Raw genomic sequence first — 144179 nt, forward strand, 5'->3', positions numbered from 1 at the left:
GCTCCACATAGACTTCGCGGGGCCGTTCCAGGGGCAGATATTCCTAATAATCGTGGACGCCTACACAAAATGGCTAGAGGTCCTCCCTGTGGCGTCCACCTCCTCAGCAGCCGCCATCCGAGCCCTGCGCCGGGTCCTGTGCACCCACGGCATCCCCGACACCCTGGTCTCTGACAACGGGGCCGCCTTCACCTCGGGAGAGTTCCAGGCATTTCTCCAGAGGTACCTCATAAGGCACATCAGGTCGGCCCCCTTTCACCCAGCCACCAACGGCCAGGCGGAGCGGATGGTCCGCACCACCAAAGAGGCCCTGGGCAGGATCGTGCAGGGCGATTGGGACCATAGGCTAGCCGCCTTCCTCTTTGACAACAGGGTCATCCCAAACCCTGTCACGGGGGTCAGTCCAGCAGAACTCCTCATGGGGCGCAAGCTCACCACAAGGCTGGACAGGCTACACCCCGACCGAGCCTCTGACATACGAGGGTCCCCAGAGGTCCGCGAGGCAGCTAGGGGGTTCTTTGCCGGGGACCCAGTGTTCGCCCGCAATTACGCGTCGGGACCCGAGTGGTTGGCAGGGCGGGTGCTACGGGTCGTGGGTTCCCACCACTACGAGGTATCCACGGAGGGTGGCCAGATCCTACGCCGGCACATCGACCAGATGCGCCGCCGGACCCTACCCGAGGCACCCACGGAAGCAAGGGAAGCGGCCAGACACGAGGGACCACCTACAATCCTGCCGCCATCCACAACTCTGCCTCCCCCTGCAGAGGCAACCCAAACCCCCGAACTCGGCCCGCAACCCACGGAGGCCCCGGCTCCCGAGGAGACTCCGGGGGCCGAAGCTACCACGACTCCGCAAGCCACCCCACGGCGTTCAACTCGAGAGCGCCGGCCTCCCGCCTACCTCCAGGATTATGTTACTAACTAAAGGGGGAGGGGTGTAATGTATGGCGCTCGCAACCATTTCGTTATATCGCACCATCGAAAGAGCGTTAGTCCGCGGAAGCCGCGGAGGCAACTGTGACAACCAGGTGCCTCCGCGATGGACGCGGAACATCCGCCAATCACAGCGAGTGGCGGGAAATATGGCTGGCCAGCATTGGACTGGCCAGCAGGAAGAATAGTTCCCGTGTTGTATATATGCAGGACCCGGCCCGCGTGCTCCCTCTCTTACCTCGTGTTTTGTACCATGCAATAAACTATGTTGCCTTACTCGCGTCTCCAAGACTGGTACATTACAGGGATATAAATCCAATATCTTCTGCTGCTGCTGCTACCCTTGCTTATGACCCTGTGCACAACCAAATGCACCAGTCAGTCAGTCAGTGAGTCAAAAAACTATTGTGTACAGCCATTGGCCATTGCAAAACAGAACATGAATGACAAAGTTCCCAAAAAACACTTAGAAGTTCCCCAGAAAGGCCAATCTCAAGAAGTTGCAGCATATGATATCGCCCTTGCTCTTATCTTCTTCGCTGCAAGGGCAAACAAAGAGACTCTATAGCAGCGGTGGCCAACGGTAGCTCTCCAGATGTTTCTTGCCTACTGCCCCCATCAGCCCCAGCCAGCATGGCCAATGGCTGGGGCTGATGGGAGTTGTAGGCAAAAACATCTGGAGAGCTACCATTGGCCACCCTTGCTCTATAGGTTACATGAGCATTGTTGTCAGATAACAGAAATATAGTATTGACCATTTCTGGACATGCTTTTAAAATGGTTAGTATTCTGGCCAGAAATGTAATTCTGGGGGGCATTGTAGAGTGGACAGGATAGAGTATAATGGGGAAGGTCCTCTATCATAGGTGAACCACAAATGCAAAAACATTGTTCTGTTGGGATGTGAGAATATCGATTGGTTAACAGAGTTGTCTGCATAGTCTGAAAGCGAAGCGCTGTGAAGGATGTTCTGATGTTAAATCTGGAGCTAATAACCAGGTATGGGGATACCAAATGCAACAAGAAGTGCCAAGCTTCCTTCCTCTCCCCTGTTGTGCTGCAAGTCTCATACCAGGTTCAAAAGAGGCTGCTCAGCATCAGGCATGTGCCCAACTGCAAGCCATGTGATGGCCTATTCTGGAATAGCCCCTCCACCACTGTGCAGATGTCTAAAGATGTTTTCCAATTCACCGAACCTATTCTGAGCAACCCACCCTATTCCTGCCAACTAGTTGTGGCCTAACCAGTTTAACAACCAAGCCTATTTAATTGAGACCACCCTGCTGGAGTAAGTGCAATAACAATGCATGGCCACCCAAACCCACCCTTACCAGCACCTTCCTTGAGCCATTAGTCACTGAGGGATACCGTGGTGTGGTTGTCCGTGATGGACTCAGTTTAGACCCAACACATTGCAGAGAGCCATCATTAACTTCTGCATCCAATAAGGCCTCCCTGTGTTCCATTGCTCCATCTCCATGCTTGCAAGCTGACTGACCACAGGGTGTGGATGACCTTCATGGGGCAAGTTGGTGCCGCACCATGTATGCCAGGACTTTAGCCACCCCTTCTCACTCATCCTGCAGGCTTGGTGAGCATGGATACCAAGTCTGGCTTCCAGAGGAAGCATCTCCCTTCTCAGGGTGCCATTTTCCATCCGGGCTACGCAGCCTGCACATCCATTCCCTTCAACTTACACTGCTGGAAAGGTGATTGTTGGGTGTGATGATGCCAATCCCACCAGTATGGAGGGCATGTGGGGAGGTCCCCAGTTCCAGTCAACCTCAAATTTCACTGAGTTGTGGGTTATGATCAGATAAAACTTGTGCTTGGGAAGTTGGGAGTGCGACTGTTCCTTCACCAGCAATTACCTACCCGAAGTGCACAGCCACCTGCAACTGTGTGGATGGCTCCCAGGCCTGGGCAAAGCTGAACAGTTGGCCCTTCCCTGGAATTGCCTGGTCCTGGAAGGGAGGGTGCACCTGGGGAGTCAGCCACCTGTTGTGCACTCGGCTCCCAGGCCTGGGCAGAGTAGAAGTGTTGGCCCTGCCCTGCATTACTACCAACTGCTGTAGGGGGGTAGGCCCTCTTGGTCATCTGGTCAGTGCACAGAAGATGGCCTTGGCCAGGGACTTGGTGACAGCTATGCACAACACTGTCAGCAACAGTTCTCTCCCACCTGATTCTGGGGGAGGAGGGGGTTTCCATCCTGGGGAGGTCTGCTGCAAGTTTGATACCTTCTCTCTACTAGGTTGCACAGGGTCCATCCTATCCATTCTACAATCCAGAACCCATTTCTTCCAGAAAGCACTTTCCTGGGGGTACCTTCTTCGTACCCAAAGTCAGGGCATGTGGGAGAGCATCCCAGGGAGGTCTACTACAAGTTTGATGCCTCTAGCTCACATACGGCCTCTTTTATATACACTTCTGAAGCCACACCTGTCATTTCCCCTGGAAGTACTTCCCCGAGGGGCACCTTGTTTGAACAGCCAGAACTCAAACACCCCAAGTCCAAGCCACATTTAACTTAGAGGGCTTGTAGGGGGCATCCCGGGGAGATCCTCTGTAAGTTTGATGCATCTGGCATACATAGGGACCATTCTATGCACTCCAGAACCCGTGTTTGGTGTCTCCTCCAAAATCCTTTCCCTGGGGCACCTTGTTTGGGGGACTGTAACTTGGATCCCCAGTACAATTGGCATGTAACTTGTAGGGAATGTAAGGGAACATCCCAGGGAGGTCTGCTGTAATTTTAAGGTCTCTAGCTCACATAAAGTCTGTTCTATACACTCCAGAAGCTGCACTTGACATTTTCCGGAGAGCCGGTTTGGTGTAGTGGTTAAGTGTGCAGACTCTTATCTGGGAGAACCGGGTTTGATTCCCCACTCCTCCACTTGCACCTGCTAGCATGGCCTTGGGTCAGCCATAGCTCTGGCAGAGGTTGTCCTTGAAAGGGCAGCTGCTGTGAGAGCCCTCTCCAGCCCCACCCACCTTACAGGGGGTCTGTTGTGGGGGAGGAAGGTAAAGGAGATTGTGAGCTGCTCTGAGACTCTTCGGAGTGGAGGGTGGGATATAAATCCAATATCTTCTTCTTCTTCTTCTTCTTCTTCTTCTTCTTCTTCTTCCCCAAAAGAACTGTCAGTGTTAAGTTCTTTCAGGGATCATAACTACTGAATCATTGTTATGTAACTAAACTATACAGGTGTGACTAGAGTCACGAGCATGGCAGGTGCAGCTTATTAAGCAATCAGCTATGGGATTGGTGAGCTGCACCATATTAGTAGCAGCCTTACCCTCAGGTGGTGTGGGTGGAGAGAAGGACGTGCGTTATTGAAGGTGTAACACCTTGGCTGTGATACTGTTGATGTGGAGGACTGATTAATGCTGGATAACGTAATGTATGGATTGGATTACTGACTACTCTATTGGACATTGATTAGGCACTGTGTATTGGAAGGACTGTCTTACTGTGTATGAACTATTGGACCTGTATCTGACTGCCTCTTACGTGTATGCCCATAAAACAACTGTTAACTGGCTGTGTGGAGTTTATCTCTTTTATCACAGTTTCTGGAGTGCACTATACAGTTTTGCTCATACAAGGGAACTTCCCACGCATAAACACTGTCAAGAACTTTCCTGAGGCACCTCTTTGGAGGGCTGTAACTCAAACCTCCTAAGTCCAATCTCCACCAAACTTAATGGGTATGTAGAGGAGAGTCAGATGGAGATACCTTACAATTTTAGCACCTCTAAGGCTATGGAAGGCATCCTGAAATTCCTGAACTGGTTTAGTTTGGTAGAGCTTCATCCTGAACCTGAACTGGGATTTTTTTGTTGTTGTTCATGCCCATCCCAATTGTTAAGTATAAAATAAGAGTAAAATACTTATAGTACCTAGAGTGAGTCCTACCTAGTGAGACCAGAGTAGAATTAAATGCGCAGCTTTCTGCGCTGTAGCCAGCTTTGGCCCTGCCCAAACATGCTGCTTGGGGGATCACTGGACTCTTTGGGAAAGCATGCGTCTGCAGTGGGAGGATGCATTTGGTGAAAGACCCACCTCTTCTCTCTTGGCAAGAAGGCTATCCTGACAATGCAATCATAACTCCAATGTAGTCCACTGCTACAGTGGAACTTCTCTTAAATATATTGAAGAGCAAACTGTTGCTGAGAATCCCCACACATAAACTGAAATCCACCTCTGATACACACTCTAAGTTTGCCACCAGACCCAGAGAAAAAGGTCCTGGCCCATTAATAGAGGTTTTAATTTGTGGAATTAGGCAACTGAAGTTTTTCATGGCGTGGCATCACCTGGTAAATAACATCCCATTATGATGTAAATAACATCCCATTTCTTTAAAGGACAGGTTTTCCTGTTGTTTTCTGTAGGCAGTTGGCAGTTCTACCCACCACATTGCAAAACAGAAGAAAAAAAAACTCAACAAAGATGGGATAAACTAGGGTTAATTAACAGCTGAACTGCAGTTAATTAACTCAGACTGATTCTGCAATAGTAGTCACTCTGCCCTTGGGTTTCTGCTTTTCCCGGCTCAACCAATTGATCCCCCACAAGTTGCCGCATGGTCGCATTTTGACCCATGTCACCCTCCAGTTCCCCCCCCCCCTTCCTGATCTCTTAAAAACAAGATCAGGAAAATGCAGGGGAAATTGGAGGAAGCCCAAGGGCAGAGTGACTGCTACTGTGGAATTAGTCTCATACTCGTTCCTTTGCTGTAGGTTCCCCAAGAAGCTACTCAAAGCGTTTGTCAGCATTTGGAATACCCCACTATGGTTCCAGACTTGTAATGGTAACTCAGCTGTTCCATGATCATCACAGCTTGAACACAAAAAATGTGTTGAAAGACGCTTAACATCAACACCATCTTTGGTTACCAGTTCTCATACAGATTCAAACACCAATGCCCCAAACCATGAGAATTCCTTCTTTAGGACCAACCAAGCCACAGTGTCTTGTTTGATTGCCTCTCCCCACCCTAGATGCCTGAGTATGCTGCTCTAGTACAACTGCATCACCAAACACTGCACTAATTCTGCAAAGCCCAAATAAGGACATAATCAGACTTCCTATAGTCTAGACCAATTTAAAGGACTTCCACCAGCACCTGAAGTACTAAGTGGGCTGCCCAATTTGAGGGAAGTCCAAAAAATTACCCGCAACAGTAATCCAGGATGCATCGGAAGGATTTCAATAGCCTTCCCTTCATCCCTTTTATCAACCAGGAAGTCGACCTGCATCCTGTCACAGCTTATGATGGATAACTTCCAGGTGTAGGCTGGAGTACTTCCATAATTACAACCTTGGGTTGGGAAATTCCTGGAGATTTGGGAATGGAGCCTAGAGAGAATGAAGTTTGGGGAGGGGAGGGATCGTATGCCCTAGAGCCCACCCTTCAAAGCAGCCATTTTCTCCAGGGGAACTGGTGTCTGTAGCCTGGAGAGCAGCTGTAATTCCAGGAGATCTCCAGCCCTGCCTGGAGCCTGGCAGACTACAGACATCAATGACGCAGGAGAAAATGACTGAATTGGAGGGTGGATTCTATTGCATTATAAGCAGCTGGTGTCTCTCCATTCCCCAAACTCTGCCCTTCCCAGAACCCACATCCAAATTTCCAGGGGTTTCCCAACCCAGAGCTGTCAAAAATGGGGCCCCTTTTTTTCAAAAGGAGTAGGAGGACATGAACAGTTCCATCCCCAATGCAAGCATGGCTCATGCTCTCTAAACCTCCTCAGGTTTGTCTCCTCTCCTATGGAGATCCGGCTTCACCACTGACACAGTTAGTCAATAATTCTAAGAATTAGTCAATAATTCTTGCATAACTCTGTGTGTACCTACCATCCCTCCTATGGCACATCAGGAGTGGGGGGAACCAGAGGGAGAGTTTGTTGCAAGGCTGATATATAGATAGTCCTTTGGAATCATGATGAGCCAGTTGGTTTTGGATAGGTCAATAATAACTTTGGGGTCTCAATTTCCGCTGGTTTTTTTTTTTTTAATTCTAATTTTAATCACACTCAAAACAGGAGGCAAAGATGTTTGCTTTATCATCGAGCAGGATGAGAAGTGAATAGAAAGCTACCAGAAATAAAGAGATCTTGAATTAAAAAAAATATAGCTAGGTAGATTCTCAAGGGAATTATCAGAACTTATTACAACAGCTATTTAACCATTGACAGTGGGATTTACAGAAATTTTTTTTTATTCAAAAAATATTATATCATACAGTAAAGTGGATGTTTTAAAAATTATTATTCTTAGGTTATCACAAGAGGGGACCTGCAACTAATTGTTGTGCGTTGTGTTGTGGCGTGATAACTTCTTCCTCTTTCTTCTCCCATCCCCTTATATGCCAGAGTCCCTTTGTCTATTTCTTCCCTCTCTGACAATCATGCAATTACCCCAGATTTGCTTATTCCTCTCTCCTATGACCTCTTCTCTATCTCTCTGTTATTCCTTCCCCCACTCTTTCTCTTACTATGGGTGTTTTTACACTGGCAGTTTGCGACTCTCTATCTCCACATTGTAAACTCACCTTTCACATTACATAAAGTTCTCATAATTGTTTCGCATCATTGCTTCCCAAGGCATTTACATTTGTTTCAGTGAGACGGGTTTTGACGACGCCACAAAAGCATTTTTCTCGAGACTAGTTTTGGTCTGGTCTTTTCTCTACAGGTGTTTCAAACTTGTATTGTAAAAGTTTTCCTGCGTTTTAAAAGACTCCTCCAAAAGCCACCATAAGGTGCAGCAATTTGCATGAGAAGTGACAGCACTTGAAATTTTTACATATCATTGCTTGCCTCATCTAGCGATTTAAATTTGTATTGTTTTTGCAGCGTTGACAGGATTTCCAAGCAATCATATACATTTAACAAAGCACTGGTATTCTGGCTGTCCTCTGATCAGAGACACCCCCCCCAAAAAATTGAAAAGCTTAAATGTAAAAGGAAAATAATTAGAGCGGAACAGTGGCAGGCGATTTGAAGACTCTCAAACTCTGGATCAAACTGAACGTAAAAACACCCAAGGTCTCAATCTGTTTCTCTCTCTCTCTCTTTCTTTTTCCTCACCCCACCAAGCCAGTACCTCTTTCTTATCCTGTAATTCTCTTAACCAGGGGTCATTTTGTAGAAAAACATGTGGTGGATCTCATTAGCATAACTCATCAGAATATGCTACTCCTCCCCCAGCCAAAAGCAACCCAACCCAAGAAAAGAAAGGCCTGGGTGAGTGAGGCCTGCTTGGGCTGGCTCGAGATCCAGCCAGCCCAAGCAGGCCTCACTCACCTGGGGCTCTTCTGGGCTGCCTCTCCCCAGTCAAAAGGCCAGCAAGCCACCCACCACCCAAAATCACATAAGAAGTGGAGAAAGGGTGGCAAGGGCTTCTCCAGGAGGTTAATGAGGTAGAGTTGCCAAGTCCAACCCCAGAAATATCTGGGGACTTTGGGGGTGGAGCCAGGAGACTTTGGGGGTGGAGCCAGGAGACACTCGGAGGAGCAGCCACGGCGAGCGGAGAAGAGGCGGCAGCGGCGTGGTGGCCTTTTCCCCGCTCGCCGTGGCTGCTGCTCCGCCTCTGGGGTGGAAACAAAGGGGGGTGGAGGCGGGCCGGGGGCGTGGTGAGCTGCAAGTCTGGGTCCTAGAAGGGCCCGGATTCACGGCTCGCCATGCTCCTGGCCTGCCTCGCCCTCCCCTTCTGTGGTTTTGCCTGCTCCTCCGAGATGGACTCAGCCTGGGCCCATCTCGGAGGAGCAGCTGCGGTGGGCGGGGAGGGGGCAGCAGCGGCGCAGCGCCCAGGATCGGGTGGCTCGCCATGCTCCCCGGCGCCGTTTCCCCCCATCCCCCCGCTTCCGTTTTTTTGGGGAGTGGGGGAAGAGGGTGGAAACCCTGGGGTCCCCCGCCAGGGCAGGAGGGTTGGGAAGCCTATAATGAGGGTTGCTGGGGGCATGGCAAAGCTCCTGGAGGTTGGCTGGCTGCCCAGTCTCCTAATCCAGGGATTGTTATGCGGCTGCACCTATTATTCAATGGACAAGATAGGTGGGAAGGAACAGGGGGAACTCTCAGAAAGGTTCAGGAGCTGTGCTCCTGTAAGCTCCTGCTGAATCTGAGGCTTGCTCTTAACAATATCCTCTTTCTGTTGTGTAGAAATTTTGTGATTATTTTAGGTTTCCCCCCTATTAATTCTGCATTCTGAGAAGGACCCAAGCTTCTCAATTTGTTCTATTACATCTGACAAAGAAGCGTGGGGGTCCTTGATTGTTATGATAACATCATCTGCATAGCTTCAAGGTTTAAATTCTTTCCCATCGACTTTCAGTCCTTCAATATTTGAATCTTGTCTTATCTTGGAAGCCAACACTTCCATTGCAAGCATAAATAGGAGCAGAGATAATGGGCATCCTTGACGTGTGCCTTTTTTCTATTTCAAATATGTCTGTTAATAGTCCATTTGTTATAATCTTTGGTTGCTGTTTTGAATAAATGCCTTGTATCTAGTTCATGAATCTGGGACCATGTTTCAGGTGTTGTAGGATTTTTTCAAGAAAGGGCCATGACAAATTGTCAAAAGCTTTCTTGGCATTCAAAAACATAAACACCAATTCAGTCTCCATCCTCTATTTTTGTTTTTATATCCTTGCCATGTTGCCAGCAAGGGATTATGGTCAGAGAATATATTTGGTTGGAGCTCTACATTTTCCAGGTTCATAATTGATGTTTCAGATATCCGACACATATCAATTTTAGAATATGTTTGATGTCTGTCTGAGAAGAATGTGTAATCTCTAAGGCTAGAATTAATAGTTCTTTGTGCATCTTTTAATTGTAACAATTCCATATATTTAAAGACATTCTGAGGAAGTTTTTCCTCCTTTGGTTCTTTTGGGTCTTTTTTGGGGATCTAAGACCCCTCCTATCCAAATATCATTGTCAAGAGGGTTTCTTGTCATTGTTTATTGTATCCTCAATGTCCTATAGTAACCTTAGGCCTGGCTTTTGCTTGCATTCCTTCTGCTCACTATCACCATCTCTTTTCAGTACCAAGCATAAGTACCATTCTGCCTAGTCTCTGAATTGTATTTTTATGATAATTTTTGAATTATACACCTCAAATTGTTTTAAGTGTGTTGCCATTAATTCACAACCATTAGCCTGTCTGGTTTTTTTGCGTTTGCATTTTTTTGTGGTTTCCTCTTATAATTTTGTGGGGGGGGGGGGGTTGTAGTCTCTGAAGGAGCCAAGGTCAGTGTCTGGTTCCCAGGGATTATGTCTGCACCTGCTTTGAGAACATGGGAAGGTGACTGTGGGGGGAGGGATGGGCAGCTTGGCGCCTTTTGCTTTGGAATGTAATGGTTAACCCAGGGTATATGAAAGCATGCGTTCCCACCATTGTCAATTTTCTTAAGAAGCCTCTTGCCCTGAGGTTTCAGTATCTCAATAAAAACTCTTAAGTGATCCTTGAATGCATGTTAGCTGATTCGGGGACTTGACAATCATAATCTCTTTGAAAGCCCTGTAAGACTTGAAAGAAGTTCTCATTTTTTTTTTCTTTAGCACTGTTAGGAGAGTAGATAGACACAAGTGTAGAAATCTTGCATTTGGGAAAGCAGATTTTTAGTAGCCTATATCTCCCTTCTGAATCTCTTACTTCTTCTAGAACTGTTATACATTGATGTCCCGTTATACATTACGTAGATCGCAAAACTTTTTTTTTCTTTTTATTTGATGAGTCTGTATAGACATTGCCCAATTTCTTGTTTTTAAAAGTTGCTCATGTTCTTTCTTTACGTGAGTTTCTTGGACACATATTATGTCTAATTTTTGCCTCTTTAACCAGTTCACAATCTTAGATCATTTTGAGGGGGAATCCTTTGGTCTCTAAGGAGCTACTGGACTTCAGTCTAACTGTTCTACTGCAAGTCAGCATGGCTACCCTCAGAAACCCACTTCCTGTTCTCTGTAACAAGCCTTGCAGTGACTGCCAGTGTTCCTTCTAAGCTGTGGAGTCTTGTGAGCAAAAATTCTACTTTGCGAGCTACTAGCATTAAAGTTGTGAACTACTGCATAAATTTTTTTGCTCTGCGAGCCAGAGGCAAAAAACCCCTATAAACTAGCTCACACTAACTCAGATTAGAGGGAACAATGATGACTGCTTCCTGAGACAGTCCAGGCAATGGTTCTACCCAGGCCCATAGCTATGATGAAACTGCTGGGGACCTGGCCCCCCAACTTCCTGCCAAATTCCCCAACATTCCACCCAGCCCAGACCCCCTGTGGCTGGTTGTTGCTCGAGCTACAGAACCCGGTTACTCCAGCCCAGGGGACTGCTCCAGGTGTGAAGGTGTGCAAGTAGGCTGGGCTCTAGCCTTTGGTTGGGGGGGAGGGCACAGTGGTTCAGGGGACTGGAGGGATCTGGAGTGGGACTGGGCAGTGGGTGTACTCTGGGCTTGGGACAGCAACCGGCTTATTCGCTACGCATGCACTGTGATCCTAGCTCTCCATTGTGCTTCTCATGGGGGGCACGGTGGCTCAGACGACTGGAGGGAGCAGGGAAGGGCAGGGAATGGCAGTGGGAATGCTCTGGGCAGCAACCAGCTTGCTCACTATGCATGCCCCATGGCCCCTGCTCCCTGTTGTGTTCCTCATGGAGGGCATGGTAACTCAGACAGGCCCTCCTCCTCAAGTCCAGGGCTAGACCAATGGCAGCCTCTTCCTCCTCCTCCCTTTCCTATGGATGGTGCCTTCCCCAAATGAAACATGGGCTGCCATTTCCCCATTATTTCATTTCTTTTTCATGTGATCTCTGTGACTTCATTCTGAGCCCCACCACTTTCCCCAGTCCCCCCCCCCCCCCCGCAATTTCCTGGTTACAGGTTGGGCTGGTTCTACCCCTCCAGGAACCTCAAAGTATTTGCATTCCTCCTCCAGTGCAGAAATCCCTGGCTCTAAACTTTTGACTGTGGAACAGGCAAAGTGATAAATTGGTTTGTTGTGCTGAAGGTAAGTTTTCAGCCTTAAGAATCTCATTGTCCAGCCCTTTAAACATCATGTTTTTCCTGTGTTTTTGACATGCCATCTGATTAATAGATTCCCAATTCCTTTACCTTGATTATGGGGCATTTAAAAATTATTTGGGGGTATCAGAACAGCTTTGCATGAGTTATTGTTTTGAAATTTTATATTTATAGATTTGGGATGTGACACAATTAGACAGGCTTTCTGGGCGTGGAAATGGGAAATAGACAACTGCCTTCTGAACTTTCACCTGGAAAAAAAAAAGACCTTACAATTATTTCAGTTCTTTATCTCATCGCATGCCTATGTCTTCATGAAGCTATTTGTCAGGCTTTTTAAAGGGAAAAGAGGGAAAGGGAGATCAAAAAAGATGTAGTGTAGTATGATTGTGCAAGAGGATAAGATCTATTAATAATGTGTTGTTATCAAAGGAGAAAATGAAAAACTGCAGAAACATTGATTCCCGTCTCCTGATCATTACATTTCTGATTAGTTTTCACATCTATCATAATCTGCAAAATCTGCATAGTTTGAAGTTTTGTCCTCTTTACAGTCTCTGAAACGATCGGTATATATAGGACAGGGAATAAACTTGATTTTATACACAATACTGTGTTAGGCCTTCGTTGTGAGGAGATAGGGGGTAAGCACTTCATGTGAGCAGCGCTCCCTCTAAGCTGAGTCAGCATGAGCTGGCTCACAGTTTTTTAGCCTCTGGCTCACACATTTTTGTCTTCGCTCACAAAAAAAATGGCCCCAGAGCAAACTAATTTATGCAGTAGCTCACAACTTTAACGCTAGTAGCTCACAAAGCAAAACCTCTGCTCACAAGACTCCACAGCTTAGAGGGAACACTGCATGTGAGAGCTCTGAAAGGGGATGGAGCTTGGTGCCACCTTCAAAATGTTGATGTTCCGCTCCAGTGTCCCTTCTCCTAGCCCTTTATTGGGCGTTTTAATTTTTTTTTTAAAAACTCAGCTGAGCTTAGTAGTGAACCATTCCTCAGCTGCTGATGGGAAGGGGGATGACAGGCTGTGTGGATGGGTAACAAGACTGCCATTGTTTCCTCACTGACCTGATGAACAGGAGGGGATGGATGGCACGAGCACCAAGTGGTGTGGGGAGAAGGCAAGTGAATGTATCTCAATCCTGCCCGCTGTTGTTTCCCACCTCTGTGTGAAAACAACCTAGCTTTATGCCACTACCGTGACATCTAGAATCTCCGTTTTAGAAATACAGATATCAATTCTGAAGATTTTTTAAAAAAATCCAAATGCATTTTGCACAGGATATATACAGTGGGCAATTCCCCGTCTCATTGTGCCCCCCCCCGGAGTACTTTGTTGACCACTGTCCTTTAAAGAGGCTTTTAGATCTGCCTCATTTGCGTTCAGTCAACAGCTGCCAAAAACGATTCCTTGAATGAGGGAACGGTAGTAAGCTGATCTGCATAAAACTGGAACATGAGAATCACATTCGGAGTTCTGGTGTCACATCAGCCAAATCATGCAGATTTACGAGAGAAGATTAAAACGTATAAATCAAGTCCCTCCAGCCCCAGATGTTTTGCTTGCAACTTCATAATGAAAATATTAAATAAGACGTATCATGGCTAGGAATGCTTGCAGATTTCTCCTCCTCTGAACTCTGGGCCCTGGTTTGGGGCCTCCGAAAGGACTTCATCTTGTCTGCAGAGCAAAACCGAGGACTTGCTGAGCTCCCTTCCGCTTCTTATGCCATGCTTAAATCTGAAACAAAGTGCCACCACAAATATTTTATTTGGATTTGGCTTCAGCTAGAAGGCTATGGTTCTGCATTGTCTGCCAAGCACATACACCACAGACTAGGGCTACCAGGCCTCCCCCTGGGGCAAGAGGCCTCCTGCCCACAGCTCTTGTTATCCACTGCTGCTCTGAGTGGAGACAGGACATTTTTTAAAAAGTCAGGCGCATGTGCACCACTACATCGCTTAAAGGGAACTGTGATGTAAGGTAGCTCTAAGAGGCCGTTTTCCCTCTGACCTTACCCCGGAGCGACGTCCCTCTTCGCCGCGCAGCGTCTGCGCGGATTTCCCACCAACTGCTGCGCAGAACCAGGAAGTGCCACGGCTTTTGCGTCGCAGATGTAAACCGCTAAAAACCAGTTTACATCTGTGACGCAAAAGCCGCGGCTCTTCCTGGTCATGCGCAGCAATTGGTGGGAAATCCGCGCAGATGCTGCGCGGTGAAGAGGGACGTCGCTCCGGGGTAAGGTCAGTGGGAAAACAGCCAGAGTCATTGAAAGCTCCATGAATTTACCATATATAATCCTGCAATTCTTAGAGCTACCCTATATTGCATTAATATTTCACCATAAGTGACACAGCAGTTCATATGCTACTGTACATCTCCAAAGCTTCCAGTGGTAGCCAGGCATGCCCTGGCAACTCTACCACAGACTCAGAACTAAGAACCCATTGATTAATTACACAAAAAAGGAGTTTATTGTTCCGTTTCTTAAAATCAAATGCACTGTGGGAAACAAGTTACTCAGTGGGGAAAGAAATTGTACTTTGCAGAAGCGTTCGTCTTCTTATTGCTTTATATACCTCAAAACCGATTTTTTTCCGGTACACACGGGAGGCTTAAAGCACGTCTTACTTCATAGGAGTTGTAATGCAGAAATAGCATCGGCTAAAACGCTCTGGGATATCACAAACGCCTCTCTTCTCTCCTGGTTTAAATGTGAGGAATGATTAGATGATGACATGAATCATAAAAGGGAAACTCAAAGCCTTTTGCAGTAACGACTGGAAATTAGAAGAAGGGAAATGCTCCTATCTGAACATGCATAACACAGGTCATTGTGACATGCAAAATTCACAGAGCACCCAGAAACTGAAGGCACGTTTTATGCAACAGCCTCCTATCAGTTGGCATTTCTTATCTATCGAGTTAGTTCATTGATACCCCACCTTCCTCAGCAATTTTATTTTGGGGTTTTTTGGTGGTGGTGGGGGGGGGTTGTTTAATTATATTCTGCCTTTTTCACTGAGACTCATGGTGCATTACATAGTGTAAGTCAAATCAATCAACAGGATGGAGAGCCAAAGAACAGTGCAACAGTGGAGAGCCAGTATGGTGTAGTGGTGAAGTGTGCGGACTCTTATCTGGGAGAACCGGGTTTGATTCCCCACTCCTCCACTTGCACCTGCTAGCATGGCCTTGGGTCAGCCATAGCTCTGGTAGAGGTTGTCCTTGAAAGGGCAGCTACTGTGAGAGCCCTCTCCAGCCCCACCCACCTCACAGGGTGTCTGTTGTGGAGGAGGAAGGTAAAGGAGATTGTGAGCCGCTCTGAGACTCTTCGGAGTGGAGGGTGGGATAGAAATCCAATATCTTCATCTACCTCACTGGGTGTCTGTTGTGGGGGAGGAAGGGAAAGGAGATTGTGAGCCGCTCTGAGACTCTTCGGAGTGGAGGGCGGGATAGAAATCCAATATCTTCATCTACCTCACAGGGTGTCTGTGGTGGGGGAGGAAGGGAAAGGAGATTGTGAGCCACTCTGAGACTCTTCGGAGTGGAGGGCGGGATATAAATCCAATATCTTCATCTACCTCACAGGGTGTCTGTTGTGAGGGAGGAAGGGGAAGGAGATTGTGAGCCGCTCTGAGACTCTTCGGAGTGGAGGGCGGGATATTAATCCAATATCTTCATCTACCTCACAGGGTGTCTGTTGTGGGGGAGGAAGGTAAAGGAGATTGTGAGCTGCTCTGAGACTCTTCGGAGTGGAGGGCGGGATATAAATCCAATATCTTCATCTTCTTCAATAGGGTTTGGATTACAGAAATCTGAAAACCAGCAGAAATCTAAAACAGAGCTGAAACAATCCTGAAACCATGGATAATCTTTTAAACATGACATGTAAATAATTTAGAAACGGCACAGTAGTGACAGGCAACAATTACAGTTATCCAGGTCATAGTTCTTATTACTTCACCAATGGAACTTTCTGAACCATTTCATAACAGTACAGTCCTATTTCCCCCTATCAAGTTGCAGCTGACTTATGGTAATTTCGCAGGGTTTTCAAAGCAAGAGATATTCAGAGGTCGTTTGCTATCGCCTGCCTCTGTGTAGAGACCCTGATATTGCTTGGTGGTCACTCATCCAAATACTGACCATGACCAGGGTTAACCCTGCTTCGCTTCTGAGATCTAAGGAAACTGGGCTAGCCTGAGTTATACGGGTCAGATGTGCCAAAAAAAGCCCTCTTTTGTACATTTTGTACAAAAGCCAGGAGAATGGGAGCCTTCTCACCCTCATCAAGCAGGCCATTCCACATAGGGTAGCCAAGTCCAATTCAAGAAATATCTGGGGACTTTGGGGGCGGAGCCAGGAGACTTTGGGGGTAGAGCCAGGAGACATTGGGGGTGGATCCAGGAACAAGGGTGTGACAAGCATCATTGAACTCCAAAGGAGTGCTGGCCATCACGTTTAAAGGGACAGCACACCTTTTTAAATGCCTTTCTTCCATAGGAAATAATGAAGGATAGGGGCACCATCTTTTCGGGCTCATAGAATTGGACCCCCTGGCCCAATCGTTTTGAAACTTGGGTGGTATTTTGGGGAGAGGCACTAAATGGTATACTAAAAATTTGGTGCCTCTGCCTCAAAACATAGCTCCCCCAGAGCCCCCAATACCCACAGATCAATTCCCCATTATTCCCTATGGGAATCGTTCTCCATAAGGAATAATAGAGTGCCCAGTAGACATTTCCCCCCCCACACACTTTCTAAAGTGGGGGGGAGGGCCTCCAAACCAGGGAATCCCCTGCCCCCTCCCTCTCTCTCACAAACAAATACTTACTGGGTCTTGTTCCTGCAGAATTTTACTTGATCTGAAAACGAAAGCAAAACAAAGGGAGGGGCCGTTCTCCGAAGCCCTTCCTGTTTCCTGCTCAGCCTTAAAGGCACATATCTTAAAAACGGACCTGCAGGAGCTCTAAAACTACATGGTGACTGTGGGGGGCAGGGCTTCCCCCACCAGCCAGCTGGCTGGGGGCGGGGAGAAGCCTGTAAAAACGGGGGATCGCTCGCTGGGACCTGGAGATTGGGAAGCCTAATTCCACAAGGTGGGGGCCAAAACAGAGAAAACATAAGTATAGGCAATTATTGATTTTTTCCCATTTGCAGGGTGGTACTTGCAGAAGGCACTGCTGAGATGAGCAAAGCTGTCATGATGAAGCTTAAGGTGGGAATCAGTCCTGCAGATATGAGGGACCAAGGCCATGGAAGGCTCTGTATGTGGTGGGACACAAAGCAGTTTCCACCATTCTCCTCTCCTCCAATTCATCCACACAACAACCTTGTGAGATAAGTTATGCTCGGAGAGTGTGACTGACCTCAAGTAACTCAACAAGTTTCCATGGCAGAGTAGGCCTTTGTACCTGGTCTCCCAGATCTTTGTGACTCTACATCCCTTTGGCTTTCTTGTAGCACACATATAAAATAACTGTAGACAATATACTGTTTTTAATTACTTGAGTGCACATATCTGGAACCCCACCCAACTAGGATTCCAAAAGATTATTGGCAAAAGCACTGAAAGATGCAAAAATGTTATTGGCAATTCATAGGTTTGTTTTGAAAAATATTTATGGGGCACAGTTGTACACACAGCAGTGTATTTAGATGCATCGAGTAGGGTCTGATACCTTAAATCTCGACCCTGCAGCTTCTGAACATGCATAACTATGCTAAAATAGCTGCATGATTTCTGCAGTTGATGGAGCGTTCAGACAGAGACTATCTTTACAGATGAAAAATGTCATGTACAACATGGCCTTACTAATGCTATTTAGCATGGGAGTTGCTAAGATGTTTAAAGTGTTGTTTTACATTACCTTGCTGTAATCTTTACAACAACCTTGTATGATAGGTGAGTATTATTACCAGACCTTGAATTCAGCAGAAGCTCACTGAAGCACAGCTCCTGAACCTTTCTCAGGGTCCCCCCTCTTCCTTCCCACCTACCTACTTTGTCCACTGAATAGTAGGTGCAGCTGCATAACAATCCTTGGATGAGCTCCACCACCTATTTTTCTACAAAATTACCCTGAGAGGGGAAAAGATCCTGAGGTCATAGTGGAGGGGAATCTGAAAGTGTCCCCCCAGTATGCTGCAGCAGTGATTATTACACTTACATTACTGAAGCGGGGGGGCTGAGACTAGGAGATAGTACTTGAGTAAGGGTGCCAGTGCAGTTCCATTGCCAGAAACTTTATCATGAAGGACATAGGTACACTGAGAAGGGATTGTTCCCCCCATCTATTCCCCCCTCTGATATTTGTACCCCTGAATCCTAATATTTCAGTTGTGAGTGTCATCCCACAAAGTAAGGCCTATTATGTCATAGTCTCCTTCCTTTATAGGACTTCTAGTTCCTCCTGTTTGTTTCCCATACTCTGTGCATTAGTGTAGAGACATCAGAATCCACATTTTATGCGTCCCGAGGATTTAGTTTCCGTACAAGCCTACAAGTTAACATTACCTAGCGCATGCACCACTCAAATCTTTAATGTTCTTATCCCCAGTTTCTGGCATCATACGAGGCTTTGAATTATTGGCTCACTCTCCCATACAATTTAGTTTAAAGCCCTCCTTATTAGGTTAGCAAGGCTGTTACCAAACACCCTTTTTCCTACCGCCGTAAGGTGCAAACCATCTTCCGATAGAAGACTGCCATCTCAAAAGTGTAAGCCATGGTCCAATAATCCGAATCTTTCCTGACGACACCATCGACATAGTCAGTTGTTTATTTGAAGTATTCTTCTTTCTCGTCCTAAACCACGGCCTTCAACAGGAAGCACTGATGAGAACACAACCTGTGCGCCCAGCTCCTTCACCTTCTGACCGAGAGCCACATTTTCTAATACACTCAGGGCTATGATGGGCAGTATCGTTCGTTCCCACGTGGATCAACAAGAAAGGATAGTAATCCTAGGGCCATTTTTCTTGAGCTAAGACAAAAAGGTGTGAGCTGGGGGCTGAAATTCTGCAAGCTAGCACATGTTAACTCGGCTTAGAGGGAACACTGCTCCTCACCCTTGCTGTCTTCCCACCCACCCTGCAGCTGAAACAGACACTGGATTTCCACTCCCCCAAATATGTGTGTGTGTGTCCCCGTGTCTGTGGCGGCTCAAAGCCCTGAAACAGGTCCAAAATAGTGAGAAGGAAGAATGGGGGAGGAGGTTGCAGGGGGAGCATGATGACGGTCACACAGACACTGAAGCACACCATTCCTTTTGTTTGCAGTGCATTGTTGCCACCTTTTCCTGTCATATCCAGCCTTGTGGTGTTTAGCATCAGCGTGAGCTTGTGGCATGGTTGTGTTATAGGGTATGCACCTCAAGGCAGGTATTTTCTGTAGGGGAATCTATATTATTTCAGTTTTCCATCTTCTCTCCCCTCCCTGCAGCATCTACCTAGTAAAAGTACAATCTTTCTCCACAATGGGGACAAAAGCAGGAAGCAAGCAACCTTAGCAGGGTATAATGACACTGCCCTCACCTGGAGATTGGCAACAATGGTTCCCCAGGGAGAAATGGCTAATTTTGAGAATGGATTCTATCTCATGGTACCTGGCTGAGGTCCCACCTTTTCTCAAACTCACCCTCTCCAGGCTCCACCCACCAAATCTCCAGGAATTTCCCAAACTGAAGTTGGCAACTGCTAATTCACATTGGCTGTCATAGAGGGATTGTGGTTGAACAGGAGTAAGCAGCTGGGCCTAGTTAAATCATGCCAGCCAGGTGCCATCAAGTCACCCAGAGAGTGCTGCCAAGCCTAGGGTAGCCAGCCTCCAGGTGGAGCCTGAAGATCTCTTGGGATCAAAACTGAACTCCAGACAACAGATTTCTCTCCCCATCTTGGAGAAAACAACTGCTTTGGAGGGTGGACTGTATGCTGTTCTATTCACCTAAGGCCTCTTCCTTTACTGTGAAAAGCAGCCTGGGTTGCCTAGCAACAGCCTCTGGCTAGCACTTCCCAGGGGGAAAATAAGTAGGGCCTTGCCTCCCCGGCTATTTGTGTGGCCTTTGGAGGCTGTGTGTGCTGAGAGGCCTTTTGCAAGACCACAGTAGCTCTGCAGCCTTTTCTGAGGCTGGTTGACAGGACACAGAGAAGAGTTAGCCGTCTCTGAGGTAAGACGGTTAACATTCCTGGGCCTGAGTAGGCGGGGGCAGATGAACATGTCTCACATTTTACTGTTTGCTTTGCAGCAGTATTGTTTGTGTGGGTGTGGGGGTGGGGGGAGAGAAGGACTGTCCTAGATTTCTTACAACAGGCTCTGAGGAGAGGCAGTAGTAATCAGTAAGGCTCCAGGAGAACCTCAGCAGAGAACTGTCTCACTCAAAGGTCAGTGGCCTTCTAATGGGGTTCTGGCCTGACAGGGCCAGCAATAGGTGGGTCACAATGAGGCTACCCAATGACAGGGGGGAATGGTGACAGACAGAGTGCAAGGCCACTCCTGTGGTTGCTACAACTTTCAATAAAACTGAGGATTGAGCCAGTACTTTGAGCTTTTATTATATCTATGATTTGGCTCAAATAATAAACAATCAGTAACTGTAAATCCACAGGATATGACACCACTAGGTTCTGTTTGTTAGAATTGTAGACTGCATGAGTTCCCTTGTCCTGAAACCAGTTGTTCCCATCCCCATATCTTCTTGCTAATAAATGGATGTTTTTTCACCATCAAGTTCTTCTGTGTGAGCCTAAGAGTGGGGATCTAAGTGAGAACACTTGCAAGCAAAACGGAGCATCAGGGTTGCCAAGTACTCACCATCCTAAACTGAGAATAATGAGCCAGCCTGATGGTGTCATGAGGTGGAGGTTGGTGATGTCACACTGATTTATTGTATTACCGATTTACTATATTACTGAACAGCATGTAGTCTGCCACTCTTATACCCTCCATTCCCCATACCCCACCCCCACCCCTGGAGGCCTGTGAAATGACACTTCTTTACCATTTTGGAACAGACTCAATTATTTGATGTATGTATACTATATTTGATTGTTTAATGTTTAACGTTTAGCTATTTATTGTATGCTTCTGTTGTAAATCGCTAAATGCTAAAAATTAAATAATCAAATATACTATACATACATCAAATAATTGAGTCTGTACCAAGATGGTAAAGAAGCGTCATTTCACAGGCTTCCGCTTCTTCTGTTGTAGCGGCCCCATGGCGCAGAGCGGTAAAGCAGTTACTGTGATGTGAACTCTCTGATCACGACTTGAGTTCAATTCCGGCAGAAGGTGGATTCAGGTAGCCGGCCCAAGGTTGACTCAACCTTCCATCCTTCCGAGGTCGGTAAAATGTGTACCCAGCTTGCTGGGGGGAAAGTGTAGATGACTGGGGAAGGCAATGGCAAAACACCCCGTAAAAAGTCTGCCGTGAAAATGTTGTGAAAGCAACGTCACCCCAGAGTCGGAAATGACTGGTGCTTGCACAGGGGACCTTTCCTTTCCTTTTCTTCTGTTGTAAATCACCCTGAGCCCTGCTTGCAGGTGGTGGTGGTGGTGAATGAATGAATGAATGAATACTAGTAGTACTTCCAAACACCACTAGGTATGTCCAGCATGATATCTGTGTATAGTCATTATCATCTGACTTCGAAATGATGAGCTGCTGAGGTACATGCCATCAAGTTGCGACTGACTTATGGTAACCCCAGCAAGGGGCTTTCAAGGCAAGTGAAAAGCAGAGGCGGTTTGCCATTGCCTTCCTCTGCAGTCTCCCCTGTTCAAGTAATGACCCTGCCTAGCTTTGAAGATCTAACAAAATCGGGCTATATTATACCATTCCACATCACAAGGGCTCTTTTGACTAAAAAATAAAAATCACTAAGAATAGACGAAATTTTTTTAAAAAAAGGAAATAAAAAGGAAATTAAGTATGTGTTAAAGGTAAAAGGTAGTTGAGCGTTCAGTGCCAATTTTCACCACCAATTTCGGCTACATGTGCATTAAGTTATAGTTACCACAAGCAAGCATGCATAGAAGTCTTAGAAGGATGCCACACCTCTGCAATATGACATATCGTTATCTGTCCAGTGAAAAGTGATTGGCTTATGATCGTAACGCGAGTCTTTTGTTGACTTCATCGGTGCACCTTCATTTTTCTCTCACGGGATGTCGCAGGGCACAAGAATTCAGGACAGGATTCAAAGCTGTGCTGGGAAAACTGCGTGAAATAGCATATGATCAGTGCTTTAATTATTAAAATGAAAGGTTCCGAAGTTACACCTGCTTCAAACTCATTTCATTCAACCTAGGAATTATCCCCTAACATCAGGTTAGGGCTGCAAGCCAGTGAAGGGGGGAGAGGCATGGGAATCACATTGCACTGGACTCTAGGATCCCCCCTAAAGAATTAGCCCTAGGATACTTCCACAATTCTTTGGTAAAGCCATAGAGTTTGAGAGGGATCCTAGAGTTTCACATCAACGCAGTGACATCGTTTCTGGTTATTTGATGGAAGTGATGTTGTGCCAACCTGGAGAACAACACGAAGTTTTGCTGAATGATGCTGAATGATCTTTTTTTTCCCTGCTAAATGATGGTGGACATAACAAGTGGAGGGCATGAGGTCTGCTGTAGGTGGTCCCCATAAGGTATTTAAAGTTGAATAATTTTGTGTTTCCTGATTATTTCCCAGATTCCAATACCATACTGATATTGGGATTTGGGAATATTGGAAAATACTGATTTTGGGGGGTTTAGTATATCCAAACCCCAAAAATACTGATTTTTTTTTGCACACACCTAATCATCACATCTCACAAAACAAAAATTTAGATCATTTGGGATGATCTAAATAAATCTGAATAATCAGTTATCGGAATACTGAAAACATTTTGCATATGTGCAACTCACTACACAGCCATACAAATCTGCCTACCTGAAGTAGAGACACAATAAGATATTATTTGGGTATTTATTTGGCTCACTATATATCGAGTACAGACTGCTAGTGATGATGCCTAACACTGCCTGAATATGATGTCCTCTCAGCCCTTTGGCTTTTTGTTATAAAACAGTTCTCACTTGTTAAAGTTTCTGAAGTATAAACTTTCCTGAACATTATGCCTGAATGGTCTTTTAGCCGTAATTTATGATCCTGATTTCTGGGAGGTGAGGAAAGGTGCTTCACAGTGGAAATTAATTAGTGAGTAAAAGGCATTCTGCACATGTTTAGATACATGCTTTCTGTTTTGCAGATATATAGCAAAGTGGTTTGCATTAAGGATTAAAATCAGATATTGAGTGGCATGATGTAGCACCAAACATGATAGATGCATAACTACTTCTCTCCTCCACCTCATTCTCCCTTTTCTCACTTCATGCTAAACTGGCAACACGAAACTGAATGCACTAACTTGCAGGGTAGACAAGATACCACAAGATATGAAAAAGACTAAAATTAACTTAACATTTTGATGTAGACTTAGAAAGGTGACAGTTAAATAAGCCAGCAAAGTGACAGTTAAGCCAGAAAATGGTTCAGAAACTGAACTGATCAGAAAAAACCTGCAGCCATTATTACTAGACAGGATCTAATTTGGTGCTCACTGAAGTCAGAAATACTAGATAAACTTAGCAAATTCAAAGAACCCTTTTAGAGGTTTTTTTAAAAAGGACTGATTGTGCCATGGAGCTGGCTTTAACATTACAAGATGAGAACAGAGATTCCCAAAAGTTTCAATAGGAACAACAGGGGAAAAAATGTTCCTTGAAATGACTTTACCAGAAAACAATTTGAAATTCAGGGAAATACCAGAGAACAAGGAAGGTTTGACCAGCCTGGTGGCATTTTTATCTTCATTGTTTGCCTAGGAACTCAGTCAGATGGAGTGGCATCAGTGATAGTGAAGACATTTTGCAGAGGATCAAACAACAATGTGTGATTCAAGGACCCTAGGGACGTAGTGGCTTCTTTCCAAGACTTCTGGGTAAAGCAAAGAGATTTGCAATTTGCCAGAGCAAAGGAATCACTCAAATGCCATGACAGTAAAGTTTTTGTGCTGCAGGACTTACCTTCTGATGTACCGTGATGGTGTTGAGATTTAAAGGCCACTACTGACAGATTGACAGCTTCAAATATCCATTACAGATGGATTGATACTAGGCATGCGCACAAACTGAACCACAAATTGTGATTCTTGCATGAATTGGGCTGATTCATGAACCATTTCGAACTGCTCCTGACCATGCTACTTCATTTGTTTCATCTTTGCAGTTCATTTTCCGTGACAGCCAGGTGCTGATTCAATCCCTGCTAGGTAACACTGGGGATGGACTTCCAGGAGCCCTGGAAATACCCATAACAATTGTCCATAGTTTGATTGGCAGCTCTGGGAGCCAATCATAGAGCTCCCATTCTGCTCTGTGGGAGCAGACACCCTGACTCTGATGCATTTACTTTGCATTGCAGCACAAAAAGAAGAGAGTTAGTTTTCATCATGAGAGCAAAAGCTGAGTTTTCTTGGGGGCGCCTGCTTTGGCGGACTATAACTCGGACAGTCCAAATCAAATCTTCACCAAACTTGAAGGGAAGGTGAAGCAGAGCTTGCTGAAGACTTCTGGTGAGTTTTACACCTCCTAAACCAAATGAAACAATGAACAAATTGGGTCAGAAATCAAACAAATCATGAAACAAAATGAATCACCATTTCCCCCAGTTTGTGCCCATCCTTAAGTTACAAGAATGTACTGCATTGCAAAGAGGCTTGCAGGGGAAAAACACCTCAGAGTTCAGTTGAGCTTTAGTACTGGAATAGTTCAGTTCAGTCTGAGCACTGGAGGAGTTCAGTCTGAGTGCTGGAAGAATTCAGTCTTTGTACTGAAGCTGTTCAGTTGTGAGAGTAACTGGGAAGGAGCTGAGAACAGCCTGTGAGTTGAGTTCCTTGGGAGACAGCAGAGTTAAAGTTTCTGTCTGTGAGAGAGTTATTGAAAAGAAGGGGGCAAAACCAGGCACCTTCTGTTAAGAAAAACTCTCTGAGATCTGGCAGCACATCAGGGCAGACTCCTGGACCAATTTTGAACACTCAAACACACTGAAAGAAAGACTGGATTCTTATGATTTGGAAGCAATCCCAAGAGTCAGATTAGGATTCTAGCTGGGTGGGACAGACAGGATTGAGGGGCTGGCTATAGTAGTTTTCAGGTGAGCACCTACGGCTCTGCACCTGTTTGGGTGCATGTGGTCTGTATGAACAGCAGATGGACTTTATGGCTCAATGCTGCAAATGCAGATCACAATGAAGCCTTACCTGGGAGGGTCTTCCCTGATGGGTTGATGCCTGCTCTGGTGAAAGTGGAGTTGTTGGGCTGGCCGGCATGGCACCAGCCATAATGACTGGGTTCGTGCTGAGGGCTGGGTGGCTCACCCTGTGCAGGACAAGGAGGGGTCATGGACTGACCCCAGAGCTTGTCCTGTTAGACCTATAGCTCTTGCCAATCCAGTTCGTATTCTGTTATATTTAATAAGGCAGCCCAGTTACCCATACCTACCGTGTCAGCATTTTTATTCCGACTGGGGGGGCAAACAATAATAACAGAAATTAAACTCTACATAGAAATATATTTAAATAAAATTAAATACTTTAACTTTATTAATTTACGATTTGTAAAACATTTTAATGTTAATACATTGTGGTACACCCAGTGACTACAATAAAAGACTATTTAACCCTAATACTAAAAATAACAATTATTTAACAACAACAACTCAGATATAATTCATTGCAAATTAGCCAATCTCTTTAAGCAACTAAGGGTGTTTTCGCACTGACCTTACTCGGGAGCGACATCCCTCTTCACCGTGCAGCGTCTGCGCGGATTTCGCACTAATTGCTCCGCAGAACCCGGAAAAGCCGCAAAGTCCCGCGGCTTTAAATTATTTTAAATTAAATTTATTTAAATACTTAATTATTAAATTAAATTTAATTAAATACTTTAACTTTATTAATTTATGATTTGTAAAACATTTTATTGTTAATACATAGTGGTACACCCAGTGACTACAATAAAAGACTATTTAACCCTAATACTAAAAATAACAATTATTTAACAACAACAACTCAGATATAATTCATTGCACATTAGCCAATCTCTTTAAGCAACTAAGGGTGTTTTCGCACTGACCTTACTCTGGAGCGACATCCCTCTTCACCGCGCAGCGTCTGCACGGATTTCGCACTAATTGCTCCGCAGAACCCGGAAGAGCCGCAAAGTCCCGCGGCTTTTGCGTCGCAAATGTAAACTGGCCAAAAACCAGTTTACATTTGCGACGCAAAAGCCACGGGACTTTGCGGCTCTTCCGGGTTCTGTGGAGCAATTAGTGCGAAATCCGCGCAGACGCTGCGCGGTGAAGAGGGATGTCGCTCCCAAGTAAGATCAGTGCAAAAACGCTCTATGTTTATCTTCCACCTAATCATATTGCTGCACAGAAGCAGCAACCATGTCATGTAGTTCCTCATATTTCCTCTTTTCCACTTCTAGGCAACCTGCCTGTGCATTAGCCAGCGTTAGTTTGTTACAAGCCAGGTCCCATCAAATAGAGACCACACACAAATGCCATGTGTACAGCTGGTAAAACATATTTAGCACTTTATCAAAGGTGCCATCTCCATAGATGGTATCTTTGTTTAATTCAAGCATAAGATCTCTATCACCTAAAACTAGAATTCTGTCTGGATTTTTCCACACCAGAATTGTGAAGTATCAGTTGCCTATACTTTTCAGGAATGTCAAAATGTATGGTTTAGGGGTTAGGCAAATTACTGCCTGCTCTGTGATAGCTTCGCTTTCTTAAAGAGCAGAAATAGTTAAGGCCTCATAGGTCTAACAAGCTAAGCAGGGCTGTCTCTGGCAAGTATCTTGAAGGAAGAAGTCAATAAACATAGTTGGAATTAATAAAAAAAAGTGGTACAATGTAGAATTGATCCATGGGAATCTGGGGCTCTGGAGGGGCTGTTGTTTTTGAGGTATGTAGTGGTTCTGCCTTGCTCCTTGACCTTTCAGGCACACCTGAAAAGTTAATAGGGAGCCAGGCACAGCGAACTTTGTGATTGCCCATGGAAAAATACTAAATTCAGTAAATATGATAATCTGGTCTCTGCTCTCGAGCACGTCACATGTCTTGACAAAACAGTTTTGTACAACTCAGCTATTTCACCTCAGACCATGTCTCGTGATTATCTGATATGACTCAATAAAAGACTGGACAAGAGTCCAGCAAGGCATCTCATGACTGCAGCCGGAAGATTGACTGTCTCGACTCGTTCTCTGCTTCAGAGGTAGATGCATCAAATTTGCAGCATAGCATCCAGTGCCTCTCCCCAAAATACCTTCCAAGTTTCAAAAGGATTGGACCAAGGGGTCCAATTCTATGAGCCCCAAAAGAAGGTACCCCTATCTTTCATTATTTTCTATAGAGGGAAGACATTTAAAAGGAGTGTGGTCCCTTTAGATGTGATGGCCAGAACTCCCTTTGGAGTTCAATTGTGCTTGTCACAGCCTTGCTCCTGGCTCCACCCCCCAAAGTCTCCTGGCTCCACCCCCAAAGTTCCTAGATATTTCTTGAATTGGACTTGGCAACCCTATTCCATGTGGATTTCTTTCCATGTGGGCTTCTTTCCATGTGGGCTTCTTTCAACATGGGCTTTCTTCCATGTGAGTTTATTTCCATATGGGTTTATTTCCACGTGGGCATTTTTTCATGAGGGCATGTTTCCATGGGGGCTTTTTTCTTGTGAGCATTTATGTCTGGGTTTTTTTCCTTTGGGCTTTTTTCCTAGAACCCTCAGCCCCACCCACCTCACAGGGTATCTATCGTGGTGGAAGGAGATAAAGGAGATTGTAAGCCACTCTGAAACTCTGATTCAGAGAGAAGGCGGAGTATAAATCTGTGGTCTTCATCATCATCATCTAATGTCATACAGATGTTAGGGACTGAGAAGTCCGAAGACTGGGTCATTCAGGATGAATGAATCCACTCAAAAATATATTCCAGACATCATTTGGAATAAAACATAATTCAGGCCTAAACAAGTTCAAAATAACTAATCTCTCACCTCTGTTTTAAGTGTATGGAACACCGGAAGGAAGAAACTGTTACCATTGCTATCATGTTTCTCCTTTTTTTTTGGATTAAGACTGATTTTAATGGGACAGGATCCTAGATATTATTTTTAAAAGTTGCATGTATCCAATATTACCTGACTAATGGACATGGCTTCCAAATGTGGTTTTCCAGTTAACTGGAAGATAAACCTGGTAGTTCAATACCATGGTTTCTCTATCACAATCCGGTTCCCTCCGCAGCGTCTGGTCGGATTTCCCACCATCTGTGCCGAAGTTACAGGAAGTGCCGCAGCTTTTGCGTAGCAAACGTAAACCGCTAAAACTCAGTTTGCGTTTGCTACGCAAAAGCTGCGGCACTTCCTGTAACTCCGGCGCAGATGGTGGGAAATCCGACAGACGCTGCGGAGGGAACAGGATTGTGACTGCGAGGTAAGCTGTGTGCCAAAAAGGTTAATGTGATATATAATAGAAAACATTTGTCCTATCAGAGGGTGTAATCAAAAAGGCAGGTTGCCAACGCAGAATCATGTTTTTTTAAAAGGTGCTTGATTTTGCGCCACTCTGTGTTGATCAGACAATGGCTGATAAGACAGCATCATAACACATTGGCACCACACTGCAAACATGGACTCGTAGGAAATGTTTGTGTTTTTTTTCAAAATCCCGCTATACATACACAGGAGAGAACAAGTGCACAAGTGGTCCTTGGAGTGGGGTTGGAGGGGGGGGGAGGAACTCACCAAAAATTGAGTGGAACAATCACACTGCCCATGCATTTTCATGGGATGCCTGGGCGATTAGATGCCCAGAAACCTGCCATGGAAGTGCTTGTAATGTCACCAGGAATTTACCAGTGACTATTAACTTATTGGTGGCAATTTAATCCATTTGTGAGTCTTTGAGCATAAGGTAGGGTTGAGTGGGGCACAAGAGCCAGATATATGTGTGTGTGTGTGTGTAATCATGCCCATCAAATCTGGAGGGGGAGCGGCTATGTTGGGACAAATTGTTCATCTGATTGCACTCAGATACCATAGCAGACTGAGTGTAAATCTAAATTAACTGATAAAGACTGGTTGTGCATATGGTACTCTTCTACTTTTTATTCTAAGGTAATAAATACAATAATCCAAACATTTAGAATATTAGGGTTTGTAGAATCTTTCAGGCTCAAGTGCCGTGTTCTACTGGAGAAAGTTTTCCTTCCAGACGTTTCATTCTCAGCTGCGGAGAACATCCTCAGTGGCATTGCAGCCACTATCAGAGGGTGCAATCAAATATTAACCTGTTGGTACTACACACTGCATATACTTTCTCATATAATTAAGCTATACTCTCCTCTGTGTTGGAGGCATTGTGGACAAGTAAGAACATGTGCACATTTATGGTGGCAATGCACAAAAATACATCATCTTTAGCAAGAAGTATTGTATCAAATATCTCTAATTACTGGTTATGTAGTTTCTCTCCCCCCTGAAGTGTTGTTTTTGAACCACTGGCCAGATGCAACAATTCCATGTATTAGAAAAGAGCTCATCTCCAGTCTTTTGGTAGCAGCAAAATTAGCTATTGGCTTTACTTGGAAAAACCTTGTCGCACTGACTATGACATTATTGCTTTGTAAGGTGTGGAAGCAATATGTGATGGAGAAAATCACCGACCAAATAAATAAATATGAATCCCTCACATTTGATGAGATATGGTTTATTGCTTTAGATTACTTGTCTGAACATCATAATCTTTTATGATGACTTCTATGTCCATATAGCGTTCTCTTTGACAGTTTTTAAAATGTATTGTCTTTTTGTAGTGATTTGAATGTATATATGTATGTTCCTTTATTGTTTGTAAGTTGCAGTACAGAAAGGAGGGTGAAAGAGGGGGAGTGAGTGAACGAGGTGATTGGTTGGTGACTGTGGGCAGAGCTAAGAAGTATATGTGGCGCGCGAGAGAGAAGGCAGTCAGCAGTTAACTCTCATTAGAGTGTCAGCAGTTAATAATCAGCTGAGGTCAGTCAGCAGTCTACAAAGTCTGAGAAGCAGTCTTCTTATTAGAATCCCATACTACTGCTGTGAAAGGCATTAAGACTCTAGGGAAGAAAAGTAGAATTCTTTAGAGGGCATATTAGGGGCTAGATACAAAGCCAAAAACCTAATATTATTAGAGGAATGTGAGGAAGAGAAGCTGTCAGAAAGTTGAGCTAGAAAGGAAGATTTGAGAGGGAGGAGTGTGTGACATGAAAGAATGACACCTCAGTCAGATGTTGTTATTATTCACTGAAGAATTGCGCTATAAACATCTTGAAACCAATATACTTATTGCATAAGGTTTTATTTTGTTCTATATTAACCTGGAGTCCTATGATTTTAATAACGTAAGTGTGTCATCCTCAGGGCCACATAGTCCAATGAAGAAACCTTAGAAATTGGGAAAAATTCAGTGGGGAACATTAAATAAAGTGTTTGAAATTAAATACCTGGTGGCAGGATTACATACTTTAAAAGGGAAGTCATGACATGTATTAATGTCTTTTTGCTTGTATTTCTTTAGAATTCTTGTAATGGTTTTGATGATAATTTATTATTTTATGTATGGTTTCTCTTTATAATATGTTTGCTGTAATGTTGGAAGTTGTATTGCAATAATTATAATTTTTTTAAAAAAACCATATCAGGCTGAGTGAAACTGGGCATTAATTTTTCTATTTTTATTCCCTCCATATGCTCCGTGTATTTCTGAAGCAATGTTACCACCAACTTCAGAGGAGGCGATTCTAAATTAGTGTACATTTCAATTTTCTACACACTTGCCACTGTGAAGTGGGGACTTTAAAGGTGAAACAAGCAATGAAGAAACAAAGGGCCAGGGAGAAAATTTCCCAATCTGGTTGCTCCCAGCTGAGAGCCCTATCAAGGACAGCAACAAGGAAAAAAAGAGTTGGATTTCTACCTTCATTCAGAGTCTCAGAGCAGCTTACACTTCCCTTCCCTTCCTCTTTCCATAACAGATACCCTGTAAGATAGGTGTGGCTGAGAGAGCTCCAAGCAGGCCTGTAGTTATGGGGGGAACCTGGGAGGGGCCCGGCCATTCTATGTAACCCCACTTCCCAATGCCGGGCCCCTCCATTTCCAGGCAATTTCTCTCCCCCCCTCCCCCGTGCGCAAGAGAGAGCGGGAGAGTGAGGTGGGCTGAAGAGCTGCCGGTGGCGCTGAGCACAGAGGAGGAGGGAGGAGGCAAGTGGTGAGTTTTTGTGGTGACTGAAGCAGAGGTGGCGGCAGGGGGAAGTGGACCCCGCACTGCCTAGTGTTGTGACCCGGAGGCACTTCATGCTCTGACCAGCCTCTCTTGGAGCCACCAGACTTGCACAACCGATGAGACTGGCTTCTCTTTACGGTGCCTGAGGACCTCTCCAAGCCGCTTCCCCTGAGATTCATGCTGCCCTCTTTGTGCATCGCCTGCCTCCCCCCAATAAGTCTACATGCTCCCAACTCCTCCAAGCCACCAATTTCCTCTATCAGCTCGAGGAGGCTGCAAAAGGGACAGAGAGAAAGAGAGAGCAGGGGAGAGAGAGTGACCGAGAAAGAAAGTAGGAAAGCGAGATAAGGCAGTGACAGCAAAACTGATAAAGAGAGAGAGCAGGAGAGAGAGAGAAAGCGGGAGAGCAAGAGGCAGCAGTGACAACAAAAGTGACAGAGAGAGAGCAGGGGAGAGAGAGCGACAGAGAGAGCGGGAGAGAGAGAGAGAGCGGGAGAGTGAGAGGAGGCAGTGACAGTGAAAGTACAGAGAGAGAGAGAGCAGGAGGAGAGAGAGAGAGAAAGCGGGAGAGCGAGAGGAGGCAACAATAGCAAAAGTGACACAGAGAGAGAGTAAGAGAGAGAGATAAAGTCAGAGCACGCAAGAGAGAGAGCTGGGGCCTGGCGGTTGGCTGCTGGAAGAAGCAGCCAAGCCCCATGCCCCCCACCCCATCCAAAATTTCTGGCTATAGGGCTGGTTCCAAGATAACTGGTCTTGAAAGAACAGCTCTGAGAGAACTGTGACTGGCCTAAGGTCACTCAGCTGCTGCATATGGAAGAGTGGGGAATCAAACCCAGTTCTTTAGATTAGAGTCCACTGCTCTTAACTATTACACCAAACAAGCTTCAGCAGACAAGTTTATATGGATTTCCAAACCTTGCTTCTGCCATAGGCTCACCATGCCCACTTCTTTTTTTTTTTTAATTCTCTTTCTTCCTTCACACCAAATCCAAATATCTTTGGGACAATATATAGTGTCAACATCCTGTTACCAGTACTAAGAATCCAAGTACATATAAGACTATTCCAAACATAACTGTGCAATAAAACCAAACTCTTCAAAAGCAGTGATTCAGGACAATTTTCAGCTGAAATCCTTAGCATTTCTACAAGTCTGTGTTTCATCAATAGAGGCTTGTGAGACAACACAAATGGAATTCTCAAATGCTGTTTGTTTGCTTTTAAAGAGTTGATGCAAAAGTTTAAAATGTCTTTTTTTTTATTATGCTGTCTTCTATACACAGAGTCAAAATCACCTACAACTGTGCACTAGAGATCTATAGAATTTCTATGTCTTCTTTTCATACTCAGAATTAATACCATAATTTTACATATAGAGTAAGGGGGTGCATAATCATTATGTCAATATTTTCTATGAAGAAATGCATTTTTCTTGGAAGATTTGAAATGACCAAACCCTCCACTTTGATTTTTAACGTTTTCCCCCCTCTCTGGACAGACAATAGGGAGGAGAGGGGAAGTCTTGCTTTCCAGAAGTACCTCAGCAGACCTTCATACAAATGCTAATAGATCTAGCAGAAGAGATAATGGGTGGGTCAAGCTCTTCTCTTCTCCTAGCAGGAAACAGAGATTTGGAGGAATGAAATTCCAGAGGGACTCCAGGAAAAGCCTCTTTAACCTGGTGTGACCTGGTCATGGGGTGGGGAAAAGAGAGGTGATAAAATGCTTTGTTCAGTATGAAGGAGGTCTCTTTTCCTTGGATGCTGAGTATATGAGAGGACGCAGCCATTGACCATGTGGTTGCCCAAAGAGCTGGAGCAAGCTTCAAGGTAATGAGCAATCTGTAGAGATTTAGAACACCTAAGCTAAAGAGCTTGTCGTATATTTTAACATCCAATAAGGCATGAATAGGGAGAGGGACAGAGGATTAGTGTTTACCTATTTCTTTTGCATCCCTTTGTTGTGTAGGCAGACCTGAATGCAGAGTCTTTTGTGTTCCTGCCTGGCTCTTTGGCGCCATAAGGACTGAGCTTGGGGACTCAGGAACAATGGACAGCAGGATCCAAACCCTGTTGCCATGATCCAGTCATGAGCCCCTGACTGGTTTGAATGATCCAATGGTGTGCTAGCGCGGAAACCTTGATGTGTATATAGTTGGTCCGATGGCCCAGTTCCTTAGTCTTAGAGTGCAGCCCTTTACTATGCTGTACCCAAATAAAGAGCTATGATCACTACCACCTTGCCTCTTCATTGCATTGAACCCACTATATTATACCCTTGCTCAACCTGATGCTGTACTAAAAGGATGCTTGTAAACATTTTATTTTTTAATAAATAACTGTTGACGCCGGTAGTGTTCTCTGCACCACATAGACCTCCACCATCTCGGACACACCAGGTCAAAGAGGCTTTTCCTGGAGTCCCTCTGGAATTCCATCCCTCCAAATCTCTGTTTCCTGCTAGGAGAAGAGAAGAGCTTGACCCACCCATTATCTCTTCTGCTAGATCTATTTGACGCTGCTAGTGTTCTCTGCACCACATAGACCTCCACCATCTCGGACACACCAGGTCAAAGAGGCTTTTCCTGGAGTCCCTCTGGAATTTCATCCCTCCAAATTTCTGTTTCCTGCTAGGAGAAGAGAAGAGCTTGACCCACCCATTATCTCTTCTGCTAGATCTATTTGACGCTGCTAGTGTTCTCTGCACCACATAGACCTCCACCATCTCGGACACACTATTTGAAAAGGAGCACTGGGGGAAGGCAGTCTGTCGGCAAGTGGCTATTCCTCCCGGGATCCACAAGGCAATAAACTTTTCCCATGGTGACCATATGCTGGGCAGCGGGAGCCACAGAGGCAAGGTCTTAGAACTTGGGAAGCTGGGATTCCTGTCCCTCCCAATGGGAATTTCATACAGATGTTAGGTGGTGGTATTGGGCTACCTGAGAGTGGCAAAAAGGCCCCTCTCAGTGTATTGTAAAACCTAGGAGGGCAAGATGGAATAGGACCTGCAGGCGCAGCAGACCACAATAAATTGTCACCACCCTGTCGTCTTGTGTGTGATACAGCAGCATGAACGACAAATTTGCAAGCTCTTTGCTCTCCATACATGCTTTGAGCATTTCACTGTGTTATAGGGTCAGCAGTGTTCATTGTTACCTCAACCACAAATGCAAAATGCCATACAGTCTTCAGAGGCATTAGCCTTTGGAAGGGCGGAAGGATCGTTCCTGTCCTACTTTGCTAGAATGTCAAGCCTTGTGTTTCCCCTGTTCCCTCTTAAAACTTTTTACCTCCCCATCCCAGGTATTTGGACAAGGGTTACAAAATAAGCCACAGGTGTATCGATAATTTTTTTATTTAAATTTAGACACACTCCTGTGTACATCAGTCAACCTTGTTAAAGGACAGCAAGATTTGGATCCAGTAGTACCTTAAGGAGGGAGATATAGAAACTGGGAAGCTCAAGGAGGAAGATAAAAGGAATTTGGAAGCTCAAATAATCCCTGTACCTGATTAAAGAGGCTTTGACTCTTGAAAGCTTATACCATGGAAATCTTGTTGGTCCTTAAGGTGCTTTTGAACTCAAATCTTGCTCTTCTACTGCAGACCAACATGGCTACCCACCTGAAACTATCTCGTTGAAAGGACTGGATGTGTGAGGATTTGCTGTAAGGTCACTTCAGCGTAAACCATTGAAGAAACAGGCTTAGAGATCGCTATGCAAGTTGTTTTAGTAGTTCTTCGTATTGCAGTTGTTTCAAGTCATTCCTTATTCTTTTAGTCTCTATCCGTGGGCCTAGAAAATACAACTGAGATTCCCAATTACAAGACTGGGTTTCTAGGGAGCTTAACAGGCAGAGATTCATTGAGCTTTCCAATTCCTAGAAGTTTCTCCTGTAAAAGAAAGAGGGATAATTGGAAGCTTTTCAAGAGAGGCAGCTGCTCTGTGACAAGAGAAAATGGTGGAGGCTCATGAGTGCATCTCTCATAATGCACTGATTCATGCCAAATCAGACCAGTTTGTGCTTTGGGAAGGAGGGGTTTGGGAAAATGTGTCTCCCTCCACAAACTTCTATGAGGTTTTTGAGGTTCATGCCAGCTATGAAGACATTTCTCTCCAGCGATGCCAGTGGAGAAAACTTTAAAGAAAGCTGCAGCTGAGAAGCAATAACAAGACAAAGAAAGACACAAAATCTGAAGAAATACATATAGAAGAGAAAAGGCCATGGAAAAGTTCACACTGGTCCAGACCACTGATTTGGGGTAGCAGTGTGCTGATCCAGAAGTAAGCTGACACAAACAGAAGTGCCCTGGGCATCCAGGCAGCACATGGCCTGCTGCCAGAACAGGGATGGCCACGGGCACCTCAGAGGAGTGTCCACAGTGCTCATGAGCCTTACTGCTGCTCTCCGGGCACTTCCTGGCCATCCAGATGGCAGGGAAAGGTGTCTTGGAGGTTCTCCTCTGATTTGCTACCAGATGTGTGTGTTTGGATGCACTTCTTTGATCAGCCCAGGTCCCGTCCCTGTGCTGGTTCAAACTGCCAGTCTGGATTCAGCCATTGTGTGTGTGTGGGTGGGTGTGAGTGGCATTTAAATGCCTTTGGAGCTCACTCTGGGTGGGACCCGCACAAACTGTTTAGTGTGATGGAGAAGTTCATGCTTTGGGATTTGTTAGTACCCCTGAGGCGTGAACATCCATTTAACCAGTTCATGCCCATCTTTGTCTTAGACCATCCATCATCTTTTGTGCAAGAAAGGGACAGTCATTTCTATTATCAGTTGAATATGCATTACTTGTACCCTGCTTCAGATGTTACATTGATGTGTAACAGGAGTCACAAACCACCCCGTAAAAAAATCTGCCGTGAAAACATTGTGACGCTTGTATATCTTGCATACGTGTACCGTTTCCATATTCTAGAACCAGAGCCCTAAAAACCCCTCAGTGTTAAGTTCATTAATACTGAAACTGTACAGACATGCAAAATATGCATATTGCCTCTGTTCAGACAACATGTTGGCTATGCATATTGAAAAGGGTTAGGAGGTTCCCAATAAGCATGGATGTAACATCTGAAAAAGGCTTGTGTGTTCTGTTAATTCCAGTTGTCTTTAGAAGGAGTGCAAGAGAATGTAATGTAGAAAGTTCTTTGCATTTAAGACAGAATCACCATTGCATATTTCTCTATGTAAAATCAGATTGTCTGCTGAACCATTAGAATTTAATTTCATTTATATCCATTTAGTTACCTAAGAAATGCTTGACACAGGTGATCTACACACTTAGGAAAAGGACCTGATATAACAGTATTCTGACTCTTTCATTCATCAGACAGCAACTGAAGCTGCATCTTTGAATGCTCCTTTACGTTAAAACACACACGCACACACACACACACACACACATCCCTACATATACCTAGAAAATTAGATAACCAGGAGAAAGGTTAGAACCCTTCCCTTTGACGTGGCTAGCTTTTCATTTGATATACAAATCCTGATACTTTTTAATGCTCATATCAGCCTTAACATTTACATAATTTGGTTGAGGCAGTATTGTGAAAATGACCTTTTGTTTGGCCTTTCAGCCAGATCTGCTCAATTCAAAGAGCCGCAGTCATGAAGGATGATCATGAAATTCTATTAGGGTGGATTTCTGCAATCGAATTGTGGGGTTTCCCCTTTGAATACTCTTCTGATTTATGGAAAACCAGTTTCCAAGAAAGGTTTGGGGGGAGCAGAGTTCGGACATAATATAAAAAATGCATCCAGGTGTATTTTTATTATTGGAGAGCCCAAACATAAAATAAAAAGAGATCTAATTGAGCTCTGTACGCACACACATACACAAAGATACCAGCCCTTCTTCAATTGGTTTACATTAAGACATTTATTATAGTTGCATGTGCACAAAAAGAGCTAGTTTAGAAGTAGTCAAAGCTCTTCTAAAAAAAAAAATTCAACAGTCTCCGAAGTGTATACAAACATTGGCAAAATAGGGAGGTTGCTTATTTCTTTGCTTTTTCAATAGTAGTCATCAGAACTGCATATTGGTTGATTGAAGATCATCCAAGGCAGAACCCCATGATCAAGGATAGAATACTTGTCCATGAAGCTAGTTTGGTGTAGTGGTTAAGTGTGCCCTTAAAAGGACAACCTCTTCCAGAGCTATGGCTGACCCAAGGCCATGCTAGCAGGTGCAAGTGGAGGAGTGGGGAATCGGGGAGAACCGAGTTTGATTCCCCACTCCTCCACTTGCACCTGCTAGCATGGCCTTGGGTCAGCCATAGCTCTGGCAGAGGTTGTCCTTGACAGGGCAACCTAATTAAACATCTTACTTTTCAGATATTTTTCCTGTTTACGACCTTTACATCATTAGGTTTAATAAAACATAATTTCCCCCTCTCAGTTATGCAGATTGCACTCATGCAGTATGGGCAAACTCCTTCTGCTTTATCTTATAATTTGTAGCATGTCAGAAACACCTCATAATTTAGTATTAAGGATCACTTCTCTGGTATTGTTCAGCTAATTGTTATTATCTCCTTTGTCATTGGCTATAATATCCTATGAATTCTCCCCTGTATTATCAGATTAATGATACTTTTTTTCTGCCATTAAAGGGCTCCTCTAGGTTTGGCCTTATTGTTGAGTCTACTGTCATTTTATCTTAGAAATTGCTCTTTGGGTTATGCAGTCACCTTCAGCCATTGATGGTATAGATGATTTTCATATAGAAGTGTGTTTGTGTTTGCTCTTTGACAGCTAGGTCCGGCCCTTACCCAGCCGAGCCTGCTTGCAGGCATTGAGGCTGGGGGCCGTCTTTGCCCCTCCCGGGAGGAGGGAGGAGCAGCATCACCCGATATACGGGTGTTCGCTGGGGCGGGGAATTGAGGCTTTATAAGCCTCGGTTCCCGCCCTCCTGGCACGCAGTTTGTTCGGCTCTCTGCCCACCCTCCCTCCCTTTGGCAGTACAGGAGTTTGCCGGTCGCCTTTTTAGGGGCCAGGTAGGAATTCTTTCGCTTCCACACAATTGGCTTTTGTGGGGGTGTTTTTCGCCTACCTTGTACTGCCTTGTAGGTTAGGAGTTGTTAGATGTAGTTGTCTTGGTCGCAGGCTAGAGGAGGTTGGCCACAGGGTTTTCCAGGGGAGCACCTATGGCCTAGCACCGTTGGTGCGGTGGTCTGTATGAACCGTAGATGGGCTACACGGCTCAGTGCGGGGATTGCAGATCACAGGGAGCCTCACCTGGGCAGATCTTTCCACGGGGATTGATGCCGGCTCGGATGGTGAGGGCTCGAGGCCTGGCCGCTCAGCTACAACCCGAATTTGGCGGGCTTGTGCTGGGGGCAGGGTGGCTCACCCTTTGGACAAGGCGGGGTCCGGGGTTGACCCCAGGGCTTGTCTGGTCAGGTTTTCACCCCTCCTGCCAGTTACAGTTATTTAATGTTTTAATAAAGCGGCCCGGTTTCAAACCCAACACTTGAGTCTGCTTCTTCATTCCGACTGGGGGGGCAATTAGCGAACTCGGGCTTCCCTCTTTCATTATTTTCCTTCTGCCATTCACCTTTATGTTTTTATTTTTTCCCTTTGCCCTCATCTCATCCCACCGCTATGATTCAACTTTCATGCTTACATTTCATACAATGCTAGAAATGGGCTCATCAGGGCTTTGTGATCACACCCAGTTCTGACAGCAGGACTGATGGAACCATTTTCACAGGCTAAGAGAAAAAGGCATATAATGTTACATTAGGTTATATGTTACGTTATAAAAGGAGGACAGAGAGTGCATTCATAGTGTTGACTTTACAGCTGATCATTCAGCAAAGAAGCTAGGGAACTGAACACTGGTTCTTAGTTTAACTTCAAAGCAACAATTTGAAGGGCATGTAAGGAGCATTTGGGGGATGATCCCTGTGACTTTGATGTCTAGCTTGCACAGGATACATTCTATACCCTCCTGAGCCTTCTGAACCTGCACCTGTCAAAATGACAGGTTTTATTCCAGTACTTCTGTTCCAGTACTTTTTAAACATTCCAGTACACTTTCTTGCTTCATTGTTTAGTTTCCAGAAAGCTGGTAATTCTTTTCAGTACCCAAACCCTTTCTCTAATCACACCAGTACTTGAGTTTTTAACTTGACTCTTAATGTTTCTGGAGGCAATTTCTAATCCCATCAGACCTACAATCTTTCTACTCTTCAGAGATAACTCCCTGTTTGACTTGGTAGGGAAATTCTGCTCTCTCTAAAAGATCATTTGCCCTTTCCTTGGACTGAATGAGAGTCTTTGCCTATCTCCCCAAACTTTCTTGCCAACTTTCCCCCAGTACTTCATCTGTGTAAAGCTGCTTTCAGTTAAGGCTGAAATCAGACTCAACTCAGTCAAGGAAGAAATATGACTGACTTTCTCCTCAGCATGTAAGTCTCAAGTCTTTCTCTGCTCAACTAGCCAATCAGATTGCTTGCAGTAGCCAGTCACTCAAGGCACTCTGGTTCTGTGAAGAATTAACCCTTCACAGTCCTTCAGCTGTTTGAACAACACTTCTAAGCTTCTTAAAAGTGCAATACATCAGAGATGGTGAAAAAAAGCTATAATTCTGAATCCCTGAGTGTTTCCTGTAAGGGGATAAGGACTAGGTCTTGGGATTAGATAACCAATGATTTGTGGAATTTCTAGGGAAATAAATGACATGGCAACCCAGAATATGCATAGCAGAGAGCTGTGAAAAGAATGCCCTGGATGTACAGGACTGTTTCGTGTCTATTACCTCATTAGTCATGTGACTCTGAGGCCACAGATAATCATAATGACAATGATGTATCTCCTTGGGCCTACACAATATATGTGGGACTGGAAACAGGAAATAACTAGATAAATCATAGGGATTCCGGTGGGAAGTGGTGCAGTGGACTGATGAGAGAAACTGTGGGATTAATCAGGGGGAACGGAATAGAAAAATAATTTTAAAGCATTATATAAATGGTCTTACAATTTATCCAAACCTAAAGAAAATATTATCTCAACAAATCAGTTGGTGAAGACGTAATTCTGGAGACATGGATGGTTTTTCCATGTGATGGGATTGTGATATGGGATTGTGATATGATCAGGATTTTTTTGAGGGAAGTGATTTAAAACACTAAAATCCCATGGTAGGGACAGAGGGTGGTGCTTGGCAAGCAGGTCTCCTTGCAACACCCAGTTGAACGTGGTGTGCCGCAGAGGGCAATTCTCTCACCAATATTGTTTAATATCTACATGAGCCTACCCAGTTAGTTCAGGGGTTTGGGCTGCGTTGTCACCAGCATGTAGATGATACCCAGCTCTATCTGGTGATGGATGGTTGTCTGGACTCCACCCCAGATCATCTGGCTGAGTCACTGGGGGGCTGTGACTAGATGGCTGCAGCAGAGTCAGCTGAATCCAACAAAAACAGAGGTCCTGTACCAGCACCGGGGTGGTGTAGTTCAGGGTATTAGGCTACTAGCCCTGGACGGCACACCTCTTGTGTCTGCCCAGAAGGCAAAGAGTCTGGGAGTGATCTTGGATGCCTCACTTTCTACAGTTGCCACTTAGGCCTTTTATTATTTTCAGCAGATTAGGCAGCTGGCACCCTATCTCTCCCCTCAAGATTTAGCTACAGTGACCCATTCAATGGTTACTTCCAGAATAGACTACTGTAACCCGCTCTATGCCCTTGGGTTAATCTGGAAGTTCCAGCTGGTGCAAAATGTGGTGGCACATCTGTTGATGGCATTGCCTGTATGGGCATGTATCCAACCAATGCTACACCATTTGCAATGGCTACCTATTGATTCACTATAAGGTTTTGGTACTGACCTTCAAAGCGCTGTGCGGCCTGGGACCAACATATCTGAGGAACCTTCTATCCCCATATGTGCCCTGAAGATCTCTATACTCAGAGAATCAACATCTGCTGGTTAGTCCGAGCCCTAAGGATGTCCATCTAACTTCAACTAGGGCCAGGGCTTTTTCTGCCCTGGCTCTGGCCTGGTGAAACATGCTTCCCTTGGAGATTAGAGCTCTTTCAGATTTGTTACCATTTTGCAGGGCTTGTACGACAGAGCTGTTCCACTTGTGAATGCCGGTTACCTGGATCCCTAAAGGATCAAATCATGACCAGCCCAATAAGCTACAGGGGCCCCTGACTATGACTAACAAAAACAGGGTTCCCGAGAACTGTCCATATTTTACCCTGAGGAACCCTACCCCTTGTACTGTGACCTCCTGTTTCTGGAAGTCCTACATGATTACGGGGGAGGGGTACAGATGGGGTCCCCCCCAGGGCACAGTTGTTTAAGGGTCTGGGCCAAGATCACTGTGAAGGTGGCCCCTGAGTCAATCTCCATTTTGCATGGAGCATCCTCTATGAGCATGATAGTCTTTTTTTCTGGGGAGGGCATAGGGAGTTGGCATATCTGGCCAACCGATGCCATGAGGAAGTGCAGCTCCTCGACAATGATGACCTCATGGCGTCAGCCATTTTGTCGCTGGGTCACCCCCCCCCCCCCCAAGGTATGGTGGGTAGACTTGGATCAAGAGTCCCCCTGCCACCACCTGGGGATTGGTATCCCTATCTATGTAGGAAATGGAGCATAGGGTTCCATAGGTACAGATCTGGACCAGAAGTCCCATTTACCCCACCCAGTTAAGGGATACATATGGTAGTCTATTTTAAGAAGCTTCACTTCAGCCATGTAGTTTGCTGCAGCTGCTGCCTTGCCCCACTGCAGGATTGTCAGACCCCTTTGTTCACTGGTGGCGGAGTGGGAAGGGTAGGGCTGCTAGATCCAGACGGGAAAACTCCTGGAGATTTGGGTACAGAGCCTGTGGAAGACAGGGACTGCAGTGGGGTACAATGCCACAGGGCTCACCCCTCCAAACATCCATTTCCTTAAATGGAACAGATCTCTTTCGTCTGAAGGTGAACTGGTAATGTCAGGGGTTCTCTAGGTCCCACCTGCAATCTGGCACACCTATGCCCCTTCCCCGTATACTAGTTAGTTGTGTGTGGGTCCTAAAGTGATAGCCGTGTCTGGTTTTTTTATATAAACAGAAAAGACATATAGAAATGTATTTATGTGTTTATTTATTATATTATATTTGTAGCCCACCCTTTCCCGAATGGGGTCTGAGCAAGTAACGACAATCAATAATACAAAGTTAAAATCAGATTCGCAAAATAAAACAATATAACAATCTAAAAACAAACTCTAATTCTGCAGTCCGTGGTATCAGTTGAGATAGCAAATTGGTCCTGAAAGGGTTCTTTCTTAGTTTGATTTGCATTATTAGGGACATGGTTCTTAATGAGTAGATTTGGTCTTCAGACTAGCTAGGCTTTAAGTAGGTTGGAAAAAAAATAGTGAAGAAGATGAAGATATTGGATTTATATCCCGCCCTCCACTCCGAAGAGTCTCAGAGCGGCTCACAATCTCCTTTCCCTTCCTCCCCCACAACAGACACCCTGTGAGGTGGGTGCCCTGTGAGGTGGGTGGGGCTGGAGGGGGCTCTCACAGCAGCTGCCCTTTCAAGGACAACATCTGCTAGAGCTATGGCTGACCCAAGGCCATGCTAGCAGGTGCAAGTGGAGGAGTGGGGAATCAAACCCGGTTCTCCCAGATAAGAGTCCGCACACTCCACCACTACAAAATACTGGCTCTCCACACCATACTGGCTCTCCACATGCAGTGTGGACTACTGCATGCATGTTGGGGCTCTCTTGGTGCTAAGCAGCATCAGTGAAACCTTTATGCACTTTATGGCATGAATAGTAAGGGGATGAGGCCTAAACGCTCTCAGTATGGTTTTCTATACAGTCTGGAATAAAGAAAGCCTGAAGGGACACAGATAGAATTTAGAGCCAGAGTGGCATTACCCAAAATGCTGGATATATACATCGCTATCTAGAATAACTGCGGCTGCCAATTCTGGGCTGAGAAATTCCTGGAGTGGCATAGCCTGGAGAGGGCAGAGTTTGGGAAGGGGATCAGTAGTATGAATTTCTTCCCTATGAAGAAAGGTTGAAACGCTTGGGGCTCTTTAGCTTGGAGAAACGTCGACTGCGGGGTGACATGATAGAGGTTCCCAAGATAATGCATGGGATGGAGAAAGTAGAGAAAGAAGTCCTTTTCTCTCTTTCTCAGAATTCAAGAACTTGTGGGCATTCGATAAAATTGCTGAGCAGACAGGTTAAAACGGATAAAAGGAAGTACTTCTTCACCCAAAGGGTGATTAACATGTGGAATTCACTGCCGCAGGAGGTGGTGGCGGCCACAAGCATAGCCAGCTTCAAGAGGGGGTTAGATAAAAATATGGAGCAGAGGTCCATCAGTGGCTATTAGCCACACTGTGTATGTGTGTGTGTGTGTGTATAATTTTGGGGTGGGGGCCACTGTGTGACACAGAGTGTTGGACTGGATGGGCCATTGGCCTGATCTACCATGGCTTCTCTTATGTTCTTATGTGACACAGAGTGTTGGACTGGATGGGTCATTGGCCTGATCCAACATGGCTTCTCTTATATTCTTATGTGACACATAGTGTTGGACTGGATGGGCCTTTGGCCTGATCCAACATGGCTTCTCTTATGTTCTTATGTGACACAGAGTGTTGGACTGGAGGGGCCATTGGCCTGATCCAACATGGCTTCTCTGATGTTCTTATGTGACACAGAGTGTTGGACTGGATGGGCCATTGGCCTGATCCAACATGGCTTCTCTGATGTTCTTATGTGACACAGAGTGTTGGACTGGATGGGCCATTGGCCTGATCCAACATGGCTTCACTTATGTTCTTATGTGACACAGAGTGTTGGACTGGATGGGCCATTGGCCTGATCTAACATGGCTTCTCTGATGTTCTTATGTGACACAGAGTGTTGGACTGGATGGGCCATTGGCCTGATCCAACATGGCTTCTCTTATGTCCTTATGATGCCTCTGATGCTGCCATTTTCTTCATGGAAACAGATCTCTATTGTCTGGAAATAGGTGCCACAGGTTAAAAAATTGTTGGGGACCCAATCCTAGAGTTTCATGGCATCACTTCCAGGCACAACTGGAAATGATGTGACATAGCTCCCTGTTCTCCATTTTTATTCCCACTGGAGTGAAGAGCCCCAGCAGGGCTTGGAGTCAAGAGATAGGATTTTGCCTCCCATTCCAGTGCAAAAATCAACCATAAACTCAACCTATATCTAGTGTCTCATGTCTTCATTTTGGGATATGGGAATAATGGATATTCTGAGATGTTGTATGATAAAAGCTCAGAAGGAAAGATTAGTGTTCAAATGAAAAAAAAAATCACGTAACTCTATTAGTGAGCATTACGAAACAGTTTATTTCAGTCTGTGTTATCTTCTGAAATGCTCCATTTAGCATAGGAAAGGCAGGTAAAGATACTGTATTCAAGAAGACAGAGATCCCACTTTGGCTGTAACAGACTTAGCATTAACAGACCCTTATCTAATCCCAGAGTTGCCCTGTTGTGTAATTTCATATAATGCTGGAGGAAAATTAGCAAATAAAGGCCCCGTTTCTATTTGCATGTTAAGTTGGGTGGAGAAACCAAAGGCTGTTCACTTGCCAAGGGCAGAACTACTTAGGGAGGCAAAAAAAGAAAGAAGGAAAGAAAGAAAGAAGGAAAGAAAGAAAGAAAGAAGGAAAGAAAGAAAGAAAGAAAGAAAGAAAGAAAGAAAGAAAGAAAGAAAGAAAGAAAGAAAGAAAGAAAGAAAGAAAGAAAGAAAGAAAGAAGGAAAGAAAGAAAGAAGGAAAGAAAGAAGGAAAGAAAGAAGGAAAGAAAGAAAGAAAGAAAGAAGGAAAGAAAGAAAGAAAGAAAGAAAGAAAGAAAGAAAGAAAGAAAGAAAGAAAGAAAGAAAGAAAGAAAGAAAGAAAGAAAGAAAGAAAGAAAGAAAGAAAGAAAGAAAGAAGAAAAGAAACCTGATTATTCAAGCAAGAATTGAATTATCTCCCTTGTACATCTGATATGTTATTTTAGGATTTGTTGTGTAGATTATACCCTGCAGTCCAAATCTCCTTTCTGCGTAATCTCCTGCCATTTCTTTTGTTCCCATCAAGCAGATAAAAAAGGAGATTTTACACAGCTTTTACTCTTCTCATTTGGCACATTTCTGTAAATTTTGCAAATACAGAATCTTAGTAGTAGTTGGAGGAAACATCTGAATGTAATTGGGCACATGAGAAAAATCAAGTGAAACCGGGATCTCGGCTATTTTTAATGCCCAGCTGTCAAAGTTTGTACAAGAGGAAGCATTTTGGTCACTTTAATCAAGCCCTGTGATCTTTCTGGCTGTATGCATGCAAATGTGTGTCTGTGTGTGTGTCCAGAAAAACAGCAAACAAACAAGATAAAGTAACAATGATAATTGCCATTTTTAATCCAAAATTTGAAGAAAACTAATGAAACTTTCCTGCCCTTTCTGGTTAAATCCAGATTTTATTTTTATTTTTTTAAAAACAGTTACTGTTTAAAATTTATTTAACACCATGTATTAAGCCAATCAGTCATAATCACCTAGAGCTAATTATCGATTCATTATTGATTTATTTCAGTATGCCATACACTGTCAAATTGACTCTAGAGGCAGCCCCAAATTAATATCAATACACGAAGAAGGAATAAACACAAATTGCAAAAAATATCAAATATTAAAATGATTAATATACAGTCACAGCATAAAAGGATACTAAAATATCGAAAAAAGCAAATAGCAGAGCAAAACGTCTTAATAACAAAACAGTAGAAAAAATAGCTGCAAAATAATAAAATCATTGTCATAATATCATTGCCTCAAATGACAAAATAAATACTAAAGACAATTTTAAAAAATGAAGTGGAGTTGTTAGACAAGAGCAAAGTAGACTCATTACTCAAGAGGCATTGCTAAAAAAAAAATGCCCACAGTGCTGAAAGTACAACAAAATTGGCACCAGGTGAATATTAGTGGAAAGGGCACTCCATAACTGAGGTGCCCTGCCACAACAAAAAAGTCCCCCATACAGCATGTTCTCTATAAATCATCTTAACAAATGTGTAAGTTCACATGGATTGTGGCCAATGTTCCCTCCAAGCTGCAGTCTTGTGAGCAAAAATTCTACTTTGTGAGCTACTGCATAAATTAGCTAAAAACCTTTGAGCAAGCTCACAGCAACTCATCTTAGCAGGAACACTGGTTGTGGCAATCCTTTAGATACCCCCCCCCTTTTTTTTTTTTTTTGCCTTGGAAGGCTGTTTAAGTATCAATCCATCTATCACCAAAAGATGGTGCCAGGTTATGGCAATTTGTGAAAAGGCAAGGAGAACCTGTTGCTCATAGATGAATGGTGGGTGTATTATTGGATACATTACAATGGAACAGTATGTCCCCCTCCTCTGATATTTGTGTGTGTTGGTTTAGTATCATGAGGCAGATTCCCCACTTCTTAGTTCTCTTTGCTAGTTAGAATTGCAGCCTGCATGAGCTCTCTTGCCCTAAAACCAGTTGCTCTCATCCTCGCATCTTCTAGCTAATAAACAGAAGCTGGTCTGAGCACAGCTCATCACTGCTGTGTGAACCAAAGAGAAGGGACCTGAATCGCTAATACCCTGCTCCTGATTTGCAAGCAAAAAGAAACATCAAAAGGTCAACATTTGGTCCCTCTAACCAAATTGACTAGCTACATAACAGCAGGTAAGCCACAATTGCCCAATAATTCCTTGTGATTTTATAAGCTATTGCCTTATATAGTTGTGGGTTGTGAGTTGTGGGTTGTGGGTTGAGGCACTGCTGTTGAAGACGCAGCTGCGCTGGGCAGGGCATATTTCTAGGATGGAAAACCACCGCCTTCCCAAGATTGCCCTGTATGGCGAACTCTCCACCGGCCATCGAAATAGAGGGGCACCAAAGAAGAGGTACAAGGACTCCTTGAAGAAATCCCTTGGTACCTGTCGCATCAACCATCACCAGTGGTCTGACCTAGCCTCAGATCGCAAAGCATGGAGGCACACCATCCACCAGGCTGTTTCTTCTTTTGAGAACGCACGCATAGCTGGTCTTGAGGACAAAAGGAGATTGAGGAAGAATCGCACTGCTACAGCACCAACCCTAAATCAGACTTTTCCCTGCAGCCACTGTGGCCGGACCTGCCTGTCCCGCATTGGTCTTGTCAGCCACCAGCGAGCCTGCAGCAGACGTGGACTATTGCACCCTTCTTAAATCTTCGTTCGCGAAGCCAAGCCGAGAGAGAGCCTTATATAGTAATTAGGAATAAGGCCTGTTGTAAAAAGAAATACAATGGGTTCTAGAAAGAGGCTCTGGGCAAGTGCCCTGGTCTTGGGCACTCAGCATCAATTTGCTGTGGCATCATAACATAATGATGATCATGTGGACACTGAAGCTCAACATTTCTTTGCAGTGTGTGGTTGTCACCTTTCCAGGCTCCACCCCTCAGATCTCCAGGAATTTCCCAACCAGAAGTTGGCAACCCTATCTCCTTCTCAGACAACCATCAACCTACCTTTATCTGCCCCTCTGACTTCAGCTTTGCATCTCTTCTCCTCTCCCTGCAGCCTCTATGTAGGAAAAGAATAGTCTTTCTTCACAGTGGGGACCAAACAGCTTACATCATTCTCCTCTCCCCCTTTTGATCTGCAGAACACCATCGTGAGGTAAGTTAGGCTGAAAGTTTGGGACTGGTCCAAAATCACCCAGTCAGCTCCTACAGCAAGAACCTGAGTCAAGCGGACCCTGCTCTGAAGCGCTAAGTGCTAGATCACACTGGCTGTTGGGGGGGGGGGGGCTGCTGCCGAACAGATGCAAGCATCCAGGCCTAGTTAAGTCATGCCAGTCAGATGTCATCAAGTCACCCAGAGAGTGCTGCCAGGCCTAGGATAGTCAACTTCCAGGTGGAGCCTGAAGATCTCCTGGTATCACAACTGAACTCCAGACAATAGTTATCACCCCCCCCCCCAACCTGGAGAAAATAACTGCATTGGAAGATGGACTCTATGGCTTTATATTCAGCTGAGGCCTCTCCCCTCCCCAAAGGCTGGCTTCCATAGACTAATACAAAATCTCCAAGAATTTCCCACCAACCTGGAGCAGTCAGGACTCATCCCAATGAGTTCTCCCTCAAAAGCCAAAATAGGCCTGGAAAAGGTCTCCTCCCCCACCTTTTACTGACAGAACCAAGCTTGGTTGCCTAGCAACTACCACTGCCCAGCAGTTTCCCCAGTGGCCCAATCTTTGCTTGTCCTGGAGCTGGAGGGTGGGATTGCTCTTTGAGTGATACATGGCTCAGCCAAATGGAGGGTAGGTGAGCCATTCCCAGTACAACTAGACTTATATATATAAAAGATGCACTGAACAAATGTGAGAGAACAGGAAGATAGATGGCCAGTGTCTATGGCCATTTACCATGGGTTATCTGCCCTGGGTTCAATGCTGTTTGGAAGTGTGTTGCATTTCTGCATCTTCAGGGATTTCCCCAGCTTTCCCCCCGGCTTTCTATGTTTTGGGACAGTTTGTATTAAGGCTTCGATGACTGCTGTGCAGGTGGGAAAATCCCCCGCCCTAATGGCAGCCTTCTTTCCTAACATTTTCCCCATGGTGAATGTTCCCCACACCCAGAGGGCTTTTATTTTTTTTTAATAAATAGCAGAACTAGACTACAGATGTATCTATGGGACTGCCTCCTCCACTGTGTCCCTGGAAGAGCATTACACTCTACTGATAGAAATCTACTGATGATCCCCAGTCTAAAGAGGTCTGGCTGTCCTCAATGAGGGCCAGGACCTTTTTAGTCCTGGCCACGACCTGGTGGAACTCTCTGCCCGAAGACACCAGGGTCCTGTGGGATCTTTTACAATTCCACAAGGCCTGTAAAGCAGAGATGTTCTGCCAGGCTTTTGCCTGAGGACAATGATGGTTGCTGGGCTGGCAGCCCCCTCCCCTCCCCCTTCACTTAAGGGAGGGATCACTCCCAGTACTTAGAAAACAGAATTGTAGCATGCTATAAAGATTGTCCACTGAGTTGAAACTGTTTTTAGATTAATTGATTTTATGCATGTTTTCTGTTGTACATCGCCTATTATATAATATTATTATTCGTAGTAGTAGTAGTAGTAGTATTAATATAACAATATACCAATATATGCACCAAATTCTCTGATATTCCCAGTTTTCACCCCACCCCCCCGCAAAAAAAATGGAATTCTCTATCCCTTTCACTTATGAAGATATAAAGAAGGGCATATCTCTGCAATAGAAGGAACTAGAGGCTGCTTTTTTTTTTTTGTATGGAAGCTAAGAATTCAGAGACCTTGGTATAGATATTGGTATAATATTGTGTTGATACAGTGATATTCCAGTGCTGATTTTTTTAAAAAATTACAAAAGGCCGGGGAAGGGTGGTAGGATGCTGCTGGGAAACTGAGTCAAGGAAGTTTTGGAGTAACCTACCATATAAGAAGCTCTGTTGCTGAGGTACTTCATCAGAAACCACACCGATAATGAAGAAGCCATGGAAGTCCATCCCTGTCTGGAAACCACCTATTTTAAGTGTTAAAAAGAGAGATCCAAGGATCCAAATTAAGGATTCTGACTCAAGAATTCATTATTCATAGGTGCATATTTAATTCTCCTATGGAAGACTGAATATATATATGGTACCATTAATGTTTCAGATGAGGTGGGAAAGTGGAAGGACAAACTCATTATGCCATGGTGTGAGGAGAGAAAGGTTCTATTTCCTGAAATATAAGCAAAGTTTGGAATTAACAAATAAATATTTTCCCTTAGATCAAGTTCACCCTCCTCCCCACCATTTTAGTCATGACTTTATAATACATGCAGATTGCACTATCAATCATTATCCCATTGTGCACCATCCTGGACCACAAGGTATTTGTGCTATGGGCTATATTTGGGGATCACCTTCCATGTTTAGTGTGCTAAAGAAGGGGTGGGATAAAGAACTCCACCTTCATGACTTGACTAGTACCAAGTGGTACATGAGACTGAAAGAAACGATGCAGGTGTGATCCAAACCACTGGAGTTGTTCCCATTCCCAAGAACTAGCTTAGCCTGGAGCTTCTCTTTATATATATATATGGAGGTTAGAGTATAAACGATACACTACTTTGTTAGATTAGCTGATAAGTTTTAAAATACTGTACCAACCTTAAGATATCAGGTTTTTTGCTAAGGATTTTGCTTGAACAATATTCTACTACTTTAATTTTTAAAAAGCTTGCGACTCTGTCATGACAATAGACAAATTGGATTGATTCTCTGAGCCTAGGCTGATAATGTATGGCTCTTATTTTGGCAATGAAGCTGATGACAAGACCTGTTAAAAACATGCATTAATAAATGTACAAACACAGAAATCTCAACTTAATTAACTTCTGAAACAGCATATGATAAATAACCCCTTGAAACAATGTCAAAGGGCAAAATATACATATGCAGTTTTATGACCTTTTCTATTACCTGCCATGTCAGCCTGCTCCATTCCTGGTACTCAGAGTTCTCAGAATTAATTCGAGAAATGCCCCATTCTTAACAGCTTTGTGTTTTTTATTCTTTTAGAAGATCATCCACCAGCAGTTTAATGATGAGTATTTCTGGGTATATAAAAGAAATGAAATATTTGTACTTGTTATATTTGCTGCATTGAACTATGTACAAGGACATATAGCATAAGGAACTGTGATCTATCATGTAAGGTGGGCTTTAGAGAGCAGAACTCCAACCTTTGATAAATAGACTGCTGGGAACTCAAGACACCATTTCCAAATGCCTGGTCTGGAAAGTTATCACTGGCTCTTTGTCAGGTAATCACTTGCTGTAATGTCTTGGTTCCCATGCAGTTTGCTGGATGGTCATATAGCACAGGGGTGGCCAACAGTAGCTCTCCAGATGTTTTTTGCCTACAACTCCCATCAGCCCCAGCCAGCATGGCCAATGACTGGGGCTGACGGGAATTGTAGGCAAAAAACATCTGGAGAGCTACCGTTGGCCACCCCTGATATAGCGCATATGATTGCAAGGAAGATGTTGTCTCTATGTGTTCCTTCACACAGGGGTTCCCTTTAGAAAGACTAGCTGCTAATCTTGACATGTGTCTCCTCTATCTGGAATCTAGCTGCTGCCTCCACTGATCTACTAGTGTGCTTTTTCTCTTTGTAGATAATCCTGCAGGCTATTTCTAGGAGGTTCTGTATATTAGGCCAATGCCACAACACATGTCTCTTCCAGCCCACCTGCTGTGGCATGACATGACTGTAGAAAAAAGTTATAGATATGTTCTATGATGGCATGCTTACTGACACTATCCAGTACTGATGTAATAAATGCATACAGAACACTGTTGTAAGTTTAAGGAAAGTCCCTGAATTGTATATGGTGCATTCTGTCATGACTGGAGCTAGCAGTTATCATAGTCAGTACTGATAAAGAGTACACTGACATTGCTTTTTAACCTACCATTCATTCTATACCTTATTCAACAATGGATATCAAATGAACTTTGCTCTGATCTGTAAAGGTGATATAGTTACTCTGATGGTTCCAATATAATCTAGGCTATACTTAAAAAAAAAAAATGCTTGTAGATCAATCTGACCCCATCAAGTCAGGTCAACCTTTCAAATTTAATTTAATTTCTACCAAGTTAGAAACATTACCAGGTCTCACAGAAGTTAGCCCAAAAGTAACAACTTTATGGAGGTGCTGGATCAAATGTTACTAATCAGGTAGCAGCATAATCAGGTATCAGGCAGTCCTTCAACAAACTTTACAGACGTGAATTTACAGAGGATTTCATCACACAGATTCTGGCAACAACTGTAAAACCACACAACATTATCAGGTGATACAGAAAGCACATGTTGAGCATTGTCCAAAATACTTTTTTACAAAGACGCTCTGCCAGTACTGCAGAAAACATCAGAACTCGTATTCTTTTCACCAGAGGCTGTCTCTGGCCGAGGCAGAAATAGGTTCAGTTTAGATTTTTCACTTTCCCCCTGTTTTACATGAGCTAAATATTTTTGCAGCAGAGTTTCAAATAGGCTTACTTTTTGAAACTTTGTTAAACCTTGCCTTTGGAGAATACCCTGCATTTCAGTAGCTAGGGAATGCATTGCATTGGCTCTGATGTTCTCCTCCTTAAAGGGAGGGGGTTCCTTAATTGTTCCAGCTGATGGCTAGGAACCAAGTACATTTTTTTCTTCATATTCCATCACCTACTTGTTAAAAGGCCAGTTAAGAGAGGAACAGCAAAGCTTAAGAGGCCCTATAAATCCGCCATATTGTTTCACCAGCTGTTTCTTCTTTTTCAGTGGTACTCTCTTGTTACTTGGTTTTTTAATGAAATGTTGCCTTTTCCTCAACACGCACACCTGACGTGGTGAAAGAGGAATGTTCCTTTTTAAAGTATTGAGCGCAATTTCTGAGATAGCTGCGACCAGATCATCTGAAGCTGAGCATAGAATGGCTTTCATTTGTTGTGGGGTAGTCTTGATAAGTAGTTTTAGGAGGGGCAGATTCCTCTTTATACGGCTGGACATGTTGACCCTTTGGAGGATTCGGAGGTGACAGACTGTTTATTGTACCATATTTCCTTTTGTGCCCACTGGGAGCTTGTTTTGTTTTTAAGACATACGCAGCAGGCCACTGGGGTGGGAAAAGCCCCGTTCTTAACCTCAATGAATCTGCCATGCATGCATTTAAATCCGCCACCAGATACCCATAAGGTTTTTGTGTTGCATCCTCAAAGGCCTCCAGAAAGAATTGGGACTTCCCCGGGTACATTTGGCGGGCTAGGGTGGCAATCTGTAATTTGTTCTGGGGTTTTTAAACAGAACCAGGTATTTTGTATTTAAACTTATGGTTCTGGTGCTTTTTCCACGAAAGATAATATTCTGAGTAATAAATATAATGCTCAGATTACAATGATGCACATATTTGGTAAAGGCTCTCTCAATTTCAGGGTTTTGACAAGCAGAGTCCATCAAATCATCACTATAATCAGACTTACTTTATTAGTGGGGAACAGTTGATCATCATTTAGGGTTTCAGGCAGCCCTTCAACAAATTTTACAGACGTGAATTTACAGAGGATTTCGTCATACAGATTCTGCCAACAACTGTAAAACCACATGACATTATCAGGTGATACAGAAAGCACATGTTGAGCATTGTCCAAAATACTTTTTACAAAGACGCTCTGCCAGTACTGCAGAAAATGGATGTTTCCACCATACATCCGTTTTAAAAACTGTATGGCAATATTCTGTATTTGTCCACAAGGACCCTCTTATCATAAACGACTTTGAGGGTTTTCTTAAGTGGCCTTGTCTCAATAAGCCACTGATTCTTTTTCCTTATGATGGAGGGTTGCTGGACTCTGATCTCTTTAGATGCCTGCTCGGAAGTGTAATCTAAGACCAGGCCCTTCAGGTATTAAACTTAATTTTTTTCACAATTAGAAACATTGAGGGTGATGCCTTTGGCTTTCATGCACACCTTTCCACCCGACTATTTGTAACCATAGGTTTTAGGACTTGCTGACGTGAACTCTATGATATGTTCATCTGCTGGGAGTTCAGATGTGAGATCTCCTAAATAACCTCCAAGAGCTGGAATTAAATCCCCCTCCCTACTGACAAAAATGACTGAATCTGTGTCATGGTAAACGATACGTTCCTGCAGCCTGTCTAAAATTTCATACAATTCTAACCATGCGTAGGATGTTATAAAACATGCAATCAGAACATTCGTGTTGCCAGCTAAGCTAACTGTATCTTTTGTGTGTTTCCAGGACACGCTTGCTGCTTCATCGTCAATTATGTCAAATCCTGACACATCATATGCTGGAGAATAGGCAAATTCTAGAAGCTTGGTAGCATCCCTCACTATGGTAGTGTTTACCAAGTTTGAACGCTGGCCAAACTTGCCCCACAAGGAATTTAAAAATAATTTTGCAATCTGCCTCTTTGCAGGATTGACAGCTATGTGTTCAGGATGCAACTGAACACCCTCTTTCTCTAGGTAATCCTGTATGTATTTGACCCTTTTCCCCTCATCTATACACCAGCTAGGATAGCCAGAAGATTCTGGTTTTTTTATTCAGAAAACAGGTCTTCAGAGCTTTCCTCAAAATGCCACACTTCACTAATAGACATGATCTGATACCCCTTCTCGAGGGCCTTCATCAGTTCCACTGTGCACCACACACCTTCTAGCACTCTTTCCAGTGAAGAATACAAGGCTCTTGTTGCTTAATCTCTTCCCCCCACCTTGTAGGGTAATACAGGGGAAAAGAGACCACCTTCAGTTTGAGCAGGCCAAAGTATTCTGATACTGGGGCAAAGTCCTTATAAATAATTTGGGGGTGTCCAATTGGATATTTCTTTGTCTTGTTGACAAAAGGGTACAGGCTGGTGAATTCATAGTGATGTTTTTTTTCACCACTTCAGCATTGTAATAGAGCCAAATGGTATTTGTTCTGCCCCCAAAGAGAGCATCTCTGGAGAGCAGCGGTGATGGAAATTTCTTCTCACTCAGAAAGCCTCCAAGCTTCCTGTCAGCTGTCACCATCTCCCTCCACTCATGTTCCCATATGGACCTAACAGCATACCCCTGGCTTTTCAAGTAACTTTCTTTCCTCAACATTCTATAGTGTAAGTCAGCAAAGGATGAATATGTCAGCGGGTTTCTATCACTGGGGCTGTAGCATGTGGGGAAACCATGGAAAAAGCACCCATTAAATTCAAAGGCTGTTGGTCACCCCCCAACCACCGCATAACCTTCAAAAAAATAATTTCCTACTTTTAGCGCGCCACCTTTCAGGGCGTGCTATATCTGGAGACCCTCCTTGTGCTCAATATACATTAGTCACTGTACGAATGGGGTTGAAAAACACTTTTCTTGCTTGTGGTAATGGTCATGTGGCAGGAGGGCAATTGTATCAGATTTCAAAAACGTGCCTATAAATTGCCATGCACACCCCAGCGAGAGTTAAGTAGTTAAAGGGGTCAATTCCTGCCATGGATATAATTTCCTCCCTGTACAAGAGACAAGCTTTTTTCAGGATTTTAACGTCCTGTTGACAATAATAGGCCAGATCTTTTTGTAGGTTAAATTCGATGTTTTTGTTCTCCATGTACCAGGAAGAAACTCTGCTTTCTCATCCTTCATCATGCTATCAATACCATAATCCTCCATCCTAGGCATCGGCCCAATATACCCCCAATTAGCAGCTGTGTTAAAGTAATGGGGGAAGAACCCCTTACATCCAGAGAAGCCCATGGCCTGTGGCAATTTGGCCAGCTTCATTGGCAAGAAGTTTAACCTATCCAGAAATCTGATGCCTAGCTTCTTAACCGTGACACATGTGAGCTTCCGCCTTTGCGTAAGCAGGTCGACTTCCATCTTTTCTATTAATAATTGCCTAATGATAAAGTAATTATCATACCCCTTCGCATTATGCGCTAGGAAATTATAATTCTTGAATTTCTTGTTGATGAATTTTTTTAACAAAGCTTGACACACAGCCCTCTCCTTTGAATTCCCAGGTATCACTTTCCTCTAGCCCCATTGCATAGATATAATTTGGAATATGTATGCCAGTCTCCTGCATACATTTGAAATTATAAAAAATATAATTTTTGCCAATTTCAACCTTTTTAAGAGGAGGCATGAAACAGCGGTGGCTATTTATATCCCCAACAGGCTCTTTGCATTGCTTACACCAGCGAACACGACGTGTGTTTCTTTGGAGCATAGGATTGGCATGATTTACAATATATTTTGGTTTTGCAGATGTCTGGAAGATCTCTGTGTTTTTCAAGGCAGATCCGGGATTTACAATATACTTTGCAATTATTGCATTATACCTTCTGCTGAGGACTACATTTGGGGTCCAAGCACATGTGACAGCTGTATTTACACAGATGTGAGTGGCTATAAACATTACCACACACCTGACAATATTTTTTCTGGCCATAAAACTTTTTCAAATTAATTATTCCATAATAATGATTCTCATGATTCAAAACAAAATGGGTTCTCTGGTATACAGGGGGCCCTGTTCTAAAAATTTCCCAACCTTTACCACCATTCAATACCACTCCTATATTTACCTTTAAATGCTTTTCACAGGTGGCAACATCCGATAATAATATCTCCTGCTCATCTGAAACCCCAAGCTCTGTACAACAGCCATGCCCTTTCTGTTAATTCAGGGATGGTTACCAACTTCTCTGATATAACATCAATGAGACTTATCCCAAAGCACAGAATACGATTTAATAAATGCTGCCTCTTCTTTTTGTTAACTTCACTATAGAGGACGGTACTTATAACTCTTCCCTCTCCCCCCTGTATTCCTTATTATCATCATAATTAAGTGCAGGGTTCCATAAAGATGAATTTCGACATTACTCTGCATGAGGTTTAACATCTGATTTATAAACTCATCAGCAGGAAAACCGCCTGCTGGCAGAATGCAGGGGATTGCTTAGCCCCGCCCCATCAATATGGAGCTGCACTAAATCACCATCCTGGACTCTGGCTCTCATATCGTTAAGAAGGCCCTGAATAGCTTCCCATATTGCCTCTTGTATGAGGGCAGGGTGGCTTAACTGCTCTAAGTTTACAAGCCTGAAGGCCTCTGAATACTGATCCATTGGCAAGTTTGCAATAAGTCGTTCCCACTCTCCAACTTTTTCTAGGTAAACCTTTGGTGTGTTAGGGCTAGGGGACGGTTTTTGTGGGGGTGATGAGGGGCCTTGTTCAGCACCAGCATTGTTATTTGCCAAATTAAAGGTGGTGACAGCCTCTACCTCTGTGCTGAGAGGGGCACCATGAACTGAATTATCATTTGCACACACAGAGGCAGGGACTGCATTGTTATTTGGCAAAATGGAGGTGGCAGCAGGCTCTACCTCTGTGCTGAGAGAGGCGCCATCACCTGTGTTAACATTTGAGTTCTCAGAGGCCCTGACTCTGCTAAGAAACCTTAAAAGAGAGTCACTTCTTTTTTGTCTAGATTTAAACTTTTTTGCATTCTTGAGGTACTTTTGAAGGACTCTTTGCCAAACCTTTCTCCATTTCAAATGCTTGCTTTTCCTATGGTGTATGTGACGAGGTCCCCTGACCTGCCCACACCTATCTGCAGGGCTCCCCAATTTGGACATACAGTAGAACTTTGTAAAATTCTTTCATAGCCTTTCCAGAAACCAACAAAGCTATCTTTTAAAGCAGCATTTAAGGGATTTCAAGAGCCATCTAGCCCTAAAGAATGAAAGCTTGTGGCTTGGCCATTAAGTATTTGCACAGCAGCTGTTGTAATGCCAAGCAATTTCAATACACACTCACATATCTCGCTAAAAGGGGCATCTGTAGTGATATTAATGTGGGGCTGACAGCCTCTAACCTGGCTTGCACCCCTTTTACCTGCTTTTACACACTGAATCAGTTTGTAAAATAATTTCAGAACCTTTCCAGAAACCCATAAGGCTGCCTTTAAAAGCAGCAATTAAGGGGTTGCAGGAACCGTCTATACCTAATGATGAGCCTAATGATGAGCCCTCCCCATATGAGCCCCAGAGGGCACTGAGGTCATCTGGGAAAAACCAGTTGAATATCCCTGGGCCAAGGGAGGCCAGACTGAAAGCCACCCGGGACCGGGCCTTCTCTATTACTGCTCCATTACTGTGGAACCAACTCCCTGAGGAGGTGAGGGCCCTACGATGTTTAGAGGGATTCCGTAAGGCCTGTAAGACCCACCTTTTCAAGATGGCCTTCAACTAGCAAAAAACTGTGACAAATCTAGATATGCTGCTAGAAATGCTTTTATTCCTGAAATGTTTTTACTTCTGAAATTTATTGAAACCTGTTTTAACGCCATACTGTTATGTTAATTTTAATATTCTGTAATTGTTTTAACTATTTTATAAGTATAATTGATGTAATGTGTGTTTTATGTTGTGAGCCGCCCTGAGCCTGCCCCGGCGGGGAGGGCGGGATAGAAATTAAAAAAAAAATATTATTATATTATTATTATATGATTGAAAACTGTTTGCATGGTCAGCAATTGTTTGCATTCCAGCTGTTGTAGCCATCAGCAATTTTAGCATGCTTTCACACGTGTCCCTAAAAGACACATCCACATTAGCATTGTCAATTTTCTATTTCTTAGAGGGTGGTCAAAAGCACCCTTTTGTAGGTATTTACAGTCTGTTTGGTTTGTGTGTTTCCTTTTCACTTTACCACATCCTTTTGACTGGAGCGGGGTGGATGATCCTTTCATGGAAGTCTGCAGCTTGGATTGCTGTGCTGATGTTTTGTGGCTGCATCCAGACCTCAGCGAGGTGGAGATCATTGTGCTCTGAATGTCAGAACTTGTAACTTTCCTATGTGCTGAGCAATGTGTTATTAGCCTAACTGACTCCATATTGGAAATGTCTACTAACCCTGTAACTTTGCATTTCAAACAAATACTAACCACTGAAGGGTGACCGATAGCCCCTGGGAACCATCTGCAGGTGGCCTTTGAAGCTGACATGCCAGAGAAGAGCAGCGGGGTTCCTTCCTCCGCGTTTGGAGATAAGGGGCCTGGGAACAGACAACTGTCTCTCTGGGTGTGAGAAAGGGTTTTATTGTTTCTGTTACCAATGCATAAGAATGTGCCGATAGCCTTGAAGACTATCAGAGTCAACTTGCTTCTTTCCTGGACACTAGTTCTCAATAAACGTCTTAACTTTTGAAACAAAGTGATGCGTCTCTTTTGAAGTTCCCAGTTCTGACACTGAGGATATCTCTGGTTTGTGACATATTTAGGAGAGAAGACTGAATGAAAATAGAATGCCAAGTTTCAGCAAAAATATTATTAACACAGCAAGCCAAAATAGTCACGCAGGATATATATATATATATATATATATATATATATATATATATATATATATATATATATAACCTGCGTGACTATTTTGGCTTGCTGTGTTAATATATATGTATATATATAAACACCTTTCAGGGTTCCTTTGTGTTTCATAGCACCCCCTACCATTTGCTGGCCTGCTATGTTTTGCTTAGAGCCCACATGTGCTTCATCAGATCTGCACCTTTTCTCATCTACAGTGGAGAGTTATTACATAGGCACAAAGTTAAAAATCATTTCTCCACCATATAACAAATTAAACATTAAGCTTGCTTTTTAAAATAAAAATCCAGAACAGTGAAGCAAAACTTAAAATTTACCAGACAGTAGTTTCAGGTGTCTCTTGGTTTCCAACAGGAATAAAAGAGGAGGTAAATTTTCCTTAGAGCCCATCATCATCGTTGTCAGGGGCATGCTGGCCTAATGAAAAAAAAAACATTAGATTTTTCAAACTGTTTTTTTAAAAAGGAAAAAGCCCTTACATTCATTCACCCTCCACCCTCACACACAAAGGCAAATCAAATATTTACCACATGGTATTTTTGAACGTATCATTTTCCACCATTCTTCACAGCCATGTGGTCTCTTCTGGCCTGCATATTAAAATGCCAAAAATATGAAATATAATGCAGCCACCCCATTTTTAAATTATCCCCCACCACACACCCCTCTTATAAAAACAACAGCAAACTGATTTTAAAACTGAGAGGAATGCAAAATATACCTTTGTTTTTTGAAGACTTTTCTTTTGCCATATTTGTTCTTTTTAACCCCTAAGATTTACAAAAAAAATATTGAAAAGGACTGATCACAAATAAACCTTTTTGCAGCATTAAATTATTATCCCCATTTATGAAGCTTAAGACAAACACCTTAAGGTAAAAAAGTCTCCCTTTAGTGCCTCTCTGTGAGGTAGAAAAAGATGTGACTGGCCCCTTAATCTAATCAAGAATAACTAAAACAGCCCATACTAACAGCCCCCCATTCATTTTCAGCCAAAGGAAAGAAATCTGCCTCTTTTTTAAAAGCATATATAATATATATATATAAAAAATATAAAACAAACCTCTGCCATTCAAAGGAGTCACCATAAAGGGGAGCTAAATATCCTTGCAGTTTAAAAACGCCTGTTAAATTAAAAAACAGGAGTAAATCCCCTCTTTTTTCTCATTAAGCATGCCTGGGGCAAACAGGCCATAAACTATCTACTTTACAGGCAGTAAAAGGGTTCAAACAGACAAAATTTACAAGCAGTATTAATTTCTAATCACTTAGGAAAACTAGTAGCACATGGCTTACCTGCAGCCTCAAGGTAAAGATGTCTTATGACCTTCTCCTCCTCTGGCCAAAAAGAATGTGACTCACCCCCCTAATCTAATCAAGACCAACTGACCACTACTGTGTGTGAAGGAGCGCTGTGATTGGTTCCCATCGGCCTTGTGACTTGCTAATCCAATAGAAATTGTCCATGAATGTAAAGGTAACCAGGTTCCATCCATGTGACTGCAAAATCTCCCCCTTCCTTTCTCCTCACACACAATCTCAGAGAAGAAGCCGCCATGGTTTCAGGAAGCACATAGGAAAGAGGGTAAGTAGTTTTTCAGAATACATATATATATATATATATATATATATATATATATATATATATATATATATATATATATATATAATTAGGGTCTCCATTCCCAAACTTTTTTTAACAGCAGCCAGTAAATATGGGGGCTAACTATCATAGCAATTTTTAAAATGCTGCCAGATTTAATCAGAGTGCAGCCCCTCTTCCTCTCTCCTTTGCACCCACCAGCCCTTCATTTCATGGGGGCATACCTGGGCATGTAATAACAACACTGATTTCTTTAAAACAATTCCTTTTATTTGCAGGCTTTTTTCATTTATAGACAGTGAAAAATGGAGTTGCAGTCTATTTACAAGGTTTATTTTAAAAACAGACAGTAAAAAGCAGCTGCAATCTCTCTTTTATTTACATCACAGAAACCCCATTTTTTTCTGGTGCAGAAAAAAAATGAACAAAAATGCAAATCTTTGATATAGACTTGAACATATTTAACCATTGCACTGTCAGAGTTTTTCAAAATTGTTTCAAGAGTTTTGCATAAATTTGACGTGTCTCCAACTTTATTCAATAATCAAATATTTGGTCCATATTCTCTTGCGTGAAGAGCAGACATTTCAATGAATAGGTAACTGAGGTCACAACTTGCATTATCGAATGTATTAACATTTCATCAATTACAAATTTCATCTTGCGGTCTACTATTTGTTCAGACCAAGAAACACATGTGTGAGATTTCTGCCTGGGCAATTGAAGCTGGCATCCTTCACAAAAATCATATAAATTTAATTGATACAATACATTGTTATTGAATAGACTGCAGCACGAACTAATGCTGACATTACTGATTTCTGTTTTTGGGGTGGTATATAGTCAGAATCTTCAAAAAATTCCATGTTTAAAGTTTTCTCATGACTCGTTCCCCGGGTGTCATGCCAAACGGAATTTTTTGCTGTTCATGCCAAATGGAATTTTTTGTTGTTCCTGTTAAAAAGACAGCATTATTTTAGTTTTACAAGCCCTGACAAGCCCCCACAGCCACCACACAACACTCAACAACTGGGGTCCATACCTGCGTGGAGATCTTCGCCTCTGAAAGATTATTCTCCTCTGTGGCTTCAGCCAATTTTAAATCTGAAATTTGTGGCTCAATGCAGGCAGAATACTAGAAAATTAAAAGCAGATTTTTTTCAGTTAAAAGCACTATGCAAAATCTGTTTCCAATAACCTTTTCTACTCCCCCACCCCACCCCCCTATTCCCCTTTCCCAAATAACCTGTGCCATAGAGTTCTCGCTTGGAATCAGCTCTTGGGAATCAGGAATCTCTTGGAAAACCTGGGTGCTGTAGGGAATAAGTTCCTGATTGTCTGGGAAATCTTCCAGGAGGCCTTGCAAAATTTGGGAAACGCCATTTTTAGCTAGCATGTCAGCTGCTGTCTCCCCGCTGTCCATACTAACGCATGTTTCTTCATCAAAAACAGGCCCCGGGAAATGGAGCTTTGCAGGAACAAATTCTTCATCCTCAGAACTGCTCACATATCTCCTTTTAAACTTTTGTCTCACCAGTGGTGGCAGGCTGGAAAATACCAAGGATCTGGCTGGAGTTTCCATGTTCTCAGCAAGAGCCTGCGCACGTGTGTTCAAGCACAAATGGCTTCTTTCCTAAAATAACCTGGTGGGGTGGGCCCCAGCCCCCAGCCCATTTGCTATTGGCCAGGGGTGACTGGGCGTGTTGTTAAAGGGGTTACACAGACCTACTCAGGCCTTCTCAGTGGCAGCCCCATTTTCTGGGGTGGGGGTGCCACAGGCTGAAGTTCAATGATGCTGCAGTGGGTGGTGCTGGAGAAGAGGGCAAAGGAGGGGGCTACACATGTGATTTCCAGCCTGCTCAATTAATATGCAGGGTTGCTACATCACAGAGGGGTGGACATAGACGCTGATTGGCCTGGCTACGCCACATGGTGTGAGTCAGTAAGGTCATTTCCTGGAGGAGGTGCTTAATTAATTAAATATGCGGGCTAGCTACATCATAGCAGGGTGGACATAGACACAGATTGGTCTGGCTATGCCATGTGGTGTGAGTCAGTAAGGTCATTTCCTGGAGGAGGTGCTTAATTAATTAAATATGTGGGGTAACTACTTCATGTTGGGGCATAGATGGTGATTGGTGGGGCTAGATCACATGGGGGTGGGGCTATACAAGACACCTCCTGGTGGGAGGTGCTTAATTAAATATGCGGGGTGCCTACATCATGGTGGCGCCCCCCCAAATAGGTCACTTCTGTCCTCCATTTGATGCAGTTTCTGGTCACGTGACTATGGGGTCATGACCTGGGTTACGTCATCGGATCATGACCCTGGTGACGCAGTATCCTGTGCCTTCACTGGATGTGATGTCACTGGCCATGCCCCCTTCATTAATTATGCATGGGTTTGACACAGTTTCCAGTGATGTCACTGGAAGTAACGTCACTGGCCATGCCCCCTTCATTAATAATGCATGGGGGTCTGGACTTCCGGTTACAGCGAGACGAGGCGGTCGCGTTTCAAGCCATCAGGGCAGGAACGGATTGAACTGTGTGGGTTGGGGGGTCATAGGACCCAGCAAGCTCCCGTCGGAGGAGCATTGCTAGCAGAAGGGGTCTTGGGGAGAGGCACGGGGGAACTTTTAGGTTCCTGGCTTTTCTACCCTCCCTTTGCCCCAACCGCATCTCGCGCCATTAGGTGAGAGAGTCTCAGCTACCGGAGACAGAGGTGAAGGTGGAGGGCGTTTGGTGAAAGTAAATGAAACTAACCCAAAAACGGAAGACTAAGAGGAGACTAAAAGGAAAAAAAAAGGACAGTATATACCTGAAGTAAGGCGCTTTTTGTTATGGCTGCAAATTGGGCTTGCCTCGGTTGTGTATGTGGGTGTGGCTGAGAGAACTACTTTGAGACAACTACTTTGTGGCTGGCAAGAGGAGCAGAGGAACAAAGTCGGAGGAAGGAGGAAAGGAGGTTAGCGGTGGCAGCAGCAGCGGCTTTGGCACCGAAGGAACAAACTGATTTTTTCTTTCCCTGTCTCACCTCCTCTCCGTGGCTAGCAAACACCATAATTGCTGAAGGGCGTGGAAAAGAGAGGAGGAGGAAAGTGACAACCCTGTGCTACAAGAGTGGAAAGACCTCGAGTTAGAAAGTAAATTTCTTGAACTTGCCTAAAACTAAAGACTCATTTAAAACATTGTGTGTAAAGATTGCTACGTGTTGTGGAGATCGGATGGGAGAAAATATATAATGTTATAGAAGATCTGATTTATATTAAGGATTAGGTGGACTATTTTTTTGGACTAAGAGCTGTAGAAAAGTGAATAGTTCATTAAAAGACTGAGTTTGATCAATATAATATAAGTAACTTGGAAGAAGAAATTTAAAGACTAGAAAGACCAGAAAGACAAAAAGGGGAAAAACGGACAAAGAAGAAGAGGAAGAAAGGGGAAACAGAAGGACTGAAGGAAGAAAGAAGAAAGAGAGGGAAAGCAAGGAATTGAATGCTGTTAGTCTATCACTGTATAATTTACAAAAGTGTGTGAATGTGTGTGGGTCTAAGTAAAAGTGTATGGTTAATGAGAAAGGATTAGGATGGAGAATGAATGAAGAAGTGAGTGTATGTAGTCTGCAAGAGGTAGTGAGTGGAGTGTTTGAAAGGGTTAAGTGGTGCAAGAGAAAGGCAAATAATGAATAATTACTGAAATCAGTTGAACATGAAGCATTATTGCTTGGGGAAGAAATTGATTTAGACTAGTTGGTAAAGGGATACTAAATCTCTGTATTGGTGTCTTCATTCTATATTATTATATGATAATTTGAATTTCTCCTGCTTAACTCAATGATAGAGGGAATCATGTTGTTGCAGGATGCTCTCAAAGTATTTCAGTCATCTTTTGAAGATTCTTTAACGGGGGCATTAAATCAGATGCAGAACAATTTAATGGAACAGATAGGGGGATTAAAATTTAAGATTGATGGATTAGAAAATGGATTGAAGGACATAAAAACGGATATGACAAAGTTGACGCAAACCAAAAATTCTATTGATACAAAACAAATACTAAAGGAGCAAGATACAGGCGACTTGGAAATTAAACAGGAAGAATCAGAGACCAGGATTACTAGATCAGACATGTATAAGGTAAAATATACTCCAAGATTTTTAAGCATATCAGAAGAAATAAATGAGGATTTATTTTGTTCAGTAGTGGAAACATTGACCCCCATGCTGGAAAAAGAACAAAAAAACCCCGAGAGGGAAATTGAATATATATATAGGTTAAACTCTCTAAAGCTAAAAAAGAATGGCTCACTTAGAGAAATGCATTCAAGAGACATAAGGAAACAGATCAAAGATGTAGTTTGGAGAAGGGAAAGGGAGCAACTTATTAGATCTAGAGGTCAGAAAAATAAAAAAAATGAAAGAGATATTATGGATAATTAGGCATTTAACTCCAAAACCAAGAGAGGTTTTAAATAACCAAGAGAGAAATTGGCGTAAACGGAAGAAATACCAAAAATGGAGGACTCATTAGGAAAGAAATACCAAAAATGGAGGATTCATAATTGGATGGTGCTGCTGAATGGGATGCCAAAGCAAATAGTTAGATTAGTGGGGCACGTCATACAGACGGTTAAAGGTGTATGGAAGTAAAGTATTATGTAAGGTGTCAAGCGTCATCGATAAAATATCTTTAATGAGTTTTCCTTGAGCGCAAGTGAAAAGGATAAATGGGTTTAATTTGTAACGTAATAGTGAAGGTGAATGCAGTAAATGGTGAATAGAGATAATGGAATTTGAATGTATATATAATTAGTGAAAACACTGCCTTCGACTTCTGTTTTAATAATTTTTTCTTTTGTATGGTAACAGGCTTGTACACAATATATTAATTTAATAAACTATAAAAATATTGGGGGAAATAATTCATGGAGGTCTATTTACTACTGGCTTCCGTGGCATGAGTGGGGATTTGAAACTAGATCTTCCAGATACTAGTCCAACACGCTTAACCACTAAACCACAGGCAGGGCCTGGGGTTTGTCCAGAATTACAACTCATCTCCAGACTACACAGATCAGTTCCTCTGGAGAAAATGGAAGCTTCAGAGGATAAATGTATGGCAGAGATCCCCAAATATTTTGAAGATGTTAGGGTTGCCAGTTCTGTGTTGAGAAATACTTTGAGATTTTGGGTGTGGAACCTGAGAAGGGCAGGGCTTGAGAAGGGGAGGGACTTCAGTTGGGTCTAATGCCATAGAGTCGACCTTACAAAGCATCCATTTTCTCCAGGTGAACTGATCTCTGTCACCTAGAGATCACTTGGAATATCAGGAGATCTCCATCTACCACCTTGAGTTGGGCAACCCTAACCTGTAGGCTCTTTTGGAATTCTGGCACAGGTTGCTGAGCTCAGTCACTAAATGGCTGTCAGAGAAGACTGAGACAATTACAAAATGGCTGCTGCAGCAAGCAATGCCTCAAGCCAGACTGTGGGTGGGTGAAGGGGAAGGGGTAATTTAAAAATACTTGGGGGGGGGCGGGGAGAGTGAGAGAGAATCAAACCAACATTGGTGGCAGCTGCTGTTCAAGCAGTGTTTTAATCTGCACAGCTAATTGGATTTCCAATGGTCCATCAGAAGTAGGGTTGCCACTGCCAGATCCTTTTGTCCATCCAGCAGGGTGATTTGTGGGGCATTCCAGGGGTGGGTGGTGATGTCACATGGGGAACACTCTTGTTTTGGGGCTTAAACTATAGAGTTTGCCCAAAAATAAGAGCATACCCCTTGTAACATCCCTGTTTAGGGGAAGGGTTTCTCCTGCTGACCAGATTGTCCATGGCGGAGAACAGCCCCTGAAACCAGAGGATTCCCCTCTGGGACCTTGCAACCCTAACCAGAAGCCCTGCTGGGCAAGAGCCCCACCTGGCCTTATTCCCTTTCTATAAACACTTGGTGGGCACCAGGATACGTCAGGGACCCCTGCTCTATGATTCTAGGTGAAATCTCTCCAAATTCTCACCTGGACAGTCACCAATTCCCAAATCTCTAGGTATTTTCTGGCCCTGATTTGGTAGCTCTATGTGATAGTGAGGTTGTGGATTACTCAGCAGATTTTTTAGACCTGTAAGCAACAATAAGTGAGGCACAACATCTGTGTTACTCTAAAGTTTGAATCAGGATGAGTTTGCCCAAATTCTTAAGGGTACTAAGAACTCTTCTCTGGGAATAAGTCTCTTTGAATAAGATAAGACTTACTTCAGAGTATACCTGGATTGCTCTAATAGTCTCTAAGGCTATCAGCTGCATAAGCTAACCCACACTCAGGAAGGAGGGAAGCTATGAAAAAGCAACTTGTTCCTGCCTATCAGCCTTCAATAAAATTGTCCCTTGTTAAATCCACTGTAACTGTATTATGTCTGTTCTCTTCATTCTGGGAAACAGTGGCAATATTCTATTTGATATGAAATAACAAAAAAAGTGTTTGTGGTTGTATTACTCTCACTTTTCATTGCTTGTTTAAAACACTGGCACTTCTTGTCTGGGTAGTCAAACTATCAATACCCTTCTAGGAATATAATGTGGAAAAATTATTGAAATACTAGGAAAAAGATCAAGATGTCTTTTTTAAAAGAAAGAGTATTAGCTATATTTGATTTATTTACTTATATTGTGTCACATTTTGTCATTATCAGAAAAACATTGCCCCCATAAGTAAAGAAATTTACCATACCTTCTATTTGTAATTTGTATTGCTGTGAATTGCTATATTCAAGGTGTGGGATCATGGCATGTGCTCATTAGGGTTGCCAAGTCCCCCACGACCTCTGGTGGGGGACTTTCTTTGTGCATGCGTAGCATGTGTGGCATGATGTCACTCACAAATGATGACATTGCGCTGGCATGATGATGTCACTCACAACTGACCTCATTGTGCCAGCGACTCTAGGAGCTTCTGGGAAAACTCTATAGTTTCCCCAGATGCTCTAGCAATTTGGGAGGAAAACTCTATGGTACCATAGAGCTTGCCTTTGAAATTGCTAGACCGTTTGGGAAAACCATAGAGTTTTCCCAGAAGCTCCTAGAGTCGCTGGCACAATGAGGTCAGTTGTGAGTGACATCATCATGCCAGTGACATTGGGAGGAGATCCCCCCACCGGCCCACTGCAAGCTAGCGGGTTGGGGATCTCCAAGGTGGGAGGACCCCCGTCCCACCTGGGAGCTTGGCAGCCCTAGTGCTCATGGCAAGTTTGTGGCCACAAATCATTTTACTACTTGCATCCTTTAACTAATTCTCAAGCTTTTCTGCCAGTTTTAATGACTGTGAGTCTTCTGAAGGATGTATAGAGATGAAGGTACTGGATGGAGGAATGGGACTCTGATCCACAAGTAGATTTTATCAGTGTGTATTTTGCACTGTGTAGTTGCATAGCATGTGAAGTTTAGAGGAAACATCAGTATAGCCCCAATTTGCACTGCAAATAGGGTAACAAAGAAAGCCTTTCCATGCATGCTACAGTGCAGATTTTAATTATCTTTAAACATTCTTGGTCATACCTATTGTTGTGTATGGTTCTCTCTGGAACAGGCAGGGCTTTTTTGTCGCAGGAACTCCATTGCATATTAGGCCACACACCCCTGATGTAGCCAGTCCTCCTGGAGCTTACAGTAGGACCTGCACTAAGAGCCTGTAGGCTCTTGGAGGACTGGCTACATCAGGAGTGTGTGGCCTAATATGCAAAGGAGTTCCTGCTAAAAATAAAAGCCCTGCGAATAGTATGTAGGAAACCAAATAAATGCTCTTCATTCTGGTTCTTTGACTTTCTTGTGATGACTTATTCATGTTGGTCTCCACATCTTTCAACGTTAAATCCATTCAAATTGTTTTTTTGCAAAGCTTCCCTCTCTCAAATTCTGATCAATGTAGTCCTTCCCCCTCCAGCCTGGCATTATTATAGTCTTCACAGGACTTCCATTAATTGAGACCATTTGTTATGAGACTGTATCAAAATTCAAGGCCGAGAGCTGAGGTTACTTTTCATAATGCTGGTGCTGGAAAGCGATCACAAAGATTCCTTCAGACACCCAAGAGCTTCCCTAAGTGAGCAGCATAACTCAACCACAAATACAGAGGGCTATAACGCCTAAAAATAATTTATGGGGCCGTCAGGTCTGAGGAGCTGAAAACTTCTCCTGGGAGGCAGTTTTAAGAAGGAACTTTGGAAATCACAGGTTTGATAAATAGCCCCACAATCAAGCATTTCCAGAAGAAGCAGGAACAAGGAGCCATAGTGTAAGGTATTGGGCTCAAAGAATTTCACAATAGTTCCATGGTATAGGGTACCTAAGAGAAAAGAAAGCTATTTCAAATTATATCAGTTCTGATCTGCAGCTGTTACACAGAGAGGATGCAGTCATGTTGTACACAGGCTGCTCAGATCTCATCAGAGTCCATGGACTTTGAACAGAGCTGCATGAAATTTTCCCAGTTTCTTTTTCTGGGTAGAACATGGTAGTTTTGACGGTATGGATTTTCTCCCCCCTCCCCATGATAAAAAAAAAAATAGATTGTCAAATATCCAACTGTTCTCCATCCTATTCAGTGTCATTGCATCGTTGGCATTGTTTTCACCTTCCCCCATACTCTGAATGGAGACATGAGATTCTGGGTTAAAATAGACAATACTTACTTGTATTGAACAGCTGGTCTGCAAGACAGGTTTGTATCTGACAGAGTCATCAGCAGAAACACCATAGCTGTGCACTGTGTTCCATTCTCCCTAGCAGTCCCTTCCACCACTGGGATTGCAGGACCACATGGGCTAATAGTTCTATATGTGAAGAAAGGAAAGCAGGTAATAATGCCTTCTCTATTACAAGTGTAGCTCCAGTCACAGAAAAGGAAGAAAGGACAATGTTGTCCTCTTCCCTCTCTGTTATCCAAATAGGCAGTCTCTTAATAAGCTGGGGGACCCTCCACTTTAAGGAGACAGAGTGAGAGGGCAGAGTTCAACCAGAAAGGTTTTTTATTAAAAAGAAAAAGAATAAAACAAAATATACACAAGTAACACATATATGAGAGCAAAGTAAGAGTAGGGTTTTTTTGAGTAGGAATACACAGGAATGCAGTTCCAGCTGACTCAGTTGCAGGAGGTGTGGCCTAATGTGTAAATGAGTTCCTGCTGGGCATCTCTACAAAAGAAGCCCTGTGAAACAATGGTGATGTCAGGGGTTGTGGCCTAATGTGCAAATGAGTTCCTGCTGGGCTTTTGCTACAAAAATAAAGCCCTGTCTAAGAGAAGCACAGGGAGGAAAGGGGAGAGTGATTTTCAGGAAGGATGATAATTGCCAGTCTTGAAGAACATCCATGGAAGCAACAAAATGGCCAGCACTTTATGTGAGTTCAACAAGGGGAGTATGTGGAGGAAGCAGGGTGCTCCAGGTATAGGTCAAAACATACCCTAGTGTAGGTATGATGTGTTTGCCATAAGAAAAAAAAATAGCCTGATGGGTTTTCTGAGGTACTGCGGGAGAAGCTTGATGACCCTATGAATACCGGACAGGAGGGCTAATGGGTTAGGTGAATAGAATTAAGCATTGACTAACTGCTGCTTAATTAGGGTAAGTGATGCAAAGGAGGTAAGGTTGGATTTGATGAGATTAATCAAAGTTGAGTCAATTGATTCTGAGAGACCCATTGTCCCAACAGTATACATCTCTCTGAGGCATGAATGGAGCATTAGCCAGCCAGTCCCTCTGACTCACCTTGCCCAGGCTGTTTCTGACTGGCATCCATTTTGTCTCATTTTGGGCCAGGCAGTGTTTTGTGCTTATGAATTTTGGGGTGATGTATGGAGAGGTGTTTCTGCCTCTATAAGTTATAACATGAGGTGTAACTGCAAACACCTCCTCATACAGCTCTCTGATTCATGTGGCTGTTAGACCATGTGAATCCTAGAAGCAACTGTTTGGTGGTCAGACAGGATTGCTGTGGAGGTGTGAGCGAAATGCAGCAAAAATCCACAATCCCCACCACCTTTCACTGGCAGATCACTTGATCCAACCCTTAAGCTGCTTCAGAGCTTCCTCCCAGTTCTACAGTATGGGTAGTATATCTTCCATAATAAGAGTCAACTATTTCCTGCAATTTTCCTTGATTGGCGTGAATAAGTATCCCTTTGCCTGTCTGATGAACTATATTTCATATGTTTCTTCTTACTACATCCTACTCTTTCACCCCACGCTTGTCCAGTTCCTGCTCGTTGCAATCTAGTTAAGAACTAACTGCTCAAACGGAATCAAAATGCCCTCTAACAACTTACAGCGCATAGCCGGAGAAACAAGACTTCACTCCATTACCCAGTTTGTGGTCCAGAAAATTTGATTCAGGCCCAATGATAACTGGCAATGACTCCACTGTAATGGTACTGGGCGCCATGGGTTCAAAAAGCTACTATCTTGTGCTGGAGGGCACTTAAATCAAATGTGCCAAGCCTTTCCTGAATGACTGTTTCTTTCTTTATGCAACCCAGTCCACACTCATCGTGTTTCCTTCATCTCAAGAGGGGGAAATAACCCTGCACGCGGCTGATGCATTTATGTGGATGGTTCCCTCCACTCAGGAATCATGCAGTGATTGCAATTACACCTTAGCTTTATGGAGCCATACAGTCTTACCTGAACAGTGGTGTCACTAAGCACAAGTGATGGTGAGTTAAATAAAAGTGAACCTTTTAAAAGAACAAGTAAAATGTTATGCATAAGGTGAAGTATTTAAGGGCACTGTCAAAAATGTTCAAGAGTAGCTTTGTCTCAGCTTTAGACTGAAGCAGTTTAACTGTGCACATGATTGCAATTGGAGGTTATTTTTATATATACCATACATTCTTATTTATTCAGCCAATGTCTGCTTCCACACCAGGCTGATTTTCCATGACAGTCTGGCTGCTGATTCAATTCTCTGTGAAATTGCCCTTGTACTTGACATTCCAGGCAGTCAAGGGTAATCTGTTTCCCTTTATTTTTATGGTGGTTTCCCTTTCATATCAGATGTCTATTGTGGTGTGCTCACATGACCCTTGGAATTCTCCACCTACCCTTTTTTATTCTGAGGAGCATGGGGAATGCAGCACTGCAAAGAAATAATGTGATAACTTTAAAAACAAAAAACAAAAAAACCCTCCAAATATTTTCAGATGTCTCCAATGATCCCCCCTGTCCCTAAAAGTGAGACTGAGATTTGTATGAATCTCTCTTTCTTTTTAAATTAGCATGAGTAATACTGGATAGGAATAATGCAATCCCTTTATTAACCTTTTTTTAATGCCTTCAACAATATCCTTACCCAGGGCTTCTTTCCCTCTTATTTCTTGGTAGCAGGAACTCCTTTGCATGTTAGGCCACAATAGGGTTGCCAAGTCCAATTTAAGAAATATCTGGGGACTTTGAGGGTGGAGCCAGGAACAAAGGTGTGACAAGCATAATCGAACTCCAAGGGAGTTCTGGCCATCACATTTAAAGGGACAGCACACCTTTTTAAATGGCTTCCTTTCATAGGAAATAATGAAGGATAGGGGCACCTTCTTTTGGGGCTCATCGAATTGGACCCCCTGGTCCAATTGTTTTGAAACTTGGCGCGTACTTTGAGGAGAGGCACTAGATACTATACTGAAAATTTGGTGCCTCTAACTCAACATACAGCTCCCCCGGAGCCCTCAAAACCTCCAAATCAATTCCCCATTATACCCTATGAGAATCGATCTCCACATAGGGATTAATGAAGTGCTCAGCAGATGTTTCCCTCCCCCCCCCCCCCGTTTCTGGTGACTCTGAAGCGAGGGACTGGCCTCTCTACTCACGAGTTGCTGCCAACTTCTTCAAAGTAACACAGACACATTATCCCAAGAGGAAGCCTTCCCAATCAGAGACTGAAGCCTCCAGAGGGGGAAAGGCACATGGGGGCTGTGGGGGTGGGACTTCCCCCCACCAGCCAGCTGACTGGGGGAGGGAAGGAGCCTGGGAAATGGAAGAAGCCCCACTGGGACCTGGGGATTGGCAAGCTTAGGCCACAAACTCCTGATGTATCTAATACTCCAGGAGCTTACAGGGCTCTTAGTACAGGGCCTACTGTAAGTTCCAGGAGGATTGGCTACATCGGGGTGTGTGGCCTAATATGCAAAGGAGTTCCCGTTACAAAAAAAACACTTGCCCTTACCACTGTCTAAAAGGTAAGTGATTTTTTTCTGCATCTAATTGCTGCTGGGGGGGGGGGTAACCTCTTGCAATCATCAACAAATGAAAATAGTAACTAGTTCTCACTGATGTCCTGTGACTGTGCTGTTTCCCCTTCAGTCAGGCGGAACTGTTCATGTTGATAGCATTCTGCTTGGGAAATGAAATGAAAATACAAGAACTCATGGGCAATACAAGAACTCGTGGGCATTCGATGAAATTGCTGAGCAGACAGGTTAAAACGGATAAAAGGAAATACTTCTTCACCCAAAGGGTGATTAATATGTGGAATTCACTGCCACAGGAGGTGGCGGCGGCCACAAGTATAGCCACCTTCAAGAGGGGTTTAGATAAAAATATGGAGCACAGGTCCATCAGTGGCTATTAGCCACAGTGTGAGTGTATATATAAAAAATTTTGCCACTGTGTAATACAGAGTGTTGGACTGGATGGGCCGTTGGCCTGATCCAACATGGCTTCTCTTATGTTCTTATGTTCTTAAATACCATTTTATGGGTTTAAAATAGAGCAGATTTGTGTGTGTGTTGACAGAAAATCTGTTTACAAACAGAAAATATTGTGTGACTGAAACATGGGAAGTCTTTCATATGGAAGCAGCCCACAATATTATAGTTACCTATGTAGTACAGTGATTAGACTAAGGATATTTGGGGTTCACAGATTATTTTGTCTTATTATTCACATGTGTTCTTAAATTGTTCCTTGCTCCCCCAAGAGACTCTTGTGTTAATTCCTCCCAGCTAAGGTTGCCAGGTACAAATTAGCTGGAGAGGGGGGAATGGCCTATAACAGAAGTCTAATGGAATTATGTTTGTTTATTTAAGACTTTTAAAAAAAAAACCTACGGCAGCTTACAATATAAATAAAATATTATAAAAACACAATAAAAACAATAATAACCCATAAAATCAGAGTTTCAAGACTCCAATTATTTTCCAAGTGATGTTATTTCCCTCCATGTTATGATAAGCTTCTGCTCCCCATTTTCACATATTAAGCTTCTATTAAAGGAACAGGGCATTTTTCTCTGTCTTGTTTGCAACACTCCTCCCACCTGTTCCCTAATTTCATTCCCAAAACCAGTCCCAGAAGAAAGCCAACTCTATTTTCCTATTATTCCATTGCTGTCAAAGTCCCTTAATTAAGGTTGTCAGTTCCAGATTGGGAAACTCCTGGAAATATGGGAGTGGATCCAGCAAGATACCCAGCATGGTGTAGTGAAAAGCAGTGGACTCTGATCTGGAGAATCAGGGCTGATTCTCCACTCCTCCCCATAAAGTCAGCTGGGTGACCTTGCGTCAGTCTCATTCTCTCAGAGCTCTCTCAGGGTGTATGTTGTGGGGAGAGGAATGGAAGGCTATTGTAAATTTCTCTGGTCGTTTTCGCACTTAGCGTTTGCTCCCCTTATTCCTCGGCGTAATTATGTCCGGATCATTTTCCTCGTTTTCGCACATTGCCTCTTTAGTGGAGTTGCTTTCCATGAAGCCCCGGCTCAAATCGTTTTTGCACTAGCATCGACTTGAGTTCGATGCCCTGTCAATCATTTTTTTTTAAGCGCAAGTCTAATTGCGTAACAACGTAACAACGTAACAACGTAAACCGCATCACGTGTGCCGCTTCTGCTTATGGAGTGGCTGCAGCTGTAGTATCCTCCACAGCCCTTTATGTATTAACAGAAGCATTCACAGTGGAGAATCCCAGCACTAGATTCCCCCCCCCCAACACAAATTCCAGAGTTGCGTGTGTGTGTGTGTGTGTGTATGTGGCAGCTTCTTCCTTTCCCAGCCTCGCTCCCTCCCGGGTGGTGAAGCTGGGATTTCTTCCGCGCTCTTCCCCCTCCCCGGCTGGCGCTTGCAGCCACAATGGGGACCTGACTGACTCCTGCTGCCAGAGCTCCCCCCCCGCCCCATTCTCTCCTTCCCCTTCTGTGGCGTGTGTGAAGAGCGACCTCGCGTCTATTTTCCGGAGTTGCGAAATATCGCAATAACGAAGAGAGAGAAATGGAGGGGGTTTTGTGTGTGTGTGTGTGGGAGCTTCTTCCCTTCCCAGCCTCGATCCCTCTCGGGTGGCGAAGCTGGTATTTCCTCCGCGCTCTTCCCCCTCCCCGGCTGGCGCTTGCAGCTGCAACGGGGACCTGACTGACTCCTGCTGCCAGAGCTCCCCCCCCGCCCCATTCTCTCCTTCCCCTTCTGTGGCGCGTGTGAAGAGCGAGCTCGCGTCTGTTTTCTAACCGAGCGGAATGTAGCCAGGGAGGAGAATGCAGGACTCCAACTTCCCATTTTATACATGGCAATTTTGTGCAGGTCCAGGAATGCTGGTGGCACAGCTGAGGGAGGCATTGCCTTTTTAAAACACACACACATGAATGCTTTGGCCCACGCCGGCACTAGATTCCCCCCCCCCCAACAATGTATAATGTATAATGCAATTTCGAAGTTGCGAAATAACGCAACAGCGGAAAAGCAACCTCACATACCCGCCGCTTCAGGAGGGTTTGTTTTTTTTTCTATTTGTTAATTTCGAAATATCGCTATTACGCAAGAAAGATGAAGTTTTTTAAAAAAATGGCCGTGCGGGCACTTTTGGGAAGCGCCGCGAACGGCTGATGATTGGCCAAGGGGGGTGGATGGGGTGGGAGGACGGAAAGGGAGAGGGTGACGCCCACAAAGCAGTCGATCCGGCGTGGATGGATTTCCCACAGCAAACTCCGAGGAGTGGATCCGGTGTGGATCCGGAGGTTTTCAAAAACTCCAGAAGGAGGTGGATCTAGATACTCCGGCGTGAAACCCCTGCAGCACCGGAGCAAGACGCAGCGCCGGAGCAACAGGTGCGAAAACCAGGAAAAGATCCGGAGGTAAATGGGGTGCTACGCCGGAGTAAACGCTAGTGCGAAAATGGCCTCTGAGATTCTTTTGGTTAGTGAAGACAGAGGTATAAATACCAACTCTTTTTCCTGGGGAGGACAGGGATCTCAATGGGGTACAATGCCACAGAGTCCATCCTCCAAAGCAGCCATTTTCTGCCAGAGAAATTATCCCTGGATTCTTGGATACCACTTGGAGGCTGGCATTAGGGTTGCCAGGTCTACTTACATAGCTGGTCGGAGTGGGACGGAGCCTTCCAGGAGTGGGGAAAGCAGGGTGACATCACTACATGTGACATTGTCATTGTGATGATGCCATGCAGAAGTGACATCATGCATACCATAGAGCTTCAGCCCAAATGCTACAGTGTTGCTGTGTAATATGTCTGGCAGGATGATGTCACTTCCATGTCAATGTGGGAGGTGGCTGTTTGGGGGTAAGACTTCCTCTGCCAGCCATATAGACAGTGGAAGATTGGAGCGTTTGAAATTGGGTGAACCCTTGCCCAGACTGGGAGGGTCTGGCAACCCTAGTTGGCATACTATCGTTAATCTAATGCTTGAGCTACGTGGTCCACAGAATCTGCTGGGCCTATCATTGGCATGCCTGAAACAGTCAGTATGGTGAAGAGCAGCCTCGTTAGAAAAGGAAGGAGAGAGTAAGGAGTGTGTATGATATGAATGATGTGAGATTCTACAAGGGATCAGAGGTTGTGTGGTTGGAGTAATGTAAATGTCTGTAGAATTAGGCCCATGGCCTGAAATCCAATCATGAGCCGATGAGATTGGTAAAGGCGGCAGATGACCCAGTTAATGGAGCAAGGAATTGTCATGTCAAGCAAAAAAGATTAGACAACCAAATAGACTGTCGGTAGATGAAAGGAGAGATTAATACAACAGACTGTAGAGGCAGAACTGTAACATATAAAAATTACTATTGACAAATTACTATTTATGATAGAAGATGCTCCATCTAACAGACAAGACCACAAGTGTCTCATATTTGAAAACAAGTTTTTGGAGGTCATATTAAATTTGTATCTTGTGTTGACCTCAAGGAGCATAGTTTTAGCCTTGCAAACAGGGCCGTAGCCAGGATTTGGAAGGCCGGGGAGCATTTACATTTTTGGGGGACACTGATCCCCCCCAGCGCCCCACACGACCTTCCCTCTAGTGACAGGCAGGGCTCTCTCTCTCCCCCCCCCTCTCTCTCATATGCACAAAGGCACACAAACTTTTCTCACCCCTCCCTTCTCAAGCAGGTTCTTTCTCTGCAGGCAGGGAGAAAAATGCAGGGGGAAGATTGGCAGCACAGTGGGAATCCTCCACACGGTGATGCTCTAGCCTCCACTCTATGGTACCATAGGGAAGAACTGCTAGAGCACCACATGTCTGACACCATTTTATCTCCCACTGCAGATACTTTTAAAAGTGGGGTAGGCATTGTCAGAGTGGGATAACTCTGCCCCCAGCTGGAAGTGGGCGAGCCTAGAGGCAGCTACAAAATGATGTGCTACAGTATAACTTCTGTCGTATAGTGAAGATGTTTGTGCTGTGGTGGCAGCTTTCGCCAAAGCAACATTTTAAAAAATCTCCAATAGCCCATAAGAAGCCTTGCTGAGCAAAATCCCCACCTGGCCCTACCCACTTTCTAAAAACAACAAAAAGATGTTGGATACCCATGTCCCTATGAGCACCATATTGGGGACCCCTGAAATAGTGTGTGTTGTGCACAATTTGGGTCTACACTTGTCACCCACACAGAGACCCAAACAAAACAATCACCAGGCGGCATTACAAATGACTTTTCAAATTCTCTTGATTTATTAATATGATTTCTCAAGCATAGCACATATCAAAGATTTCAGGTTTTCACGGCTGGTAATATCATTAGGGTTTGTAGAATCTTTCGGGCTCAAGTGCCGTGTTCTACTGGAGAAAGTTTTTCTTCCAGACGTTTCATTCTCGGCTGCGGAGAACATCCTCAGTGGCGTTGCAGCCGGAGCAGGCGCTCTGACCTTCTTGGCTGCTGTGCATTGCCTGGAAGAAAAACTTTCTCCAGTAGAACACGGCACTTGAGCCCAAAAGATTCTACAAACCCTAATAGCACATACCTTCTATGAGGAAACCAAAGTTCAAGGCTTCTGGACCACAACCTTTGTCCCTTGCCTCTCTCCAGTCATATGTTTTGAAGGACTTGCCTACTTTTGTTTTGCTCCTTTACGGTTATTCAAAAGGATAACCAGATTCTTTTTTTTAATACTTTGTCATTGTCCATTGCGCAAACTTGTAAAAATGGGAAAGCACACCATTTGTCTACGGTAGCTCTCAAAAGGGTGGAATGGAAGCAGATGGACGACACTACAGTGATGAAAACAATGGCTTTTAACATCTACAGCAGACACAGCTTCTCTTTCAAAGCTACCAGGGTATCCTTGACCTGACTTTCAAAATGTTAATGGTTCTTAATCACCCAAGTCCAATGCAGGGGGGGAATAACAGTATAGGGTTTTTTTAACGGGTTTAACTAAAAGGAGGCTTTTAAGGAGAGCTCTTTTTATTTTCCCATTACCTCACCAATATCACAGTTTTGCTCTCTCAGCAGAGAGAAATGTTAGAAATGTTTAAAAGGTGTCTTCTCCTGAGCATCATGCTGTTGTGTACACACAAAAGCACAATGTGAAATTCAAAAAGCTGCCAAAGATCCTCTTCTACTCCATTGTCACTTTGTGGGGTTTTTTTTGGTTTGCAGACATTGAGTTTTTTTAAAAAAAAATTCTTTTCAGAGCTAAGTGAGTCCCATGTCCCCTTGAAGCCCAACAAAGAGTTGTATAACTCTAAAACATACTGTAATCTGAATGAAGATGTTTTCAACAGAAGCTAGAGCAAAGAAATTTCCTTCAAAGGTGGGTACTTTTTTACATATCTTAAGGGCACTAGTCCTTGAGTTGGGACTTCCGTTCAAGTATTTTGCTGACACACAGTTGTTTCCTCAGTAATCATTCTTTAACAACAGGCAGGTGGGTTTATGGGTTGAATGAACACATTTCATAATTATAAACTACAAACCTATGTGCAGCTTTAGAGTCCTGCATTGTCAGTAGCAAAGGTCCCACAGCTCCCCTTCTTTAATTAAATGGTCCTTTTACGGTAGATGTTAAAGCTTAGAAAACACGTCAGTTTAAAGAATGCCAGGGTGTACAATAGTTTATCAAAATGCCTACAGGTTTCCAGCACTCTGTAGAGACAGTGAACATCTTTCACAAGTTCATGGATGTAATTCCAGGCCACTTCAGCATGAAGATTAGCCACAATGGAAACTCTGAGCTGCTGTTATCTTGATATACACCCAATTCAGGCAACACCTTCCTCTTGTTGTTCCTCATCGCCTTCAGAGGGAAACACCTGGGTCTCAAGGTCAAGGAACTACTTAACTGGAAAAACTGGAAGAATCTACCACCCTCTGTGTGAACTGATGTTATTATTATTATTTTATTATTATTATTAAATTTTATTTGTATCCCGCCCTCCCCGCCTAGGCAGGCTCAGGGCGGCTAACAACATTCAAATAAAACATTATACAGTATACAATAATTAAGAACAACATTAAAATTATACAATAGTTAAATACATATCTTAAAACCATTCCAGTTTATATAAACTGGAGAGCCAGTTTGGTGTAGTGGTTAAGTGTGTGGACTCTTATCTGGGAGAACCAGGTTTGATTCCCCACTCCTCCACTTGCACCTGCTGGAATGGCCTTGGGTCAGCCAGAGCTCTGGCAGAGGTTGTCCTTGAAAGGGCAGTTGCTGTGAGAGCCCTCTCCAGCCCCACCCACCTCACAGGGTGTCTGTTGTGGGGGAGGAAGGTAAAGGAGATTGTGAGCCGCTCTGAGACTCTTCGGAGTGGAGGGCGGGATATAAATCCAATATCTTCTTCTTCTTCTTCTTCTTCTATAATTTATAATTTAACAGCAGCAGAGATGTTCCGGGCGCTATTCTATCCATTTACATTTTACATAATGGCAAGGATCGCTATAGAGTTACTTTGTTGGATCATCAGTTCGGCCATCCTTTGTCAGCAGTCTGGGAAAGCCTGCCTAAAGAGGATGGTCTTACAGGCCCTGCAGAATTGGTCTAGGCTCCGCAGGGCCCGCACCTCTTCCGGGAGCTGATTCCACAGGCACGGAGCTGCCACGGAGAAGGCCTGTACACGAGTGTTCTGTAATTTCGCCTCCCTTGGCCCAGGGACAGTCAGCTTGTTCTTCCCTGCTGACCCCAGTGCTCTTTGGGGCTCGTATGGGGAGAGACGGTCCTTCAGGTAGGCAGGTCCTTGACCATATAGGGCTTTAAAGGTAATGACCAGCACTTTGTAGCGGACCTGGTATGTAACTGGCAGCCAGTGCAGTTCGCGCAGCCTTGGCTGTATATGCTCCCATTTCGGGAGTCCTAATAACAGCCTGGCCGCTGCGTTCTGCACTAGCTGCAGCTTCCAGGTTCGACACAAAGGCAGCCCCATGTAGAGGGCATTACAGTAGTCCTATCTATCTATCTATCTATCTATCTATCTATCTATCTATCTATCTATCTATCTATCATCTATCTATCATCTATCTATCTATCTATCTATCTATCTATCTATCTATCTATCTATCTATCTATCTATCTATCTATCTATCTATCAGAAGGGTGTGGCCTAATATGCAAAGGAGTTCCTGCTACAAAGAAAGTCCTGAAGGGAACCAATAAAAATGCTGCAGCCCTAGTGCCATTTAAAAAATATCTTTAAAATTGTAGTCACCCTGGGGTGCATATCCAGGGATGCACAGGGATAACCCATGAATGCTACCATGTTCAGTTCGGTCATTAACTATAGCAGGGGTGGCCAACAGTAGCTCTCCAGATGTTTTTTGCCTACAACTCCCATCAGCCCCAACCATTGGCCATGCTGGCTGGGGCTGATGGGAGTTGTAGGCAAAAAACATCTGGAGAGCTACCGTTGGCCACCCCTGAACTTTAGCGCTATGAGTCTGAAAATCTGGGAAGAAGACCAGACCTACTGTGAGGAACATCAGTGGAATTGACTCTGTTTGGTTTACATAACTTGTCCAGATTCTTCAGTGCTCAAAAGGAAGGGGGGGGGGGGAGGAAAAATACCTCTCAATGGTAAACAGTAGCAGATTAGGTGGGGTTAAACGGTCCTGGAAAAGGTCGTGCTCCTTCTGCTGCCACCATGCCCCCTCACCAAATGGAGAATTGCAGAGCCACCTGAATGGCTCTTTGGAGGCTGCTTCTTGCCAGGGCTGGAAGGGCAAAACTGGGTACCTCTTCCATGACTATGAAGTGTTTCACTCTTACAATTCAAACCAGAAGGGAATTGTAATTGTGCTGTCAGGGAGTAATCTGTTACAGGGATAGGAGTTTCAGACAAGCAATTTTCTTTCTTTCAGTCTCTGAAGCAAGCCATTTTACACAGATCCATTTTTCTCTCACTTCCAGGAGCACTGGCAGTTTTTGTGCCCTTTTTTTGCTGGCTGGCACACAATCTCCACAATTTTTTGGGGGGACTACCGGCTAAGAGTGCTATAGCACTATAATAAAGCATCAAAACAGTGAAACAGCACCACCATTGGGATGCCTGGGCTCCATTGAGATGCCTGAGATCACTGCTGTTGACACTTGGTAACAAGTACCTAATTGGATACAGAGTTCAAGCAGGAGATCGGGGCACCAGGCATTGGTCTGTCAAGTGTTGCTAACTCTTCCATGCCCACATGTGATTCAGGGGAAAGTGATGGGTTTCTAAATCTCACCAATCACTGATGGTCTGATCTCCCATCTAAACCTGCTGTCCTATGAGCAACTTCTCTTCAGGTGCAACAGCCCCCCCCCTTCCATATATGTGTGCATCACTCACCTAGAAACCCATCACTTTCCCCTGAGTCATATGTGGGCATGGAAGGGTTAGCAATAGCTGACAGACCAATGCCTGATCTCCCGCATGAACTTGAGGTACTTGTTACCGAGTGTCAACAGCAGCAGTCTCAGGCATCTCAGTGGAGCCCAGGCATGCCAATGGTGGTGCTGTTTCAATGTTTTGATGCTTCATTATAGTGCTATAGCACTCTTAACCTGACATCCCCCCCCCCCCCGAAAAAAAAATTGTGGAGATTGTGTGCCGGCTTGTAAAAAAGGGCACAAAATGGACAGTACTCCTGGAAGCACTACGGGGCATTTCCCACAGTCTGCCATAATGATTTCAATCTGAAAGGCGGGGTTGAAAACTGGGGGAAGCTGCTCTTTATCAGTAATGGCTCAGGCATGCCTCAGTGCCAGGACAGCTGTGGGACTGTGAGAACAGGTAACAGTATTCCGGTAGCAGTCAGCCACTAAAACGGGGTCTGTCTGAAACAACAGAAGAAACCTCTTACTGTTCAGTAACTGGCCAGCTGCCATACTAGAATATTTAGGCTGTGTGAAAAAGTTCTATGTTCCTCCTCTTTGGCTGAGCCCATAGGGTGCCATCATGCCCATACTCCTTCTTGCCAGCCAGATTCATCACAGGATGAAGCAAGGGCTCGCTGGATCTGTGCTCCTCCTTGCATGGTGAAGCTGGGCACTGTCCATACTTCCAGTCTCCTCCTTGTCAGCTCCACTGTAGAGATGAGAGAGTTTACGGCAGTGGTCCACCAGGATTTTTCCTGGTAAAGTGAATGGTCAAATATATCAGTGTATCTGAATACCAGATAATAGAAAGAGGGGAGTGTTGTTGCCTTCCTATGCTGCTTTGTAGCTTTCCAGAGGCAAAACGAAAACAAAAAAAAACATGCTGTATCAGATTTATTTATTATGTATTTACCTTGAATTTCTATCCTGTCCTCTCCGCAAGCGGACTCAGGGCGGCTAACAGTCAATTTAGATATCTGCGTTTACAGACGGACCTGGGGTTTAATTCAACATTTACTACACCTAGCAAGTAGTTAATCCCAGATAGGTTTTTTAAACCCACAATATTTTTCCAATCTGGAAAACGCATGATCTGCATTAAGCTTCATTCTTTGAAACACTCAGAAGCAGATGTTTCTTTTTTCCCTGTTAATTATTTCTTCATCATCAAAGAGCATTGTTTTTGCAGTTGCGCAGGTTTTCACACAATAATCAAAAGAGAACCGATATTACAAAATGCTAATGTTCTGAATTTATTAAATTTTGGAGAGAGAAAAAAGCACACGAATTTGGAAATGGGAAACAGGTAATTGTTGAAACATGTATTTGACATTAACAAGTCAGTCTCCGTCTCTCACCAGAATGAAGAAAAAACTTTGGTCTCAAAGGAATGTTTGCTAGTTTACTCTTCCACACGCTATAATGCCAACCAGTCATAGGTAGGTACTTTGCCCATATAGAAAGTGTGTTTACAAAACTAGAACATGGATTGGGTGAGTCAAGAAGCATTCTGCTTTTCCCTGTATAACTTGTTTTTCAGTTGGTATAGCGTGTTGTAACTGCTTGAAACTGCTGCACTGAACGTCTATCTAAGTAAATAACCTTTGATTCTTTAGACACCAACATATCCTAGTTTCCCTTCCTTTCTTCGCATTATTGTTTGATTGTCTACTCAACTCCGACCATGTAACAAATCCTTGATTTTGCCTGTCCCTCTGAATCAGATCACTTGTTCATTAGTACACTTAGATCACTAAGTTTATTAGTACAGCTTTATCTGTCATTGCAGGTTAGGATTACCAGGCAATCTAGTCCTAAATTTATCAGTGTATGCTTCCATCTTAGACTCCAAGAAGCTCTGTGAAAAGGATGGGGAGGTGTATTTCAGTGGAAGGTGGCGATTTCAGAAGGAAGCTCTCAACTATCTTCCTGAAACAGGGACCTAAATGTGCCTTAGCAAGAACATAGCAAAAATGGCGGAGGATAAAAAGCAGCTAGACCACAAACATATGCTGTCACTGGGACTTGCCATCAGCGAGTTGTCAGAAATCATGTGTCGACTGCTAAACTGTCATCCAAAAAATGTATCTGCTCCTAACCACAAACTACTATCTATGAAGAAGAAATCCAGGATGAACAGATGACCTGGCATCTTGTCTCTGTCGTTATTCATTCTGTTTTACTTATACATGAGCTGTAATCAAGCTTAAAAATGTCAAAATGTCTGCACAGGCCAACAAGATTCAGATTGCTATATTAAATACTGTAGAGCATGCACTCCGGCTTTATCGTTTCCATTTTGTTTTTAAACGGGGAGGAAGTTTATAAGAAAATACAAATATATGACTACAATCAAGAAAAGAAACTTAGAACAGAGGTGTCAAATTCATTTATCATGAGGGCTAAATCTGACATAAATCAGACCTTTTGGAGCTAGGCCATAAGAACATAAGAACATAAGAGAAGCCATGTTAGATCAGGCCAATGGCCCATCCAGTCCAACACTCTCACACAGTGGCAAAAAAAAAATGTGTGTGTATATATATATATATATATATATATATACACACACACACACACACACTGTGGCTAATAGCCACTGATGGCCCTCTGCTCCATATTTTTATCTAAACCCCTCTTGAAGGTGGCTATGCTTGTGGCCGCCATCACCTCCTGTGGCAGTGAATTCCACATGTTAATCACCCTTTGGGTGAAGAAGTACTTCCTAAAATATGCGTTATAAAATGTAATGCCAGGTAGCAGAGACAGAAACTATATGAAGGGCACAGACAAAAGAATTAAAGATTTTTTTTAAAAAAAAACAAACAACCCCTAAAACAAAACATGCATAGAACATTATTTATTTATTTATTGCTCTTGTATCCCACCCTCCCCAAACGGGCTCAGGGCGGCTAACAACGGTCACCATTCGATGACAGATTCACATTATAACAATAAAACATTATTAAAACATTCAAATATTAAAACCGTTTAAATACAGTTCAGATGGTGTTCTGTCTGTTTTGAATTAATTTGCAATAATACTGTGAGGTAGATAGTACACCCCCAAAGATATTAAAAGTACCTCCATTTAGTTATTAAAAGCCTGCCTGAACAGATATGTCTTCCAGGCCCTGCGGAATTGTGATAAATCCCACAGGGCCCTAGTCTCCTCAGGGAGAACATTCCAGAGGGCAGGTGCAGCTACAGAAAAAGCTCTTGCCCTTGTAGTGGTCAAATGGGCATCCTTTTGCCCAGGGCTCTTTAACAGATTTAACGAGCTTGATCGTAGTGCTCTCTGGGGCTCGTGTGGGGAAAGGCGGTCCTGAAGGTAGACAGGTAGACATTAGCACTCTTGCAATATTTTGTTCATTTAATAGTCTCTGTTGATGGACCTCTTGCTCTGAATTATTGCATCAAAATCTGGAGACAATGTCTGTGCTGTAGCAGTCCTGAGTATACTGTTCAGGTGTGTATCTGTAAGTTGCAAACCTACTTTTGATTTATTGACATTCATTACAGAAATCTCATGGTCAATGCTTTGAGCCTAAGACCCAGAGGAAAACATGAAATGGCTGGGCATTGTGAGCTTTTGTACATGCGTCGCTTCATGTGCAGGTCAAGAACATGTGAAGGTACCTTGACATAGACTGAGGGCTATGTGTTTGTCTACAAAACTATAGTCTTCCCCAGAAAAATAACTACAATTCCTATGAGGCATTACAAGAACAGAGATACAGCAATGTATAGTGGTCAGTATCAGCCTACAATCTGGGAAGTCTAAAATCAAAATCATCTGGACACACACTCTCAGCCTAATCCACCTCATTGCCTTGTTATTCCTCTTCTAAATAGTTCACATTACTCTCCTATTGAGAAAGACAGAATCATGAAAGCATGAATACAGTGAAAAGGGGGAGGCAAACCCAGTTGCACCCAGGAGACCTCTGGCAAAACATGGCCACAAAACACACACACACACACACACACACACACACAAACTCTCTCTCTCTGTGTAGCAAGGCAAAAAGCTCATACCTTGAATAAAACTTCATTGGTCTTACATATACTTTGTTAGTATCTCTCCCATGGGTTCAAGCAAACTGGAAACTGGCTCTTTCCCCTCCTTTCCCAGATGAAGAGGTTGAGGAGCCTCAGCCAGTAGGAGGAAGAGAGGCTTGGCTCAGTACTGCTGTGTGACTGAGAGAGCCTGGCAAAGCAAGCTCTCCCTCCCCCCCTTCCTCCCCAAGAGAGGAACCTCAGCCAATGGAGAAAATAGAGGCTTGCTCCACAGCCCCTGTTCAATTGAGCAGACCCACACCTGCAAAGCAAGCTATGACACAGAAGGAAACAAGATAGAGAGAGACGGAAGCAGATGACAGTGAGTTTCTCACAGACTTGATAGGATCCCTCTGGGGGATGGACATGGCCTGCAGATGACGTGTTTGATACCCCTGAATTAGAAGATTGCCCCCCATCTGGAAGAAAGAGATGGACATGTTGGGGAAAATAAGGGGCACTATTGACTATTTATACATGAAAGTGGTAAGGGGGTAACCTTACTGTGTGAAATAGTTCAAGGCCAGGGGATGCCACCAACCTCTGACTTGACATATTGGGTGAGCCACACTGCCCCTAGCATGAGCCATCCTTATGTGGCTTAGACCCAGCAGGCATAGCAGGTTATCCCTTGGAGCTCCAACTTCCCCCAGATGCACAACTTGAGATGAGGACCTACCTAGGGCAGTACATAGGCAGTCCTCATTCCGCCACCCTTAGCTGCAAAACTCATGGTTGATCATGACAAACACCTTGTCCTCCAGACTGAGGGGTTGCCAAATGGTGATCACCAATCCACTTTCCCTTTTTCTTGTACTAACCTGCTACTGCCAAGACCAAGCTTCTGCTTAGGCCTTGCACCCCTCTGGGCAGTGCAAAGCCACCTGCAGCTTTTGCCACACAACATCCTGATGTACAATTGCCCAGGTGAAATTTGACCCAATCTGTCCAACATCCAGCTAACTACTGCTTGCTGGCTGTACTTATTACTAATATTTGAAATTCCCTCAATGAGTCTCTGAGGCAAGAGCCAGCTCCACCCCCCTCCCAGCAGGGCCTTCCCTGTTGCCATTTCTGGGATCCCCCTGCTGTGCCACATGAGTTGGAGGACACCACCTCCCCTCCATGGCAGGGCCTTCCCTATTGCAACACCCAGGATCCCTCTGCTGCATTAATTGAGGCAGAGGAAGTCCAGGATGAAAAACTGATGAAAGTCAGAATGCCAATTGATAATATTTTTGACATGGGCAAAACCAAAGCATTTTCTCTGATCAAAAAGTGAGTCCTCAAAACTGACCATGGTCGTTTGAATCTGAGGCCCTGCCATGGAGGGTTTGCTGCCCCTGGAACCTCCCTGGAAGCCACGTGTCTCAATTCCTGTTACTGAGGCTTCACCACCTCATCCCAGCCATCACCGTCCACTGTCACAATGACACCACTCTTCTGTGCTAGTGGTTCTGCATTGACCTATGAATTGAAATATTCATAAAAACCTCAGAATTATGTTTATCATCTATGCCTAAAATTACTCACCCATTCAGGTGTTTAAGTAGAATTTCCATTTCAAAACTGCCATGCAGATCCATCCAGCCAGTCTGCACATGGACTATTATGGCTGGATGGAGCATACAACCACCCCTCCAGTTTGTCCTGTTGGTGTTTACATCCTTAGTCTCTGTGGAATACATCTGCTATCCAAGATCTACTGTGAAGCTCTGGAAGCATGAAAGCAAAAAATGATACCACACCCTCTAGTCCTCATCTGCTGGGCTCTTGAGGGACTATTATATAAAGTTTCCCGGCAACCAAGGTCCAACTCATTAAGTTAAAGCATTTGAAACAACTTAAACCCTGTAAATCTCTCTTTCTCATATGAGTATGTTAAGAATTTCTTCAAATGACAAGTTGGGTGGAATTTAACATTCAGTCAGATCTCAGGACATCCTACTGTGTGGATGAGCCTCATATAGCCTTGGTTCCTTGCAGAGGCAAGTGTTGAGTTTTGGCCAGTTCCTGGAGTCATGGATTAATTAATTGTTTTTATGCATGCTGATGCTTAGCTAGTCAGTGGTAGAACCTATCAGCAGCTCTGTGTGTACTTCCTACCAGAAGCTAGGTGTAAATATGCATAGTGACCTGTATTGGTAATTGGGTAATCAAAACATTGGGGATGGACTAGGGAGAAAGCATTGGGTTTCAGTTTATGGTCCTTTGTCTAAACCTCTAGCCTTCCTTGCCAGTTAGATCTTAGAGAGTCAACATGCAGTTAGAGAAGACAAATAGGATATTAAATCCTTTTCTTGTTTTGTAGAACTCCAAGTAACTTTTTCCTCACTAGACAAGGAAATATTATTTTGTTAAAGCTAAATGTGTGTGCCTGGCTGTTTTGTAGTTTACTCTGCGATCAAGCTCAAAAAATCTTCTTGAAATCCCTGGGCCAAAAGAAACTAGATTAAAAGCTACCAGAGAACAGGCGTTCTCTACAAAGGCCCCCCAATGGTGGAATCAATTGCCGGAAGAGGTGCGGGCCCTACGGGATCTTAACCAGTTCCGTAGGGCCTGCAAAACTGCCCTCTTCCAGCTAGCTTTTTAAGACAGAACTCCTGATAAGATCAGTAATACCGAGCCATCTTATACGCCATTCGATTGTATTTTAATGTCATACTGTTTTATTGGTTTTATTGTCTAAATTATTAATTATATTATCTGTTATTTACTGTATCATGGTTTACCATGTCCTGTTAGCTGCCCTGAGCCTGCCTAGGCGGGGAGGGCGGGGTATAAATAAAAGTTTATTATTATTATTATTATTATAACTCTACTAACAAAATCTTAGCAGCAACAAAGAAGGTACATGGCTACTGTATGTTCAGAGGTTTTCAACCTCCAGATGAGGCCATTTTCGGCATGCCCACTGATTGTCAAAAAACCAGATCCCCAGGAGAAAATAGCTTCCTGTTTCCTGGGGGACAAAATAGCCACCCCTCCTCAGGAATCTGGCCCCTAGATAGCTGCTTAGCTCACACAGCCAAGGAGCTACACCGAGGTGGGATGATCCTAGAGTTGCCAGGTCTGAGTTGGAAAATACCTGGAGACTTTGGGGGTGGATTCAGGAGAGGGTGGAGTGAGGAGAGGGGAGGGGCCTCAGCATCCAATAATGCCATATCCATCCTTCAAAGCAGCCATTTTCTCCAGGGGAGCTGATCTCTGTCAGCTGGAGATCAGTTGTAAAAACCAGAGATCTCCAGGTCCTACCTGGAGGCTGGCAGCCCTGGATGATTTGCCCCCCAGTATACCCAAGATAAAGCCCTGTATGTTGGTAGGGGGTGGGGTGGAACTAGGAGCTAGCACAGAGACACCCTAACTGCCAAGCAGATGCCCTATCACTGAACTGTTGCTTCTTGGAAATGGGCTTCCACTAGAGAGAGAGAAAATGACCCTGAAACAGAGACTGGTGGTTTCCCATCCAAGTACAAACCAGAGCCACCTCTCTCAGCTTCCAAGACCTGATGTGAGCAGACTTGCCCATGCCATCAGAAAGGTTGGAGACACCTGGTTCACTCTGACATTGAGTAGATTCCCAAGATCTTGGGTCAAGGTCTTTCCATCATCTGACCCCTCTGAGCTTCATGATAGGAGATGCCAGGGACAGAACTACATGCCAAGCAGATGCTTTGCCACAGAGCCACAGTCCTTCCCCGACCTCCATGGTGATCATCTCCCCAAATTGACCAGAGCTGACACTCCTCAGCCTTCAAGGACCCACAAAATCAGGCTAGCCTGGCCCATCCAAGTTGGGTCTTTGCCTGCTTGACAGCATTGGAGGCCTGGGAGGGGAGCTGCAGGACACCCTCTGCAGCCTCCCATCCACCCAACGCCAGCTGGGATTGGGACTGGCTGCACAGACAGTGGCCTGGACTGAGCCCACAATGGACTTAGTTTCACTTTGGACCCCATAGCCATTGCTCTGCACCACCTCTTTGTCATTCCTCGATGCCACCATTGCTGCTCTGCACCGCTTCATCATCCATCTTCTTCACGAGTGAAGCGGCCATGGCTTAGTCCAGGAGCTACTGCACGGAGCTTCTCCGTGGCCAAGCATGCAGTGAGACTGAGAAGGCAGGACAGAATCACCCTTACAAGTCTGTCAGCTTTGACCTCCACCATGCATCCTGAGGGCAATGCTGCTGCTCTCTTCGGTTCTTTCTCCATCTGGAGAAGCCAAGGCAGCTCCTGGCTGCATAGGGTTGCCAATCCCCAGGTGGGGGCAGGGGATCCCCCGGTTTGGAGACCCTCCCCCCGCTTCAGGGTTGTCAGAAAGCAGGGGGAGGGGAGGGAAATGTCTGCTGGGAACTCTGTTATTCCCTATGGAGATTTATTCCCATAGAAAATCATGGAGAATTGATCTGCGGGTATCTGGGGATCTGGGAGGGCTGTTTTTTGGGGTAGAGGCACCAAATTTTCAATATAGCATCTAGTGCCTCTTCGCAAAATACCCCCCAAGTTTAAAAGAAATTGGACCAGGGGGTCCAATTCTATGAGCCTCAAAAAGAAGGTGCCCCTATCCTTCATTACTTCCTATGGAAGGAAGGAATTGAAAATGTGTGCTGTCCCTTTAAATGTGATGGCCAGAACTCCCTTTGCAGTCAATTATGCTTGTCACAGCCTTGATCCTGGCTCCACCCCTAACGTTTCCTGGCTCCACCTCCAAAGTCTCCTGGCTCCACCCACGAAGTCCCCAGATATTTCTTGAATTGGACTTGGCAACCCTATGGCTGCATCTGCCGCAACGGTTGCTGCAGCAGGGTAGAGCTGGAATAAAAGAAAATGCCCCCCTCCTGCCAGCACTAATCTATTTCTCTTTTCTGTTTATGTACAGTTTTTTTTTTAAAAAAGACAAAAATAATTGGATCACCAAAACACTTGGACATAATTGGTGTGTACATTATGAATATGTAAATCACCTCCACTTATAACGTAATACTTTGTGCCAGTTCCCAAAGTTGCACAGGGAGAAAAGTAGGGTTTGCGGGGGGGGGGGGGGGGAGGTGTTAGTGAAAATATTTTTTCCCTCTCCAAATCTCCTCTGGCATTTCAAAAAAAAACCAAAACATGATAGAATTTTCTCCCTAAATTACTCCATGTTTGAGAACAGAATCGAAAGGATTAGCAGTGCGGCTTCAGCCATGAAGTTATTCTTCTTTTGGAAAAAAAAGATCGTCATAATAACAATCAACAAGATTAAAATGCCTGTATCCAAAGCACAACCTCCAATTGTAAATTGGAACACAATCTAGGAAATCAGCCAACTCTGACAAAGCAGCTGACATTACACATTTCATTACATGAGTTTAACTGGAAAGCAGGATGTCTTGCTAATCTGATGGCTACAAGCCAAATATGAGTTTTTACTTCCTTCCTAACAGGTTCCATGCTCAGGTCATCCATGCTATGCAAGCCACAGATCAGACTTCATCCTGAAGTGAAACACATTTCATGTTTCATAAATGTTTATTCCCCTTGTGAAACATGCCCCCCCCCCCCTGCTTCATACAACTGGTGTTTCTCCACCATACCCCTTATGCCTGCATGTTCCTGCTCAGTAACCATTTCAGTACCCTTTTAAATAATTTGTTTTACTACGGTTCAGATCAATTTTAGATTCTTTTTTTTTCTTTGCTAAACACTGAGACGGTTGCGCTAACAATCAGATGCCACTTTGCAAAAACCGATTGGCTCCATGACCATGACAGGCCTATTGTTTCTAGGAAGTCAGAGGCTACATTTTAATGTGATAAACGGGTATCATCTGAATAGGGTTTGGAAAATTGAGCAATCCTACATGGAAGTGAATGAATACTACTGTGTTCAATTACGATTACATCTGGATAAGTGTGAATAGAATTGCAGCCTAACTCATTCACCAGACTGGATTTGTATTCACCACCTGCCCCCATCACTCACACTTTCCTTCCCACAAGCCAACACTTGTGCTTGTGTACCCTGCTGTCGTGACTCGAGCCTGGGGTAGGAAACGGCGGCTGCTAGCATCCCGGCAGTCAGCCAGAACTTTTGCAGCCGGCTGAGGTTTTCAAGTAGCAGCACAGAAGTTTTCTCAAACAGTCCAATTAGTCAAAACCATAAATCAGTCCGAGCCAAGGGATAAAGCAGGAAGCGTAGACACAGGAATGCTGAGGGTCTGGTAACCGGAGAGAATAGATACGAACGAAGCCGAAATACCAAAACAAGTCCACAGAGCAGAGTCACAGTCCAGAGTTCCGAAGTCCAAGGTCCAAGCCGGGTCAGAAATACGCGGGTTCTCACAGAAGTCACGAGGGTGCAGAGCGCGGTCACGTTCCAGGAGGATCGTTCGTTGCCAGCACAGTTTGCCAAAAGGCCAGGGTTGCAGATATACTGTGCTGGCTTGTTAACCCATTAGTATGCCGGGCTTAGATCTCTCCTCCCCCTCATGCGTGCTTTGCTTCTCCTGTTTCTTATCTCCTGCCGTCTCCTTTCACGGAGCCGGCTAACAGGTGGTGGAGATTCAGGAGGGGATGAGCTGGGGCCCGGCATGGCCTGATCAATTCCAGGTGGCTCCTGCTGCCAACTTGCCTCCTCAGGACTTACGTCCAGAGCTGTTAAAGGTGCCTGCTCTGAGCTAGCAGGGGCTGGGTCAGGAGCGGGCATGACACCCTGCCTCCATGTTAGGGTTTCCAAGTCCAATTCAAGAAATATCTGGGGACTTTGGGGGTGGAGCCAGGAGATGTTGGGGTGGAGCCAGGAGCAAGGGTGTGACACAGTAATCAAACTCCAAAGGGAGTTCTGGCCATCACATTTAAAGGGACGGCACACCTTTTTCAAACTGGGGGGTCCCCTGCCCCCACCTGGGGATTGGCAACCCTACTCCATGTGAGTCCTGTCACTGCCTGCACCACCTGCATGCCTTTCTCTGATGATGCTGAACAGTGCATCTGGCTGAGAGGATGGGTGGCAGAGTGCTTGCAAGCATATGGGTGGGAGAAGGGCAGGCGGATTGGTGGCAGAACCCCTAGGTTGCCAGCTCTAGGTTGAGAAATATCTGGAGATTTGGGAGATGGAATGTGGGTGGGATTTGGGGAAGGAAGGGGTTTAAATGGGGTATAATACCATAGAGTTCATCTTCCAAAGCAGTCATTTTCTCCAGGTGAATTGATATCTATTGCCTGGAAATCAGCCATAATAGCAGGAGATCTCCAGGCATTACCTGGAGGTTGGTAAACCTAGCCCTGGCAAATGTCCCATGTTCAGGGTATTTTGACGCTGGCCCTGTCAAGGTTAACTTTGTCACTCATTAAAGGGTTCTTCCTGCTGTAGAATCCCTACCCATTCCCCATGCCGTTCCTGAGAGTCTCCTGCTTCCCAACAGCAGCATTTCGGAGAGATTCATGGCCAGTTGTGGGAGGCAGCGTCAGGAAAGTTGTATTCCGCTGGTAGAAGCCTCTTCTGTTCGTCAAAAACAAGATTCAAGACAAAACTGTGGCACCAATCATCCACGCAGAGAACCCATCGTTAACGAGCGCATTTGTTGAAAAGCAGGATGCTTCCTTTGAGTACACAAATGGAAAGTCTTCTACTGTATGTTCAGCACCAAAGAAACACTTAAACTTTGCGCTGTATTGAAACGTTATTTGTAAATAACCATTGCATATGTGAAAGAATCTTTGGATGTTTATATTGGTAACAAAAAACTTAAGGACACTTTGATATGTTTTAATTTAAATCGTAAAGAAGTCATGCAGCCCACAGTGTGATCCTAAACAGAGCCACATCTTTCTATAGCCTTTAAGTCCAAGAGTTTCGATTTGCTTTGCACCGTTAACAGACTTAAGAAAGCGTTGCCTCCCAGGGCCTGCCCATGTTTGTCTCCAGAGAATAACAAAGTTGGTTGGGGCCCCAAGATAAATAAAAGCCTTATGCTCACAGTGTTGCTCTCCTCCCTTTTGTACAGAGTATATGTGATTATTCAGAGTACAGGTTCATAAAGTCAGTCTCTTCCAGGTTAAGGGTGGAATTGAAGGTGCCTTGCTCTAAAACCTCCAAAATCCTGTGGCCATCACAGCTTGTCCATCACATTACGGAGATGATAACATCAAATTGCCACACTGTGGAACCCATTTCCCCTCATCAGTTTGCCTGACATCAAGTTTCCTGAATTTTAGGCATCTGGTGAAGATATTTCTTTCCCCTAGACCTTTCGTTCATTTCTTACTGATTCGCTGGGGTATGTGGTATAATTTGTTTTTTTTTTTTTAATTTAAATTTTATTGAAAAAAATTATATAAGTAACACTCCCACCATGGGGAACCACAACAAAAACTTTGTATGTACAGTCACATCAGGTATTTCTAGCTAGCGTTTGGATACATATACATCCTACGTTGCATACACATCAATGAATCATAAGTCAGTGATTTACATCCAATCAAAGGTTAATAAATCATAAAGTTCATATATTTAGCCGGTAATTTCCCAAATATGGTGTCAGTACTATTCACATACTCAAGAAAGTCAAGCCATTTTTGTAGGAACCAGTCTCCCGCCTTTACGTTATCTAGCAATGTAATAGTTGTTGTCAACTTGTCATGGATTAGTACATCCCACACCTTGTTACACCAGTTCTGAAGTGGAGGGTTATTAGGTTGTTTCCAATAAGTGGCTATAGTGATTTTACCAGGAAGTAAAAGTAGTGCGACTAGTTCTTTTTTTAAGGTTGAAAGCTCTAGGTATAATTTGTTTTTGACTGATCTGATTTTGATTTAATTTGCTTGCCCAATCCATTTACAGTGGCTGATCCTCACTGATTCTCTTGTAGCTAAAACTGGGTTCTGTGATTTTCTTTTTTTTTTTTTTTTTCATTTGTGAAAGGGCTTTGAATAGATTGTTTCAAGGATATTTTTATGCCGCTAAGGTTTTGATTTTAATTGTAAATCAATTTTTGGTGATTTATTGTTTTATCTCTGTATGGAAGCTACCCTAAAAGCATAGAAGCCACTGAGGGGTGGTGCACAGATATTGTAAATAAATACCTAAGTAATTAAATACTGGGTTGTTCTAAGAGTGACTGAGATCATGTATATAAGGTACTTTGTTGATTATCTTTAGCTATTTTCATTAGGCAGCAAGGCTTGTTCCAGTGCCACAGATAAAATGATAAATAAAAGCTTGGATAATTTATATGGTATCATGATACATTGTCCATCAGTTGGACCATTGGGATACTTCCCTGCAGAATTTGTCCACATGAGTTATGAGCTACTTCAGAATTTATGTACTTTCAGCTCCATTACATCTTCCCAACGACTCAGCTGCTGTTTTCCTTTGATATTAATATACCCATTTTATTGTTGGATCAATACAGAGCAGGGGCTAAAATAGAGCTTGCCAACAGTTGTAAGGTTCATTCTCTGCACTGATGACAGTGAAGGGCTCACACTGGCAGCATCTATATTTTTTTATGTTTGCCTGAATGTGTGGGGTGTCTCTGTGTGTCATTATTTACAATGGTGACATTTCTTTGAAAGAAAATAGAAATAATTCAAGGCTATAAATATATCTGAGGGAACGTACTGCTGGACTGTCTTGAAGGTAAACCTCAATGTTTATATGTGGGAGGAAGGATGTGTTCCATCAGAATGCAGTTAATTTAAGGGTCAAGAGTCAGGGTGTTGCTAAATGCTAGAGATCCTGTGAACGTAACAGGATGGCCTGTCATGAAAGTATTTCGCAAGATATAATCCTTCTTTATGATCTGGACTGTGCACCTTGCAGCACTTATTTATGTTCTCTGGGTGGGATCAAGTGCTAATAGTTTGGTGTTGGGATTAAGTGCACCGACTCTAATGTGGAAGAACTGGGTTTTGATTCCCCACTCCTTCACATAAAGCCAGCTGGGTGACCTTGGGTCAGCCACAGTTCTCCTAAGAGCAGTTCTCTGAGAGCTCTCTCAGCCCCACCTACCTCACTGGGTGTCTGTTGTGGGGAGACAAAAGGAAGGAGATTGTAAGGTAAGGTAAGGTAAGGTAAGTTTTATTCTTATATCCCGCCCTCCCCCGCCAAAGGCGGGCTCAGGGCAGCTCACAGACATGGCGTGCCATGATTTAGTTAAAATACAAAATAAACAATGATTTAAAATACAGTTCAATTACATAAATTAATTAAAATAGATAAAACAGGTGCTATAACTACTATCAATCACAATTATACATACTGTCATACAATCATTACTGTCAGTTACAGTTATGAATAAGATGGTTAAGGCTACAAACAATTTAGTCAATTTGGTCTGGTCCTAACTTAAATGCGAGCTGAAAGAGAAAGGTTTTGCAAGCCCTGCGGAACTGATTCAAGTCCCACAGGGCTCGCACCATCTCTGGAAGTTGGTTCCACCATCGAGGGGCCATTGCTGAAAAGGCTTGCTCCCTGGTTGTCTTCAGTCTAGCCTCTCTTGGCCCAGGGATTTGTAAGAGGTTTTGGGAGCTAGATCTCAGTGCTCTCCGGGGAACATATGGGGAGATTGTAAACTGAAGGAGACTGTAAACGACTCTGAGTGAATGGAGTACTCTAATCTCCTCCTCCTTCTCCTCCTCAAAAAATTAAGGCTTCCAGGAATCAAATGTAAAGTAGGACTGTGCGAAACAAAGAAAATTCAACAATAATTTCAAGATTAAGGGTAACCATCTGTATATGTCATAGCTAAACAGATTTTCCTGCAAATTTGGGGGACCCCTCCAGGTTTACAGAAAAATCTGATATCTTATAAAAATACATTGATGGGGGTTAAATCCTCACCAATAAAATAATTGGTCTCTGTGCAAGAGTAGAGAATGCACCTACCTCCTGTGCAGTTGTTCCTTGGTTTGAACATCCTAGGAGCTGCATGAGCCAGGCAATGTCTGTGGAGGAGGCTGGGAGCTGCAGCAGCTAGGGTAGAGTTCTGTAGCTATGCCTGGTCTGGTGACAGCTGCAGTGGATATCTTTGGATACTTCGAATCCAGCGACTGGAACTGTGAACGGGAAGACAGAACTTTCCACAAACGTGAAAAAGGTCCTAGGATTGCAAAACAAACAAACAAAAAAAACAGAAAGGAAGGAAGGAAGGAAGGAAGGAAGGAAGGAAGGAAGGAAGGAAGAAAGAAAGAAAGAAAGAAAGAAAGAAAGAAAGAAAGAAAGAAAGAAAGAAAGAAAGAAAGAAAGAAAGAAAGAAAGAAAGAAAGAAAGAAAGAAAGAAAGAAAGAAAGAAAGAAAGAAAAGTGATTTTTAATTTTTTAAAAAAATACACTGGGCAGCTGTAAAAAAAATCTAAAAAATGATAAAAGAAGAACCTGTAGCTAGAAGCTATTGCTCAGTAAAAGAAGAACCTCAGTAGCTATTGCTAGGCAACCATGGCATTCCAAGCTTGGCTCTGTCAGTAAAAAAGCAAGCAGATGGGGGCAGAGCATTTTCCAATCCTATTTTGGCCTTTGAGGGAGAACTCATTGGGGCCAGACCTGGCTAGAGTTGTCATCTCCAGGTTGGGAGATTCCTGGAAATTTTATAGTAGACTCTGAGGAGGGCAAGGTTTGGAGAGGGAAGAGATCTGCTGCATTTCAACCAATTTATGGAGAAAGAGGACTAGGGGATGGAGCTTTCCTCTATCCCATTCTCCGGTTCTAATTAACTCTTTATTATCCCATTTATTATGCAAGCAGCTTCTGAAACTAATGCAAATGAACAGAAGGATTGGGCTCTCTGGCTTTCTCTCTCACACACATGGCTCTTCCTGCTTGCCTCCCTCACAGCTTCCATCTCAATCGCCCATACACGCTTTCCAAAACAGAAGCAGTTACCAGCTTCTGAGCCTGTCTGAGATCTAAAGGCACATTGTGGCTGTTTGGATGGGGCCTCTCCCCACTGGCCAGCTGTCTGGCAGCAGGGAGGAGTCTGCAAAACCAGGTGATCCCCCACTCGGACATGGGGACTGGCAAGCCTATCTGGAGTTGTAATTCTGAGAGATCTCTAGGTCCCACCTGGAATTTGGAAACCCTAGGCCTGGCAGCTGAATAACTTGATACGACCTGCCTAATATGCCTCAAGTAGGCCTGACTGCTTGCTGCTGTTCAACAGCAGCTACCCTGTGACAGTCAGTATGGTATAGTGGTTAGAGCTTCAGAGCAGGGTCCTGGAGACCCAGGTTCCAATACACATCTTGCTGCAGAAGCTCACTGTGTGATTTTTGACCAGTCACATACTTGACTACACACAATCTTGAGCAACTGACATGTAAAATTCACATGTTTGTCAACTGCTGAAAGAATTCTACAATCTTTATCAAAGGGGAAGAAAACTCACCAAATTCCAGATTCCAGCAAACCAGGAAATGTGAAACAAACACAAGAACATAACAAGAGCTCTGCTGGATCTGGGCAGTGTTCCATTTAGTCCAGCACCTGTCTCACACAGAGGCCAACTAAATCATCTGGATATCCAGCAACAAGGTGTAGAGGCTGAGGTCTTCCCTGATGTTGCCTCTTGGCACTGCTATTCAGAAGTTTTCTGCCTCTGAATGTGGAGGTTCTTTTTAGTCTCTACAACTAGTAGTCCCTGATAGACCTATCCTCCATGAATCTACCCAATCCCCTTTTAAATCTGTCTATGACTGTTGTCATCAATGTATCCTCTAGCAGCATAGTCCACATTTTAACAACTTGTTGTGTAAAGTAGTATTTTTTCTTAATCTACTGCTCATCAACTTCATTGGATGCCCTCAAGTTCTAGTATTTTGGGAGAGGGAGAAAAGGTTCCCTTTGTCAACTCTCTCCACTCTGCATAATTTTTTAAACTTCTATTGTGTCCCCGCTCAGTCAACTCTTCCACGATGAAAATAACCATTCATCATCCATCCCTCACAGGGAAGGTGCCCCGATCCCTAATCATCTTGGTTGCCCTCTTCTTTACTTCTTCCAGCTCTGCAATGTCCTTTTTGAAATATGATGACCAGAAATACACACCGTATTCCAAATGAGTATTCTGCACAATAGATCTATACAGAGGCATTCTAATATTGGTTGCTTTATTTTCAGTCCCATTCCTAATGATGTCTAGCATAGAGTTTGCCTTTTTCACAGCTACAGCATACTGGGTGGACACTTTCACTGAGGTCTCTATAGTACATGCTCTTTAGTACAACTCCAAGATTTTTTTTTTCCTTCTCTGTTCAGACTTCATTAGCCTATACTTGAAGCTGAGGGTTTGTCCCAGTGTGCATCCCCTAATACTTACCAACATTGTCTTGGTTTTCAATTTCGTGTCATCAGTAAACTAGTTCCAGATCATTTATGGACAAATCAAATAGTACCAGATCCAATACTGATCTTTGTGGAATCCCACTGCTTACTTTCCCCCATTGTGAGAACCGTCCACTCGTTGCTTCTTGCCACTTAAGCAATTTTTAATCTATAGGAGAACTCATTCATTCTTCCCCTCAGTAGTCTTTGGTGAGGTACCTTGTCAAAAGCCTTTTGAAAATCCAAGTATATAATGTCTACCAAGTCATCATTATCTACATGTTTGTTCACTTTCTTCTTAAGGCTGGTGGGGCATGACCGCCCTTTGCAGAAGTCATGCTGATTTTCCCAAAGCAGGCTTTGCCCCTCTGGGTACTTAATAATTCTATCTTTGACCACAGTTTCTACTAATTTGCTCAGGACAGCCATTAGATTAACTGGCCTATAATTTCCTGGTTCCTCTCTGGACACCTCTTTAACAAGCGGTAACATTTGCTACTCTCCAATCTTCTGGTACAGTGGCTGAATTCAGTGATTTGGTTACATATATGGGTTAGTTGATCAACAATCTTACATTTGAGTTCCCTAAGAATTCTCAGTTGTATAACATCTGAACCTCGACATTTATTGCTTGTTAATTTTCAAAATAGGACTAAAACTTACTCTCTTGTCACCTCAATTTGATCCAGAACGTCAGATTCCTTTCCTGAAAGCAATGGCTGTAGCATGCCCCACACTTTCCACAGTGAACACAAAAGCAAAAAAATCACTGAGCTTCTCTGCCATCTCCCCATCTTCCTTTAGCAATCCCTTTATTCCTCGGTCATCCAAAGGCCCAACTACTTTGCTAACTTGCTTCTTGCTCTTGCGATATTTACAAATTCTTATGCTTTTAGCAACCTGCTTCTCAGATTCTCTCTTTGCATGCCTAATTAACTTACATTTCTTTCACCAAAGCCTGTCAACCTTTCTCTTCAATTCATTGGGAAAGCCTTCCACATTTTAAAAATAGTCTTTACATTTTACAGCTTCCTTGGCTTTCATTGTTCACCATGCAGGCATTCTTTTAGACCTGACAGAGACTTGTCTGACTTAGGGAATGCATTGTGTCTGGGTTTCAATTAGTGTGGTCCAAGTATCCTCTAGGGATTTGACTGTCTTCTGTTTACCTTTCAGTTTCCTTTTAACTTTCCCCCTCATTTTTTAAAAAGTTCTGTCTTTTGAAATGGAATATTACAGTTTTGGACTGACAGTTTTGGAAGGGGTAACTTTCTGTTGACATGAAGTTAATAGCACTGTGGTCACTATTCTCAACTGGTGTAACAACCTCTACATCCCTCACCAGGTCTTGAGTCAGCTCAGCACCAAGTCCAAGATCACTACCCTTCTTGTTGAGTCTGTGACCAAGTGTTGCAATGCATAGTCATTTAAGATGCTGAGGAATACAATTTGCCCCCCAAGTTGGAATGAAGAGTTGGACACAAGATATTGGTATAACTATGGGCCACTTTATTAAGCATAATAATAAAAACGGCAAGGGCACCTAGAACTCCAAAAATTCTTGCCAAACCCTCAAATCTTCCCTCATGCTGCTGGTAACTCGTGTTCTATGTTGAGGCAAGTGTAGGCCTGCCATACCTTCACATAGCCTACAAAGAAAAGCTCGTCCCGGAGCAACCACTTTGCAAGCAAAGTTAAGATGCCCGACCAGCTGCTGCAACTCAATCAAAGTGACCTTTTGTTTAAGAAGAAAGGAATGAATCCTATTCCTTAAATCTGCTATTTTTTGAAAAGGTATTCTGGGTAATTGTGCCAGGGTATCCAGTTCAATCCTCCAAAATATAAGTTTTTGGGCCGGACCCTCCGTTTTTTCCTGAGCCAATGGAACCCCAAGTTCTGCAGCCAGCTCGATAAAGCCAGACAACAGCTGTGCACAATGCCCAGTCCCCACAGGACCCACATAATAAACAACATCCAGCAAACCAACTTTTTCGCGAACAGCCCATTCCAAGAATGTGCTGAAACACTCAAAAGCTGCACACGAGACGGAGCAACCCATTGGCAACGCTCTGTCCATGTAAAATTGACCTTCAAAGGAAAATCCCAAAAGCTCAAAATCAGCAGGATGAACAGGTAGAAGGCGAAATGCAGATTTAATATTGCATTTGGCCAACTCTGCCCCCTAACCCTTACTGCAGTGTCAGACCAAGCCCATGGCCTGATCAAAGCTGGTATACCTAACTGAACATAAATGCTCAGGAATCCCATCATTAACAGACTTCCTTTGGGGAAGGATAGATGGTGAATCAAATGAAATTCCTCAGGCGCCTTTTTAGGCACCACATCCAAGGGGGAAACCTTAAGGTTAGGCACAGGGGAATTAGAAAATGGGCCCAAAATCCTGCCCTCAGCCAACTGCTTGGCAATCTTATCATGATCACCTGCTCTAAACCTTTAACAGAACTAAGATTTTCGGACTAGAATGTAACCTTGAAAAGGAATCCTAAATCCAAACCTGAAACCTTTCAGCAGGTAAACACTATCTACCCTTCGTGGATACCTGGACAGCCAGTGTTCAAGAGGTCCCACCTCTATTGGACTGGGCCCCTTTTCCAGCCTGTTAATTACCTCCACTCCCTCCTGGTTTCTTTTGGTTCCTGTGCAGCCGGGTTTTTGGGCAGTTACTGAAGGAGTGAGAGCCGCCACACATGGGGCATAAATGCTTGAACTGACAAGCTTTTCTACTACACACTCCTTGGGAAGCAAACTCCCAACAAAGCAGGCGGGGTTGAACCACCTGCCCCGCTGAACTGTGGGAAGAGGAAAAGCTGAAGAGGTTGCTGCTGACCTGGCCACCAAATGACTGCTATCGGAGCGGTCGCCCAAATTTGGTCGTGCAGGAGACATGACTTGTAGGCACAACTGCTGGTGAATGCGATCCCACTGAAGATGCAGCCCTCATCCTGAATTCCTCATCATATTGAATCCAGGCAGGCCCACTAAACATGTGTACCCATTATAAATTATACCCATGTATTGGATAAGCGCAGCCGCCCTCCAAGGCTGGGCACGTGCAATCACTCCAGCATAGATAAAAAACCCTGGCAGACAATAGGCCCAAGTCCAATCCACTTTGTGCTTATTCAATTTTTCTTTTTCCTTGTCATCCAAGTCCTCCTTATCCTTCTTCTCCAATTCCTGGAATAGGAGGGAGAAGATATCAACATATTCACCCTTTAGGATCTTATCTTTTGTTGCAGGCAACAAATGATCACTTAAAGGTAATGCTACATCCCCAAAAGGTAAGGCGGTAAAAGGGACCACCCTGTAAGGAGAAGGGACGCCCCAACCCCCCATAAAAGAGCCTGCAAAACCCTGCTGCCCCACACCTGGCCAAACTCCATAAGGGCCACACTGTCCGGGCGGCCAAGCCCAACTTGGCTGCGAGCTAATACCTGTGGGGGGAGAAAAACCAGAACTCCCAGCAGCCATGCCAGGCGCAGCAGGTGTGGCCTGACCCCATGGACCCCAAGGCCAAGCCAGCCCAGAATAAGCCTGTGAAAAGTCCCCAACTTTACCTACAAATCCAGTAGGTACCGTCGACCCAGTTCCAGCAGCTCCCGATGATGGCTCTGATCCCCCATCTGAACCACTGAGACCCACTGCCAGCAATGTTTCCACCAGACCTGCCCTCGAGAATAGATAACCTGGTTAACAAATTCACCTGAAGCACCCTTTTAGATGCCTTTCCCAATCCTACACTCTCCAAGGGAGGAATACCAGACGCTTCCTCAAGCACCAGCAACCTTTGTATAATAGCTGCATTAACTTCATCCACGCCCTCATCGTCAGAAGAAGATAAAGGCGTTGGTGGCCTTTTTGGTGGGGCCTTAGGGGTCTTCGGCGCAGGTTGCTTTCTCTTAGATTTTCCAGACCCCTTTCTACCCGACATCTTTGCAATACCAAGGCCAATAATGGTACACAAAATACACCCAAGTGACCCCTCATAAAACTGCCCCAAAAGCCACATCACACAACTAAAATAACAACCCCTGGTACCTGTAAAAATGCCTGCTTATGTGAAGCTGTCTCAAACTAGAGCAGACCCACAAAATGGCTTCCCCTCAAAATCCTCTTAAAATGGCCACCATCCCACCAAGAAGAAAGGGAACCAAATATGGCCACCGTCCCACACAAAGAAGGGGAAGCAAAATATGGCTGACTCTGCTCCCACCCAACCCCCACCAGAAAATCACAACCCCCCTTTTGCCCTTTAAAATAAGGAAAAGGACAAACCACCCCTCCCTTCAACAAAAGGAAAGACACTTAGCCCCACACAATTTCAGCAAAAACGGGGTGGGGGCATAACCACAGTTTGGGAACAGGCCAGCAAATGGAGCTTCACTTCCTCAGACAAAGCCCAATGCCCAGACTATTAGCCCAAGGTTAGCCCAGCACTCAGCAGTCCGTAGCGCTTCTCCTTCCCTGCTTATCAGTGATCCGATCGCTGATAAGCGTCCCGAGAAACCCCTGAGCTAGCCAGGAGCAACAGAAAATGCTCCCACTGACCTGCTCTTCGACGAGGACTGAAGCTGGGGGGTGGACATTTAGCCCTTACAATGGCCAAGCCCCGCCCCCTCCAACACATACCCAAACGGGCTGCCAATCCTCCCTTCCCTTCCAGGGAGGCAAATTCCGTCCCTGCAGCCTAGCAGCATTGCTGCCGGCTGCTAGCAATGAATTCTACAACATGAATCAAGCACACGTTTAACCAATCAATGTGAGGGTAGCTGAAGTCTACCCTCTACTTTAGTCTATCTACTTTAGTCACCTTCCTTATTTTCTTATCCATTTCAAGATCAGCATCAAGGAATTTTTTAAATGAGCAAGAGTATGCCCCCATTTTTTAGTAACCTATAGGGCCCAGTATTCCCACCTGTATCACTTGCTCTGAGGAGTTCATTCCCCTAGTGTTCTCTAACTTATTTGACTCTATGTCTTCTTTGATGTACAACACAACATCTCCCTCAACCCATCCCTCCCTGTCCAGCCTATAGAGCTTGTACCCAGGAATGACTGTATCCCATAGATTTCCCACATTCCACCATGTTTCTGAGATATCCACTATATCTTAATAGCCTTATAAGACCAAGCACTACAGCTCCTCCATCTTAGCTCAGTGACTTCTAGCATTGGCACAAAGACACCTATATCGTGCTTCCCTCCCCTGCAATTCTTGCTTCCCTCAGCTCTTTGTTGTGACACCTGGCCCTCCTTCACCATCCTATTCTTGCTAATGTTCTATTAAACCTTAACTACAAAGTTCTGCTAAATTCTCCTGCAGCTCACCCATCCAAAGCTACGTTTATCTGCATATGTTGTCATTTTGGTTCCCACTTGATGCCAGGCCAACTGGCCATGCCATTGGGGACTGCTTTTGCCTCCATATAAAGAGGATGAGTGGCAGGGAACAGGAAATCCTGGTCATTGGGGGAGGCAGAGCCAGCTCTTGCTAATGGCTGGCTCTGTTCCTCCCCAGCAATCTTTGCCTCATGCTCAGTCCACCCTTATACCCTGTAGGCCAGGGGTGTCAAACATGCAGCCTGGGAGCTGAATCAGGCCCCTGGAAGGCTCCTATTAGGCCCACAAGCTAACTGGCTGTCATCTGCTTCCTTCTCCCTCTCTCTTGCTTCCTTCTGCATTACAGATTGATTTGCCAGGCTTGCTCAATAGCACAGGAGCCAAAGAGCAAAGCCTCTTTTTTCTCCATTGGCTGAAGCTCCTCCCTTGGGGAGGAAGGGGGAAGGGACAGCTTGCTTAGTCAGGCTTTCTCAGTTGGACAGCAGAGCTACTGAGCCAAGACTCTCCTCCTTCTATTGGCTAAGGATCCTCCCCTCCTAGTCCCCTGAGGAAGGAAAGAGCCAGAGCTTCCTTTGCCCAGTTCTGTCAATCATACAGGACAGATACAAAGAAAGAACCTTTAAGATTAATGAGTCCTAGTGTTTTAAGCTTGTTTTGTTTTAAGTTTTTAAAATTCTTTAACTGTCTTTGTCCATGTCGTTTATTAAGTTTATATCTCTGCTAACTGGCATTAACTTTTATGACACACATGGCCAGGTCCAACATCTATGTCAGAGCTAGCCTTCATAACAAATGAAGAAGAAGAAGAAGAAGAAGAAGAAGAAGAAGAAGAAGAAGATATTGGATTTATATCCCGCCCTCCACTCCGAAGAGTCTCAGAGCGGCTCACAATCTCCTTTCCCTTCCCCCCCCCCCCAACAGACACCCTGTGAGGTAGAAGAAGATATTGGATTTATATCCCGCCCTCCACTCCGAAGAGTCTCAGAGCGGCTCACAATCCCCTCTACCTTCCTCCCCCACAACAGACACCCTGTGAGGTGGGTGGGGCTGGAGAGGGCTCTCACAGCAGCTGCCCTTTCAAGGACAACCTCTGCCAGAGCTGTGGCTGACCCAAGGCCATGCCAGCAGGTGCCAGTGGAGGAGTGGGGAATCAAACCTGGTTCTCCCAGATAAGAGTCTGCACACTTAACCACTACACCAAACTGGCTCTCCGAGTTTGACACCCCTGCTGTAGGCAATACAAGGAGTTGCTGGTTGCCACCCCCATTTTGGGTGGGAGGCTGGATAGAAATTTTTTTTCACTTACCTTTGGAAAGGATGTTTTTTTACCTGCCCTATCCTGCTTGCCCAGTGGATCATGAAATTGGCTAGGGTGTGAATAAGAGCAGAAGAGCTACAGGCTCTTGGAACAGCCTTATGATTCAAAGCTATGTTAGGTACAGGGTAAAAATCTGGGGCTCTGTCCTCTGAGCCTAAAGAGGGGGAATATTCTTGTAGGCAGCCCCAGAGAGCACTGAGGTCAGCTGGTAAGCACCAGCTGAATATACCTGGGCCAAGGGAGGCCAGATTAAAGACCACCTGGGATCGGGCCTTCTCCGTTGTGGCCCCACTACTCTGGAACCAACTCCCGGAGGAGGTACGGGCCCTGCGATGTGTAAATCAATTTTGCAGGGCCTGTAAGACATACCTCTTCAGAATAGCCTTCGCCCATGCTGAGCTAAGATAACGTCTCTGTGTATGTTTCTTTTCTTCTACTGAATTTAAGATCTATTTAGCACCTTAAGGTTAATTTTAAATGTAACTGTACACTGATTTAAGATAATTTTATTGTTTTATATGATTTTATTATATTGTATTGCACTTATATGTTGTGAGCCGCCCTGAGCCTGCTTGTGCGGGGAGGGCGGGATACAAATAAAAAGTTGTTATTATTATTATTATTATTATTATTATTATTATTATTATTATTATTATAGCTCAGTCAGCACTTTACACTTTAGCTCACTTTTTACACATGAATTGAAAGGTCAGTGCTGTTTTTTGTTTTGTTTTTTCCCTGAGCTGTTGGATGCCCTCAAATGAATTTGGAGGTATCGGTTTCTGTGATTGCATCTCTGCTTTCTCACCAATACTTCCTTCCACTAGTGGCTGCCACTGCTGCTTCTCCAAAAAAAGAATCTGAGATTTTTAAGATGAGACTTTGTGTCTTGCTGTCTGCTCACAAACCCCACTGATCATGCAACCAGTTATTATGATCACTTCTTTAATAGTTGCCACCGGCTGGGAAGATGCAAAAAAAAAAAAAATGCTGGTTATTTAGGAAATGTATCAGGCTGCGCGAGTGCAAGAGGGGAGGGGCGAATGGCAAGTGATTCCATGCTTTATATACATTGACCAATTTATTTACCAAAATTACCATCACCCCTGTGATGCTACCGCTTCTTCAGTAAATGAGATGTTTTAGTTCTTGAGTGGGACAAAAGCAGCCACAAGATGCACTGAAGGTGCACTGAACATATGGCTACTGTGTAAAAGTAAAGCTGATCATCGTGCTATTGTACTTACAATGAATTTTGCTGAGGAACATCGGGGGAATTTGATCAGGAGCTCTCCTCAAATATAATCAAGTGACTGAAGAAGATACATTTTTTTTATGGCAAGCATTCTTGCCAGAAAGCATCCTTTCTTTTCTTAGCTATTTCAGTTTTCAAAAGTTTTTATTAGTTTCAGAAAGGTTTAGAAAATAGGGAACAGAAAGAAAGGGAAGGGTAAAAGCACAATACATTCTGGTCTTGTTTTTATAAAATACTTTCCAAAATCAAAAGGATAGTTCTACCATATTTTCTTAACAAATACCGGTATTCTCTCTTATTATTATTTTAATCTAAACTATATATATATATATATATATATATATATATATATATATATATATATATATATATATATATATATATATATATATATATATATATATATATATATATATATATATATATATAAAGTTGTATAATATAACTCTTTAATTATATTCTAATAATTTGCCAGTTTTTTCCAAAATGAATTTAAGAGTTCGCTTAAAGATAAATATTGTAATATAAACACAGGAAAAAAGAAAAAAGAAATCAGATCACACCAGAGAATCTTAAAGGTCTTGAGTGACCAACCAAACTTAGGGGAGGGATGGTGGCTCCGTGGCAGAGCATCTGCTTGGTAAGCAGAAAGTCCCAGGTTCAATCCCCGGCATCTCCAACTAAAAAGGGTCCAGGCTAATAGGTGTGAAAAACCTCAGCTTGAGACCCTGGAGAGCCGCTGCCAGCCTGAGTAGACAATACTGACTAGATGGACCAAGGGTCTGATTCAGTATAAGGCAGCTTCATATGTTCATGAACATAAAATTTTATCCAGTTTTTTATCGCTTCTTCTTTAGATTTCACAGCTATCAGTTGGGATAGAAAGTCAAGCTCTGCAGTCTCCAAAACTTTCCCCACCAAGTCCATTTTCGAAGGGATTTCCTGACATTTCCATCTCTGCGCCAAAAGGATTTTAGTTGCAGTGTTGAAGTGTGCCAGCATATGTCTCATTTTTTTAGAATAATCCTCTGGAAATATATTCATTAAATAATAATAATAATAATAATAATAATAATAATAATAATAATAATAATAATAATAATAATAATAATAATAATAATAAATTAATAATAAATTTATTTTTATATCCCGCCCTCCCCCGCCAAAGGCAGGCTCAGGGCGGCTAACACGACACGGTATATACCATGATTACAGTAAAATACAATATTATTACAAACAATTAGACAGTTAAAACAAATAAATTACATTCATAAGTTAAGTTAAAATTAAATCAAAAGTTAAACCGTTATGAATTCTAAGTTTCAGCGCTACAATTCAGTTGTATATAAGAAGGCTAGATGTCATTTCCCGGGTTTCATCTTAACGCGAGCTCGAAGAGGGCAGTTTTGCAGGCCCTGCGGAACTGATTTAGGTCCCGCAGGGCTCGCACCTCTTCTGGAAGTTGATTCCACCATTGGGGAGCCATTGTTGAGAAGGCTTGCTCCCTCGTTGATTTCAATCTAACCTCCCTTGGTCCAGGGACTTTTAAAAGGTTTTGAGAACTAGATCTCAGTGCTCTCTGAGGAACATATGGGGAGAGGCGGTCCCTAAGGTAGGCAGGTCCTCGGCCATATAGGGCTTTAAAGGTAATAACCAGCACCTTATAACGGACTCGGTACACAATTGGCAGCCAGTGCAGGTCCCGCAGCCTAGGCTGCACATGTTCCCACCGAGGTAGTCCCACTAACAGCCTGGCCACTGCATTCTGCACTAGCTGCAGTTTCCGCGTTCAGTATAAGAGCAGCCCCATGTAGAGGGCATTACAGTAGTCTAGCCTCAAGGTGACCATTGCATGGATCACAGTTGCCAGGTCTCTACGTTCCAGGAAGGGGGCCAACTGCCTCGCCCTCCTAAGGTGGAAGAAGGCGGATTTAGCAGTGGCAGCTATCTGGGCCTCCATTGTCAAGGAAGGCTCCAGTAGCACTCCCAAGCTCTTGACCCTGCGCACTGGAATCAGTGACGCACCGTCAAAGGCTGGTAGGGAGATCTCCCCTCCTGGCCCGTCGCGACCTATGCAAAGGACCTCGGTCTTCGCTGGATTCAGCTTCAGCCCACTCAGCCTGATCCAATCCGCCACGGCTTGCAACGCACGGTCCAGATTTATAGGGACATCTTCAGTCCGGCTGTCCATCAATAGATAAAGCTGGGTGTCATCAGCATACTGGTGACAACCCAGCTCATACCTCCGGACAATCTGGGCAAGGGGGCGCATGTAGATGTTAAATAACATCAGGGAGAGAACTGCCCCCTGAGGCACCCCACAGTTAAGTGGGTTTCTCTGGGACAGCTCTCCTCCAATTGCCACCCTTTGTCCCCGATCTTCAAGGAAGGAGGAGAGCCACTGTAAGGCTAGCCCCCGAATTCCTGCATCGGCGAGGCGGCAGGTCAGCAGCCAGTGGTCGACCATATCGAACGCCGCCGACAGGTCTAACAACAGCAATACCGCTGAGCCGCCTCGATCCAGATGTCACCGGAGGTCATCCATGAGGGCGACCAGAACTGTCTCCATCCCATGGCCTGGGCGAAAGCCGAACTGATAAGGGTCTAAGGTGGAAGCGTCATCCAGGAAATCCTGCAACTGCAACGCTACAGCCCTCTCTATAATTTTGCCCAAAAAGGGCAAGTTTGAGACCGGCCGGTAATGAGCCAATTTGGCCGGATCTGATGTAGCCTTTTTCAGGAGAGGGCGGACCACTGCCTCTTTCAGGGGTGCTGGAAAGAGACCCTCTGAAAGAGATCTATTTATGATGTCCCGTATAGGACATTGTAGCTCCTCCTGGCAAGCCTTAATTAGCCAAGAGGGGCATGGGTCCAGATCACAAGTCGTGGGACATGCAGTGGCAAGAATTCTGTCGACTTCCTCCAAGCTGAGTGGGTCAAAGCAGACCAGGATCAAACTAGAAGACATGCATTGGGTCTCGAGTTCACTTACTGTATCTAAGTTGGCAGGGCAGTCGTGGCGGAGCGACTGGATCTTATCTGCAAAAATTTCGCGAAAGCCTCACAGCCAATCTCCAATTCCTTAATGTTTGGATTGCCTTGTGGCAATGTAGTAAAGTTCCGAATTACCCTAAACAATTGTGCCGGGTGCGAATTTGCAGACGCAATCTTGGCTGCAAAGTATGTTTTCTTTGCGGCTTTGACTGCCATCTCATAGGACTTCATAAACTTCCTATAAGAAGTTCTAGCCGCTTCATCACGGGTACGCCGCCATTGCCTCTCTAGCCGTCTGAGACCTTGTTTCAGCTGGCGTAACTCCGGGGTATACCGCGGGGCCAGCCTAATCTGAGGTCGTAGAGGACGTCGAGGAGTGATCTCGTCGATGGGCCTAGCGAGCCGGGTGTTTCAAGTCTCAACTAGGTCATCGAGGGAATCGCTAGAGGGCCAGGAGTCCCGCAGAGTCATTTGGAACGGTTCCGGGTCCATCTGGCTCTGCGGGCGAGCCATAATACGCTCGTCGCCTAAACACGTTTGGGGTGGCATATCTATACGAGCTCTGAGGGTGAAGTGGTCCGACCATGGCACCGCTTCAGCGGTTATATCGTCCACTATAACCCCGGCCGCAAAGATCAGGTCTAACGTGTGCCCGGCCTGGTGAGTGGCGGTTGTAACAAATTGAGAGAAGCCTAGCATTGCCATGGAAGACATGTTAGGGAAACTGCTCTCAAAACGAACTTGGGGAATTAGATTGAGAGACAGCTGTCCCCAATAGGATCTTTGTTATCAATTGTATACCAGGCTCAACCGATCAGAGAGTCAATGCTCAATAAAGGACTCTAATTTAATAAAATCAATTGTGGTTTATTTGAAACAATAGTTCGTTCACACAAGGTACAAAATCAATCACACATTCACACAGGTCTAGGAAATATAGAGAGATCGATAGGGGAACATAAAAGGAATGGACATACAGGGTAATACTACCTCTCGCAGACTCCAATGGAAGGCTCCGATGGCGACGAATGAGGAAATGGGGGAAAGGTCCCGAAACTGATCAGGAATCGGGGGTGTTACTACCCAGCGGGAATGGGGGTTTACTGAGTAGAGGGCACACCTGTGGGTAGCTAGTCCACAGGTTATATAGAGTCACCTTAGTCCTGAGGGGATGGGAGGTGACTGGGAGTGGTAATGGGAGGTTCTGCTGATGACCAAGAAGGCTGGACATCGGCTGGACCAATGGCGAGTCAATGGCGACACCTGATTGGGTGTGTGCTTCAACCAATGAACATCACCTTCATCCTGGGCATCCTGGAAACTTCCAGGTTGCAACAGGGCCTGAGGCGGCTCCGTTGGTATCAATGTGGGAATGGTTGGGTGATTGGGAGGAGATGGGATTAACTGGGAAAGGGACAATAGAGAATCAGATATGCACCTAGGTATTCCGGTGTAGACAAAAGGGCTTGGCTGTATCAGGAGAGATCCTTCCTCTTTCTCAACTCTCTGGGGTGAAGACAGTTGTTTAGGAAATCACTGGGCAATCAGGATTAATAGTGGAGCCATTAATCCATTCATAGACTAGGTGGGTTGCTTGCGGGCTAGGAATGACTCAAAGTGTGTACGTGAGGTTCCCACATAGAAGGAATGAAACCCAGCCAGGCAGGAAGATGGCTACATGTGGTGTTAGCGAAACACAGTGGTTTCCATGCTTAGCGCTTCAACACCGTTCGCCTGGACAGCTCCGTGGCGGCGTAGCCTCCTCCTCGCCATGGCGGGTTCCACGCGATGGCGGGGAAACGTCAGAGCGCGGCTGCAGACACTCGGTGCCTGACTCAAGCGCTTATGTTCTTGTTAATAGGTACACGGGAGTCTTATGTAGTTCCTGGGTAGCATCACTCGCATTCACTGGCCAGGCGGATGCAAGCTTACTTCTCCAGGCGCCCTGGCAACCATGTTTGTGACAGAGGGGTCATTTTCTCACAGTTCCCCCCCTCGAGACTGACGTCACCGTCTAGTGGCAAAGTCTCGTATGTACAACTGATAATAAACAAAAACGGGGCTTCGGTAAGAGGGCGGTAAGCCCTTGAAGCGTGGGGTGTCTACTAGGGAATACCGGCTACCTGAAAAAAAGGTTGGAGCCACTATCTTAAAACTACTCAAAAACACAATTTAAAAATGCCAATGGGCCATCAGATCCTTCCTTGGCATTCATGCTTACAGGGAGGCCTTCTGGGATACATTGTACATATTCGGTATTTCATATAGCATTATTAAAATCCATAAACACATGGTAAAATTTCATAATACAAAGTATTTGAATCAAAGGTTACTTAAAAGCAGAAATCATGTGTGCAGTTTAGGCCGGCTAGGCTGCAATAATTGATTAGGCAGGCAATAAGCATTTCATATTATCCACGGATTCACAAGGCAAATCATTTTAAAATCACCGGGTTACATTTCATACATATATATATATATATATATAAAAAAAACAAATCCTACCACTATGCTAGTACATAACTCATCTGTCTGACCTTTGGTCTTCGGGCTTCTTCTTCTCCCCCCCTCGATAACTTCCACGCTGGGGATAGGGGAGGCTTCCCTTCTCATTTGGCTTGTCTGTAGTCTCTTTCTGGAGGGGAGGAGGCTGGCGGCGCCGAGGAGTCTGCGGCGGATATCCCACCCCCCCTTGTATCCAGGCCGCCCACAGTGAAGCCAAGTTGCACATGGAGCATGCCCAACACGGAGGCCTCCGATCCTGCTCGGACCCAGTCGGGGGCCCGTTCACATGGTATGGGGAGACCCTGTCAGAAGGAGTTTCCTGTACATTTATGTAAATGTCATGGACAAAGGATTCTGGGAGAGATTTTTGCAGGTTTTTGTCCAAGTTTATACAGTCCTAGTACAATAATAAACTCTTCAGGAAAAACACTTATACACAGTCAGAGTTTCCTATGATTTTGCAGCCCTTTCCAGTTTGTCCCCGGACAGCCCTCTTCAATCTTAAAGTGAGTCCATCCCCAGGCCCTCTAGGTTTGGCAGAGGGGGAAAGGCATACGATGGACGTGCGGACCCATGGGTCAACACCCCGAACCGGGGAGTGCGGCCACGGAAAGGCCTCTCCTGGTGTAGTAGGTTCGGGGAAGTTGACTCAGGGATCGCTTCCCATATTTTAATCGGGAGCCCGTGTGGGCTCCGGAGAACCAGCTATAAGCGTGGTTCTCTTTTAGGGCCTCTTGGAGTCCCTCCCTGGCTGGGAGGGGGGGACTCCCCCTTTATTTGGTAAAAGATAGAACACAAGCAAAAACAAACGCATAGGGGAAAACTTTGGTTCCCATTGACACTTAGCCTAAGGGTCCCTGTCTGTCAATCAAAGTTTGGACTGGCAGGGGCGGGTTCTGCGTTGCCTGGCAGTTTCCACTTCCTGTGGAGTCGTGCTCCTAACGTGGTGCTAGCAGTCTATCGGTGGGTGTGGGAGATGCAAATGACCCCTTGCAAAGCAGCGTGGGAGATTTTCCCATTCCTTACGCTAACCTGACCATGCGGTGGAAACCATGGGGAGGAGGGTCTTGAGTTCGGCCAGTTACTCCGTTGGGTAGGCTTCTCCGAACCTACACTACCAGGAGAGGCCTTCCGCCAGGGAGATGTTTCTTGGTGAAACGCGGAAAGAGCCCGGCATCCCCACGATGGAGATGCTTCTTGAGAAAGCTTGATGAAGCCCTTGTCAAAAAGGGCTAACTTGCTCCTCTGGCTCTTCCGCCACCATACTCTCCGGTTCGGCCTTGTAATTCTCAACCCCTCTAATTTTTGAAACCAGCCCACCCGCAAAAGGGTGGGCACCCTTCTTTTGGTCAAAAAATAGATTCATAACATCCTATAAACATAGATATACATGGCTGGTTGGTCGAAATCCCATTTTCCGTCACTCCTCCCGCCCGGGAGATGGCAACGGGTAGACTGACACGTCATGTCTTCCGCTGAGCGCTGCCTTCTACTGGCAGACAGGGCGGTTTACAGAGGCGTCAGGCAATGAGGACATACAGTTCATTAAGCAGACCAAGTGGGAGGCACATATGCAAATACCCTTTTGCCTAGAAATGGGTTTCTTGGACCATTGTGGGGCACCCCCTTATTCAGAATCGCCCCAAAAGGTTTGCGGTCATACTCCAGCGGTTTTCCTATTATTGGGCACTTCTTTCTTGTGGGGAAAGCCAGAGTCACTGTGACTTGAAGGTGCTTCGGTGCGTTTGGCTCTCCCGGTGGGGGCCGGGTTCAAGCATTCTGCCTGGTCTCGTGTGCGCCTTTACAAACTCAGGGTGCCCCTGCAAGTATGGCACCTGGTGCAGAGTCTGTTCTGGCCCCCTGAGACCCTAGGTGGGCGGAACTTTTAGCTGGAGCTCCGCGCTCCGGAGGGCAAGTGTCAGTGCCTGCCCTCTTTTAACCCTCGGGCTGCTTCGGCGGCCCAACCTTCTCTGGTAAAAGATAGACAAGTCTTAATAACAACAGTTCATTACCCACATAGGGTGTTGGAACTCTAAGTCCCAGATGTCCCCAATCCTGTGCCTTGGGTTAGTGCATGCGCATGATGTGTTTATGCAGATGAACTAAGCCCAAGGCATGTTGGGAATAGGATATTATAAAATATTTTTCAAATATATATGGACCTAGGTTCGGTCCGCTCCTGTGGGAATAATGGCTTGTGGAAGGGTCATAGTTCAGGTGTATTGGTCCCAAGATCGCTCTTCACCCGCATTGTCTCTTTAATCTAAAAGGCAGTTGGCGGACACAGGGTGCCCGCGGGAGGTGGCTTCTCCTAAGCTCCTCGGTTCGGGTGCTCATGCACAGCCTGAGTCCCTTCCACAGTTATGTGGGTAAGGGCTGCATGCTCAGGCGTCCCAATGGGTCAGAACAGAGGCTGCACCAGGCTCCTGATGCTTTGAGCGTCTGCAACTTCTTCCCCTCTCCGTTCCCTGTGTTCCTTCAGGATCACGGAGCGCCGGAAGAGTCACAGAGCTCAAACACTGGACTGCTGGGAGTCTCTCTGGGTCAGAACAGGTTCTGTCCCAGAGTCACTTCGGGCCTTGTAGTGATGGATCATTTGGTGGGACTGTTATCTAGACCATCAAGAAGCGATCCAACACTTGCAAGAATGCCCTGAGTTTGTTCTGCCCAATTTGGGCTTCCTCTCACCCCACCCCCCTGGGCCAACAAGCCCACCCTTTACTTGGTAAAAGATAGAACTTCCCATAGGAACAGAGCGGGGCTGAGAGATACTGACATGCATAATGTAAAGGCTGGCTGTGGGGACTACACTTCCCATCGTCCTCCGTTTCCCATCCCAAAAGTTGGGGCATGTGCAAGAGAGATTTATGCAAATGCCTCAAATCCAAGGCGGCCTGGGAGCGACGGGGCAGTGAAGTTTTCAACCATTAAAAGCCTTATTCGGGGGTTAATGAGGAGGGAGGTATTCCAAATCTATAAACAGGATGTATGGATTTAAACTATATATATATATTGGGCCGAGCCTCCATATGACTCCTAGTGACCTTTTAGTCACTTGGTGGGATTGAGGCACCAGAGGGGGTTGGTCGGGCGGCTTTAGCCTGTGACCCGACCGGTCCCCGCTGTTATCAAACATGTGGGGCTGCAGAACCGGGGGTCCCAGTGGGCCTGTTGAACTGAAGCGCCCGGTGCAATCCAGCTCAGCGGCCCAAATCCGGGGCTGCCTGGAAGATCTCGCAGGAAAGCTTATGGAGATCCTCCAATGCACACTTCCGTTTCTTCTTTGAAACAGAAAAGTTTTGGAGTGATCGCTGGCACAGTCCACGGTTCGGTTTCGTCGCCTTTCTCCCCTCTCCCTTTCCCTTGGGCTTCACAGCCCCCTCTTACAAGTAAAAGAAAGATCTTGAAAACGGAATAAGGAACGGGGAGCCCCCCCCCCTCCTCGCACGAGTGGGGAGAGGATTCAAGGCGGTTCTTTAGGGTTTTTCAATGACGAGGGGATGATATCTCCACATGGTTTGGAGCTCGTCCACCTTCTTTAGCTGCTTTCTCAGCCAGCACCCCAAGACAATTATTACAACACAGAGTATAATCTGGAAGACCAAAATGACCACAATAGGGTGCAGGGCTACGTTAAGTATCGCTGATCCAGTAGGGCTCCAGCCAAGGAGCGCGTCAAGGAACGAATGCTTTCCCGTGTCCTTGATTTGTGTTAAAAGCCCGGAGATTTCCAGTCCATCATGTCTAACCACCATGGACGCAGTGTCTCCGCTCCTCTTGATTTCTTGCAGGGTCTGTTTTAAAAGGGGATGAGACAGCAGGGATCTAATCGCCCGCAGCCCCATGCCCAGAAAAACTGGTTGAATGAATTTGAACAGACTAGGGGCCAGCAGGATTTCCTCCCTAGTCCATATGGGGACTGTGAATTCTATATCGCATCCCACAATGGAAGATAGGTTGCAGAAACATCTGTTGACATCTGGCAACATGGGTTGGATGTGGAAGGTATTTATGACGAGGTACTCACAATATGTCCTCACGCAAGCACACCCTCTTCCCAAGTACACAAAAGTGGAGGCATTCTCTTGCCTAAGCGCATATTTGCATTCCTGAGGGGAGTCCCTTAATGGGTTCACACAGGGGTGGTGAGTTTGTAGAGTTTGCTCATCACAAATAAATCCCAAGTTGTCTTTGTGTACACATGCCTTTAGATCCACAGCTTCCCAACTTCCGTTGTCATTCCTGGCCCATTTATCTGAGTCCGCGGAATATAAAACTTCGGTTGGTCCCACTTGCAGCCCTAGTGGCACAACGGGGTGTACATAAAAGAACCTTTGTGCAGTGGGCATCAGGATGAGAAGTCTCAATTCCTGCCTGTCCACTGAGAAAGATGTATTCACCAGAGTCCACCAGGCTTCCAATTCCAGTTGTGGGGTGGGAATTTCTGGTCTAATTAACTGCTTGATTTCCAGGGGGATATTTCCCTCCGTGGCTTGCCTGATCATGCCCATGGTTACTGCTAAATTCATAGCTTGAGCCTGAGTGCATGCCAGCGCCAAAGAAATATTTAATTGTAGGGATTGAGTACCTCTCAACAGCAAGGCAAAATCTCTTTCAATTTGGTTTTCCCAATTTACTAAAATGGAGCTGATGGAATGCTGGACTTCAGAGATGGTGTGGAAAGAGTCATTAATGGGTTTTCCCAGCTGGGAAATATAGGAGGTAGCGTAGGCAAATTTATTTGCGAGGGTTTCTATATTTATAGAATCTAAAACCGCTACTCCTCCAGCAACTGGTGCAACCCAGTCTCCTACAGATCGTTTCAATCTGCGAGGCGTGTTCCCCACCCATAACTGCAGCCAAGCCTCCCAACCCTTTTTACTGGGTTCCAAGTAGGGAGCACATTGTGGCAATTTTTCGGTGGTATTTAATCCTGTCAGGCTGACCCTGATTTCCTTTAATACCATCTGTGGCCGAATTAAAACTTGTTCCCTAATATCCCGCTTAATCACATGGGAGCCAATTATGTGAGAGTTGGCACTTAATGTACTCTCAGCGTCTGGAATGAGAGGGTTGAATTGGAGCTGGGTAAAATTCCCTATCGTGAGGGTGTAGTTTCCTTCCTCCGATGGAAGCTCTGTGTAGAAGGTGCCCAATTTGGTGAATTTCATTCCCATTGCGGACTCCCGCTGGCATAGAGGGTCTATTACTATAAACCAGTCAGGAGGTCCCTGTGTCCCTAACTCCGAATCAGTAACGATCCAATTTTTATTTGACCATGCGGTTAGCTGGTGATGATGCGTCTCTCCACTAGGTGTCTGTATTGAGAACGCAAGCGGTTTTTCTATCCTCGAGCCAATTGATAATATAAATTTGAAAGGGTCCTTTGCGCTCCATACTGCGGTCGACACGATTGCAATTTCACAGTATGGCCCCATGTCCTCAGTAAACCCTTTAGAGGCTGGAGTAGCGCTAGGAGTTATTGTGGGAGTTGTTGTTAATTTCCGTGGGCCCTTTGGGACATAAGCACAATGCATTGGCACTAGAGGTCTCATGGTGTCCTCATGAGAAAAACAGTACAGTTCCTGCGTTAACATTCTGGTCCCAGCACATAACAAAATCATATTAGGTGGTCTAACCCACTCTTCATCACAGTGCGAAAGTCATAGCTGCTTCTGGGGAGTCTGCTGTCATTTTCCCCATAATTAGACTTTATGACTTTGCACAGCATGATTTCCTTGGGGTATAGGCTTGTTTTACATCTCCAATGAGAGAATGGGACTATAGTGGGCAATACTGCTCTATCAGCTGTACATTTCTCCAGCATTAACATCAACACTAAATACATTGCATGCATCATTGTTCTCACAAATCTCACCTTCACATTCTGGTAATCCATATTGTGTACCTGAAAATAAAAGATAAGATTGCGCTGTAGACCCTTCTTGCTATTTCTATAAGCTTGAAGGAGTCAAAGTACTAAGACAAGGTTGGGGAAGAGGGGAAAGGGAAGGAGCAATTTCACAGGAGAGAAGAAAAAAAAAAACTGCTGCAGTTCTAAAATTATATGTTCTTGTTCTGAGTTCTTTTCTCCTGCACCCCCCCCCCCCCTAGATTACTGTGGACAGGTCTGTCTCAGGAATCTCTATTCTTGGACTTGTTCAAGTTACACCAAGGGTGAGGAAGGTGTCACTTAAGGGGAAATCCACCGGTTCAGGGCAGGGCATGACAGAGATTTGTCGGATTTCGGCTCTTTTCTCCGGCGGCACCACTTCAGGCTGCTGAATCTGATTAGTGTTGACTGGAGCAGTCCCCTTCCATTCCTTGAGTTGGGAACAATGGAAGTACTTTCGCCAGGTTTCTCCGTTCTTTTTCTGAATTTCTACTTGGTAGACTGCTGGGCTGATCCTCAGTGTTATCGGGACTGGACCTAACCATTTGGCTTCCAAGGAGTGCTCGTTTTGCGAGAATCTCCTATATAGCACTAGCTGGCCTGGATCCCACACTCGAGGATTTTTAACCCAGCCTAGTCTCTGATCCATTGCCTGCTGTGTTTTTCCTAGTTGTTTAGCTACCTCCAGGTGGATATTGTGGACCTCCGTGACTAGCGATTGCACCCACGCGTCATTCACAACCACCGGCATCCAGTCAGATGGAAGTTGTGTTTTGAGCCAGAAGGCTTCCGGCAACACCATTTTCCTTCCTGTCATGACCATATGCGGTGTGTGACCATGGACGGCAGTAGTTCCCCTCAGCGCCATCAGGATAATGGGTAGCTTCTCGTCCCAATCCCTGCCTGTGGATTTTACTACTTTCCGTAGGGCTTCCTTGATTGTCCGGTTAGTCCTCTCAATTGCCCCTGATGCCTGGGGGTGCCCGGCAATGTGAAACCGCTGTTCCACCCCCAAGGCTTTGCACAATTCCTTTGTGACCTCCCCGATGAAGTGTGACCCCAAATCCGAGTCCATGACCCTCGGGATTCCCCATCTCGTCCATAGGTGGTTGAATAAAATTTTAGCAGTTGTAGCGGCAGTATTATATTTACAAGGGAAAGCCTCCACCCATTTGCTGAAAGGATCGATCACCGTGAGGCAGTATCTATTTCCTCTTGCTGTGCGGGGAAGGGGGCCGATAAAATCAATTTGTATACGAGCCCAGGGTCCCTCTATTCTTTGGTGTTGGATGGGAGCTTTGGGTCCTGATGTGTCGGCATTAACCATAGCACACGCAAGGCAATTATTAACCCATTGTGCGACTTCCTGGCGCATGCCCGGCCACCAGCCCGTCTCCTTTACCCGTTCCAAAGTTAGATTTGCACCGCGGTGTCCCTGCTCGTGCACAAACTTGATTAAATCCCCTCTGACTTGCAGGGGCACAATCCAGTGTTGCTCCCCCTGGCTATCTACTGCCCAGTAAATGCCCTCTTTCTGAATGATGGTGTATTTCCCCGTTTCATCCTTCTGGGCTTTGGCAAGCTCCAGGATCTCTGGGTCGTCTTTCTGGAGCTCGCCCAAATCCATCAGGATTTCCCTCCCTTTGCTCTGGTTCCGGGTGGTGACCGGGTGTAAAGGAAAGGTGGGGGGTGAGCGGAAAGGATTGCTGTCTGCGAATGCAGCTTCTTTGGCAATAGCGTCTACTCTATTGTTCCACATCCCTTCCTCTGTATATTGTCTCTGATGTCCCTTAACGTGAGTCACGTAGGTGGAGTCAGTTCGCGCCTCTATTCTCTCCGCTATTTGCAGCCATTTCTGAGAGTGCGCGACCGTTTTCCCCTCGCTATTCAGCCAATTCTGTTTCTTCCAAATGGGCAGCCAGGCCGTGATCGCCTGCACCGTCCAATGAGAATCTGTAAAAATGGCTAGGGGAACATCCAGAGGCTCAAACTGGAGGATTGCTAGCACTGCCTCCACTTCTGCGGCTTGGCTAGAATGAGGGCAAACGGTTCCTTTAAGGACTAGGGAATCCTGCACTCTAATGGCGCCGTAGCCGGTTCGAGCTGAGCCATTTACATGGAAAGAAGATCCATCGCAAAACCAACAAACAAGCTCTCGCTGTCGGGCTTCTGCTAGGGTTATTCCTCCATTAACTGGCCAGGGTATATGTTGTACCACTGGCAGCGGACACTCATGCTCTTCCCCTTCAACTACGAGGCCATAGGGCGAGGGCGGTTCCTTTTGCTCCTTCTGGAAATCTACCCCTCTATTAGTTAACGCCAGCGTCCACTGGGCAATCCTTTGGTTCGAAACTTGCCCATCTTTAACTTTCCCGGAGAGAATATACTTAAGAGGGGAATGAGTGGTTTGAACTACCACCCTTGCTCCTCCTATTATAAACTCCCAATGGGTTAAACTCCAGACCAGAGCGAGGCAGACCTTCTCGCAGGGGGAGAACTTCTCCTCCATGGAAGAAAGGTTCCTGGAGGCATAAGCCACCACCCGCTGGGATCCCGCTCGTCTCTGGATCAAAGTAGCCCCTAGACTGTGCTCCGAGATAGCCAACTGAATGAAAAACGGCTGGGTAACATCGGGGTGGGCAAGCGCCGGAGCCTTTGCGAGGTCATTTTTGAGCTCTGCAAAAGCCTTTTGCTGCTCCGGTCCCCAGTACCACTGCACATCCTTCTTCAGGAGCTCATAAAGAGGTCGGGCTTTCTCGGAGAACATCTCGATGAAATCCCGGGAAAAGTTAAAGGTGCCTAACAAAGCTCTTAGTGAATGGGGGTCTGTGGGGGCGGGGAGTTTAGAGATCACTTCTACTCTCTGTGAATCCGGTGTTCTTCCTTCTGCTCCTAGTGTGATGCCGAGGTACTTCACCTCGGTCTTTACTAGCTGGGCTTTCTCCCTGCTTGCTTTGAAGCCCGTTTCTTGGATGAGGTTGAGGACCTCCTCAGTGACCTCCCGGACCTTCTCCTCTGTCTCTGCGTGGATCAGCACGTCATCTACATAACTGAGCATGCAATCCTTTGATCCAGGCAGCAGTCGGTCCCACATCTGTACAACATGCGCGTGACAGATGCTTGGGCTAGAATGGAAGCCCTGCGGTGTCCGCTTGAACACGTACTGTTGGCCGCGGAAGGTGAACGCGAATTTATACCAACAGGATTCGTGCAAGCGGATCGAGTGGAACGCGTTGGCCAAGTCCACCACGCTGTAAAATTTAGATCCCGCTGCAATGGCTGCCACGATTTCGTTGTATTTAGCGACCACCGGGGCCACCGGGGGAGTCACTGCATTGAGGGCTCTGAAGTCCACCGTCATCCTCCAAGTTACTCCATCTGCCTTTAGGACCGGCCACAAGGGGGCGTTGCAGATGGACTGCATTGGGAGGATGACATCCCACTTCAACAGACCCTCAATTGTTTTCCCTATTCCTGCTTCCGCTTCCGCGGGGTATTTGTACTGACGCTGGGGAGGAGGATCTTTGCCCTCTATGAGAACACAAGCGTTTCTCACAGTCCCACACTCCGCCTTGTCAGTAATCCATAGTCCGGGAAACTTTTGGGTCCATAGATCTCCCGTCACTGAACATACAGGGAAGGGAGCTTTTAGAGCTGCACATCGGTGTATAGCATTAATAAAGTCCGGGCCTCCCGGGATGTGCCACAGGAGTCCGTTGGCTAAATCCACAGTTAAATGGTTTTTCTTTAAGAAGGGAGCCCCAATCATTCCATCGTCTTCTCCCGCATTATTACAGGCTGTCATGGTGGCTTTGAGTCTCCCTACAGTGGTTGGAATCTTTTTCCAGATGTGTGAGAGGTGGCTTCCTCCCGCGTACCCAGCCAGTTCCAGAGTTCTGTCTGTCTGGGTTCCCTGAGTAACTAGCGTTGGATGGAGCACGCTAATCGATGCCCCTGTGTCCACTAATAGAGTGGCAGATTTAATGTTCCCTGGAGCCCCAATGCCTGCCTTTACCATTGGTCTCCCCCAAGTGTCTGGCTTAAGTTTAGCCACTACTCCTTCGGGGAGATTAGTGGGCCCCGGGCACCCCTAGCGCAGACCCTGGTCTTCATATTCCGGACTGTTGACGACCGTCTGCTGCTGGACCGCGGCTATCGGAGCCGGGTATAACTGAACGGTGGGGTGCATTGGAGGAGGTGGATGTTGAACTACTGCAGCTACGGGCGGTGAATACCCTTGAGGTGCCGCAAAATGAGATTGGGTTGGAGGAGGTGGGGGAGCAGACGGCTGCTGATTTCCCCACCCCTGCATCACTTGTTGTTGCCTCTCTATCAAAAGTGTAGTGGGTGCTAGATCCATATTAGTCATGTCGCACCCTGCATGGAGTAAGAAGTTCCAGAGCGCTTTTCGCTGAGTCTGTTCTTCGGGCGGCATCGAATTCCAAAACCGAGCTCGCTCGGCCTTTCTGTTATAGGAAGGCTTGTACCCTCGACTCTGATTCTGCAAATCTTGATATGCCTCCCCATAAGGGCCCGTCATTATGTTAGGCTGTGGGGCCGGAGGCGGCTGCACTGCGGGAGAAGGAAAAGGGGCCGAGGGCTGCACGGGTGGAGGAGGGGCTCTCAGTTGATAGTTAGGGTTCCCTCCCCCCGCTCCGGGTTTCTGCCTGGCCGGTTTCCCATTGTTCCGCGCCTGAGCGTGCTTATTTTGTCCTGTTGGAGGATTGACTGGAGGCTGCGATGGGTTATAGGGGCCCGGATTAACTTCCCTCTTCTGATACTGAGAGTGAGGCCCGTTGTTAGCATAAGTAACTGTATTAACAGCTTCCTTAGCCCGGTCTTTCTTACTACTCTTTTTCCCTTGCGCAACCGTGTCCATATATCTGCTAATATTTTCCAGATTGGCATGAAGTGTGCTCCATTTGGGGTTAGGTGCATGTGTGGGTCCTAGTGCCTGCCGCGTTTCTGGGTTGAGGCCTTTAATGACATCTGTTATAAAATCAGCGTCATCGTAGTCGGGCTCCTGACCCTCTTCCTCCGGGAATACTACGTCGGCAGCTAAGGCTAAGAATTGTTTCTTTGCTAGATAGACCATAGGGTCTTCATCTGGACCTTGCACAGTCTGGGTATACACATATTTAACATTCTCTTCGTTCCAAGTAATTCTCAATAGTTCAGCTATCCACTCCAAGGTGGTTATGGCGCCTGTGTGAGCGACTAGCAATTTTTCTCTCACCTTTTCTACATGAGGGCCGTTTACAGCCAACCTCAGGACCTGATTTAACTCCCTGATGGTTATGTTTGGGTATTCACGGTACATTTGCATCATCCATCGGATGGAGGTTTCTCTATTATATGGGCCAAGAATTTGGTGTGCCATTTTAATATTTTCAATTTTCCAATCCTTAACCTCCTTAGTTATCTGCACCGTCTCTTTACCGTTCCCCTGTCTAGTGGTAGTTTGCCGGGTGACCACCGGGCATACTGGGGTGGGGGCAATCTCACATGGTTGTATTTCCTCCTCATCCTCACTTTCCTCGTCCGAAAAAGCATAGAAGGTGGATGGGGAGACCGTTGCTATAAGAGCATTTTTACGGTCTAACTTCTGCTGCAGTGAGGCAATTTCTTTTTTACACGCCTCATGATTAGCGGCCTCTTTGGTTTTCTTCACCGTTTCTGTGGCTATTTCCACGGCATATTGCAGTTTATCATTCCGGTTTTTGGTTTGCTCCAGCTCTTTGCTCAATGCCTTTACTTGCGATTGGGCTTTCTTTAGAGCTGTTATGGCATCTTGATATGCTATAGCTATAGTGAGTTTCTCAGCCTTAATCTCCTCTACGGTCCGACTTGCCTGTTGCCAGTCGAGGTCCAGGGTATTATTTTCCTGCGCTATCCTATCTATTTCGGCAGCGTGTCTCCTGTGCAACTCTGCTTTTTCGATTTCGTGTTCCTGCTGCACTTGTTCCAATTTTTCCGCATGGCCCTGGAGTAGGAATTCCCTTTCTGCAGTTTGCCTCTGGAACTCCCGCTCCAGCACTGCCGCATGGTTTTGGAGTATGGATTCCCTCTCAGCAGTGTGTTTTTGGGATTCCTGCTCCAGCGCTGCCGCATGGCTCTGGAGTAGGAATTCCCTTTCCGCGGTCTGCCTCTGGAACTCCCGCTCCAGCACCGCCGCATGGTTTTGGAGTATGGATTCCCTTTCAGCAGTCTGCTTTTGGAATTCCCTCTCCAGCACCTCTGCGTGTTTCTTAAGAATTGTCTCCAATTCTTGTTCTTTCTTCTCTGCCTGCACTTCGTGCTGCTTTATTTCCTGATCTCTCTGCGTAAGCTGCTCCCTGAGTTGTTTAATCAGGGCGGAGCTATCCCGCAGGGCTTCAAACAAACCCCACGTGGCAAAGAGGTCTCTTTTGCCGGTGCTAATCGTTTTGTTGTTACAATTTTCCTCAAATATATCTCTAAAGGACTGGAGGGGATCAGGGCCCTGGTCAAAGACTCCCTTGTGCCAAGGGTTGTCCCCTTTCTTTAACAACCATTTTTCCAACTTGGGGACTTCTTCCTTTTTCGCGAAGATCTCCATTTCAGTTTAGTTTTCTTTATATCTCGCCTACTGCCAACCTCCGGTGGTATTTCAGCTAAGGTTACGGGGCACCGAGCCGACCCAACGATCGCGTCTCGGGTGAAAAAGGGAGCCACGGGCCGACCCAACGATCGCGTCTCCGGGCAGAGTTTTAGGCAACGAGCCGACCCAACGATCGCGTCTCAGCCAAAAGGGAATCCACGAGCCGACCCAACGATCGCGTCTCGGGTGAAAAAGGGAGCCACGGGCCGACCCAACGATCGCGTCTCCGGGCAGAGTTTTAGGCAACGAGCCAATCCTATGATTGCGTCTCGGCCAGAAAAGGGAGCCGCGAGCCGACCCAACGATCGCGTCTCGGGCACAGTTTTGGGCAGCGAGCCAATCCTATGATTGCGTCTCGGCCAGAAAAGGGAGCCGCGAGCCGACCCAACGATCGCGTCTCGGGCAAACAAAAACAAAATAAAAGTTGCCCAGCAGTCAGATTGCAGCGGTCCTCTGACCTGCCTACCTTCTTGACTGTCGGGTGCCTTAGACTAGCCTTGGCCTAGACTCGTGTAAGGACTTGGGTGTGTGTGTGCAAGTGTCTGAGTGTGTATGTAGTGTGTGTGCGTGTGTGCACTAAGCTCTAAAGAAAAGGGAGAAGGGAAGGGTGCTCTATCCAGATCTTAAACAATCCTAGCCTGTCCTGACATTCCCTCCCACGATAGACGCGTTTAGAAGGCCTCGGGACAGCGGCCAGACTTCACGGGACTCCCCCCTTGCGTTCTATCGGGCTCAGTCCTCTTTCGAGGTGTCTGGCCTCCTAGGGGCGGCTGAGGAGTCCAACGCTGAATGGTAGAAACGGGAGCAGCCCAACCCACAATTTTTAGAGATGCTCGCTAGAGCCTTTCACACAGAACTCATTCACTCAATCACTCACGCAATAGCCTCGCTAGCAAGACTTTCTGAACGGTGCAACCTTACGTCTGTCTGTATGAAGACACGCGTGTCGACTCGCGTGCGTTCACACAAACAGGATAATGCCCAAGCTTTCTCCACCAATTTCTGTTAGGGAAACTGCTCTCAAAACGAACTTGGGGAATTAGATTGAGAGACAGCTGTCCCCAATAGGATCTTTGTTATCAATTGTATACCAGGCTCAACCGATCAGAGAGTCAATGCTCAATAAAGGACTCTAATTTAATAAAATCAATTGTGGTTTATTTGAAACAATAGTTCGTTCACACAAGGTACAAAATCAATCACACATTCACACAGGTCTAGGAAATATAGAGAGATCGATAGAGGAACATAAAAGGAATGGACATACAGGGTAATACTACCTCTCGCAGACTCCAATGGAAGGCTCCGATGGCGACGAATGAGGAAATGGGGGAAAGGTCCCGAAACTGATCAGGAATCGGGGGTGTTACTACCCAGCGGGAATGGGGGTTTACTGAGTAGAGGGCACACCTGTGGGTAGCTAGTCCACAGGTTATATAGAGTCACCTTAGTCCTGAGGGGATGGGAGGTGACTGGGAGTGGTAATGGGAGGTTCTGCTGATGACCAAGAAGGCTGGACATCGGCTGGACCAATGGCGAGTCAATGGCGACACCTGATTGGGTGTGTGCTTCAACCAATGAACATCACCTTCATCCTGGGCATCCTGGAAACTTCCAGGTTGCAACAGGGCCTGAGGCGGCTCCGTTGGTATCAATGTGGGAATGGTTGGGTGATTGGGAGGAGATGGGATTAACTGGGAAAGGGACAATAGAGAATCAGATATGCACCTAGGTATTCCGGTGTAGACAAAAGGGCTTGGCTGTATCAGGAGAGATCCTTCCTCTTTCTCAACTCTCTGGGGTGAAGACAGTTGTTTAGGAAATCACTGGGCAATCAGGATTAATAGTGGAGCCATTAATCCATTCATAGACTAGGTGGGTTGCTTGCGGGCTAGGAATGACTCAAAGTGTGTACGTGAGGTTCCCACATAGAAGGAATGAAACCCAGCCAGGCAGGAAGATGGCTACATGTGGTGTTAGCGAAACACAGTGGTTTCCATGCTTAGCGCTTCAACACCGTTCGCCTGGACAGCTCCGTGGCGGCGTAGCCTCCTCCTCGCCATGGCGGGTTCCACGCGATGGCGGGGAAACGTCAGAGCGCGGCTGCAGACACTCGGTGCCTGACTCAAGCGCTTATGTTCTTGTTAATAGGTACACGGGAGTCTTATGTAGTTCCTGGGTAGCATCACTCGCATTCACTGGCCAGGCGGATGCAAGCTTACTTCTCCAGGCGCCCTGGCAACCATGTTTGTGACAGAGGGGTCATTTTCTCACAGACACTAGGTCCGTTGCCTGGCTGGAGGCCGGGTCATCAGCATGGACATTGAAGTCACCCAGGATTACCAACCTTGGGTGCTCCAGCGCCCAGCCTGTCGCCGCCTCGAGCAGGGACGGTAAGGCGCTGCTGGTGCGTTAGGCATCCGGTACACCAGCCAGATCGCCAACCCCTCTCCAGCCTCCCACGCCAGACCGGCACATTCAATACCCTTGATCCTTGGGGCCAGGAGCGCTCTGAAGGAGTAAGCCTCTCGTATAAATAATGCCACTCCTCCCCCCCGCCCGCTAGTCTGTGATTGGTGGAAGACTGAATAACCTGGGGGAGCTGTTTGTGAGAGGGCTACCGTATCACCCTCTCGGTTCCAGATTTCAGTCACGCAAGCCAGGTCCATGTCCTGCTCGAGTAAAAACTCTCGAAGGACTGAGGTCTTGTTGTTGATGGACCTGGCGTTGCATAACACCAATGATGGAGGCGGGTTATTCAACCTGGCCCTGCTACCTGTCACCCTTGGGATGGGACACAGATTGGAGGAGGATCGAGCACTATCTTGTCTCAGTCTTCCTCCCTTATAATGTCTGTTCCCACCGCCATACCTCCCCCTCCCCAGGAGCACTGGAATCCCTGGACCAGTCATTCCCCGCTGGTGGCTGCCGCAGTCTTGAACACCCTTAAGCACTATAATCACCAGTACCCCCCACAAGCCACTCCGCCCTACTAAATTCCGGTGTTCAAATTAACCCAATTAATACCCCCAACCCTCAATTTCCTATGTATATTAATTGGTAAAAACAAGTCAAATAGCCTAATTAATTAATTATAGCCCCACCCTGTTGGTCATCTTTAAATTAATTAGCTAAAAATTTTTTTATACAATTCAATCCAATATATACAATAAATAGGTCAAATGAGTTAATTAATAAAAAATTTTCTTTTTTTAAGCTGGTAGTTCAAGAGTAGGTGGAGGTAGGCTGTTGTTAAGTGCAATATGCTCGTTTAATTAAGGTATAACAAGTGAGGTAAGTACTGGGTGATGTTATACAAGGCAGATTATTAAAGATGGTAAAGTGCAAAGTGCCAGGTTAGAGTTGAAGTTGGTATTGAGGATAAGCACCGGTGTCGGGGGGGATGCCGTACCAGATATAATACTGAAAGCAGTAGTCCAGTAGCCTCCAGGTGCAGGGTCCGGCAGATAAGGGTCCCGTCCGATAATTTTCTGCGTAGGGTCCCGTCCGATAATTTTCTGCGTAGCCTGGCGAGCCCGCGGGAAGGCAAAGCCCCCCTCGTGCTCCCCCGAGGTGAGGACTCCAAGATGGCGATGAGGAAGGAGCTCATATGCTAGAGCTCCTGAAACCGGGCTCTTGCCTGCTCATAACCGCTGTTGTGATTAATGGTAAAACCGGATAACCTAACCCCTCACTCTGAAGAGGGAGGAGAAGCATTGGAGGGCTTCGTGGAGCACTGGAGAGTGGACGGAGCCTGGCTTCCATCGCACCCACCGCCGAACCGTGAGCAGGGCCTGCCGGAGACGCAGAAGTGGCCCAGGGCGGCGGTGTAAATTACAGAAGGACCGCGGCGGTGACCTCACAGTCATAATTAAAAAATGTTCTGGTTTGAAATGTATCTGAGTTTTCATAATCTTTTGTGACATTCCATTCACCACTTTCCAGTAGCCTTTCACCATCTCACATGTCCACCACATATGGTAGAAAGTACCAATTTGTTTGGTACACTTCCAACATTTATTATTATTATTAGAAGAAGATATTGGATTTCTATCCCGCCCTCCACTCCAAAGAGTCTCAGAGCGGCTCACAATCTCCTTTACCTTCCTCCCCCACAACAGACACCCTGTGAGGTGGGTGGGGCTGGAGAGGGCTCTCACAGCAGCTGCCCTTTCAAGGACAAGCTCTGCCAGAGCTATGGCTGACCCGCCATGCTAGCAGGTACAAGTGGAGGAGTGGGGAATCAAACCAGATAAGAGCCCGCACACTTAACCACTACACCAAACATGCTAGTATAAATCTTACACAATTTCTGTGGAGTCAAGTACCATCTATAAAACATTTTATAGAGGTTTTCTTTGAAAGTCACTAACCTAGTTAGTTTAACATTAAGTTTCCACAGTCTTTCCCATTGTTCTACTGTAATGTCATAACCAAAGTTTTTCGCCCATTGGACCATACAGTCCTTTAAACTTCATCTTGTGTCTTCATTTGAAGTAGATATGCATACAGTTTGAAAATTAACTTTTCTTGTGGTCCTAAAAGAATTTTATCAAATAAGTATTGTTCACTAGTAAAGCCTATCGCCTTGTCTTTAACATATCTGGATTCAACTTGCATGCTCATCCACCAGTTCATTTTAATATCCATGTTTTCTAGTTCTTCTGAAGTTTTCAATTGATTTTCTTTTCCCAACAAATCCTCTTACCTGTAATTCTGGTTGCTTTTAAAAGATTTGGGTGAGTAAATGCTTCTACTGGCAAAACCCATCTTGGAACTTTTGAGTAGATTTTAGGCTTTAACCATGACCAGGTATGATATAGAGATTTCCGAAACCAATGATTCTTAAAGTAAGAGTGGCCTTCAAGTCTTTGATAACACAAATAAGCGTGCCATCCCATAGTCAAGTCATGTCCTTCTAACAACAGTTATCTCTTATCTTTCAACAACATCCAGTCTCTTATCCACAGCAGTACAGATGCTTTATAGTACAATTGCCAGTCTGAGAGACCCATACCTGCTCTTAGTTTGGAATCCTGCAAGGTCTTTAATTTAATTCTGGATTTTTTGCCTTGCCACACATATTTAACAACCATCTTATTTAGCTCTTGAAAAAATCCACTGTTTAGGAATATTGGAATAGTTTGAAAGAGAAATAGTAATCTTGGTAAAACATTCATTTTTATCAAAGATATTCTTCCCATTAAAGATAGGTTCAGATCATGCCATTTTTTCCAGGTATTTTTGAATTTCTTTAAGTAGCTTATCATAGTTATCTGCTTTTAGATTGCTGCATCTATTTGAAATCACCACACCTAAATATTTGATTCTTTTTTCATGAAGAAATCCTGATTTTTGCTGAAAAGCCTGAATTTGTTCTGCTGTCATGTTCTTGGTCAGAAATTTTGTTTTATGATAATTAATCTTTAATCCTGCCCAGCAACCAAATTGTTTAATCTTGTTTATGAGACAGTCTATAGAGTCCATTGGTTGTTCTAATATAAAAACTAGGTCGTCAGCAAATGCTCTAAGTTTGTATTGTTCTTTTTTATCACAGCTCCCTTTATATTAGTATCTTCTCTTATTTGATTGTTCAATACCTCTAATGATAAGATGAAGAGTAGAGGTGACAGTGGGCAGCCTTCTCTTGTACCTTTTTGTATATTAATTGTTTCCGTTAGTTCGCCATTCAGTCACCCTAGCCTTTTGCAGGAAGTATATTGCTTCTACTGTTCTCAAAAAGTTTTCCCCACATTCCATACTTTTCAATTGCTGTAACATAAATTGCCAATGAAGACTGTCGAATGCCTTCTCAGTATCTAAGCAAATTAAAGCCAATTGTTTCTCTGGATGGCCTTTATAATATTCTAAAATGTCTCAAACTGTTCTGACATTATCTTTCAAGTATCTTTTAGGCAAAAATCCTGCTTGGTCGTAATATATTGTAGATTGCAAAACTTTCTTCAAACGTGGCGCCAGTATCGCAGCAAAAAAATTATAATTCACATTTAAAAGGGAAATTGGACGATAATTTTTAATATCTTTCAAATCATTATCTTCTTTCGGAATCAAAGATGTCGTAGCTTTTTGCCATGAGTTTGGAATTTGGCCTTCTTCCTGTATCTTTTCAATGAGGTGTTTAAATGGTAAAAGTAAAGATTCTTCATAGGCTTTATAAAACTCTGCTGGTAGTCCATCTGGTCCTGGGGACTTGCCATTCTTTTGGGCAGTTAATGCCTCTCCAAGTTTCCTTATTGTTATAGGTTCATTCAAATTCTTTTGTTGTTGTTCTGTAAATTTGTTAAGGTTATTTTGTTTAACATATTCTTCTAAGTTTGTTTTGTCAACTTGCTTGTCTTCATATAGTTTTTTATAAAATTGTTCTACAATTTGTCATATTTCTTGTTTTTGAGATTTCTCTTTATTGTTCTCATCTCTCAATGTTGTAATTATTCTTTTAGCCTTCTCTTTTCTCATCCTATAGGCCCACCACCTTCCAGGTTTCTTGGCATGCTCAAAAAAGTTTTATTTAGTGTACCTTAATTTAATCTCCACCTCTTCCATAAGAATTAAATTCGTTTTGTGCTGCATTTCTCTCACCTTTTTTTGAAATTCATACTTTGAATTTTGAAATTGCCACTCCCTTTTTCTTTTTGTGTAGGTCTGTAGCTGTAAATAAATTGCCAAGTTTTTTGTTCTTCAAAAAATTTTGATCTTTAGTTAGGATATGAGTTTCCTGTAAGCAAATTATGTCCATTTCCATTTTTGCCAAATATCTAAATGTCTTTCTCCTTTTAGCAGGAGAATTAAGTCCATTTACATTAATTGAAACAATTGAGGCCATTATGGGTTTTGTTTATCACTATCTTTCCTATCTTTTTTTGAATTGTAGTCTTGTATGATATCTCCGTGTTTGGTTTGGATCTTCGTCACCAGAACCTTCTTCTTCTTGCTCTTCCTCATAATTCTTTTCTTTGTTTTCTTTCTTCTTTATATTTTCTTAAAAATTCTGGGAGTTGATCCTATATCTATTCTCCTGGTATGTAAAAAGAAGGCCTTCTGGCATTAGCCACATGTAGGGCATCTCTCTTTCTCTCAGAAACTCTGCTAATCCTTGATATCCTCTCCTTTTTTGTCTCACTGGCCAAGGGACCTCTCTTAAAATTTTCACCGTATTTCCAGCTATCACCATGGGTCTGTCTCTCGCTTGTTTCCAGATGTCATCTTTAATCTTTTTTATTGCCAGCCTCAAATGAACTTCACTAGGTAGTTTATTTCATCTTGTGTAGCTCGATGGCACCCTTCTGACTTGGTCAAACTCATCCTCCATCCTCTGAGGAGTCACCTGTAAAATTTCAGCCAAGGATTCACTTAATATTTTCTGTAAATCTTCATTTTTCTTTTCTGGTATGTTTTGAAACCTCAACATGTAAGCCGCTTTGTCTACTTCCAACTGTAGGAGTCTAGAATCTTTTAAGGTTTGTTCTTTTTCCCAAATGTTCCACTTTTTGAATATTCTCTGTCACCTGACCCTTTAATGCTTTTAAGACCTTGTTGATCTCCGCTGTCTGTCTACTGTTTTCCTTGAGTTCTTGTTTGATCTCTGTAATCTGTTCCTCTATATTATCTATTTTACTTGCCATCCATGTTATAGTAGTCATTAAAGTAATTTTGCCATTCTTTCATGTCACCTTGCATAGGTGTAAATTCCCCTGGGCCCGGTTGGCCACCAGGTGAATAAGATGGTTTACCTTCTTTGATTTCTTTTTTTTGGGGGGACAGTTCCTTGGGAATGGCCCCTGCTTTACTATCCATTGTTATTAATGTAATTGAGACAGCCATGGCAGACCAACTCCAGGAGTTTTTGGATAATTCATCTGGTTGAGAAGATGCTTGGTAAAAAGAAAAAGGTTGTGGATTATGTAGCTATGTATACGTTGTATTATCAATTTGCTGCATGTATCACTCTGTTATCATTTCATTACTCTCTACTGATGTAGTATAATTTTTATTCATTATATTCACACTTTGCATCATGCCTAATATGCTATGATCACTTAGACTGTGGTAATTCTACTCCTAATTCTAATTCGAGTCTTAGTACATTACTGATTTTACATCTCCTCATAAACTTATTAAATGTCTCTTTGCACAAACGGTTATTGATTTATGCTGCGTAATCTGCTTTGAGTTTCAGTGAGAAAGGTCCAGTATAAGTACAGTAAATAGAGAAATATAAGAAACCGTGAATTTAATATGAAGGGAAGGCAGCAGGGGAGAGCCTGATTTTGTCAGATATCGAAAGCTAGGCAGCACTGGTATTTGAATGGGAGATGACCAAACAAGACTCTGAAGAGGAAGGGAATGACAGACCACTTCTGCTTCTCACTTGCCTTGAAATCCTCTTGCTGGGGCCACTATAAGTCAACTGCACTTTACGCACACAGTATAGACAAGACAAGATTGGGTTTGTTCTAATTCAAGCACATTCAGTGTATATGTGCAAAATTAGCCCATTCCAATATAGACAACATTATATGCCGCTTCTATGATATATTTATGACAACCTGATTCACAAAGGGCTTCTGATGCCACCTAGTCTAGTGCCACAACTGAACTGGCAGCACAAAAGGAAGTGGTATGGGGTTCTTGTGTGTGTGTGTTTTTTTGGCATGTGTGTATTTGAACCCTGCTGCCTAAAATGTGGTCCCTGGGAAAGATGGTGCAAATGGTAGCCTCTGAAATCAAGCCATTTCTTTGTTCCCAACTAGTTCAGAAACTACAGTTCTAACCAGACTCATCCCCAGCAGCAAAGTCGTAAGCACAAAATGGCTGTCTAGGTGCTGACTATTCTATGATATTTTGATATTTGTTTGGCTTTGTGCCTTGAAGTATGGCTCTGCGCATACTGAGACCACAAATAAACAGAGAAGCAACAGCTGAACCATAGAGAATTAGTTTCAAGGTAGAAACAACTTAGCGACATAATCATCTGTCTTTTTACAATGTTTATAATGCCAGGGGTTTGTTGATTTGTTTCAGCACTTACTTCTGTGATATTATATTTGATTAGAATGAACTTCCCCTCCGGGTACATTGGCAAACCATAAAGCAGAGATAGGCTGAAACCTATTATAAAGTCAAAAAAATCTATAAATAAATGTAGAGTTATACAACAATACAACACAAGGCACACTGAGTATTTTATTATTCAATATGTCTTTTTGCTGGTGGCATATCTATTTAATTTTGAGAAATCCGTGCTTTTCTGAAACCTGTGAGCTTTTAATAACTTGTACTTTGCAACAAGTTTTTTTCATAAATAAATATTCTAAGGTGCCATTGAAAGATCCTAGGTCTTATCTGGGAAATAAATTGAAGAAGCAAGAAAATAATGTTAAAAAAAATAAGTGGCATCATAGTAATTATCCAGTATGGAAATTAAAAAGAGATTGCATAAAAAGATACCATAACATTCACTTGAGAAGCTTTCAATTTCCTTAGGAAGACCAGACCAAAATGTTTTCCATATATTTGATGCCAATAGGCAGAACCAGGAAATTATGACTATTTCAATATAAAAAAGAACTCCAGAGTGAAAACAGTGATGTACATATGCAAAGTCTTCCACATTCTGTCTTATGGATGAAGGAATGTTCCATGTACAGAAACTGGAGAAGCCATGATACTTAATTAAAACTGGTCATGTTACATTTAAAACCCACTCTTCCTGCTGTGAAACCAGTGAACATGCATGGACTAATGAAGTAAATGATTTTTTTAAAACAAAAACTATTTCATTTTATAACTGCAACAACCCTACGAGCTATGAACTCGATTGAGCATGTGGTTTGCCCAAGGCCATGAAAAAAATTGATGGCTAAGCAAGAATTTGAACCCAGGCCTTCCAGGTCCAAATCCTAAATTGTAATTGTTATATCACACTTGCTATTAGAACTGTGGCATAGACAGGGTATAAGTGATAACCTTATGGGTAGCTTCATAAATGCTGCAAATAGATTGGAAAGCATTTTAATAAAATTACAAATGCATATCTGACGTGAATGCATGAAATAATTTCTGAATGAATTCTTAACACATTACACCAAAATGTTCATTGATCTTCCTGTGTACCAAAAGTATAACCAGTGCACATATAAAATAGTCTATTTACTGGTATTGCCTACAAGCAGGTTAACCAATTCTAACTTTTCCCTTGGAACAAGCAGCTGTCCATGGTACTGGATGCTATAACTGGAAGGATGTATTGTCTCACACAAAATAAATCAGTGATTAGTTGGAAATCCTTGAGGGAAACGTGTACCCAAAGTGAAAGGAATTTTTAAATATGTTGTTAGCTGTTTTATTTATTAGTTATTAATTTTGATGTTTATACTGCCCATTTCCTAAATAAGGCTAAGGGCAGTGTACAACAGACATTAAAACCATAAACCATTAAAACCATTAAAACCACTATGGAGGGAAGGTGGCTCAGTGGTAGAGCATCTGCTTGGTAAGCAGAAGGTTCCAGGTTCAATCCCTGGCATCTCCAACTAAAAAGGATCCGGACAAGTAGGTGTGAAAAACCTCAGCTTGAGGCCCTGGAGAGCCGCTGCCAGTCTGGGTAGACAATACTGACTTTGATGGACCGAAGGTCTGATTCAGTATAAGGCAGCTTCATGTGTTCATGTGTGTTCAAACATTAAAGCAACAGTTTTAAAAACAATAAATGTCACAATAGAATTGATAATAGCAATGCAGTTTAAACAGATAGAAGAAGAAGAAGAAGAAGAAGAATTGCAGATTTATACCCCGCCCTTCTCTCTGAATCAGAGACTCAGAGCGGCTTACAATCTCCTTTATCTTCTCCCCCCACAACAGACACCCTGTGAGGTGTGTGGGGCTGAGAGGGCTCTCACAGCAGCTGCCCTTTCAAGGACAACCTCTGCCAGAGCTATGGTTGACCCAAGGCATTCCAGCAGGTGCAAGTGGAGGAGTGGGGAATCAAACCCGGTTCTCCCAGATAAGAGTCCACACACTTAACCACTATACCAAACTGGTCAAATTTCCAATTGTGCTACCGCCTTGTGAGGGGAGGGGGAGAGTGCCAGGCAGATGGATGCTATCACTGTCCTCAACTAAATGCCTGGTGGAACATGTCTACCTTACAGGCCCTGCAGAACTGTAACAAGTCCCACAGGGCATAGATTTACTCAGGAGAGAGTTCCACCAGGTTGGGGCCAGAGCACTAAAAGCCCTGTCCCTGGTTAAGGACAGCTGGATATCTCTTGGGCCAGGGAATACAAGCAAGTTTTTTTTTTTTTTTATCAGCAGAGAGTAATGCTATTTGAGAGGTATACCAAAAGAAGTGGTCCTGAAGATACATGGGTTCTAGACCATTGAGTCACCAAAGCAAGCACCAACCCCCAGTGTCGGCCCAAGGGCATGTGGTGCCCTAGACAGGCTGCCCCCCGTCGCTCCCTCTGCAGTGCTGCAACGCAGCACCCCCTGTCGCCCCCCATCACCCCCATCTATTGCCCCCATCAGGGTGCATTGTGCCTTGGCACTGTGCCCGCCTCCTCTCTTCCCTTCCCATCCTATCTCTTCTGCTCTGCTCTCCCCCCCAGCGTGATCAGAGCACACCGTGCCTCGACCGCACCAGCTGCGACGTGGCATGCATCTTGTCCTTCTGCAAAGAATCCACTGGAGGACGCTTCTCCCCCTCTCCTTTCCAGAACCAAAAGGGAAGGGGAGCCAAGCCTCCTCCAGCACATTCTTCAAAGAATAATAATGAGATTCATGCCACAATGCAGCCGGTGGGGCTGAGGCGTGGCACGGTCTGATCACACTGGGGGGGGGAGGCAGAGCAGAAGTGAAGGGAGCGGGTGGCGGCTGGTGACGGGCAGCGGGTGAGGCAGGCAAACTAGGTGCTTGCCTAGGGCACTGGGAGGAGGGGGAGCCCAATTTGTCACCCCACCTTCCTGGCGCCCTAGGCAAGCACCTAGTTCGCCTAGTGGGTGAGCCGGCCCTGCCAACATCCTGAACCTGATCCAGTGCTCAACCGGTAAGCCGTGCAACTCGCACAGCGCATGTGTGCTGATTGTGGAGTCCCTGTGAGGACCCCTGATGCTGCATTCTGGCCCAGCTGAAATTTCTGGGTCTGCCTCAAGGGTAGGCTCACATAGAGCAAGTTATAGCACTCCAGTCTGGAAGTGACCATTGCTTAGATTATTGTGGTAAAGTCAGGGTGGGACAGGTAATGGGCAAGTTGCCTCACAATTTAGGGCAAGTTGCCTCACTCATATACCACCCAGAGACCAAATCAGGTGGTTAAACAGCCAGGGCCTTCAGAGCCAGACAGTACCATCCAAAGCTGTCTGGAGCTTCTTAGGCTGTCTGAAGCAGAGGCTCTCCAAAGCTGCCTTAAGCCATCCAAGACAGCCCAACCAATGCCAAGGCTGTGCTGATCTGTGCCAACCAGCTCGGCTCTCAATGGCCTCCTACACCACTAGTCCCTGAGGGTCTCTGCAATACACCCCCCACAGACCTCCATGGAGATTGCGCAAGCCTCCTTGAGGGCCCCAGAGGGCTCCACCACCAGGCTCCCCCTGGCAATTCAGGCAAATCAGCAGGGTGAGTCTTTACAGAGCTCTCTTATGGTCTCTCCATCAGTCAATTGGTAGCTCTGGGCCTTCCTCAAGGGGCAAAAAGTCCCCTCTACAGGTCTTTTTGGGGACACTAATCACCCAGTGGAACTACTCCAACCTCTGGCCAGGTCTGAGGATTCCAGAAAGCTATGAAACTCATCTCTGTCAAGTCACCTGCCCTGCCCAGAAAGTCCAAACCACTAGTCACCAGTTTCAATAATAGTGCTAATAGTTGATTTTTATGTGGTATAAGAACAACAGAATCAACAGATATAACAGTCCCCCCAGAAGAACAATCCCTCCAGTCATCAGGAATACTGATAATAATAGAAATACTAAAACTGCTGTTAAATTTTTATACATGGGAGCTGCTACTCAGAGCTCCTGCCACTACACCGTCTTGGAAGTATGCAGTTAAAGTGCTCTAAAAAATATTCTAGGACTCATATCAGTGTTTTATCCTGAACAGAATGGTTAAACGCAACAGTTTTCTACCTTATGTCAACATATGAATTTCAGGAACCCCATCTACACAGGAAAATAGGCAAATTCAGTTTTTGCTGAGCATTTTCCAGAAACAAAGACAAGAACAAACATTCTTGCATTAAATTGTTCTGACTCCCTCACAAGGTATTCTACCTAAAGACACAAACACTGAATCTGGATCATTCAGTTGGGGATGAAAGAATAGTTTCCAATGATTGGCAGGTGTTGGCATTGTTGCTAGAGACTCCTGGGCAGTTGCTACATTATCAGATGCTCGACATTAGGTCTTTGGGGGACATTTTTTTTTCTCTCTGCTGAGAGACCATAAGATGTGGACAAGTAATATTTGTGCTTAAATCAATGACCTGATATTTAGGACTGGGCTGCCCTATACTTAGCATATCCTAGCTAAGAATACACTTCCTATTTTTGACATATACAAGAAGAAGAAGATATTGGATTTATATCTCAACCTATACTCTGAATCTCAGAGTCTCAGAGCAGTCACACTCTCCTTTACCTCCCCTCCCTGCAACAGACACCCTGTGAGGTCAGAGCAACAAGATTTTATCCACAAAATAGCTTCCAAAAGCCTCACAGCTGATTGTTGAATTAGTGGTCGTTTTCGCACTTACCTTATTCTGGAGCGACGTCCCTCTTCACCGCGCAGCGTCTGCACGGATTTCGCACTACTTGCTCCGCAGAACCCGGAAGTCCCGCGGCTTTTGCGTCTCAAATGTAAACCGCCAAAAACCAGTTTACATTTGCAACGCAAAAGCCGCAGGACTTCCGGGTTCTGCGGAACAAGTAGTGCGAAATCCGCACAGACGCTGTGTGGTGAAGAGGGACTTAGCTCTGGAATAAGGTAAGCGCGAAAACGACCAGTGTCTTTTTTAGTTCCCTGAAAGAGGGATGTTAAAGGTACTCTTAAGTAACTGAGCTAAATGAGAGCTTACAGATGCAATGGAAGTCACATAGAACTCCTTCGTGTTGGAATTCTGAGTATTTATATTGCATGTCTAGGCAATGTCTAAGTTCGGTCATTGTAGCGTTAAATATGTTTAGCAGTTTGTATTGTTTAGCTGACTCAGGAGGGGATATCTGGCTCACTGCCAATGAGATGAGAGCTGATAGAATGTTAAGGAGAGGGATGAAAAATGATAGGTTAAAGAAGAGCAGTTGGCAGTTAGTTTTAGGATCTGAGGAAAGCTGACTGAGTAATAAGCTTGTTAGTGATAGAGTAAGGATGTAGTCTATAGTGTTATTATTTTCATCCCAGTGTCCCTATCCCTTTAGAAATTATATATATATATATACACTAAAGATCTCTCAATTCCTTTTGTGATCCAGCAGTCCATTGAACTGTCTTGGAAAGCTTAAACAATTTCCCTCACAAAATTTCCCAACACTTTGCAGCATAGACTTCTGCTACGGTCCTCTCAGTGGCAAGCTGTAGAGCACACAAGAGCAGACAATATGCAGCGGATCTCCCAGACCAGCCACAGCTTCTCACAGTCTATCCAGGGGGTCTTCGGTGTCAGCATGTGCAGTTTTCAGTCCTTCCGCGTTTACCAGTGCAAATGTGGCCGAGGCCTCCAGCCACTAAACAGGGCCTCCTTCCACTTTCCAACCTCAGAGTGGTGGGCGAGCCCAGCTAGATTGGCAGCAGGTTTTCTACCGGCAGCTGTCAAATGTTGTTTGCCTCGTTGCTCCTATCGTTCCGTTCTTCCGACACCTTGGGTCCTCTACTTTGTTTTTCTGTGGCAGCCAGCAAGTTCACTGTAATAGCAGTAGTCCAGTAGTAGTTAGCTCTCCAGTTGTAGTTCACCCTGTAGACCAGAGGTTCCCAAACTTATTTGGCCTAACGCTCCCTTTTCAGAAAAAAAAGTTACGCAGTGCCCCCCCTGGAAATCTACCTTCAAGAGGTTGACTAAAAGATGCAGTGACATGTTTGCACACAGAGTAAACAAAGATGTTGTAAAGAAGACACTTTGAAGTTTGAAATTCTAAAATTATATTATAAAATCAACCACAGTGACATTCCCATACGCAGAGAATTTTTGAAACTTCTTTATAATTATTATCCACCCTTCCCTTGTCAGCTCCAACTAATGCAATGGGGAGGTGCCCCGCCCAGCCGCTTTCAACCTGTATATCTGTATATTTAGTAACCATGTTTGGAAGATCTGCTGTCAAAACAAAATGAGCCTACCCACTCTTGCTGCAGATATTGGAACATAATGGGGTGCAATACCACAAGACTGTTATGGAGTCACCACACCATTATTTCAAATGTGACTCTCCTCTTTGTTTCACGATTGACTACTGAGGAAGGGAGTGTAATATTTGGAACTTCATTTCATGTTTTATTAGAGTTCTAGGGTACCAATCTCTGAAGCCAGGTCCGATTTTACTTATGGCTTTAAGTAGACCTCATTCCTTGTTTCAAACGACATCATCTCAGGTTTATTCACTTGCTCATCTTCTAACATTGTATACGCTATTAAATGCCAACAATGCCCTTTGGTTCTTTATATAGGGCAAACAGGTGAAACCCTACATCAAAGGATAAATGGACACAAATCTGACATCAACAATCACAAAACTGAGAAAACTGTAGAACATTTCAACCTTCCAGAATACTCAATGAGGACCTCAAAGTCGCTGTTTTACCGCAAAGGAATTTCAGAAACAGACTGGAATGGGAGACTGCTAAATTACAAGTTACTGCAACACTCAGGATAATGGAAACTCTCCACCACCACCACCGCCCCCCCCTAGGATTAACAGAGACATCAAGTTCTTATCTCACTATACATGCTAAGTCACTCAGTTCTCACTTATACCCAGAATTAAACTTTGTTGGTCATAAAGGTGCCCCTGTACTCAAACTTAGGTCTCCCATCTGTGGTTAACTTTTTTATTATCTGCATGCTAATTTGCTGCTATTCACAGACTTTACAAACGACATTATTCCAGTCTTAGTTGTAGTAATCCATCTGGGACTTCAATGAGCCCTTCCTGGCAACTGACCCCTTCCCCCCACTCTACCTATATGTAATGCTTGATGAAATTTGTTTCAGTGCATCTGAGGAAGTGTGGATCTACACATGATAAGTCTCTCAGATCTTGCTTATATCCAGAGTTGATCTTTGTTGGTCTTGGAGGTGCCACTGGATGCAAACTTAGTTATCACATCTGTTTGTTAACTCTTGGATTTGTATGCTAATTCACTGCCATTCACAGGTTTTAACAACTGCTTTAATCCAATCTCAGCTATACTTCTTGTCCAGTCACTTATGCATCTTGACTCTAACTAGACCTTCCTGGCAACTAACCCTCCCTACCTATATGAGGAAAATTGTTCCAATGTATCTGATGAAGTGTGCAGCATGAAAGCTTATACTCAGAATTAAACTTTGCTAGGCTAAAAGGTGCCACTGGACTCAAACTTTGTTCTGTTAACCTAGGACTCTGAGCAACATCATCTTACAAAAGGTTGGGGTGGTTTGAATGAACATATGAAGCTGCCTTATACTGAATCAGACCCTCGGTCCATCAAAGTCAGTATTGTCTTCTCAGACTGGCAGCGGCTCTCCAGGGTCTCAAGCTGAGGTTTTTCACACCTATTTGCCTGGACCCTTTTTTGGAGATGCCAGGGATTGAACCTGGGACCTTCTGCTTCCCAAGCAACCACCATCCCTCCTACATATGAAGCTGCCTTATACTGAATCAGACCCTTGGTCCTTCAAAGTCAGTATTGTCTTCTCAGACTGGCAGCGGCTCTCCAGGGTCTCAAGCTGAGGTTTTTCACACCTATTTGCCTGGACCCTTTTTTGGAGATGCCAGGGATTGAACCTGGGACCTTCTGCTTCCCGAGCAGATGCTCTACCACTGAGCCACCATCCCTCCTACATATGAAGCTGCCTTATACTGAATCAGACCCTCGGTCCATCAAAGTCAGTATTGTCTACTCAGACTGGCAGCGGCTCTCCGGGGTCTCAAGCTGAGGTTTTTCACACCTATTTGCCTGGACCCTTTTTAGTTGGAGATGCCGGGGATTGAACCTGGGACCGTCTGCTTGCCAAGCAGATGCTCTACCACTGAGCCACCATCCCTCCCCTAACATCCCTCCCCTAATGGTAAACACTACAAAGCTGTAGAACAAAGTTTTAAGTCCAGCGGCATCTTTGAGACCAATTAAGTTTTATTTAAGGTGTGAGTTTTTGTGTACATGCATGCTTCCTCAGATACAATGAAATGGAATATACCAGTCCATGCATATAGGCAAAGGGTGAGCAGTGAATTTGCATGTAACATAATAAAGACATCGATCAGATTCAGGAATAACAAACTAAGCTTATATGGTTACCATTTGTTTGGGTTTAATTCTGGGAAGCAAAAACATACTGAAGGAAATAAATATGTCTGGACTAGAGATTGATGTATTCTTAATTGTGGAATGCTGAGAGCAACTAATTGAGACGCTGACATTGCATTCCATCCATCTCCTCTCAACAGCGGCGTCACTAGGGCGGGGCCAAGGGGGCCATCGGCCCTCCCCCAGAGCATTCTCATTGGCCCCAGGCACTGACCCATGACCCCCCCCAACAGGAAGGGGCTGGCCCTGGGACTAGAACGCTGCTGCTGTGTGTGGGCTGGCCGGGATTCTGAAACCGGGGGCCGCGCTGCCGCCGGCTCAGCTAAAAGCGTGTGGGTGAGGGGGGGAAACTTAAATGCTGCAAAACTGGTATCTTGGATTACGGGGGCTGGTCATGTGACCAGAGGGTGGATGAGGGAGGGGCCATGTGAAGTGGGCGGGGTTGTGTGCGGAGGGGGTGACGCAGCCCTCCAAAAGGGGTGATGCCCAATGGCGGGGGGGGGGGGTGACTTGAATCAGTTACACCCCAGGGTGCAACCCACCCTAGTGACGCCTCTGCCTCTCAAACATGGAGGCAGCCTTACAACATCATCTTCTTTGAAGTGTGGCAATTGCCTTGCAGATTTATCTCCCCTGTTCCCAGACCAGAGAAATATGATTCAATCTACCATTCCAAATTATATTACATATTTATTATATTACAATACCATCTACTATTCCAGGGGTGGCCAATGGTAGCTCTCCAGATGTTTTTTGCCTACAACTCCCATCAGTCCCAGCCATTGGCCATGCTGGCTGGGGCTGATGGGAGTTGTAGGCAAAAACATCTGGAGAGCTACCGTTGGCCACCCCTGTACTATTCTAATCTATTATTCCAAATAATAAAATAAAATAAAGAGGAGGTATGGCACATTTGGAGGATTGGTGAGAATACAGATGTCAGAACTGAATGAGGTTAGCACATGAAGTGAGATAAGAAACCAATATCCCTGTTAGGTCCTGGGGATTCAATTGTTCTGAGTGTTGTAACAACTTACAACTCAGCAATTTCTCTTTCTAGTCTGTTCCTGAAGTTCCTTGTGATTCTTGATGTCAGATTTGTGTTCATCTATCCTGCGACATAGGGTTCAACCCAGGGCTTCTTTTGTAACAGGAACTCCTTTGTATATTACAGGGGTGGCCAACAGTGGCTCTCCAGATGTTTTTTGCCTACAACTCCCATCAGCCCCAGCCAGCATGGCCAATGGATGGGGCTGATGGGAGGTAAGCAAAAAACATCCGTAGAGCTACCGTTGGCCACACCTGGTATATTAGGCCACACACCCCTGATGTAGCCAATCCTCCAAGAGCTTACAG

This window comes from Heteronotia binoei, chromosome 21 (assembly GCF_032191835.1).
Source record: "Heteronotia binoei isolate CCM8104 ecotype False Entrance Well chromosome 21, APGP_CSIRO_Hbin_v1, whole genome shotgun sequence".
In the NCBI taxonomy this organism is placed as follows: Eukaryota; Metazoa; Chordata; class Lepidosauria; order Squamata; family Gekkonidae; genus Heteronotia; species Heteronotia binoei.